Genomic DNA, 104,534 nt, shown 5'->3' on the forward strand with positions numbered 1-104,534 from the left:
TCTGACATTTCACATTCTTAAAATTAAGTGGTGATCCTAACTGACCTAAAACAGGGAATTTTTACTAGGATTAAATGTCAGGAATTGTGAAAAACTGAGTTTAAATGTATTTGGTTAATAAGGTGTATGTAAACTTCCGACTTCAACTGTGCATTTAGCCCCTTGCAAATTGAAGGAAAATTCAGAAACACAGAGAGACAAATGATAAATTGTTTAGTATGTTTTTATTGTTTTTTTTATACATTTTTGGGGGAGCCTGGCTTTCCTTGGCATCCATGAATACACGCCACTGGGCCTAGGCCTACAACAAGTTAGGATATGCTACAATTCATCCAGTCTCTCATTTAATTGAACCCAGTTCACAGTAAATAGATAAGCTATTTCAAGTATTTTGCTCTATGCAATATGCGATCCAGTCTGCAACTGCACACTATGTGCAGTTTAACGGTAGAACAGACGGTTCACCATTTCTAATTACGTACATAGGCTACGTCTGAATACTGCAATGTCACATTTCTCCAGTAGACTATTTCATTTATAAACATAATACATTATACATATATCATAACCATTGCAGAATAAATTCCTGATATTTTCTGGCTATGATGAGTTCATATTCCCGAATCAATACAACAAATTCCCATGTGCATCATTAATTCTTCTTAATGCGTTTGAGCCAATCAGTTGTGTTGTGACAAGGTAGGAGTGGTATACAAAAGATAGCCCTGTTTGGTAAAAGACCAAGTCCATATTATGGCAAGAACAGCTCAAATAAGCAAAGAGAAATGGCAATCCATCATTACTTTAAGACAGGAAAGGAAGACCCAGAGTTACCTCTGCTGCAGAGGATAAGTTCATTGAAGTTACCAGCCTCAGAAATTGCAGCCTAAATAAATGCTTCACAGAGTTCAAGTAACAGACACATCTCAACATCAACTGATCAGAGGAGACTGCGTGAATCAGGCCTTCATGGTCGAATTGCTGCAAAGAAAACACTACTAAAGGACACCAATAAGAAGAAGAGACATGCTTGGGCCAAAAAAACACGAGCAATGGACATTAGACCGGTGGAAATCTGTCCTTTGGTCTGATGAGTCCAAATTTGAGATTTTTGGTTCCAGCCGCCTTGTCTTTGTGAGACACAAAGTAGGTGAACGGATGATCTCCGCATGTATTGTTCCCACCGTGAAGCATGGAGGAGGTGTGATGGTGTAGGGGTGCTTTGCTGGTGACACTGTCTGTGATTTATTTAGAATTCAAGGCACACTTAACCAGCATGGTTACCACAGCATTCTGCAGCAATACGCCATCCCATCTGGTTTGCGCTTAGTGGGACTATCATTTGTTTTTCAGCAGGACAATGACCAAAAAACACCTCCAGGCTGTGTAAGGGCCATTTAACCAAGGAGGAAAGTGATGGAGTTCTGCATCAGATGACTTCGCCTCCACAATCACCAATTGAGATGGTTTGGGATGAGTTGGACCACAGAGTGAAGGAAAAGCAGCCAACAAGTGCTCAGCATATGTGGGAACTTCTTCAAGACTGTTGGAAAAGCATTCCAGGTGAAGCTGGTTGAGAGAATGCCAAGAGTGTGCAAAGCTGTCATCAACGCAAAGGGTGGCTACTATAAAGAATCTAAAAGAGATTTTGATTTGTTTTAGACTTTTTTGGTTACAACATGATTCCACATGTGTTATTTCAGAGTTTTTATGTCTTCACTATTATGTAGAAAAGAGTAAAAAATAAAGAAGAACCCTTGAATAAGTAGGTGTGTCCAAACTTTTTACTGGTACTGTATGTCCATTTAAAAGTGGTTACAATTCATAAAATGGTGATGATGGTAGCATGATAAACTAAAGCAAATTTTAATTTTCATTAACTTTTTAACCTTTTTTTATACCAATTTTAACCAAAAATACCCCAATATCTCATAATTGATTTTCGCCTGTGCTGCCTGGCCTTGAAAGGAAACTTCGGGATTTTGGCAAAAAAAAGTCCTTTATCTACTTCCCCAAAGTCAGACTAACTAACATTAGCGCAATTGCAAATTAGCATCAGCGCTATGACTGGAAGTCTTTGGTAACAGCTAGCATGCTTGTAGCGCTAACACTAGTTAGCATCGGGCTCGCGAAGCTACCTCTAACTTCCTTCATACTGGATGCAGAGACATAAAATGGTATCAATGAGCTCATCTGACTCTTGGAAAGTAGATAAAGGAATACTTCGGAATGCTGGCAATGAAGCCCTTTAAGTGCAATGTATTACCAATCTAGGGTTAGGGTTAAGGTTAAGGTAACCCTATTTGACATAAAACAGAAAAGTATCCACACTATAACCTTTCCATCAAACAGAATGAACTTCATATTCTCCCATGTCTGATAGGATTTGACAGATCAGCACATTTCACCTGAATCTGTTGGAGATCTGTTGACTTCAGCATTAGAGAGACAAGACACCTGTCTCCCAGATCTCATGGTGGCATCAGATAGGATCTGACCTGAGGGCCTCTTACACAACCATCAACACATGTCCATTTCACCTGATCATCAAATTAAGATCCAATATCTGTATATAAATAATGACAAAACTAGAGACTTAAAGTAAAAAAGAAAAACTCCTCTCAGTCTCAACCCCTTGTTCTTGTTCTGCAAAATAGTTCCAAGGTTTTCATGTGTAGGGGAGACCGGAGTTGGTTGTCGCACTTATTAATCTCATGTATATTTCTCAGCACCAGTATATCTTACAAGACTCTTTTCAATATTTGGATAAAGACTAAGATCTTGGGTTAAAATGAGGGCCGTTTTTACCCTTTTAACTCCAACTTGGAGTTATAAATCATCAAACACACTGTCCACTTGTGACAACCAGCCCAATCGCGGGGTTGGTTGTCACAATGTTCGCAAGTAACTTATTCCTTTTGTATCAGGAAATGAAGAAAAATAACAAACAGTCTTAGAAATAGCTAAGCCTTTCTTTGACTGGTCAAAATACAGCATTTTATGCCTTGAGAACAACATATGACATTTTGAGTACATGTTTGTGTCTTCGTGTGTGTATGCGTGTATGTGCGTGTGTGGTTGCATGACAGGTAAAATATGTGTGTCAGAGAGAGGCAACACTAATGCTAGTTAAGATATTACTTACCTCATGGCTTGACCTAGGAACTCAGAAATTGGTTTGAAACATAGCTCTCCCTTTTCTCTGTTTAAGAAACATAATTATTTATGGATACTCCCATAATTCAAACATTTACAAAGAAAATACCAATATATATCATTTTTTTACTTTCACCTATGAAAATCACATAAATTCCCCTCACTTCAATGTTTTGTCATGCTGACATGAATTGACCAGTTGTGACAACCAACCCGTGAAACAACCAACCCAGGTCTCCCCTACTGAGCTTATAAGGAAAGCCAGTCCAAAACCAAACACACACACACACACACACACACACACACACACACACACACACACACACACACACACACACACACACACACACACACACACACACACACACACACACACACACACACACACACACACACACACTGCAATGGAACCTTGTTATTGTGCCTAAATAAAGGCATTATGACAATTGAAACCACTGGTCTATATGGCAGCACTCCGGTGTCTCACTGCAAGGCGCTGTAAATAGTTATTATCAAGACAACACAAGATGACTGGCTCAGTCAGAACTATTACCCAGGTCTGTCTGATATAAACCTGCATTGAAACCCTTTAACACGCTGTGGGTAACCAACATGTTACTCATGACCTATACATGGTACACAAACACCTGAATACACACACCAAACCATGGCATTTAGAAAGTGTTTTGGGTGTCTGGGTTATGTATAATAGATGGACATCAAATATGTGGAAATTAAAATACTGTATATCAGTTTAGACTATTTGCTCTACTGCAGAAGAGGTTTGGTTCGTAAGAAACCAAATGTACCATCAAGTCTTTTTGTTAAAAGGAAAAACATAATGCTCATAGGATTACACTAAGTACTCAAGTATTATGGTCTTTGTATAGTAACAATTATCATGTTCGTGAGCAATGCTGTTGACAGTTCAGTCAAACACACATTGTGAAAACATGATTTACCCCAACTAATTGGTTGAACAAGAACCCTTAGATTAGCATGTACTGTAGGTGTTGACTGGTGTCGGACTAGAATGTACTTCTTCTAGATCACAGCCAGTCAAAAGTAGTTTCCATAGACCTGACAGGTAAGGTGTCTATACGATCATACAGCTGAAACAGCAGATATATGTCCAGGTAGACAAGCTCACCTCAATATGAGGTTTTTGATTACACACCAGCATTGAGACAATTGAAAGGTAGACGACTTTCGAACCAGTTATCTGAACGGTTCACTGAGAATAAAGACCAAAAAGTGTTGACTGTCATGATGTTGACATTTTTTACATGGGGGTGATGCAGGGCCGAAAATGAGCCATGGGGGAGACCTATGGACCGTGGACCAGTCTCAGGACATAAACCAGGTCAACTGAGTGTGGCGGTCAAGCGCAAGGCCAGAGCACACTTTAGTGTTCGAGACATTTTAGCAAAATGTCAAACAGCCTTGGTATACTGCAGTAAATTATTCCAATAAAATGATGGATCTTTCCAAAAGATAATGCTCAGTTTAACTACTACTCCTTTCCACCATTTGTTCCCTCCCTCTCTCCTCCCTCCTCTCTCATCCGTCCATCCTCCTCTTGACCTCCTCTCCTTTATCTCCTCCCTCTCTCATCTGTCTTGTCTGCATATATATAGATCCCCACCTGTGAATCCTCCTTCTGTTTCTCAAATCAGCTTGGTGTTACATGTTGTCGTAGTACCTGACTGTCAATTAGGAGTAAAGGACTAACTGTTTTCTTCTGCAAAAGGTAAGTGAGTCACTCCACCAATTCAGTGCCTGTTGAAAAGTGTAACTTGGTCAAATTGTTTGGGGGATTTCACCTAATATTTGCATTCTGTCATAAAAAAACAAATTTTCCCATATAGTAAGTGCCTATTAAGTGTCAAATAAAGTAACAGGGTTGACTGTAACAGTGTTGACCGTAACAGGGTTGACGATTTCATCTTAAATCGGCCATGAATCCTCTTGTGTCAGGTTGAATGTAAGCTTGTTGTGTGCAACAGGTAGTGGCAACTGAATGCAAGCTTCACAAAAACAAATTCATTGTTATCTATGGGTAATCGTGTTGACGTGTTATGCTCGACCCGCTCAGTTTTCCACCACAAAACACCAGAAAATGTTTGGTCTGTGGGATTGTGCTGACCTGAACAGCTCACCCATTCTAGTTTTGATTTTAGTACCATCTTTATGAGCTACGTCTGATGGTACAGTCTGGTCTCATAGACTAGACGTAACATAATACATGTACATCCAGGCTTCTCAAATTAGTATGATATGTTACGTTTGGTATGGTTACATAAGACAAATGTTTAATTGGTTGGGATGGAAGGGATGGCTTATAATGCAAACATCTAGCAATCCAAAGAATGAGAGTTCGAATCTGATCATGGACAACGCTAGCATTTTAGGTAATTAGTAACTTTTCAACTACTTACTACTTTTGATCTACTTTGCAACTACTTCGAATGTTAGCTAACCCAACCCCTAACCCTAACCTTAACCCTTTTAGCTAACCCTCCCACTAACCCTAACCCTAACCTTAACCCTTTTAGCTAACCCTTCCCCTAACCCTAACCTTAACCCTTCCCTTAACCTTTCCCCTAACCCTAACCCCTAGCCTAGCTAACATTACCCAGCTAGCTAACGTTTGCCGCCTAGCTGGAATTTGTACCATTTTATACGTTTTGCAAAACTGTAACATATAATACATTTTGCAATTCGGAACATATTGTACGTCACCTAATATTAACATTCTGTCATAAAAAACACGTGTTCCCATATCAAGAGGTTCAATTTAAAAAAAGACTATAGTAAGTGCCTATTAACTGCCCAATAAAGTAACAGTTTTGCAAAACCATAACATAGAGTACGTTTGCAAATTCGTAATATATTGTGTGTTTTGGAAATTAGTAACATATAATACAAATTGTAATTCGTAACATAGCATATGAAATCGGTGATAGTGATCAAGAAATTAAAATACATGCCATTCGAAATGTAACATATCACACTAAATGGAGTGTCTCGGATTTACATACAAGATAAAACTAAATGCTCTGAGACCATGTTGCAGGATATCTCACGGTTTCTGACACTTAATTTGTCTCACACACATGCAAATTTCTTTCTCATCGCAGCCATTTCAAATAGACTCACTCTATGAGAGGATGGCCCCGCCCCTGGCAAGATCTGCTCCAGGTGAACTCAACCATTGGTGGAGCCAGCTCAGGTTCCGCCTCCAGAACAGGAAGGGGTGGAACGAGATGCTTGATGAAACTTTTTTGCTGCAGAACAAAAGGTGAGACTCCTATTGGTTAAAAAAAAACTGCTACTGACAAGTATTGGTTGTTATTATGCTGCATTCATAACAAGTGAGAAACTCAAAAAATACTACTTGTAATCTGGGAGCATCAGTTGTGTGTTCACATGCTTTTAACTAATTGAGAATGCAGATTGGCTGATGACAAAGAAGCTGCATCAACCATAAACTAAAAGTACAGCTATCATGCTCCTAAACAAAATGTAGTGTTCAAAAACACTTTGAACAATTTGTTTCTTATGAAAATTGTTTTGTTGTTGGATTTAACTGCTCCAAATGGTGTAATCGAGGTCGTTTTCTAAATATGTGACTTCAGAGCTCTTTATGTGGGGGAAGTCTGAGCTCAGAGGTGATAGATGAGTTTCCCACTAGTAATTACCAGCTGGAGGATTTTCTTACGTGGATTTTTCCCAGTCGTATTTATGACATGTTATGAACGCAGCATTAGATTTCTAACTTGCAAACACACTCTCTCTCCCAAAGGACAAATGACATCCCTCTCTTCTTTGCGGCCAAAGAAAACAGTGCAGGTTGCATTAAGAAACTTCTGGACTGTGCGTCCACTAACATCTTTGAGAGAGGTGCTCTGGGGGAGACCGCGCTGCATGTGGCAGTTCTGAATGATAACATGGATGCTGCCGTAGCTCTGATGGACGGAGCACCTGAACTCATCAATGAGTCCATGACCTCTGACCTCTTCCTTGGTACATATACTCTCACACACAATGGACAAATACACTATAATATCATAAAACGCACACAGATATTCAATCACACAATCATATATTCTCTCTCTGTCGCTCTCAATCAGGCATGACACCTCTCCACATTGCCGTGGTGAATCAGAACGTTAACCTGGTCCGCAGTCTGATTGGTCGAGGGGCAGATGTGGCCACGCCCAGAGTCACAGGCCTGTACTTCAGGAAGAGAAGAGGAGGGCTGCTCTACTATGGTAAGATGACTGTTTGTGGTCCGTAAGGAGTAGAAAAATGCATTTTGGGAAATGTGGTTATGTGATTCCATTTGCTTTACTTTAGGTGAGCACATCCTGGCATTTGCGGCCTGTGTGGGGAATCAGGACATCATCTCCATGGTGATCAACGCAGGAGCTAGCACCAGGGCCCAGGACTCCATTGGTATGAAACATTCTTCTTTCTTCTCCTCGTCCTCCCCCTCTTCTCTCTTCTCCCTTTTTCAGCAGTTTAATATCTCCCTCTCTCCCCCCTAGGTAACACAGTGCTCCACATCCTGGTCCTGCAGCCTAATAAGACTTTAGCATGCCTGGCGTTGGATCTGCTGTTGGCACACGACGTTGAGCTGGACCAGGCTGTGCCACTGGACATGGTGCCCAACTACCGTGGCTTAACGCCCTTCAAACTGGCTGCCAAAGAGGGCAACCTTGTGGTGAGGATGAATAGAGGGATAGAGAAAGAAACAGGAGACAATGTATGAGAGGAGATGAGGGATAGTGTTTCCCCTATTATCTTTAACTTTACCTGTAGTCATAACCTTCTCCTCCGTAATATTCTTTATATAGCATATGCTGTTATTAGAATGTAATTAACCTACAAATGAATTGTGCTGCATTTCTAGGTATCTAAGGTTTTTCTATCTCTCTCCCAGGCATTCCAGCATCTGGTCAACCGGAGGCGAGTCGTCCAGTGGAACCTGGGACCACTGACCTCTAACCTCTATGACCTCTCAGAGATCGACTCCTTGGTCGCCGACGATGACCTCTCTGTGCTAGAGCTCATCGTGGGCAGCCAGAGGAGAGAGGTACATTACAGAACACAAACATGATACTGTCTAATATACACTACAGGGAAACTGATGATGAGGATGGTCTCTTCCCTCAGGCAAGAAGGATACTGGAAGTGACTCCTGTTAGGCAATTGGTCAGTCTCAAGTGGAACCTCTATGGAAAACACTACTTCAGGTAACCACACATACAGTGGATCATGTTCTGATGTTGTGTTTGAGATGCTGTCATTTGTTAATGTTTAATGTTGTAATGTTATTATTGTGTTGTGTACAGGTTGTTGCTGCTGTTGTACCTCCTGTACATTGGGACCTTCACACTGTGTTGTGTGTATCGCCCCCTAAAGGACGCTCCAGAGAATTACACTGTATCTGATATGGACAAAACCATCCGCGTGCAGAAAACTCTGAAGGTGGGGGAGACATGAAGGCATCTTCATATGACAGCCTGTGTGCAAACCTCAATCAGAGGTGTTCATATGAACCCTTTGTGATCCACGTGCCCTGTTCTCTGTCCCTGTCCCTGTAGGAGAGTTATGTGACCTATGGGGACCACTTGCGTCTGGCAGGAGAGATGATCAGTGTCCTGGGTGCCCTGGTTATTCTGCTACTGGAGGTAAAACATACATCACCCAATAGCTTTACATGTCACTTATATTTACACTGTAGATTAGATCACATTATTGGCTGTCAGTATAATCTGTGTTATTCCCAATACCTAAGATCCCAGATATGCTGAGAGTGGGGGCCAAGCAGTACTTTGGACAGACGGCCCTGGGGGGACCCTTCCATGTCATTCTGTAAGTCAACCTTGGTGCCTATCTAGCCTTTATTACCTGCCTAGTGATGTTGTTGTGTTATGTCATGTCTATGTAGCATTTATAACCTGTGTAATAATCTGTGTTTCCTCCCCAGTATTGCCTATGCGTTCCTGGTGGTGCTGCTGTGTGTGTTCAGGGTCAGTGGGGTGCAGGGGGAGGCAGTTGTCATGGCTGTGTGTCTGGTGCTTGGCTGGAGCAACGTCATGTTCTTCGCCCGAGGCTTTCAGATGCTGGGGCCTTACGTCATCATGATACAGAAGGTATGTAAGGGAAGCAGACACACACAAGCATTAGCATGACGTTACTGTAGAATGTATGGTTTTGCTGTTTTGATTCCCATATTAAACTGTTGTGGTGTTTTGTCTCATTTCCTCCTAGATTATATTTGGAGACCTGACCAAGTTCATGTGGCTGAGCTTCATCGTGCTCATAGGGTTTTCCACCTGTAAGTACATTCTGTTTAAGAGAAACTGCATTAGCAGATCTAGACGTTTCAAATAAGCAAATTGCCGACAATTGTATAAAAAAAAAATATATATATATTTTTATACCTTGGTTGTTGTTATCCCTCCCTCCCTCCCTCCCTCCCTCCCTCCCTCCCAGCCCTGTGGATGGTGTACATGACTCAGGACCCAGACTCTCTACCTGCGTACCGCTCCTTCCCCATCACTCTGTTCTCCCAGTTTGAGCTGAGTGTGGGTCTGATAGACCTGCCAGTGGACCACACCATCACAACGCCCCCTATTGTCCATGTGCTGCACTGCACCTTCTCTGTGGTCTCCTACATACTGCTGCTCAACCTACTCATAGCCATGATGAGTGATACACACTGGAGAGTAGCCCAGGAGAGGGATGAGCTCTGGAGGACACAGGTGTGCATCAGTGTGACAAACACAAGCACACACACACAAGCACACATTTTCTATTACAGTGCCTTCAGAAAGTATTTACACCCCTTGACTTTTTCAACGTTTTGTTGTGTTACAGCCTGAATTTAAAATGGATTAATTTGAGATTTGTTGTCACTGGCCTACACACAATATCCCATAATGCGAAAGTGGAATTATGTTTCTCGAAATGTTTTCAAATTAATTAAAAATGAAAAGCTGAAATGTCTTGAGTCAATAAGTATTCAACCCCTGTTATGGCAAGCCTAAATAAGTCCAGGAGTAAAAATGTTCTTAAGAAGTCACATAATAAGTTGCATGGACTTATTTCAACTTGCCATAACACAGGGGTTGAATACCTATTGACTCAAGATATTTCAGATTTTTATTTTGTGCAATAATAGTGTTTAACATGATTTCCGAATGACTACCTCATCCCTGCACCCCAATTATCTGTAAGGTCCCTCAGTCGAGCAGTGAATTTCTAACACAGATTCATCCACAAAGACCAGGGAGGTTTTCCAATGCCTTGCAAAGAAGGGGACCTATTGGTAGATGGGTAAAAATACAAAAAGCAGATATTGAAAATCCTTTTGAGCATAGTGAAGTTATTCATTATTGTAACGGGTGACGCTCTCCTCATCCTCGGATGAGGTGAGGAGAGAAGGATCTTCAGACCAAAACGCAGGCTCAGGGAAATAAGCCATCTTTATTAACACAACGATAAAGATGGCAACACGAAACGAAACAAACACTTGCAAAACTACAAAATAACAAAACGACGTTGACGAGACCTGAACATAAACTTACATAACTAAACATAAACTTACGTACAGGTAACAGACGACATCGAAACGAAAACGAAACAAACAAACGCTACAGTCCTATGTGGTACGAACATAACATACGGACACAGGAGACAATCACCCACAAACAAACAGTGAGAATGCCCTACCTAAATATGACTCTTAATTAGAGGCAAACGCAAACCACCTGCCTCTAATCAAGAGCCATACCAGGCAAACCGAAACCAACATAGAAACAGATAACATAGAATGCCCACCCAACCTCACGTCCTGACCAACTAACACACAAAAACTAACATAAATAGGTCAGGAACGTGACAGTACCCCCCCCCCACAAGGTGCGAACTCCGGACGCACCAGCACAAAGTCTAGGGGAGGGTCTGGGTGGGCATCTAACCACGGTGGTGGTTCAGGCTCGGGGCGCGGTTCCCACCCCACCATAATCCATCCTAACTTCCTCCCTCCAAGAATGTCCACCCTCTTTTGACCCCCACAAAATTCCCTTAACAACATATCTAATAGGGACAACACCGGGACAGAGAGATAAATCAAGAAAGAGGGATAGATAAGAATATAGAGATAGATGAAGATAGAGAGGGAGATTAGGATAGAGGGGCAACTCCGGACTGAAAGGCAGCTCCGGACAGAGAGACAGCTCTGGACTGATGGGCAGTTCTGGGTATCCAGCCTTTTCAGGCTGAAGGGCAGCTCATGGCTGACTGACGAATCTCGACGCTCATGGCTGGCTGACGGCTCTCGACGCTCATGGCAGGCTGACGGCTCTCGACGCTCATGGCAGGCTGACGGCTCTCGACGCTCATGGCAGGCTGACGGCTCTCGACGCTCATGGCAGGCTGACGGCTCTCGACGCTCATGGCAGGCTGACGGCTCTCGACGCTCATGGCAGGCTGACGGCTCTCGACGCTCATGGCGCTCTGACGGCTCTGGCTGCTCATGGCGCTCTGACGGCTCTGGCTGCTCATGGCTCTCTGACGGCTCTGGCTGCTCATGGCTCTCTGACGGCTCTGGCTGCTCATGGCTCTCTGACGGCTCTGGCTGCTCATGGCTCTCTGACGGCTCTGGCTGCTCATGGCTCTCTGGCGGCTCTGGCAGATCCTGTCTGGTTGGCGGCTCTGGCAGATCCTGTCTGGTTGGCGGCTCTGGCAGATCCTGTCTGGTTGGCGGCTCTGGCAGATCCTGTCTGGTTGGCGGCTCTGGCAGATCCTGTCTGGTTGGCGGCTCTGGCAGATCCTGTCTGGTTGGCGGCTCTGGCAGATCCTGTCTGGTTGGCGGCTCTGGCAGATCCTGTCTGGTTGGCGGCTCTGGCAGATCCTGTCTGGCTGACGGCTCTAGCGGCTCCTGTCTGGCTGACGGCTCTAGCGGCTCCTGTCTGGCTGACGGCTCTGTAGGCTCATGGCAGACGGGCGGCTTTGCAGGCTCATGGCAGACGGGCGGCTTTGCAGGCTCCTGGCAGATGGATGGCTCAGACGGCGCTGGGGAGACGGATGGCTCAGATGGCGCTGGGGAGACGGATGGCTCAGATGGCGCTGGGGAGACGGATGGCTCAGATGGCGCTGGGGAGACGGATGGCTCAGATGGCGCTGGTGAGACGGATGGCTCTGGCCGGATACGGCGCACTGTAGACCTGGTGCGTGGTGCCGGAACTGGAGGCACCGTGCTAATGATAAGCACCTTCCTACTAGTGCGGGGAGCAGGGACAGGGCACACTGTATTCTCAAAGCCTACTCTACCCCTGATGCGTGGTACCGGCACTGGTGACGCCGGGCTGAGGACAAACACATCAGGATTAGTAGGGGGAGAATATACAGTGTGTACAGGGCTCTGGAGACGCACTGGTAGCTTAGTGCGTGGGGCCGGAACTGGAGGCACCGGGCTAGATACACGCACTACAGGGAGAGTGCGTGGAGGAGGAACAGGGCTCAGGATACGCACTGGTAGCCTAGTGCGTAGTGTATACACTGTAGGTACTAGGCTGGGGCGGGGAGGTGGTGCCGGAAATACCGGACCGTGGAGGCGTACTGGCACTCTTGAGCATTGAGCCTGCCCGACCTTACCTGGTTGAATGCTCCCGGTTGCCCGACCAGTGCGGGGAGGTGGAATAACCCGCACCGGCCAATGTAGGCGAACCGGAGAAACCATGCTTAAGGCCGGTGCCATGTATGCCGGCCCGAGGAGACGCACTGGAGACCAGACGCGTTGAGCCGGCCTCATGACACCTGGCTCAATACCCAATCTAGCCCTCCCAGTGCGGGGAGGTGGAATAACCCGCACTGGGCTATGCACTCGCACAGGAGACACCGTGCGCTCTACTGCGTAACACGGCGCCTGCCCGTACTCCCGCTCTCCACGGTAAGCCTGGGAAGTGGGCGCAGGTCTCCTACCTGCCCTTGGCCCACTATCTCCTAGCCCCCCCCCCAAGAAATTTTTGGGAATTACTTACGGGCTTTTTCGGCTTCCGTGCCAGACGCGTTCCCTCATAGCTCCGGTTCCTCTCCCAGGTAGCCTCTGCTCTCCTCAATGCCTCCACCTGTTCCCATGGGAGGAGATCCCTCCCAGCCAGGATCTCCTCCCAAGTTTAGCAACCCTTTCCATCCAAAACATCGTCCCATGTCCATTGCTCCTTTCTCTCCTGTCCCTTACTCCGTTTCGTTTTCCCTTGCCGCTTGGTCTTAGCGTGTTGGTGGGTGATTCTGTAACGGGTGACGCTCTCCTCATCCTCGGATGAGGTGAGGAGAGAAGGATCTTCAGACCAAAACGCAGGCTCAGGGAAATAAGCCATCTTTATTAACACAACGATAAAGATGGCAACACGAAACGAAACAAACACTTGCAAAACTACAAAATAACAAAACGACGTTGACGAGACCTGAACATAAACTTACATAACTAAACATAAACTTACGTACAGGTAACAGACGACATCGAAACGAAAACGAAACAAACAAACGCTACAGTCCTATGTGGTACGAACATAACATACGGACACAGGAGACAATCACCCACAAACAAACAGTGAGAATGCCCTACCTAAATATGACTCTTAATTAGAGGCAAACGCAAACCACCTGCCTCTAATCAAGAGCCATACCAGGCAAACCGAAACCAACATAGAAACAGATAACATAGAATGCCCACCCAACCTCACGTCCTGACCAACTAACACACAAAAACTAACATAAATAGGTCAGGAACGTGACAATTATGTTTTCGATGGTGTATCATTACACCCAGTCACTACAAAAATACAGGTGCTCAGTTGCCGGAGAGGAAGGAAACCGTTCAGGGATTTCACCATGAGGCCAATGGCGACTTTAAAACAGTTACAGAGTTTAATGGCTGTGATAGGGGAAAACTGAGGATGGATCAGCAACATTGTAGTTACTCCACAATACTAACCTAAATGAAAGAAGCCTGTACAGAATACAAATATTCCAAAACATGCATCCTGTTTGCAACAAGGCACTAAAATAATACTGCAAAAAATGTAGCAAAGCAATTCACTTTTTGTCCGAAATACAAAGTGTTATGTTTGGGGCAAATCCAATACAACACATTACTGAGTACCACTCTCCATATTTTCAATCATGGTGCTGGCTGCATCATGTTATGGGTATGCTTGCAAGCGTTAAGGACTGGGGAGTTTTTCAGAATAAAAAAGAAACGGAATGGAGCTAAGCACAGCCAAAATCCTAGAAGAAAACTTGGTTCAGTCTGCTTTCCACCAGACACTGGGAGATTATTTCACCTTTCAGAAGGACATTAACTTAAAACACACTGCCAAATCTACACTGGCGTTGCTTACCAAGAAGACAGTGAATTTTCCTGAGTGGCCGAGTTACAGTTTTGACTTATATCGACTTGAAAATGTATGACAATACCTGAAAATGTTTATCTGTCAATGATCAACATCCAATTTGACAGAACTTGAAGAACTTTGAAAAGAATAATGGGCAAATGTTGCACAATCCATGAGTGGGAAGCTCTTAGAGATTTACCCAGAAAGACGCACAGCTGTAATCTCTGCCAAAGATGCTTATAGAAAGTATTTACTCAGGGGTGTGAATACTTATGTAAACTACACTGCTCAAAAAAATTAAGGGAACACTTAAACAACACGATGTAACTCCAAGTCAATCACACTTCTGTGAAATCAAACTGTCCACTTAGGAAGCAACACTGATTGACAATAAATTTCACATGCTGTTGTGCAAATGGAATATACAAAAGGTGGAAATTATAGGCACTTAGCAAGACACCCCCAATAAAGGAATGATTCTGCAGGTGGTGACCACAGACCACTTCTCAGTTCCTATGCTTCCTGGCTGATGTTATGGTCACTTTTGAATGCTGATGGTGCGCTCACTCTAGTGGTAGCATGAGACGGAGTCTACAACCCACACGTGGCTCAGGTAGTGCAGCTCATCCAGGATGGCACATCAATGCGAGCTGTGGCAAGAAGGTTTGCTGTGTCTGTCACCGTAGTGTCCAGAAAATGGAGGCGCTACCAGGAGACAGGCCAGTACATCAGGAGACGTGGAGGAGGCCGTAGGAGGGCAACAACCCAGCAGCAGGACCGCTACCTCCGCCTTTGTGCAAGGAGGAGCAGGAGGAGCACTGCCAGAGCCCTGCAAAATGACCTCCAGCAGGCCACAAATGTGCATGTGTCTGCTCAAACGGTCAGAAACAGACTCCATGAGGGTGGTATGAGGGCCCGACGTCCACAGGTGGGGGTTGTGCTTACAGCCCAACACCGTGCAGGACGTTTGGCATTTGCCAGAGAACATCAAGATTGGCAAATTCGCCACTGGCGCCCTGTGCTCTTCACAGATGAAAGCAGGTTCACACTGAGCATATGAACACATGTGACAGACGTGACGAGTCTGGAGACGCCGTGGAGAACGTTCTGCTGCCTGCAACATCCTCCAACATGACCGGTTTGGCGGTGGGTCAGACATGGTGTGGGGTGGCATTTCTTTGTGGGGCCGCACAGCCCTCCACGTGCTCGCCAGAGGTAGCCTGACTGCCATTAGGTACCGAGATGAGATCCTCAGACCCCTTGTGAGACCATATGCTGACACATGCACATTTGTGGCCTGCTGGAGGTCATTTGCAGGGCTCTGGCAGTGCTCCTCCTGCTCAAAGGCGGAGGTAGCGGTTCCACTGCTGGGTTGTTGCCCTCCTACGACCTCCTCCACGTCTCCTGATGTACTGGCCTGTCTCCTGGTAGCGCCTCCATGCTCTGGACACTACGCTGACAGACACAGCAAACCTTCTTGCCATAGCTCGCATTGATGTGCCATCCTGGATGAGCTGCACTACCTGAGCCAATTGTGTGAGTTGTAGACTCCGTCTCATGCTACCACTAGAGTGAGAGCACCACCAGCATTCAAAAGTGACCAAAACATCAGCCAGGAAGCATAGGAACTGAGAAGTGGTCTGTGGTCACCACCTGCAGAATCACTCCTTTATTGGGGGTGTCTTGCTAATTGCCTATAATTTCCACCTTTTGTCTATTCCATTTGCACAACAGCATGTGAAATTTGTTGTCAATCAGTGTTGCTTCCTAAGTGGACAGTTTGATTTCACAGAAGTGTGATTGACTTGGAGTTACATTGTGTTGTTTAAGTGTTCCCTTTATTCTTTTGAGCAGTGCAGATATTTCTGTTTGTCATTTTCAATAAATATGCATTTCTAAAAACATGTTTTCACTTTGTCATTATGGGGTATTGTGTATAGTTGGGTAAGAACTAAAATATATTAAATCAATTTTGAATTTAGGGTGTAACACAACACAATGTGGAATAAGTTAATTAAGGGGTGTGACTACTTTCTGAAGGCACTGTGCATACTCCATAAAAATAGCTTAAAACCATGATGAAAGTGTATACAGCATCCCAATCAGTGCCATTCTAATGATCCTTATGTCCTTTGTCCCTGCTCACTGTGTGTAGGTGGTGGCCACTACCCTGATGTTGGAGAGGAGGTTGCCTCGCTGCCTGTGGCCCCGGCTGGGGGTGTGTGGACTGCTCTACGGCCTGGGGGAGCGGTGGTACCTCCGGTAAGACAACAACACGTCATCTAATTGGCCTATTACTGTACTCTGTCTTAGGTGTGGTGGTGTTAACAGTGTTTCCCCATCCTGTCATATACAGGCTTTATATTATAATGACTCTTAATGTCTCCATTGCAGGGTTGAGGATCGCAACGACCCACTGGTGCAAAAGATGCGTCGCTATGTGCAAGCCTTCTCTAAGGATGAGGACCAGAGCAAGGAGCGGGAGGAGACGGAGAACACTGACATGTCAAAAGGACCTGGAAGCCCTCTGATCAGACCCAAACACAGGGGTGGGATAGATGGAAACAGGAAGTCCCTGGCATGCTGGCAAATGATTCGCCACAGCGCTCTGGGTTTAGATGTGGAACAGGAAGAGCCTGAGGATGACCAGGAAGTAAGATACGTCTGAGGGTTGAGACAGCAAAACAGATCATTATATTGTTATTATATAATATATGTGTGATGAAATTATGTATGTATGCAGTATTATTTGTCGAAAACAAATGATTGTATTGTAGTAGCAAGTGTATATGTGCAAGACTGGGTTGAAATGTAGACTAGATTCATTTTCAATCTTTTTGGACCATGTATGTCACTTTATCATTCCAAGTAAAGCACGTCAATATTTTTTTTATTAAAGATGTTACAAGACAGTATATTAAACTTTATTTTTTACTGGAACCTTTTTTTTCAGGATTGTAAATCAGAACAGAAAACCTAATGATTGGTTAATGCACATAATAATGTAGATCATTATTACATTCAAAGTCATTAAAAAAACATCTCACCAAAACAAGCAAATAAGTACAAAATATTATTAATCTTTAACATTAGTGCAAATTCTAACTAAAACTGGCAGGCTGACTTGATTGTTCTTCACAAGGCATAACTAACTGTAATGGGATTTTATTTACTGTCACGTTCCTGACCTGTTTTCTGTTATTTTTGTATGTGTTTAGTTGGTCAGGGCGTGAGTTGGGGTGGGCATTCTATGTTTTGTGTTTCTATGTTTAGGTCATTTGTAATTAGCCTTATATGGTTCTCAATCAGAGACAGGTGTTTGACTTTTCCTCTGATTGAGAACCATATAAAAGGTAGGCTGTTCACACTGTTTGTTTGTGGGTGGTTGTCTCCTGTGTCCGTATATGTTACCACACGGGACTGTATCGTTTGTAGTCTGTACCTGTTTGTGTGTTCTTCGTTATATGTAAGTTCACATATTTTAGGTCAGTCTACGTTCGTTTGTTATTTTGTAGTTTGTTGAAGTGTTTTCGGTTTTTCGTCTTTACTTTAATAAACTTCATTATGGCAAATTATCACGCTGCGCTTTGGTCCAATCCCTACTCCTCCTCTTCATCCGAAGAGGAGGAGGACGACCGTTACATTTACCATCATTGGTTATACCTGGATGTCTAATGAATTATAACATAGACGTATGTCATAAAGTGTATAATTGTGGTTTAAAAAGGCTATTGATAGAGATGTGTAATTGTGGTTTAAAAAGGCTATTGATAGAGATGTGTAATTGTGGTTTAAAAAGGCTATTGATAGAGATGTGTAATTGTGGTTTAAAAAGGCTATTGATAGAGATGTGTAATTGTGGTTTAAAAAGGCTATTGATAGAGATGTGTAATTGTGGTTTAAAAAGGCTATTAATAGAGATGTGTAATTGTGGTTTAAAAAGGCTATTGATAGAGATGTGTAATTGTGGTTAAAAAAGGCTATTGATAGAGATGTGTAATTGTGGTTTAAAAAGGCTATTGAGAGAGATGTGTAATTGTGGTTTAAAAAGGCTATTGAGAGAGATGTGTAATTGTGGTTTTAAAAGGCTATTGAGAGAGATGTGTAATTGTGGTTTAAAAAGGCTATTGAGAGAGATGTGCAATTGTGGTTTAAAAAGGCTATTGAGAGAGATGTGCAATTGTGGTTTAAAAAGGCTATTGATAGAGATGTGCAATTGTGGTTTAAAAAGGCTATTGATAGAGATGTGCAATTGTGGTTTAAAAGGCTATTGATAGAGATGTGCAATTGTGGTTTAAAAAGGCTATTGATAGAGATGTGCAATTGTGGTTTAAAAAGGCTATTGATAGAGATGTGCAATTGTGGTTTAAAAAGGCTATTGATAGAGATGTGCAATTGTGGTTTAAAAAGGCTATTGATAGAGATATGTAATCATAGTTTAAAAGGCTATTGATAGAGATGTGTAATAATGGTATAATAATGGTATTAATTGTAAGCTACTGTGTTAGTGGGTTAAAAGAGTTGCCAATTAATGACCTACTCAACAGTTTAGATATGCAGATAAACTGCACACAACATTAATAGCATGCTAGACCAAGGAAATGTGTCTAATTAAAATTCGGAACTGGGAAAACTGTACTTTCACTGTCTTTCTCTCTCATACACACACTCAGGATGTTTCTCAATATACATTCTACCGTGCTCCACACCAACATGCGCCGAGTGCATTTCCAACCACATTCTCTTCGATACGTTTGTGAGGACGAGAGTGTAGAGAATGCATAAAACAATACATTTGAGAAGCACCCATCTTCCCCTACTGTATTACCTCACGCTTCACCTCCCCATTCACTGAACCTTCTTCCAGCCAGGACAATGGCAACAATAGACAAAACAAGATATACACAAAGCAAATATTTTACTTAATAATAATAATCAGCAAGATATGTGAATTGTAACACTTTAGCTGGCCAGCTAGTTATAGTAATACAGTAAGATACATGTCCTGGTCACTTACCTGAGGCATTCTCTGACTCTCGTCCACTTTCACCACTCTCCTCCTCTCAGGTGATTTCTTGCATCTACATGGTTCTTTCTCTCTGGGTCTTTCTATTTCCCTGGGAAAGCCTATAAGCCCATCCAGTATCCTAAACTCCTGAATGTTACTTGTGTAGCAATTTCCTTACCTCACAAATCCGAAGTGTTTACGACACTATATCAAATCAAATTGTATTTATCATATGCGCCGAATACAACAGGTGTAGACCTTAGTGAAATGCTTACTTACAAGCCCTTAACCAACAATGCAGTTAAGAGAAATTTGTGTTAAGAAAGACTTTACGAAAATAAACTGATGTAATAAATAAATTATAAATAAGAAAATAGAAAAATAACAAATAATTAAAGAGCAACAACAAAATAACAGTAGCGAGGTTATATACAATGGGGTGCCGGTACAGAGTCAATGTGCAGGGGCACAGGTTAGTCAAGGTAATTGAGTTAATACGCACATGTAACGAGAGGTAAAGTGACCATGCAAAGATAATAAACAGAGACAGTAGTAGCAGTGTAAAAATGGGGGTCGGGGGGGGACAATCAAATAGTCTGGATAGCCATTTGATTAGCTATTCAGGAGTCGTACAACTTGGGGGTAGAAGCTGTTAAGAAGCCTTTTGGACCTAGACTTGGCTCTCGGGTACCGCATGGTAACAGAGAGAACAGTCTATGTCTAGGGTGGTGTCACGACGTTCGTAATAATGATGGACCAAGGCGCAGTGTACTTTGAGTTCCACATATTTTAATGAAAGTGAAACTTCAGCAAATACAAAACAAAATAAAGAATAAATGAACCGTGGTGACAATGCAGTGCGAACAGGCAACTAAACATAAACAATATCCCATAACTCACAGGTGGTAAAAAACTACTTAAGTATGATCCCCAATTAGAGACAACGATAGCCAGCTGCCTCTAATTGGGAATCATACCAAAAACCCCAACATTGAAAAAACAACCTAGAACCCCACATAGAAAATATAAACTAGACTAACCCCCCCAGTCACGACCTGACCTACTCTACCATAGAAAATAAAGGCTTTCTATGGTCAGGACGTGACAGGGGGCTGGAGTATTTGGCATTTTTTAGGGCCTTCCTCTGACACCGTGTAACGGCAGCCTTCTCTCTCTTCATGAGAAGAGGAGGTGTAGCAGGGATCGGACCAAGACGCAGCGTAGCTCATGTTCAACATGATTTTACTTACGAAAATACTGAACACCAAACAAATACAAAATAACAAATGTGGCTTACCGATACAGCCCTATCTGGTGCAGAGAAAACACAGAGACAGGAAACAACCACCCACAAATCCCCAACACAAAACAAGCCACCTATATATGATTCCCAATCAGGGACAACGATTGACAGCTGCCTCTGATTGAGAACCATATTAGGCTGAACACAGAAACAGACAAACTAGACACACAACATAGAATGCCCACCCAGCTCACATCCTGACCAACACTAAAACAAGCAAAACACACAAGAACATTGGTCAGAACGTGACACACCGCCTGGTATAGAGGTCCTGAATGGCAGTAGTTTAAGGCATGTAGTTGGTTTGGATAAATACACTAATGGTATCAAAGAAGCCAATACATTTTAAAATGTCAAATCTTTCTTAGTCTCTGTATCTAGTGCCACTCAAATACTAAATAATGCACCTAAACAATGTACACTGCTCAAAAAAATAAAGGGAACACTTAAACAACACAATGTAACTCCAAGTCAATCACACTTCTGTGAAATCAAACTGTCCACTTAGGAAGCAACACTGATTGACAATAAATTTCACATGCTGTTGTGCAAATGGAATAGACAAAAGGTGGAAATTATAGGCAATTAGCAAGACACCCCCCAAAACAGGAGTGATTCTGCAGGTGGTGACCACAGACCACTTCTCAGTTCCTATGCTTCCTGGCTGATGTTTTGGTCACTTTTGAATGCTGGCGGTGCTCTCACTCTAGTGGTAGCATGAGACGGAGTCTACAACCCACACAAGTGGCTCAGGTAGTGCAGTTCATCCAGGATGGCACATCAATGCGAACTGTGGCAAAAAGGTTTGCTGTGTCTGTCAGCGTAGTGTCCAGAGCATGCAGGCGCTACCAGGAGACAGGCCAGTACATCAGGAGACGTGGAGGAGGCCGTAGGAGGGCAACAACCCAGCAGCAGGACCGCTACCTCCGCCTTAGTGCAAGGAGGTGCACTGCCAGAGCCCTGCAAAATGACCTCCAGCAGGCCACAAATGTGCATGTGTCAGCATATGGTCTCACAAGGGGTCTGAGGATCTCATCTCGGTACCTAATGGCAGTCAGGCTACCTCTGGCGAGCACATGGAGGGCTGTGCGGCCCCACAAAGAAATGCCACCCCACACCATGACTGACCCATCGCCAAACCGGTCATGCTGGAGGATGTTGCAGGCAGCAGAATGTTCTCCACGGCGTCTCCAGACTCTGTCACGTCTGTCACACGTGATCATGTGCTCAGTGTGAACCTGCTTTCATCTGTGAAGAGCACAGGGCGCCAGTGGCGAACTTGCCAATCTTGGTGTTCTCTGGCAAATGCCAAACGTCCTGCACGGTGTTGGGCTGTAAGCACAACCCCCACCTGTGGACGTCGGGCCCTCATACCACCCTCATGGAGTCTGATTCTGACCGTTTGAGCAGACACATGCACATTTGTGGCCTGCTGGAGGTCATTTTGCAGGGCTCTGGCAGTGCACCTCCTTGCACAAAGGCGGAGGTAGCGGTCCTGCTGCTGGATGTTGCCCTCCTACGGCCTCCTCCACGTCTCCTGATGTACTGGCCTGTCTCCTGGTAGCGCCTCCATGCTCTGGACACTACGCTGACAGACACAGCAAACCTTCTTGCCACAGCTCGCATTGATGTGCCATCCTGGATGAGCTGCACTACCTGAGCCACTTGTGTGGGTTGTAGACTTCGTCTCATGCTACCACTAGAGTGAAAGCACCGCCAGCATTCAAAAGTAACCAAAACATCAGCCAGGAAGCATAGGAACTGAGAAGTGGTCTGTGGTCACCACCTGCAGAACCACTCCTTTATTGGGGGTGTCTTGCTAATTGCCTATAATTTCCACCTGTTGTCTATTCCATTTGCACAACAGCATGTGAAATTTATTGTCAATCACTGCTGCTTCCTAAGTGGACAGTTTGATTTCACAGAAGTGTGATTGACTTGGAGTTACATTGTGTTGTTTAAAACCTGTCTAACACAGGGGTTCCTCTAGCGCCACTCCTCTAGCTCCACATTCCACCGAAAAGGCAGAGCGCGAAATTCAAAAAATATTTTTTAGAAATATTTAACTTTGACACATTAACAAGTCCAATACAGCAAATGAAAGATAAACATCTTGTGAATCCAGTCAACATGACCGATTTTTTAAATGTTTTACAGCGAAAACACCGCGTATATTTATGTTAGCTCACCACCAAATACAAAAAAGCACAGACATTTTTCACAGCACAGGTAGCTTGCACATAACCAACCAAACTAACCAAGAACCAACCAAACTAACCAAGAAACAACTTCATCAAATGACAGTCTTATAACATGTTATACAATAAATCTATGTTTTGTTCGAAAAATTTGCATATTTGAGGTATAAATCAGTTTTACATTGCAGCTACCATCACAGCTACCATCAGAAATAGCACCGAAGCAGCCAGAGTAATTATAGAGACCAACGTGAAATACCTAAATACTCATCATAAAACATTTCTGAAAAATGCATGGTGTACAGCAAATGAAAGACAAACATCTTGTGAATCCAGCCAATATTTCCGATTTTTTAAGTGTTTTACAGCGAAAACACAATATAGCATTGTATTAGCTTACTACAATAGCCTACCACACAACCCCATTCATTCAACGCAACGTTAGCGATGGCAAATAAACCAGCAAAAGATATTAATTTTTTTCACTAACCTTCATAAACTTCATCAGATGACAGTCCTATAACATCATATTACACAATAAATATATGGTTTGTTCGAAAATGTGCATATTTAGAGCTGAAATCCGTGGTTATACATTGTGAAAACTTAGCATCTTTTTCCATAAAAAAAAGAAGATAAGATGAATTAATCAATCAATGTACATAAAAAACAAACATTTTGAAAAAACTATTAAAATAAAATCCACCTTCAATAGAGCATGCTGGAAAATATGATAATGATGGGCGTGGTTATGGTTCAACTCTGGTTATTAACACCAACACTGGGGCTCTTTTACACCACTGAGTGTTCGTTTAACTCTCTACAGTGTTATTTTAACTTTTGAATCAATACTAGAAATGTTACACTGAACAATCAACCCTAGTTAACTGGCCAATTTGCTGTGTGCTATGAAAGGGACACATCTGCAGGTTTCCATACATTTCAAGAACCTTTTAGAATTCTGAAAAACTGTAGATGCCATGTCAAGAACCCCACACTTAACTCAAAGGTTCTTTATCGGACAAGAGTTCTCCAAGGAACCTTAAGAGCTAAAGAAGAACTATTTAAGAACCTATATATTTTTTCAGTGTAGATTGAACTAGATCACAGCCAGTCAAAAGTAGTTTCTATAGACCTGACAGATAGGATCATACAGCTGAAACAGCAGATATATGTCCAGGTAGACAAGCTCACCTCAATATGTGGTTTTTGATTACACACCAGCATTGAGACAATTGAAAGGTAGACGACTTTCGAACCAGTTATCTGAACGGTTCACTGAGAATAAAGACCAAAAAGTGTTGACTGTCATGATGTTGACATTTTTTACATGGGGGTGATGCAGGGCCGAAAATGAGCCATGGGGGAGACCTATGGACCGTGGACCAGTCTCAGGACATAAACCAGGTCAACTGAGTGTGGCGGTCAAGCGCAAGGCCAGAGCACTCTTTAGTGTTCGAGACATTTTAGCAAAATGTCAAACAGCCTTGGTATACTGCAGTAAATTATTCCAATAAAATGATAGATCTTTCCAAAAGATAATACTCAGTTTAACTACTACTCCTTTCCACCATTTGTTCCCTCCCTCTCTCCCCCCTCCTCTCTCATCCGTCCATCCTCCTCTTGACCTCCTCTCCTTTATCTCCTCCCTCTCTCATCTGTCTTGTCTGCATATATATAGATCCCCACCTGTGAATCCTCCTTCTGTTTCTCAAATCAGCTTGGTGTTACATGTTGTCGTAGTACCTGACTGTCAATTAGGAGTAAAGGACTAACTGTTTTCTTCTGTAAAAGGTAAGTGGGTCACTCCACCATTTTGGTGCCTTTTGAGAAGTGTAACTTGATAAAAAATATATATTTCACAAAATGTTTACATTCTGTCATAATATTTTTTATTTCCCATCTCAGTTGGTAAAATTAAATTAAAAATACTATACTAAGTGTCAAATAAAGTAACAGGGTTGACGATTTCATCTTAAATCAGCCATAAATCCCCTTGTGACAGGGGGAATGGAAGCTTGTTGTTTGCAACAGGGAGGGGCAATTGAATACAAGCTTCGAATAAAAGTGTAATTGTTCAAACATTTCTAGCTTGTCTACCTATGGGTAGTAGTGTTGGCGTGTTGCGCTTGACCCGCTTAGTTTTCCACCACAAAACAACATAAAATGTCCAAAAAGAGTAGAACCAGCTCACCTGCTTTTACACTATGATTTGACTATTAGATGTCAAATGTTTCATCGGAAAAAGATAATTTAAAAGGAACAGTTACCAATTTTGAATTGAGAGTTCAGTTCACACAACAGGGTGGACCTTAAAATGAGGGACAGACATGAAAGAAATAATCATTTTCAGAAATAACTTTGTCATGACTACAGTCATTGCGAAAATTTTGAGAAATGTTTGGGTTAAGTGGGTAGCAATCTTCCTAGAAGTCACATAGGGTGCACAGAGGGACATGTCAAAATACTGAATTTGGGCACTTTAGCAAGTCTTTATTCATATAAAAAATCTGATATATTGAATTCTCCATGTGGTATGTATTAAAGTGATAAGTAAAGGAGAGAATGGCCTTTCTAAGGCTATGTCCCAGATGGCACCCTATTCCCTGTTAAAGAGCACCACTTTAGACCAGGGGCCATAGGGCTCTGGTCAGGAGTCGTGTATTACATAGGCTATGGGGTGACATTTGGGACACAATCTTGGATATGTGAGCGGTTGTTTTCTCGAAGTGTATCAGTTCATTTTGTGTGTTGCTCAGCTGGTAGGACATGGCGCTTGCAACGTCAGGGTTGCTGTGGGTTTGATTCCCGTGGTGGGAATTCAGTACAAAATGTACGCACTGACTACTGACTTTCATTCGCTTTCATTCGCTAAACAGAACTGTTTAGAATAGGATAGAATAGAGAAAAACGACATTATTGTGGACATGACTGGAGTGGGTCTGTTTCTGGTTCACCTCTGGTCTGTGGGATGGTGCTGACCTGAATGATCTGTCACTTAGTTTGCTGACAGCTCACACATTCTAGATTTGATTTGAGTCCCTAGTACATAAGGAGAAGGATGTATTTCTTTATGAGTTAAGTCTGATGGAGAACATCTCTCTGTTTCTGACAATCAATTTCTCTCACACACATGCACGTCTCTCTCCCCTCAGCCGTTTCAAATAGACTCACCATATGAGAGGATGGCCCCACCCTTGGCAAGATCTGCTCCAGGTGAGCTCAACCATTGGTGGAGCCAGCTTAGGTTCCGCCTCCAGAACAGGAAGGGGTGGAAAGAGACGCTGGATGAAGCTTTTTTACTGCAGAACAAAAGGTGAGTTTCCTATTGGTGAGTTTCCTATTGGTTCCACTTCATTTCAACCCAATAAATCTATGTGATGACATTGAATCCACATGGAAAACTTATTGGATTTGGAAAAAGTAATCAAGATAAGGGCATTTCGTCTTTTAACCTAAATCCAATGACATGGCGACATTTTTTGTTGATTTCCTGTTGAATTCACAATAGGAGACAACTAAACCAAATGTAAATCAAAATTAGATGTTGAACTGATGTCTGTGCCCACTGGAATGTGACATCAGAGCTCAGCATGTAAGAGAAGTCTGAGCTCAGAGATGATAGGCAGTTTCCCACTGGGAATTACCAGCTGGAGGGGCGTTCAAGTGGGTTTTTCACAGTTGTATGCTGATAATTACGACATGTTATGAATGCAGTGTTTGAATTCTAACTTGCAAACACACTCTCTCTCCCATAGGATAAATGACATCCCTCTCTTCTTTGCGGCCAAAGAGAACAGTGCAGGTTGCATTAAGAAACTTCTGGACTGTGCGTCCACTAACATCTTTGAGAGAGGTGCTCTGGGGGAGACCGCGCTGCATGTGGCAGTTCTGAATGATAACATGGATGCTGCCGTAGCTCTGATGGACGGAGCACCTGAACTCATCAATGAGTCCATGACCTCTGATCTCTTCCTTGGTACATATACTCTCACACACAATGGACAAATACACTATAATATCATAAAACGCACACAGATATTCAATCACACAATCATATATTCTCTCTCTGTCGCTCTCAATCAGGCATGACACCTCTCCACATTGCCGTGGTGAATCAGAACGTTAACCTGGTCCGCAGTCTGATTGGTCGAGGGGCGGATGTGGCCACGCCCAGAGTCACAGGCCTGTACTTCAGGAAGAGAAGAGGAGGGCTGATCTACTATGGTAAGATGACTGTTTGTGGTCCGTAAGGAGTAGAAAAATGCATTTTGGGAAATGTGGTTATGTGATTCCATTTGCTTTACTTCAGGTGAGCACATCCTGGCATTTGCGGCCTGTGTGGGGAATCAGGACATCATCTCCATGGTGATCAACGCAGGAGCTAGCACCAGGGCCCAGGACTCCATTGGTATGAAACATTCTTCTTTCTTCTCCTCGTCCTCCCTCTCTTCTCTCTTCTCCCTTTTTCAGCAGTTTAATATCTCCCTCTCTCCCCCCTAGGTAACACAGTGCTCCACATCCTGGTCCTGCAGCCTAATAAGACTTTAGCATGCCTGGCGTTGGATCTGCTGTTGGCACACGACGTTGAGCTGGACCAGGCTGTGCCACTGGACATGGTGCCCAACTACCGTGGCTTAACGCCCTTCAAACTGGCTGCCAAAGAGGGCAACCTTGTGGTGAGGATGAATAGAGGGATAGAGAAAGAAACAGGAGACAATGTATGAGAGGAGAAGAGGGATAGTGTTTCCCCTATTATCTTTAACTTTACCTGTAGTCATAACCTTCTCCTCCGTAATATTCTTTATACAGCATATGTTTTTATTAGAATGTAATTAACCTACAAATGAATTGTGCTGCATTTCTAGGTATCTAAGGTTTTTCTATCTCTCTCCCAGGCATTCCAGCACCTGGTCAACCGGAGGCGAGTCGTCCAGTGGAACCTGGGACCACTGACCTCTAACCTCTATGACCTCTCAGAGATCGACTCCTTGGTCACCGACGATGACCTCTCTGTGCTAGAGCTCATCGTGGGCAGCCAGAGGAGAGAGGTACATTACAGAACACAAACATGATACTGTCTAATATACACTACAGGGAAACTGATGATGAGGATGATCTCTTCCCTCAGGCAAGAAGGATACTGGAAGTGACTCCTGTTAGGCAATTGGTCAGTCTCAAGTGGAACCTCTATGGAAAACACTACTTCAGGTAATCACACATACAGTGGATCATTTTCTGATGTTGTGTTTGAGATGCTGTCATTTGTTTATGTTTAATGTTGTAATGTTATTATTGTGTTGTGTACAGGTTGTTGCTGCTGTTGTACCTCCTGTACATTGGGACCTTCACACTGTGTTGTGTGTATCGCCCCCTAAAGGATGCTCCAGAGAATTACACTGTATCTGATATGGACAAAACCATCCGAGTGCAGAAAACTCTGAAGGTGGGGGAGACATGAAGGCATCTTCATATGACAGCCTGTGTGCAAACCTCAATCAGAGGTGTTCATATGAACCCTTTGTGATCCACGTGCCCTGTTCTCTGTCCCTGTCCCTGTAGGAGAGTTATGTGACCTATGGGGACAACTTGCGTCTGGCAGGAGAGATGATCAGTGTCCTGGGTGCCCTGGTTATGCTGCTACTGGAGGTAAAACATACATCACCCAATAGCTTTACATGTCACTTATATTTACACTGTAGATTAGATCACATTATTGGCTGTCAATATAATCTGTGTTATTCCCAATCCCTAAGATCCCAGATATGATGAGAGTGGGGGCCAAGCAGTATTTTGGACAGACGGCCCTGGGGGGACCCTTCCATGTCATTCTGTAAGTCAACCCTGGTGCCTATCTAGCCTTTATTACCTGCCTAGTGATGTTGTTGTGTTATGTCATGTCTATGTAGCATTTATAACCTGTGTAATAATCTGTGTTTCCTCCCCAGTATTGCCTATGCGTTCCTGGTGGTGCTGCTGTGTGTGTTCAGGGTCACTGGGGTGCAGGGGGAGGCAGTTGTCATGGCTGTGTGTCTGGTGCTTGGCTGGAGCAACGTCATGTTCTTCGCCCGAGGCTTTCAGATGCTGGGGCCTTACGTCATCATGATACAGAAGGTATGTAAGGGAAGCAGACACACACAAGCATTAGCATGACGTTACTGTAGAATGTATGGTTTTTGCTGTTTTGATTCCCATATTAAACTGTTGTGGTGTTTTGTCTCATTTCCTCCTAGATTATATTTGGAGACCTGACCAAGTTCATGTGGCTGAGCTTCATCGTGCTCATAGGGTTTTCCACCTGTAAGTACATTCTGTTTAAGAGAAACTGCATTAGCAGATCTAGACGTTTCAAATAAGCAAACTGCCGACAATTGTATAAAAAAAAAAATATATATATTTTTATACCTTGGTTGTTGTTATCCCTCCCTCCCTCCCTCCCTCCCTCCCTCCCTCCCTCCCTCCCTCCCTCCCTCCCAGCCCTGTGGATGGTGTACATGACTCAGGACCCAGACTCTCTACCTGCGTACCGCTCCTTCCCCATCACTCTGTTCTCCCAGTTTGAGCTGAGTGTGGGTCTGATAGACCTGCCAGTGGACCACACCATCACAACGCCCCCTATTGTCCGTGTGCTGCATTGCACCTTCTCTGTTGTCTGCATGCTGCTGCTCAACCTGCTCACAGCCATGATGAGTGATACACAACGGAGAGTTGCCCAGGAGAGGGATGAGCTCTGGAGGACACAGGTGTGCCACACACACACACACATTTTGACACACACACATACATACACACACTCAGGCACACACACACATAGTCTCTTCTATATCAAATCACATTTTTACATACTCCATAAAAATAGCTTAAAACCATGATGAAAGTGTATACAGCATCCCAATCAGTGCCATTCTAATGATCCTTATGTCCTTTGTCCCTGCTCACTGTGTGTAGGTGGTGGCCACTACCCTGATGTTGGAGAGGAGGTTGCCTCGCTGCCTGTGGCCCCGGCTGGGGGTGTGTGGACTGCTCTACGGCCTGGGGGAGCGGTGGTACCTCCGGTAAGACAACAACACGTCATCTAATTGGCCTATTACTGTACTCTGTCTTAGGTGTGGTGGTGTTAACAGTGTTTCCCCATCCTGTCATATACAGGCTTTATATTATAATGACTCTTAATGTCTCCATTGCAGAGTTGAGGATCGCAACGACCCACTGGTGCAAAAGATGCGTCGCTCCATCCAAGCCTTCTCTAAGGATGAGGACCAGAGCAAGGAGTTGGAGGAGACGGAAAACACTGACACGTCAAAAGGACCTGGAAACAGGAAGTCCCTGGCATTCTGGCAGATGATTCACCACAGCTCTCTGGTTTTAGACATGGAATAGAAAGAGGATGACCAGGAAGTAAGATAGATCTGTGGTTTAAGACAGCAAAACAGATCATTAAATTGTTATTATATAATACATGTGTGATGCAAGCATGAATGCAGAGGCATCATACCCATATGGGACACACACACATTTTGACACACACATGCAAACACACACTCAGGCACACACATATAGTCTCTCCTACATACTCCATAAAAATAGCTTAAAACCATGATAAAAGTGTATACAGCATCCCAATCAGTGCCCCCTCCCCCATATTCTTCATAGTAAGTGGTTCCTTCCTAGGTGAACCACTGAGCAAAGATATGTGTGAAGATAGTATCATTAGTGAAGGAGGAGAGAGAGTGTTTATTGACACACAGAGTTTCATCTGATTTTAGCTGTCGGTGATGGGCAGGACTGTTTGTAAATTAACCTTGTTGATTCCTTCTTGACGAATAAATAAAACAAGCATTAATGAAGTGCATCTTCAGAGGGGATGCTAATGACACTGATGAAGGCTGAAATGTTTGTCTGTCTAACCACCCTTGAATGAAATAAATACTCAAAATTAACCTTGAATCTCTTTTTTGAGTGCGGACCAGCTAAACAATTTCGGAATTCTATTACATTTTGCTACTGGAACCTGTTCTGAGTGCCGTGGTCACAATACGTTTCTCTGTCATACTAGCCACCTAGCAATTTTATAAAGTTTGGTTTAGCTAGCCAGGTAGATGGGTTCCCAATCTCACAATCTTGTAACTAGCTACCTTGTCATTTTAGGCTATCAATTAAGTTAGAATTGCCTGTCTAACTATCTTAGCAGGCATGCTAGCTGGCAAGGTTGCTAGACTTTAGAAAATACAAAAATTGCTTTAATTCTTGTCTTATGATACAATACACACCACGTGGCCAAAAGTATATGGACACCCCTTCAAATTAGTGGATTAGACTATTCCAGCCACACCCGTTGCTGACAGGTTTATAAAATCGAGCACACAGCCATACAATCCCCATAGACACAAATTGACAGTAGAATGGCCCGTACTGAAGAGCTCAGTGACATTCAATGTGGCACCGTCAGAGGATGCCACCTTTTCCAACAAGTCAGTTCATCAAATGTCTGCCCTGCTAGAGCTGCCCTGGTCAATTGGAAGCGGTGTTATTGTGAAGTGGGAACGTCTAGGAGCAACAATGGCTCAGCTGTGAAGTGGTAGGCCACACAAGCTCACAGAACAGGACCGCTGAGTGCTGAAGCACGTAGCGTGTAAAAGTTGTCGTAGTTTGCAACACTCAATACCGAGTTCTAAACTGCCTCTGGAAGCAACATCATCACAATAACTGTTCGTCGGGAAGCTTCATGAAATGAGTTTCCATGGCCGAGCAGCCGCACACAAGCCTAAGATCACCATGCACAGTGACAAGCGTCAGCTGGACTGGTGAAAAGCTCGCTGCCATTTGACACTGGAGAAGTGGAAACGCGTTCTCTGGAGTGATGAATCACGCGTCACCATCTGGCAGTCCGACGGACGAATCTGGATTTAGCGGATGCCAGGAGAACGCTACCTGCCCGAATGCAGTGCCAACTGTAAAGTTTGGTGGAGGAGGAATAATGGTCTGGGGCTGTTTTTCATGGTTCGGGCTAGAACCCTTAGTTCCAATGAAGGGAAAGCTTAACGCTACAGCATACAAATACATTCTAGATGATTCTCTGCTTCCAACTTTGTGGCAACAGTTTGGGGAAGTCCCTTTCCTGTTTCTGCATGACAATGCTGCTGTGCATAAAGCGAGGTTCATACAGAAATGGTTTGTCGAGATGGTGTGGAAGAACTTGACTGGCCTGCACACAGCCCTGACCAAAACCCCATCGAACACCTTTGGGATGAATTGGAACGCTGACTGTGAACCAAACCTAATCGCCCAACATCAGTGCACGATCTCACTAAAGCTCTTGTGGCTGAATGGAAGCAAGTCCCTGCAGCAATGTTCCAACATCTACTGGAAAACGTTCCCAGAAGAGTGGAGGCTGTTATAGCAGCAAAGGAGGGACCAACTCTAAATGAATGCCCCTGATTTTGGAATGAGATGTTCGACGAGCAGGTGTCCACATATTTAGGTCATGTAGTATACCAGTGTAGCAGTTGAACTAAACTCCTTAAGCATAAAAGTTTTTAAAGAATCAATGTGCATCATTAATTAAAATGATAATTGAACAGGTAAAGAGGCATAATAATTATGGCTCTAGATTGCAGGAAAGCGCTGTTTCAGGTGGAAAAAAAACTACGTTCTCCGTCTTCCGGAGGGGGGCTGACCCCCCACCCCTGCATCCTCATGTACTTCTTGCCCCTTCTAAAATAATGGGTGCATGGCGTCACTGGATGTACAGTACCAGTCGAAAGTTTGGACACACCTACTCATTCAAGGGTTTTTCTTAATTTTTTACTATTTTCTACATTGTATAATTATAGTGAAGACATCAAAAATATGAAATAACACATATGGAATCATGTAGTAACCAGAAAAGTGTTCAAATCAAAATATCTGTTTATTTGAGATTATTCAAGTATTCACCCTTTGCCTTGATGACAGCATTGCACACTGTTGTCATTTTCTCATCCAGCTTCATGAGATAGTCACCTGGAATGCATTTCAATTAACAGGTGTGCCTTGTTAAAAATTTGAATTTGGAATTTCTTTCCTTCTTAACCTGTTTGGGCTGAAGGGGCAGTATTGAGTAGCCAGATAAAAGGTGCCCATTTCAAACGGCCTCGTACTCAATTCTTGCTCGTACAATATGCATATTATTATTACTATTGGATAGAAAACACTCTCTAGTTTCTAAAACCGTTTGAATTATATCTGTGAGTCAAACAGAACTCATTTGGCACAAACTTCCTGACCAGGAAGTGGAAAGTCTGAAATTGGGGCTCTGTTCTACTTCCTGCCTATAAATGGGCATGATACGTAAGAGTATACGTGCACTTCATAGACCTTCCCCTGGATGTCAAGAGGCGGTGAGAGAAGAAATTTAGTGTTTATCTTGGTCTGAAGTGGAATACAGGCTCTTTGTATGACGTGTCCGCCCATTTCCTGTTTTCTGGAGGCGCGAAAGGAGACTTGGATTTGCCTTCTGTTTAGCTGCCGTTATAGGCGACTAATATCTCCGGCTTTGATTTTATTTGATACATGTGACCATATCATCGTAAAGTATGTTTTTTCAATATAGTTTCATCAGATTATTGAACATTTTTCGGGAGTTTTGCCGTGTTCCGTTCTCTTCCGTTTGTTGACATGGAGAGCTTTGTGCCACTTGGCAAGTGAGCTTGCTAGTTCAAGAGGGAAAATGAACGTTCTAAATCCAAACAACGATTGTTCTTGACAAAGGACACCTTGTCCAACATTCTGATGGAAGATCACCAAAAGTAAGAAACATTTTATGACGCTATTTCATATATCTGTCGTGCATGTGAACTAGTCGTCGGCGCCCAACGTTTGGGTACTCAGCTATACCGAAGCTGGATGTCGTAATGAAGTTATTTTTTAGAATTCTAACACTGCGATTTCATTAAGAACTAATGGATCTATCATTTCCTATACAACATGTATTTTTTTGTTATGTTTATGAATAGCTATTTGGTCAGAATATGTGTGTCAGAAAACGTGTCAGAAAAATATCGTTGCTGTTTAGACGTTGTGGAAAAAGTAGCTAAGTTAGCACAATGTGAAGACACTGAACGGTTTCCCAAGGCAACAGTCCTCCTTTAGACTTGGTTACTGATGATAGGGCGTAGACGTAGACGGCGGACGTAAAGGTAACGTAAAGGTAATGGCGGACTGAACGAAGTTATGTAGAGCACCTCAAGATAAAACATAATATTCAAAATATCTGCTAAATTAGACTAAAATATTAGCACTAAATAATCTGGTGGGTGATAACCTTCAATCTGGATAATAACACAAAACAAATCCTAAGACTAGAGACATTTATCGACAAATATTACGAAAACAAGCAACACCCAAACATGACGGAGAGTAAGACAGGGGAACCGATTCAAAAACGAAAACGTGACTCTTCAACAGACACCGATGATCTAATATTCTCACCACCGGCAATGGTGAAGGTCGAAACCGATCGGTTAAAATCAATAAATGACAAACTGGGTATACTTGAATTAGTTAGTAAGGATATAAAAGAGTTGAAGGCAAGCCTAGAGATGTGTGATGAAAAAGCTGCGGCATTGGAGAAGGAAACACACGCGCTAAAAGGGACAGTCAATAAGATTGAAACCGAAATGAATGAAATTAAAAAAGGAGAACACCGTTCTGAAGGAATCCTTACTGGACATACAAACTAGATCCATGAGAGAGAATTTGGTACTTACAAATATCCAAGAGAAAGAAGGAGAGGTTCCTGAATCTGTAGTTAGAGAGTTCCTTTTTGCAGCGCTTCAGATTCCACGCGAAGTTATCGACAAGATCCAACTTGAACATGTACACCGCCTCGGACAGAGAGGGCACAGGTACGAACGCCCAATCGTTGCCAAATTTGCTTCATTTAAAGATAAAATAATGGTTAAAAGCCTGGGTAAAAGACTTGCTGGGACCAAAATTGGCATGAATGATCAGTTTCCGAAAGAAATTACAGAACGGCGCAAAGTTCTGTATCCAATTTTCAAAGAAAATAGATTAACCTCTAACGAGCCTCTACCCCGGATCCGGGAGCACCCCCCACCCCCCCACACTGATTAGCATCGCTAGCATAGCGTCACAATTAAATAGTAGCATCTAAATATCATTAAATCACAAGTCCAAGACACCTAATGAAAGATACAGATCTTGTGAATAAAGCCACCATTTCAGATTTTTTAAATGTTTTACAGGGAAGACACAATATGTAAATCTATTAGCTAAACACGTTAGCAAAAATCACAATTTTTCTTTGTCCACCATTTTCTCTCAACACCAGTAGCTATCACCAATTCGGCTAAACTAAGATATTGATAGCCACTAACCAAGAAAAAACCTCATCAGATGACAGTCTGATAACATATTTATGGTATAGGATAGGTTTTGTTAGAAAAATGTGCATATTTCAGGTAGATATCATAGTTTACAATTGCACCCACCGTCACAAATGGACTAGAATAAATACATAGAGCAACGTGTATTACCTAATTACTAATCATCAAACATTCGTAAAAATACACAGCATACACTAATCGAAAGACACAGATCCTGTGAATACAGACAATATTTCAGATTTTCTAAGTGTCTTACAGCGAAAACACAATAAATCGTTATATTAGCATACCACATACGCAAACGTTACCCGAGCACTGATTCTAGCCAAAGAGAGCGATATCGTATCATCGCCAAAATATATTAATTTTTTCACTAACATTCTCAGAATTCTTCAGATGACACTCCTGTAACATCATATTACAACATATACAGTTTGTTCGAAAATGTGCATATGTAGCCACCAAAATCATGGTTAGACAATGACAAAAGTAGCACAGCTGGTCAGAAAATGTCGTGCACCATATTAGACAGTGATCTAGTCTTATACATAAATACTCATAAACTTGACTAAAAAATATAGGGTGGACAGCGATTGATAGACAATTTAATTCTTAATACAATCGCGGAATTACATTTTTTAAATTATCCTTACTTTTCAATACAGGTTGCGCCAAGTAAAGCTACATCTAACAAAATGGCAGAACGTGCATTTGACATTTTTCTACAGAACAACGATTTATCATCTTAAATATTTCTTACTGTGAGGCGATCTTCCATCAGATTCTTGGGCAATGAATCCTTTCTTGGGTCTAATCTTCTTTTTGTGAAAGATGTCCACTTGTCCGTCGAAATGCCCACTAACGTACGACCGAGACCCCGAAACGTGCCCGGAGCTTCAAAGTCTATTACAAAGCAATGCCTCAAAATCGCACTAAACGGATATAAATTGCTATAAAACGGTTTAAATTAACTACATTATGATGTTTCTAACACCTATAACGAGTAAAAACATGACCGACGCTATATTACTGGCTAAACCAAGACTTGGAAAAAGGCCAGTCAGATATCCTTCTTGCGTTGAGCGCAGACTCCAAAGGAATCCTACTTCCGGTCTTTGGTCATTTATAGAGCCTGTGATTGCGCAATAGACTCCATTCAAATTGTCATCACTTACTGACATCTAGTGGAAGGCGTGGGCAGTGTTTGTATCTCATAGGATTAACAGAGACTTTAAAAACTGATCTGGAACCAGAGGCCAAGATGTCTAAATCTCACACACTGGGAGGAAAAGTGCTGTAGAATGAGTTCTGTTTCACTCAGAGACATAATTCAAACGACTATAGAAACTAGAGAGTGTTTTCTATCCAATAATAACAATATATGCATATTGTACGAGCAAGAATTGAGTACTAGGCAGTTTAATCTGTAGAGTTAATTATGCTAATGCGAAATAGCACCCCCTATAGTTGCAAGAAGTTAAAAGCGAAACGAGTAGCTCTCGTCGTTGATAAACTATATATTGATAACCAGTTGTTCAGAGACACAAAGACTACTCAATGGTTATTTAAAAAATTACAAAGTTCTCATAGATGAGGAAAATAAACACAATTCAAGCCCGGTTATTGATTGTAACAATACAATACAAAATATAGCTTTTCTATAAATCTTCACATATAACTAATTGAACACAAGCACTATTTCTACATAGTGAAGATAAAAACTAAGTAAACAGAAGGCACAGTATGTGTGGATGGTGTGGTGTGTGTTTATTTTTATTTGTTATGTTTGGAAAGTTGAGTGAGTGAGTACTGAAATGGTTGCATATCCCAGAGCCAATGTATTGCTGTGAGCCGGGTATGAGAGGGCTTTCAATGTTGTTCAGATGATGGATATACTTTTATAATGAATTATACGTCTTATTTATTTATTGTCCTATCATGGGGAACTACATTTTTAAAATAAATTATATCTAATTATTTATTATCCTATTTTAATGGTACGGTCCATGGCCCTATACCCTAGACACCCACATGAATGGCCCAGATACAAAGGAGAAGTCCCTAACTGTTTTATGTGCATGCTGTAAGCGGTCTGTATGCAGCCAAAATGAGGTCAGGGACCAAGTGCAGCACTGCCCCCTCAAGATTCTGAGGCTGCTTGGCAGGGTTGGTCCTGCAAAGCCAAAGCCCCCTAAAGGGAGAGCATAATAAACAAGGAAATTCTCAAAGCTGCTAATGAGAACCTTGACGACCTTGTACCTAGCCGGTGGGGATTCCGGTGGGGTGCCCCCACCCAGGCAGTGGCAGTGCTGGCAAAAGTAGCTGCAGTAACCCATGGGGAGGGGGTCACACCCGGACATTCAGAGAGGGGGTATATTATTGTGGCCCTGGTGGCACGAAATCAAAGTCGGACTGCATGGAGATGCTTGGGAACATGGTCAAAACGGATGACCGTATTGTGGGTGTTTCAGGAAGAAGGTGTACATTTGACCTCCATCATCTAGGATGTGACAATGGTAAATAAATATCTACATTTATGCTCATTTTTTGCGCGGTCTTGCAGGCCTTCTCATGCAGCTGCAACTGCAAGTACATTTGTAAATCATGACCCATCTTGAGTTGGGCTCTGGGATGGTGCAATTGTTGAGAGGGTGAGCTTATGGTTGTGTGGGGGTAAGGGCTGAATGTGTGTGGGTGTATGTGTGTATCCCACAACTGTTGCGAAGGAAGAAGTAAAAGATGTTAGGGACTATAGAGGATGATCCACAGCAATATGTAATAAAAATCGAGGTGAGGGCGATGGAAATGCATTTGGCAATGGATCTGCTTCGGTTCGGTGGATGGCGCTGTGTGCACTTTTCGAAGGATGGATCCCAGTCGGTCCGGGGCTGTGCGATGCGGGGGGTCGGGGGTGGTCTGCCGGGCATTGGGATGACAACCCAACTCGAGATGGGGGCTTTTGGCGGGTGGAATAGTGGGGACCAATTGGAGGTTTGCTTAGTGGAGATGCAAATGTCATGGTACAACTATATAGACACTCAATCATTATGTTACTTTTTAATAGGACATTTACAAACATATATTTTGATAAAAATAATTGAAAGGTGTGTCTCATTATGGTAAGTGGTGAAATAAGTATAGCCAGTTACAATTGTAATGGCTTAGCAGATAATAAGAAAAGACGATCAGTATTTACCTGGCTAAAAGAGAAGGATTATAATATCTATTGTTTACAGGAAACCCATTCGACAGTTTTAGATTAAGTTTTGTGGAAAAAGAACTGGGGGGGCGAATTATATTTCTCCCATGGGCAAAGAAATTCAAAAGGGGTGATGGTTTTAATTAATAATAACTTTGATCCAAATGTGCAACTTGTCCAAACAGATCCTCAAGGTAGATGGATTATTTTAAATATGTTATTGGACAATAAACATATATGGCTTATTAACCTATACGGTCCGAATAATGATGATCCAAGCTTCTTTGACAATATATATAAGAATGTATCAACTCTACAAGCAACACTAGACTCTATTATTATAGTGGGAGATTTTAATACGGTCTTAAATACCTCTATGGACCGGAAAGGAAATCACACTACAAACTATCACCCTCAGGCACTTAAGGAAATCAGGAATGTCATGGATATATTGGAATTAGTGGATATATGGAGACTTAAATACCCTGACCAAGTGAGATATACATGGCGGAGGCTTAATCAAGCTAGTCGCCTTGACTACTTTCTTATATCATTCTCTCTGGCACCAAAAGTTAAAAAGTGTTTGATAGGGGACAGAATGCGGTCGGACCATCACATAATTGGCATATATATTACTCTTACAGAATTTCCACGTGGGCGAGGATATTGGAAATTTAATCAAAGCCTACTAGATGATAAATTGTTTAGAACTAGGACAGAAGAATTTATAACTGACTTTTTTAGACATAACATAGGTACAGCAGATCCCCATATTGTATGGGACACTTTTAAGTGTGCCTTTAGAGGCCATGCAATTCAGTACTCATCTATAAAACAAAAGCAATTTCGATCAAAAGAGTCCATATTAACAAAGAAAATTGAAGGACTAACAGTACAGTTAGATAACAATAAAAACGGTACCATAGAGGCACAGAATAAGTTAGAGGAAAAACAAAAAGAAATGGAGGAACTTATTCAAGAAAGATCCAGTGTAATATATTATAAAAATAAAGCGAACTGGATGGAATATGGGGAAAAATGCACCAAATTCTTTTTCAATCTTCAATATAGAAATGCTACCAAAAAAAATGTATTAAAACTTGTTACAAGTGATGGAGTCATGCATGATTCACCAAATTATATTTTGAAAGAGGAAGTAAAGTACTTTAAGAATATGTTTTCGTTTCAGGCTCCTCCATCTCCACTAACTGAAACTAATTGTATGGATTCTTTCCCTAATAATAATGTAAAATTAACATCTGTACAGAAAGACTCATGTGAAGGCCTAATTACAGAGGAGGAACTACTTGATGCAATTGGGGCCTTTAAGGATGGGAAAACTCCAGGACTGGATGGCATACCAGTGGAAGTATACCATTTTTTTTGGGATATACTCAAAGGACCATTATTAGCTTGTTTTAACCACTCCTATATAACTGATAGATTATCAGACACGCAACAAGAAGGTGTGATATCATTATTACTGAAACAGGACCCAAGTGGTATATATAAAGATCCAGTCCATTTAAAAAATTGGAGACCTCTTACACTTCAGTGTTGTGATGCAAAAATCCTAGCAAAATGCTTGGCGCATAGAATAAAAAAAGTTTTGTCAGATATTATTCATCCTAATCAGACAGGTTTTTTACATGGACGATACATTGGAGATAATATAAGGCAAGTACTGGAAACAATAGAACACTATGAAATATCGGGGACACCAGGCCTGGTTTTCATAGCTGATTTTGAAAAGGCTTTTGATAAAGTACGACTGGAGTTTATATATAAATGCCTAGAATATTTCAATTTTGGGGAATCTCTTATAAAATGGGTTAAAATTATGTATAGTAACCCTAGGTGTAAAATAGTAAATAATGGCTACATCTCAGAAAGTTTTAAACTATCTAGAGGAGTAAAACAAGGTTGTCCACTATCGGCATATCTATTTATTATTGCCATCGAAATGTTAGCTGTTAAAATTAGATCAAACATTAATATTAAGGGATTAGAAATCCAGGGCCTAAAAACTAAGGTGTCATTGTACGCTGATGATTCATGTTTTCTTTTAAAACCACAACTAGAATCTCTCCACGGCCTCTTAGAGGATCTAGATACATTTGCTATCCTCTCTGGATTAAAACCAAATTATGATAAATGTACCATATTACGTATTGGATCACTAAAAAATACACATTTTACATTGCCATGTAGTTTACCAATTAAATGGTCTGACGGATATGTGGACATACTCGGTATACAAATCCCAAAAGAAAGAAATTATCTCACTCCAATAAATTTTTATAGAAAGTTAGCAAAAATAGATAAGATCTTGCTACCATGGAAAGGAAAATACCTGTCTATTTGTGGGAAAATCACCCTGATTAACTCTTTAATCATATCACAGTTTACCTATTTGCTTATGGTTTTGCCTACACCTAGTGACCTGCTTATTAAATTATATGAACAAAAAATATTCAATTTTATTTGGAACGGCAAGCCAGATAAAATTAAAAGGGCCTATTTATATAACAAATATGAATTCGGAGGGCAGAAATTATTAAATATTAAAGCATTAGACCTCTCACTAAAGGCATCAGTCATACAAAAGTTATACTTAAATCCAAACTGGTTCTCTAGTAGATTGGTACGAATGTCTCATCCTATGTTCAAGAAGGGCCTTTTTCCCTTTATTCAGATTACACCTGCTCACTTTCGGTTGTTTGAAAAGGAAATAATCTCCAAAATATCTTTATTTTTTAAACAAGCCTTAGAAAGTTGGTTGCAATTTCAGTTTAATCCACCTGAAAGGACGGAACAAATAGTACAACAAATCCTGTGGTTAAATTCAAATATAGTAATTGATAAAAAAACTGTATTTATCGAAGAAATGTTTAAAAAAGGTATCATTTTTGTGAATGATATCATAAATAGGACTGGTGGAGTAATGTCACACGTGCAGCTAACACAGACATATGGAAATGTCTGCTCTACCCAAAATTACAACCAATTAATTGCAGCATTACCACAAAAATGGAAGAGGCAGGTAGAAGGGGATACAAGTAAGGAACTTGTATGTCGGCCTTATATTAAAGAACATAAATGGTTAAAGAAAAGTGTGATAAATAAAAACATATACCAATTTAATTTAAGGACCAAAAAACTGACAGCTGTGCCATATAAATTGCAAAATAGTTGGGAAGAGATTTTCGATGTACCCATTCCATGGCACATGGTTTATGAATTGATACGCAAAACAACGCCAGATTCAAAACTTCGAATTTTTCAATTTAAATTATTGTACAAAATTCTTGCAACTAATAGAATGTTATATATATGGGGGATACAATCTTCCCAGCTCTGCAGATTCTGCTGTGAGGAGGCAGAGTCATTAGACTATTTATTTTGGTATTGTTCGCATGTAGCTTGTTTTTGGTCACAGGTCCAGGAATGGTTGAAGAATTGCAACATTTGCGTAGAACTAACGCTACAGATAGCAATACTGGGGGATTTGAAAAGCCATAGTCAATCAATCAATAATATAATAATTATTTTAGCAAAAATGTTTATTTTTAATTTACAATCCGTGGAAGCTATGAGAATAGGAAGATTCAAATCTTTGTGAAGCATCACAGCACAGTTGAAAAATATATGGCAAATAAAAATCCGAAATGGATGATGTTGGAAGATAGATGGGAAAGGTTGAGTGGAGCTGAAGGGTGGGACTAATAACAAGATAAACAATGTAGGGCATACGGGATCTGTGAAATGTGTATAGGTGCGGAGCTATTGTGAAATAGCACAGTTACAAGTGGAAATCAAACTGGATGGACAACAGAAATAGAGGAAGGACTAAGAACAAACAAGAGAGAACTATTATAAAGTAGACTGTGTCTGTAAAATGTGTATAAGATGTATAAATTGAAGGTAAAAACAGAAATGTTTATCAGTTTACTCCAATAGGGGATCGGTGGTAGGGTTTGCGGGGAATAATAATAAAGGTATACTCTTTAAAAAAAGTATGTATGTCTATGTAGGTATGTGTATGTATATATGTGTATATGTATGCATACGTGAATGGATATATATATTTACCCCAAAAAATATGGGGGATTGGAAATGATGCAGACAATTACATTGGAAGCAACATTCTTTCCGCAATATTAAGCTGATCCACCCCCGAAAAAAAAAAAGTTAGCACAATGTGTAGCCACTGATTTCAGCTCTAAATATGCACATTTTTGAACAAAACATAAGTGTATGTATAACCTGATGTTATAGGACTGTCATCTGATGAAGCATATGAAGGTTAGTCAAAAAATTATACATCTTTTACTGGTTTGTTACGATCGCTAACTTTTGCTACTGGGAAATGGCTTGTCTTTCTGGCTATTGTGGTAAGCTAATATAACGCTATATTGTGTTTTCGCTGTAAAACACTTAATAAATCGGAAATATTGGCTGGAATCACAAGATGCCTGTCTTTCATTTGCTGTACACTATGTATTTTTCAGAAATGTTTTATGATGAGTAATTAGGTATTTCACGTTGGTGTCTGTAATTATTATGGCTGCTTTCGGTGCAATTTCTGATTGTAGCTGCAATGTAAACTATGATTTATACCTGAAATATGCACATTTTTCGAACAAAACATAGATTTATTGTATAACATGTTATAAGACTGTCATCTGATGAAGTTGTTTGTTGGTTAGTTTGGTTGGTTCTTGGTTAGTTAGGTTGGCTTTGTGCATGCTACCTGTGCTGTGAAAAATGTCTGTCCTTTTTTGTATTTGGTGGTGAGCTAACATAAATATATGTGCTGTTTTCGCTGTAAAACATTTTAAAAATCGGACATGTTGGCTGGATTCACAAGATGTGTACCTTTCATTTGCTGTATTGGACTTGTTAATGTGTGAAAGTTAAATATTAAAAAATATATATATTTTGAATTTCGTGCCCTGCACTTGAAGTGGCTGTTGTCATAAGTGTACCGGCACTGCCCTGCAGCCATAAGAAGTTAATGCGTATGAGCCTATCAGTTGTGTTGTGACAAGGTAGGGGTGGTATACAGAAGATAGCCCTATTTGGTAAAAGACCAAGTTCATATTATGGCAAGAACAGCTCAAATAAGCAAAGAGAAACAACAATCCATCATTAGTTTAAGACATGAAGGTTAGTCAATCCGGAAAATCTTAAGAACTTTGAAAGCTTCTTCAAGTGCAATCACAAAAACCATCAAGCGCCATGATGAAACTGCCTCTCATGAGGACCGCCACAAGAAAGGAAGACCAAGAGTTACCACTGCTGCAAAGGATAAGGTCATTAGAGTTACCAGCCTCAGAAATTGCAGCCCAAATAAATACTTCACAGAGTTCAAGTAACAGACACATCTCAACATCAACTAATCAGAGGAGACTGCGTGCCTTCATGGTCGAATTGCTGCCAAGAAATCACTGCTAAAGGACACCAATAAGAAGAAGAGACTTGCTTGGGCCAAGAAACACAAACAATGGACAATAGACCGGAGGAAATCTGTCCTTGGTCTGATGAGTCCAAATTTGAGATTATTGGTTCCAACCGCCTTGTCTTTGTGAGACGCAGAGTAGGTGAACAGATGATCTCCGCATGTGTGGTTCCCACCGTGAAGCATGGAGGAGGTGTGATGGAGAATGCCAAGAGTGTGCAAAGCTGCCATAAAGGCAAAGGGTGGCTACTTTGAAGAATCTAAAATCTATTTTGATTTGTTTAACATTTTTTAGGTTACTACATGATTCCATGTGTTATTTCATAGTTTTGACATCTTCTCTACTATTCTACAATGTAGAAAATAGTAAAAAATAAAGAAAAACCCTTGGATGAGTAGGTGTGTCCAAACTTTTGACAGGTACTGTATATATGCAGTTTACATGTCAAAAACAAAATATTTGTACATGGGTAAGACTGGGTTGAAATGTAGACTAGATTCATTTTCAATTTTCTTGGACCATGTAAGTTACTTTATCATTTTAAGTAAAGCACATGAACACTTTTTATGAAAGGTTTGACGAGACAGTATAATAACTGATTCTTTATTACATGGACAAATTATATTAAACTTTTGTTTCTTTCAGGATTGTGAATCAATACTTAAAACCTAATGATTGGTTAATGCACATAATCATGTCGTCATTATCACATTCAAAGGCATTAAGAAAACATATAGAAAACATCTCAGCAAAACAAGCAAATGAGTGCAATATAGAGTGTTAATCTTTAACATTAGTGCAAATTCTAACTGAAACTGGCAGGCCGACTTGATTGTTCTTCACAAGGCATAACTAACTGTAATGGGATTATATTTACCATCATTGGTTATACCTGGATGTCTAATGAATTATAACATAGACGTATGTCATAAAGTGTATAATCAAGGTTTAATTAAAAGGCTGTTGATAGAGATGTGTAATCATGGAATAAAAGGCTATGGAATAGGAGTGAATGATAGATGGAAGTCTAAAGAGAATCCGTATTGACAGGTTTCTTAGTTGGAATATGGCAGTGGCCACCAACCCTGCTGACCTACATGGTGTACAACACTTAAATGATTCAGCTAATCAAGGTGATTCGTTGACTAGCTAAATCATGTGTCTTACTGCTGGGCTGGAACAAAAGCCTGTACATCGTATAGATCTCCAGGACCAGGGTTGGTGACTGCTGGCAGATGGTGAAGTCTGTCTTTTTAGCGCCCCCTCTGGCAGATGGTGAAGTCTGTTCTTTAGCGCCCCCTCTGGCAGATGTAGAAGCTGTACTGGTCACATGATGAGGAGCTCCAGCTTCTCTCAGGAGGATCCCTTCCTGTCAGTAACCCACAATCCCCTTGTCTGTTGGATCCTGACCAGTAACTACCAATGAGAGGAAAGGGAACAGCTCAGTACTGTCCATACTAAAACATTACAATTGTTTTCATTTCTGGATAACAAAGTCTGTTTGCCATCTTGTAGGCCAATAAACATCATCATCGGTTGTCTCACCTCTGTCCCAGTGCAGTGTTGTTGACCCAAACCCAGTTCCTGGTTCTCTGTCTCAGGCCGATCCAGTACATCAGGTTTCCCTTCTTCGTTAGAAAGGTCTGGGAGAATACACCGTTTTTATTGGGCTATTAGTAACCTTCGTCAATCCAACTGTTATGTATGATTGTCATATAATCACTGTTGCTTTGCTATCATCATTGTATGGTCACTGTTATACAAAGAAGAGAAACAAGAGGTAGAGAGGAGTAACAATTGTAGTAGAACCACCTGCACTGTTTTGTTTGTTATGATGGCCAGATCTGCCCCTCTCTTCTTACACTCGTCCCTGCTCTCGTCCCAGTTCATTCTGTCTCTGGAGAGGAAGTAGCAGGAGCTCTCAAAGTGCAGCCAGCCTTCATCACACATGTGGCAGGCAGGGACTGGAGGAAAGGAGAGAAATTACTCTTCAAGTACAACATGTAGTTCAGTTAATACATGTAGGTTCAATAATTATTATTAGCATGGTATGACGTCAAAGAGAAAACATTGTAGTGGTACAATACATCTCAAAGCATTAGATCGATACATCGACAATATGTAGAGCGATATAGTTTAACAGGTTACATTAGACTAACACACTACAGTAGTGGACTCACCCTGGCTTTGTTGTTGGAAGTATTGTGCTTGGCATGTCTTCAGGCTGCACACCTCAGTGGACTGGAACCTCTCCTCTTTAGCCTCAATACCTTTTTCAGTCACAATCCCCTTCTCTTTAGCCTCAATCCCTTTTTCAGTCACACTCCCCTTCTCTTTAGCCTCAATCCCTTTTTCAGTCACACTCCCCTTCTCTTTAGCCTCAATCCCTTTTTCAGTCACACTCCCCTTCTCTTTAGCCTCAATCCCTTTTTCAGTCACACTCCCCTTCTCTTTAGCCTCAATCCCTTTTTCAGTCACACTCCCCTTCTCTTTAGCCTCAATCCCTTTTTCAGTCACACTCCCCTTCTCTTTAGCCTCAATCCCTTTTTCAGTCACACTCCCCTTCTCTTTAGCCTCAATCCCTTTTTCAGTCACACTCCCCTTCTCTTTAGCCTCAATCCCTTTTTCAGTCACACTCCCCTTCTCTTTAGCCTCAATCCCTTTTTCAGTCACACTCCCCTTCTCTTTAGCCTCAATCCCTTTTTCAGTCACACTCCCCTTCTCTTTAGCCACAATCCCTTTTTCAGTCACACTCCCCTTCTCTTTAGCCTCAATCCCTTTTTCAGTCACACTCCCCTTCTCTTTAGCCTCAATCCCTTTTTCAGTCACACTCCCCTTCTCTTTAGCCTCAATCCCTTTTTCAGTCACACTCCCCTTCTCTTTAGCCTCAATCCCTTTTTCAGTCACACTCCCCTTCTCTTTAGCCTCAATCCCTTTTTCAGTCCCATGACAGACTTGAGGCTGGAATGGAACTAGAGAATAATGAAGAAAGAAAGAATAAGAGAATGGAATCATATTACACATTTGTTTTGTTCTTTCTTGCATAGAAGGCTGTTTAAACCAACATGCTGGATATTCTATCAAAATAAAATAAAATAAAACAATTTTATTTAACCAGGCAAGTCAGTTAAGAACAAATTCGTATTTACAATGATGGCCTAGGAACAGTGGGTTAACTGCCTTGTTCAAGGGCAGAATGACAGATTTTTACCTTGCCAACTCGGGGAATTGATCTAGCAACCTTTTGGTTACTGGCCCAAAGCTCTAACCACTAGGCTACCTGCCACCATATTCTAGAATAGAATGTCTATGATACTCACATTTGACACAGAGGATGATGATGACGAGCAGTAGAACCAGACAGATGACAGACAGTAGTAAACACACTGCACGGTACAGACCAACATTCCCCAGGACCTGCAGGTCTAGACAAGGAAAGAATAGTCTTAAGGGCCATCCACACCAAAGACGATAACTATAACAATAACAATAACATTATACACTGAGTGTAGAAAACATTAGGAACACCTTCATAATATTGAGTTGGACCCCCCTTTTGCCCTCAGAACAGCCTGAATTCGTCGGGACATGGACTCTACAAGGTGTTAAAAACATTCCACTGGGATACTGGCCCATGTTGACTCCAACGCTTCCCACAGTTGTGTCAAGTTGGCTGGGTGCTGGACCATTCTTGACACACAAAGGAAACTGTTGAGCGTGAAAAACCCAGCAGCGTTACAGTTCCAGACACACTCAAACCGGGACGCCTGGAACCTACTACCTACCATACCCCGATCAATGACACTTAAATGTTTTGACTTGCCCATTCACCCTCTGAATGGCACACATGGCCAAACGTTTTGAGAATGACACAAATATTAATTTCCATGAAGTTTGCTGCTTCAGTGTCTTTAGATATTTTTGTCAGATGTTAATATGGAATACTGAAGTATAATTACACGCATTTCATAAGTGTCAAAGGCTTTTATTGACAATTACATGAAGTTGATGCAAAGAGTCAATATTTGCAGTGTTGACCCTTCTTTTTCAAGACCTTTGCAATCCACCCGGCATGCTGTCAATTAACTTCTGGGCCACATCTTGACTGATGGCAGCCCATTCTTGCGTAATCAATGCTTGGAGTTTGTCAGAATTTGTGGGGTTTTGTTTGTCCACCCGCCTCTTGAGGATTGACCACAAGTTCTCAATGGGATTAAAGTCTGGAGAGTTTCCTGGCCATGGACCCAAAATATTGATGTTTTGTTCCCCGCGCCACTTAGTTATCACTTTTGCCTTATGGCAAGGTGCTCCATCAGGCTGGAAAAGGCATTGTTTGTCACCAAATTGTTCCTGGTTGGTTGGGAGAAGTTGCTCTCGGAGTATGTGTTGGTACCATTCTTTATTCATGGCTGTGTTCTTAGGCAAAATTGTGAGTGAGCCCACTCCCTTGGCTGAGAAGCAACCCCACACATTTATGGTCTCAGGATGCTTTACTGTTGGCATGACACAGGACTGATGGTAGCGCTCACCTTGTCTTCTCCGGACAAGCTTTTTTCCGGATGCCCCAAACAATTGGAAAGAGGATTCAACAGAGAAAATGACTTTACCTCAGTCCTCAGCAGTCCAATCCCTGTACCTTTTGCAGAATATTAGTCTGTCCTTGATGTTTCTCCTGGAAAGAAGTGACTTCTTTGCTGCCCTTCTTGACACCAGGCCATCCTCCAAAAGTCTTCACCTCACTATGCGTGCAGAAGCACTCACACCTGCCTGCTGCCATTCCTGAGCAAGCTCTGTACTGGTGGTGCCCCGATCCCACAGCTGAATCAACTTTAGGAGATGGTCCTGGCGCTTGCTGGACTTTCTTGGGCGCCCTGAAGCCTTCTTCACAACAATTGAACCGCTTTCCTTGAAGTTCTTGATGATCCGATAAATGGTTGATTTAGGTGCAATCTTACTGGCAGCAATATCCTTGCCTGTGAAGCCCTTTTTGTGAAAAGCAATGAGGATGGCACGTGTTTCCTTGAAGGTAACCATGGTTGACAGAGGAAGAACACTGGTTCCAAGCACCACCCTCCTTTTGAAGCTTCCAGTCTGTTATTCAACTCAATCAGCATGACAGAGTCCTCCAGCCTTGTCCTCGTCAACACTCACACCTGTGTTAACGAGAGAATCACTGACATGATGTCAGCTGGTCCTTTTTGTGGCAGGGCTGAAATGTAGTGGAAATGTTTTGGGGGGATTCAGTTCATTTACATGGCAAAGAGGGACTTTGCAATTAATTGAAATTCATCTGATCACTCTTCATAACATTCTGGAGTATATGCAAATTTCCATCATACAAACTGAGGCAGCAGACTTTGTGAAAATGTATATTTGTGTCATTCTCAAAACTTTTGGCCACGACTGTACACAATCCATGTCTCAATTGTTTCAAAGCTTAAAAAACTTTCAAAGCTGACAGCCGTTTTGCACTGTTTCACTGTGGTTTTAGTCATCAATCTAGCAAGAGGTCAATGTTTTATTAATGTAGTAATGATATTCAAAATCTGTTAAATTTGTGAACGTCTAAATCAACATTTGGGCCATTTAAACAGCTTGCGTCCCTCCTATAGACAAGGGGAGAAGGGCCATGTAAAGGGCTCGATTTTGTCATTCTGAACATATGCAATGTGTCTGCCTCCGATGCAAAATGTTTGACTTCCACACAAAATTACTTCTTTACTTATTTTAGGTTTAAGGAAGTGTGTAGGTTGCAATCTTTATCATAAAGCTATGAAAGTTATGTATTTAGATCCGCCTGCTCGAGACAAATTCAGCGATTGCTTTGCCATGTCTGTGCCATGAATCAGTCAAGCTGGATAAATGTTTTCCTAAGGACTGCACCTTTGACCTAACGTTGCAGTGTAGTGATATAAATTGATGTAATGATGCAGCCGACCACTAGAGGGAGGCAAATAGCAGTTTATTCGACAGAGGATCTTGACAAGGTCCTAGGAAGCTTTGTCTTCTGACTTATAAAACGATGGGAAATCAATAAAATAAGTCACGTAAACATACATATGTTTTAAGTAATTCTTGTGCCCGATTTGGAAAGAGCAGGTGTTCCTAATGTTTTGTACACTGTGTATAAAAATGAATACATAACTTCAATAACTGCTAATAAGCCCTGCATTTTGAATGCCTGTTTCATTCTGAAATAATAATAATCTAGCCTAGGCCATTTCGATCAGTAATGGGTCTTTTCTCGACAGTTTACAAGGTTCCCGAAAGGCACATTAGCAGGCCAGTCAGAGTGTTTATTTTGTCAGGATGTATTGACATTAACATATACAGTACCTGTCAAAAGTTTGGACACACCTACTCATTCAAGGGTTTTTCTTTATTTGTACTATTTTCTACATTTTATAATAATAGTTAAGACATCAAATCTATGAAATAACACATATGGAATCATGTAGTAACCAAAAAGTGTTAAAGTAGCCACCCTTTGCCTTGATGACAGCTTTGCACACTCTTGGCATTCTCTCAACTAGCTTCATGAGGAATGCTTATCCAACAGTTTTGAAGGAGCTGAGCACTTGTTGCTGAGCACTTGTTGGCTGCATTTCTTTCAATTTGCGGTCCAACTCATCCAAACCATCTCAATTGGGTTGAGGTCGGGTGATTGTGGAGGTCAGGTCATCTGATGCAGCACTCTATCACTCTCCTTCTTAGCCCGGAGGAGTGTTGTGGGTCATTGTCCTGTTGAAAAACAAATGACAGTCCCACTAAGCACAAACCATGGAATGGCGTATCGCTGAAGAATGCTGTGGTAGCCATGCTGGTTAAGTGTGCCTTGAATTCTAAATAAATCAAAGACAGTGTCACCAGCAAAGCACCCCCACACCATAACACATCCTCCTCCATGCTTCACGGTGGGAACCACACATGCGGAGATCATCTGTTCACCTACGAACGTCTCACAAAGACAAGGCGGTTGGAACCAAACATTTCTAATTTGGACTCATCCTGACCAAAGGACAGATTTCTACCAGTCTGATGTCCATTGCTCATGTTTCTTGGCCCAAGCAAGTCTCTTCTTCTAATTGGTGTCCTTTAGTAGTGGTTTCTTTGCAGCAATTCGACCATGAAGGCCTGATTCACGCAGTCTCCTCTGAACAGTTGATGTTGAGATGTGTCTGTTGAACTCTGTGAAGCATTTATTTGGGCTGCAATCTGAGGTGCAGTTACCTCTAATGAACGTATCCTCTGCAGCAGAGGTAACTCTGGGTTTTCCTTTCCTGTGGCGGTCCTCGTGAGAGCCAGCTCCATCATAGCGCTTGATGGTTTTTGCAACTGCACTTGAAGAAACTTTCAAAGCTCTTGAAATTTTCAGGATTGACTAACCTTCATGTCTTAAAGTAATGATGGACTGTCGTTTCTCTTTGTTTGTTTGAGCTGTTTTTGCAAAAATTTGGACTTGGTCTTTTACCAAATAGGGCTATCTGCATTCTCCCGAGTCGTCCTATATCAGCAGTGGTGAAAAAAAGTACTCAAATATCATACTTGAGTAAAGATACCTTAATAGAAAATGACTAAATTAAAAGTGAAAGTTAATCCAGTAAAATACTACCTGACTAAAAGGCGAATCGTATTTGGTTATAAATGTACTTAAGTATCAAAAGTAAAAGTATTAATAATGTCTATTTCCTTATATTATGCAAATCAGACGGCACCATTTGTATTACATTTTTTATTTGCGGATAGCCAGAGGCACACTCTAACATGAATTTACAAATGAAGCATTTGATGTTTTATCGTCGGAGGGGCTGGGGGAAAATCGCTCTGAAAGTGACCGAAAACGATAGATAGATCTCGTTATCCACTGTTTTTGTAGTTATCGTTGTAGTGTGAACACGCCTGTTCACTTGAATTAGAACGATTTAAATTGTTTGATGTTATAATTCGTTATAGGTATCGTTCTTGGATGGCCCTGGCTTTGTTATGTGGCATATGGCACAATCAGACATTTTATAAGCAATCACTACGAGCAACAATTGAAATCCTGCTTACCTTTCCCTTGCTGCTCCTTCACTTCAACCGAAAACGTTGCGTTTGCCTCATGTGGTAATTTGGCATTCCCTCCACTTCCTGCAATACGGCAAAACTTGATATACATTGCTGCTGTTCCTGACCCACCGACTGCGACTGTAAAGTACTGTGAAGGCTAAATGCACTGTGGTTTTAAAAAATCTCCCTCTCCGTCTCTATAGCAACGTGCCCCTTTTAGATTTATAATTAATTCCTTTAACACAATACTCAGTCTGTCCCAAAATCCTTTTGCTGCTGCTGCTACTCTCTGTCTCTGCTGTGTGTGTGATAGAGACTGTCTCTATCACACACACAGCAGAGACAGAGTTCTGTACAACTGTCTGGAGAGATATCTAGTCCTTGGAGAGATGAGAAACACAGAACAACTGTCTGGAGAGATATCTAGTCCTTGGAGAGATGAGAAACACAGCAAGGCTGAATGGACAACATTAGATTGGGCTTCTGCTTGGAGATCTGCTATTATCATGTCTCAGCCTTGATTGTGAGACAGACAAACAGGTCCTTCCCTGCCAGATGGCTTTCATTATGTTACAAGCTAGATAATATTCTCCCCTAAAACGAGGCATTTTGGAACATTGCCTTTCTGTTTTTGTTATAACAATCTCACCTGTAACATGCAAACTGCAAGCTGCACACCACACACAACATTAATAGCAGGCCAGACCAAGGAAATGTGTCGTAATCAAAATTCGGAAATGGGAAAACTGTACTTTCACTGTAGTACTGAGCACTATTTTTCTCACACACGCTCCTTCAGTCTCTCTATATTCCTCTTTTTCCTCTATTCTTCCTCTCTTGCGTATTAAAGTACAAATACGTTTTTTTACTTTAATAGGACATTTTAGACCTCCATTTATTTAGGATTAGTTAGACATATGTAATAATATTATAATTATAATATTTGGGGTTTAGGCCAGGTATCTGTAAAGCACTTTGTGATATTTGCTTATGTAAAACAGGGATTTATAAAATGTATTTAATTGATAAAATTTGATGAATAATATAATAACTGTGCTGTAGCCTCCTGTACCTGATGTACTTGGTCTGTCACTGGCACAGGGCTGGCCAGGAGAAGCTTCAGCATAAATGTCAACCGATGAACTCTTCAGTTTGGAGTAGACTGTAGATTCAGCTTCCTCGACTGACAGACATGCAGACACACAAATAGGTTATGTGGAAGCTTAGGACCAAATTAATCATCTCAGAACACAAAAAAAAGCATATAGCCTAAGATTATTATTTTTTAAGGATTGAACCTACAGTAGGAGAAATGAAAATATGCTGATGTATTCCGAGGAAGGTGGTGCAAATTTACCCCAGTAGCTCAAGTTTGGTGATGAAGATGTTCTCTTTCTTTACCTGAGGTCTCCAGCATTCTCTGACTCTCGTCCACTTCCACCACTTTCCTCCTCTCGGGGGATTTCTTGCATCTCCATGATTCTCTCATTTTCTGTCTGGGTCTCGAACTTTCTATTTCCCTGGAAAGTCTATAAGCCTGTTCAGCAAAAACTCCAGAAAGTTACTTGTAGCAAGTCTCCCACACACAAACCAAATATGTCCATTTCAATTCTCTCCCTTACATCTCTGTAGCTAGTGTCACTTGAATACAAAATAAACAATGTGCAAAGTGATCCCTCCTGTCATTTACAAGTTACGCTTCCTCACTGATTTATCTTTGGCTCATTCACTCTTTTTTTATAAAAGATGATTCGTCATTCCCACTCGCCATTACTGAGTGTCAGCAATTTATTTGAATTGGGATATTTATGGGAAATGAGATTGACAAAATGAATTGCACAGTATATCCAAATGTAACACCTTAAAACTTCTGCAAAAGACAAATACATGTCTTACAACTTGAGATGGGATGAGATGGGGACAGTTTGTGAAGTGACAATATTGTGATGTGACAACACACATGCGCACACAAACTTGCTTGAATAAAACGTTGTTTTTTTAAATGACAAAACGCAGTACTAGCAAACCATGCGTTTTGAATTTTATTTTCCACAAAAATTCATGATATTAATTTACAAAAAAAATACAATTTGTATTAAATACAGATGGCTGGCTGAGAAAGAAAGATAGAAATAAAAGAGCTTTCCCCTTAACACTCTTCTTTTACTGAAATCTCTTTTTCACTCCCCCCATTTCCAACTACCCCGTTACTTTTCAAATTCAGAATGCCTTACCATGGTTGAGAGTATACTGACACAGAATATGATCACCCCAAAAATACTGACAAAATTTATACAAACCTTACCCACTAACTCTCCTCCCCACCCTCTCTCCTCCCCACAGCCATCTCCTAAATACTTAAGAATAATAGTGGTGAAATATTACAAAGAGCTCTCTCCCATCTCCTCTCTTCATCTCCTGTCTTTCTCTCTCTTTCCTCCTTTTGTTCCGTCTCAGGCACCGTAGACACTCTCGTTACTGTAGGTCATGTATAGGAACAGGTCCTCTTCATGGTGCTCCTGTGAGGGACCGGGGAGGACAGGGACAGGGAGGGAAATAAGGATTTAAAATGGCAAAAACAGAACTGCTGATAATAACTGAAGTATGTACACTGAATAAAACATGATATTGTAATTGTTTATAACATAGGCAAAACCCACGCAACACAATCTCAATGTAATGGAGTTGTGTCACTGACCGTGAGGAAATGCCTGGCATCTGGATCTCGCGTTAGGGGGTCATGGGAGTTGGATAAAGGGTTGTGTCAGTGTGCGTGTGTGTTTACCTCATAGACAGCAGAGAGAGGAGAACTGGATGGGGGAAGGGAGTTGTTGACGAAAAAGAAGAGAGCCTCCTCAGGCCTCATAGACACACGCTGTCGGATCAGGAAGCACAGTTGACCCACTGAGAGAGAAAAATAGAGATGGTCAGACAGGGACTTACAGAACAAAACTAACACATTATCTAGACTTTCATTTCAAAAGAAGAGGAAGAGTGCCACAATAGTGGAGAAAATAGGGAAGGTGGAGAGAAGGAAGAGAGGGAAGGGAAGAGGGTGATAACAAGGTCATGAGTTGGAAGAGAGGAAATAATTGTGAGAAAGACAGACATCTCGTCAGTTTCACCTGTGAGGTCAGAGGGCACAAGGTACTTCTTCTTGTCCAGGTCAGGAGCTCTTGACCTGGCAGCCCTCTCCACAATGATCTGGTTTAGGAGGGAACACAGTACTTGGTCAGTAATTACACACTGCACCATCATGTCCCATTCAACTGGAACCAAGAAACTTGGCATGCAAGGCTAACATCCATGTATTGAACCCTATCTGACCTTAATAACGCCTTACTAGCTTCCTTTCCCTTCATCCTATGCCAGGATCACTTATCAGCTGATAAAAGGGATGGATAGGGTTTTTAGGCCCTGAAAATGAATTCACAATCATATGAGTGTGATGTCCTGTCAGATCAGTGGCCAATGGTCATAAGAGAAAGGAGCTAAGGAGAGGACGCTATCCAACACTACTGGCATTTATTCTGTTCACACTCACCGGTATCTTGTCGGGATGCTTGGCTCGCACCCTCTCACCCTCTGCCCTCCTCACCTCCAGTGGTACAGAGCGCTGGTACTGACTGTCCATCTACAGAGACACACAGGGACGGGTCAACAGTGGTTAACATTTGATAATACATCATATATGGATGCACCGTTATCATTGCAACACCACTGCATCTGTATATTGCTGTTGTTTGCAGTTGTGCAAATAATAATGCAGGATAAAGTATGTTAAGTGATACGCTCCAAACAACACCTATTCTAATATGTATAGTCAATTTAAAAGTCAAATATAGCCTAGCCAGCTCTGACTGTATGTGTGAAGACTGGAGCCACTTATCAGCTGTAAACACCACCCTGTCTTGATGTCAAGGTACACATGACCATGACGACATAATGTATCAGGTACACAAAAGCAAACTCGTCAGGGAGAGTCGGATAGGCTATTTTATTAGGTCTTGACAACTCAATCATTTAAATAATGTATTGTATGTAGACGGGCCTACAATGTTTATAACGTTTCTCTATTTTATTTAAACTTTATAAATGTGATATCCATATAGTCTTATATTTGCACTTGTTGGTAAACTAAATATTGAGATTAGATATGAAAATGTACAACATAGCCTACATTGCGTGAACACACTGGCTTGCTTTCTAGTGGATACATTACTTAGCTACACAGCTTATTTACAAACATCGTGTGACAGCCAAGGTAACGCTAGCTAAAATGTATGATCATAATAGCTACAGGTTGAATTCTGCACAGCCCTATCACAGCCAACTACTGTATCCTACTGTTGTGGTTTTTCAAACAATGGCAAGGTGGCCACGTCATTATTTACAGTTTTGGGCTTGGTCAGCTGAGCAGGCGAAGGTTAACGTCAGCTACCTACAGTAGCTAGTTTACTTTGCAAAAAGATGTTATGGCTAATCCTTATCGCTGGATGAAAAACGTATTCACATTGGCATCCAAAAGAGAGCCAATACCTACCAACAAATCTTTCAAAGCCAATGAGTTATTACTGATATTTTTTGCGAGATTGAGGAATATGCTGCGCGATGTCAAAGCGAAGACAGGGAATATTAAACAGTCAGACACTCACCTTCTTTGGAAACACGTAAAAAAAAACAAATACAAGTGAAAATTCCACACCGATCTTTCCCACCGACTCTTCACGTAACCAACGCTATCATATAATGAGTAAGACGAACAGTAATTTTGTATTAAATTATTTAAACGAAATATATTCTTAAATAGCGGACTGTTCTAACTAGCTAGCTACTTCTTGCCCCAGAAATAACAACAAATACAGTCACGCCCAATTTGAGTGATTTAGACCAACGAACGTCCTTCGCGCTGATGGTACAAAGTTTTTAACCACTCGGGCAGAGTTGGGGGACGGCGTTTAAGTTTGTTTACAATGCTCCCATTGGAGTAATAGTGCTGTTTCCCGCCCCCCTGGCTCAGTTTTTACTTGAATTACGTTTTAGTCAACCAATTAAATTGTTGAAAAACGGGGCCAGGAGCTGTTTCCTCTACGTGCCAGACGCTGCATTCATGCCAAACGTTGCATACAATTTGTCCTGTAAAAAGTACACATTAAGTCAGGGCTGTAAACGGATCGAAGCGAAAGCAACGCGAACTCTTTCAGTGGAAATGGAGTCCCTAGAGAAAGCAAGAACAAGATGGTTTTCAGGAGTAGTGCAGTATTATCATAAGGAAACGTATACTTGAAAAACGGCGGAGGAATGGAGGGAAAAGGAGAGGGAGATGAGGGTGAGCTTGAGTCGTATAAAAATGGTGGAAAAAAGGAAGATGGTTTGTTAAAGAATGGTAGAAAGTGTAAGCAGAGGGAGCTGAAGACAGGAGGAGAAATGGAAGTGAATGAGGGTGAAGTATCGGAGGTGGTAGGTGTGGTGAAGTTATCAGAGACCGAGGTATGCACCAAGGATCAGGAAAAAGAGGAGTCTGTGACAAGAGTGAAGTTTATAGAAAAAGTGGACTCTTGCCTTTTGGCTGATCCATTTGTGGTTTAACAGTGGTTGAAAAAAGAGTTGGGTACTGTGAATCGGTGAGGGTAACCAGAAGTGGTCTAGTGATAATTGTTTGTGTTTCTGTTGGTCCGAGGGAAAATGCGCTCGGAATAAAACAAACGGAAGCAAGAAAAGTGAATTGTTTCGCTCTCAAGAAAAGGGCACCAATGATTGGAGTGATTCCTGGGGTAAGGAGGAAGGTTCCTAGGTGTGTGTTACGGATACAAGTATCCTGTGTGTATTTCTGTTCTCTCCTTCTCCCCTACTCACAGGTGACAATCATCATTCCCCAATCAGTCGCTAATCAGAAGACACCTTCTCCTTTTCTCCTACCCAATCACAGTCCCTTTCCCTTGGTTTAAAACCCCTGTCAGTTGTTTTCTCTGGAACTCAATCTCTCTGTCAATGCCATCTGTCTGTAGATCTCTTGTTTGGTTTGCATCTACATGTCACTTTGTCCCCACCTGTGAGTATTGTATTCGTTATGGTGTTTGAGTGTTTGTTTGATGGTGGGAAAAGGGGGTAACCAGACAAGTCGCCCATGGGCATACACTACCCGTAGGTAAACTTTGTTAAACACACTAGTTAGAACTGGGTGGACCACCCACTGTATTTTTGGTTAGTTAGTTAGCTGTTGTTGAAATAGGCTATTCTAGCTTAGGGGTGTTTTTGAATGCTTATTGTTTCATTCCTTGGGTCCAGCTCAGCCCCTTTTCCTGCCCCCCCCCCCCCCCCCCCATTACCGTGTGTTTGTTAATAAACCCTGAGTTTGACGGTAAATTTAAGTTGTCGTGGTTTTCGTTACTTTGTCACTATTACACTTTGCATGAGTTATGTTACGGGTCCCATTACCATCCCCCCTAGACTGTCGAGCCAAAGGGATTCGTAACAGTGTGAGACGTGTGCAGAAGGGCATGAGACAAAAGAATGTGTAGCATTGGGGAAAGTAGTGGTATGTGTTAATTGTAGGGGTGCCCATGGGGCTGGGGATCAGAAATGTCCCGTGTGAGAGCGGCAGGTTGAGGTTTCCAGGGTTAGAGTAGAGCAGAAGTTGTCATATGCAGAGGCAGTGAAGAAAGTAGAGGAAGATGGGTTAAGGGGGAGGAGTGGTGAGAGTGGTAGAGATATACCAGTACAGAGGGATAGGCCAACAAGTGATATATGTTTCAGTAAGATTGGATTTTTTGCATTTATAGCAATGGCTATCAACTGTACTGCAGGGATGGAATGGAAGTTGCAGAAAATTGAGGTTGTGGTGGCAGCTGCAGAGAGCTATTTGGGTGTGCGAGGTTTGACATCAGAAGAGTTACAGGGTGTGTTAAGTGGTAATGCCCCAATCTTTTCAGGATGATGGCATGAGGTAGGAATTTATAAATGTAATTAGTGGAGTAGGGGGGTGTCAAATTTATTTTATACAATTTTGAGTGAGTGTAGTGTGTAGTGGTTTTTTTTTTTAAAGCAACACATTTTTAGCACTCAATAACACTGAGGTATGGAGACGTTGTGTATTCCCACAACCAATCAGGAAGTGGGTGGTTCTGTCCTCCTTACCGTCGCTGCTCTGCTGGTGGACGAGAATGACCTCCGCCTTCTCCAGGGACAGCTCATCTGGTTGGTGGGCAACGAAGGCTCGGATGCACTGCATCTGTGTGAAGTCCGTGAGTGGGAGAGAGGGTCAGAGGTCAAATACAGCAGGGTCAAGATGTCCCCATTGTCTGGCCATGCTAGGCTGGATGGCAATATAGCAACTTTCAACCCACCTTGTGCTGTAGAGTAGTCAATAACAGGATGGGGCCTGGAGACAGCTGAGATCCAACGCAGTTTATAATTTTGAAATGAGTGAGTTGGTGAGTGTAGTGTTAGATTTATTTAGCACATTTTTATTTTTTAAGCAAAGTATAAGGGAGTTGTACTCCAGTCTAGTAGGTGGCAGTAATGCAACAAATTGGATGCCAACCGCCATTAAGCCTCATAGAACAAGAAGGGCTGTAAACGTAGTTGTGTTCATTCCTTTGACCAGGTTCTACGATTGATTTTAGCCCTCAAGTCCGTGGCGTAGGCCAAGTTCTCCTGCTGTTCCGATTTCACTGTTTGCTGTCAAAAAGGAAAAAAGTATTTCACATAGGCCTACATTGATTTACAGGTGGAGGACAAGTAATATTCATGAGTATCGTCATTTATTTCCAAAGCATACTTTCTCAGTCTCCTCAACACAGACAGAACAGATTATTTTGATCATTGCACCTCTTTTGCCATAAAATCAAATTGTGTAGGCTACATGCACAGTCCTGGAAATGTATTGCACTTATAGCCCTTTCAACATTCTTAACAATGTGCATCTCTTTATCTCATAGTCTTCTGTATCTCAAAGGAGATTAAGTATCCTTGCCTGGCTACTCAAACTCCTTGCTCCAGCCAAATGCTACGCCATGCTCACAGACATTAGTTTCTTCTCCGGATCTGAATCTGAGTACCTCCCTGACGATTTCTAGAAAGCAAACACATTCTAACTGTTCTGATTGGTCCCAGAAACCGATGGGTTGGACCAGATCCAGAGCACACGTCGGTAAAGGGGCGTTTAAAACGTTTGTCATTGGCTTTGATACTCTGATTGGTTAAAGATGATCAAATCGCTGATTCATTTGATTTGTACAACACCCCTCATTTAGACGTCACCACAAACGACTTCAACGATGGCAGTCTTAGACTGAAGTATGTAGTGAACATAGAGCAGCGGAAGTATTCAATTTGAGCCGTCAGCCAATAAGTACCCACCATAAAAGTAATTTATGAAAATCTTTGTAATATACACAAATAAGATTTCCCTGTATATAGAACCATTTTGTTCAAAGACAATAACCTCTATTGCAAAACACTGCCAACATGTCTTTTTTTAGTTTTTGTACTTTTTACCCCTTTTTTGTGATATCCAATTGGTAGTTACAGTCTTGTCTCATCACTGCAACTCCTGTACTGACTCGGAAGAGGCGAAGGTCGAGAGCCAGGCATCTTCCAAAACTGCTTGCTTAACCCAGAAGCCAGCCAATGTAGAGGAAACACCGTACAATTGGCAAACGAAGTCAGCGTGCAGGAGTCACTAGAGCACGATGGGACAAGGACATCCCAGCCGGCCAAACCCTCCCCTATCCCGGACGACGCTGGGCCAATTATATGCCGCCTCATGGGTCTCCCGGGTCACGGCCGGCTTTGACAGAGCCTGAGATCGAACCCGGGTCTGTAGTGAAGCCTCTAGCAATGCAGTGCCTTAGACCACTGTGCCACTCAGGAGGCCCATACCATGTCTTTTTAAAGTCCCCAAGTAAAGTAGTTATGGAGAAACTTCTGTCCTTCTCCGGGGCCACAGGTCCTCAATCCACTGATGTTCTTAGATGGCTGATTTCCAATAGATCCTGTAACAGTCCATCGACATTCATTGCCAGGGTTTGATTTACAAGGCTACCCTAGACACTCCCAGGCACCTCCAAACCCCTCCAATCATTTACGTTGACACTCCTGTAAGTGTTAAAGGTATTCATGTCAGTCCAGTGGCTCTCTCTAAGGCACCCCCTCTAACGCCATTCATCCCCTTGCCATTCATCCCCAATAAGCAGGGTGAGGCCGGGATGGACAACTCCAGTCTGAAACACTATGTTTCATCCACTGTCCAAATCCACAGCTCCACAGTAACTAAACCACATTGATACACAGTGACTATGATTCCCCCAGCGCAGTCAGGCAGTGGATGGTTTGTCATACGGCAGCCGTGGCTGTCGTAATTTTTAGAGCGTCCAGCAGGTTGCGCTGTCGGACCCTGAGGCTGGCTATGGTTTCCAAATGGGACTCAGGAGTCCATCCTCTGTGTCTGTCTGACAGCCTGGTCCCCTCCACCCAACCTGAGGAATGACAGAGGGAGAGGGAGGGGGGGAGGAAAGAGGAGGAACAGAAGGGAAAGAGTTTTAACAAAAAGCAACTAAAAAAGCAACACATTTTTAGCACTCAATAACACTGAGGTATGGAGACGTTGTGTATTCCCACAACCAATCAGGAAGTGGGTGGTTCTGTCCTCCTTACCGTCGCTGCTCTGCTGGTGGACGAGAATGACCTCCGCCTTCTCCAGGGACAGCTCATCTGGTTGGTGGGCAACGAAGGCTCGGATGCACTGCATCTGTGTGAAGTCTGAGTGGGAGAGAGGGTCAGAGGTCAAATACAGCAGGGACAAGATGTCCCCATTGTCTGGCCATGCTAGGCTGGATGGCAATATAGCAATTTTCAACCCACCTTGTGCTGTAGAGTAGTCAATAACAGGATGGGGCCTGGAGACAGCTGAGATCCAACGCAGTTTATCACCTCTGAAAGATCACAAGAAAACACTTTTTACACACCTGTGGATTAAACTACTCTCATTCTTTGTAACACACACACAGGCTCACACACACACAACCCTCTCTGTCTTACTGTGTGTCGGTGCTAAGTAGCAGGGCTTTCTTGTTAAGGTGGAGGCGGAAAAGGTTCTTCTCTAGAGAGTGCAGTTTGACCCGACAGTTCTCAGCTCTCAGTTCTGACACTGGAGCATGGTCTATCACCGTGAACCTGCCCCCTCTAGAACGAGGGAGGAGAAGAGGAGAGGAATGGAGAGTTAATAATGCCCAATGATGAGAACATTGAAAAACTTGTCAATAAAAAGTAATATTGGTCTAGATTTCCTAATGCTTGGTTTGCTTTGGTTGTTGTGTGAGTGTGTTTGTCTGAAGGGACTCACTCTTTGTTCAGCGACAGCAGCAGGTAGTCATTGAAAAGGTGAAGGTAGACACTCCTCTCTGTCTCCTTCAGAGAGAAATCCATCATCTCAGTCACCGGTCCCTCTCTCACCAGCCTACGAGACTGACTGACCAGGGGGAGAGTCTACAACACACACATAGGTTAAACTCGGTTAAAGCTTGCTGCTGTACTTGTATTGTGACTTGTTATTGTGATCAGTTCAACACTGATATGTTCAAGGGACAGCATGTAAAGCAGGGGATCATGGGAGATGTAGTTTATTACTCACCCTGCATTCAAAGTCCACTCTGGCACTGAGAGAGACCAGCGACTCAATGCTCTTCATTTGAGTAATACTGTCATTGCTCTCCTGGATCAACTGAAGGACCGAGGGAGAGAAGAGAGATGGTTAACAGTTATCTCTTGGCTACATCATGTAACAGCACCACCAGGAGGGGGGAGGGGGGAGGGGGGGGGGGGTGTAACATACTCTCTCCAGTAGCTTCATAGCTTTGATGGCCTGGACCTCCTCCTCTGTGCCTTGGGCTGTTCTCTTCACAATGTTCTGAGGCAAAAATACAGAGAGAAATGGAGAGAATGAGAGAGATTGAGACGAAGAGGATTATAAGGAGTCGCATACTTAGATTGTGCACTTAAAACATACACACACACAGCCACATAAACAGACCTGCACAAGGAGTTTGATTCTTGTGATCCTCTGGAAGGGGAGGATGAGGAAGGAGCGAAGAGGAAGACGCTGACACACTGGACTGCGTTCCAACTTCTCCACTACCCGCCTGAACCCATGGTTCTCATCCCTGCAGGGCAGACAGAGAGAGAGAAAGAAGGTGCTGTTTGTAAGTCAACGTAAACACGTATAAACGTGCAGTAATACAAGGAGTGTCAGAAAGAGTCTGGCCAGTCAGTGAACCCTGGGGGAGGACTCACATGAGTCTCTGGTAAGTGGCATCCTGATATGATTGGTTGGTGAGGTAGGGCACGTAGACCTTCTTGAAGCGTTGACAGTGGCGAGCAATGATGTCGCACACGGTGAAGTGCATCATATCAGATTCCACCCTCTCTTCCAGCTTCGACAGAAAACTACGAGAACAACAAATACAGAGAAGGACTATGAGGTAAACGTTGACAGAAAAAAGATAAAGAGGGGCATAGAGGCCCTGTGACATTCAGCCTGTGGGTTTGCTAGTTTGAGGAGCAAACAAATAAGTCCCAGTCCTCTCACCTATGGCTGATGGCTCGAACATCAGCCAGCCTGGAGAACAGCCAGCTCCTGTCCTGAGTAGTCAACAGCTCCCCGAGCTGCTTAGACTTGACAAAGTGATCCACCACAATATCCAGACTACGACAGTACGACGCTTCTGAAGTTACAACCTCAAACTGCACCTGACAGGAAGAAGAAAGGAAGAGGAGAGGGGGAGATTACAAGCACTGTTCCAACTACCCCAAGGACCCATAGATCCAGGCTCCAGAAAATCAACATTAGCTACTAGGCCCCTGGCAAATGTCATCATCGACATCGCTGGTTGAAGGGTCAACTGTTTGTTTTTGTTTACCTCCTGCAGGCGTCTCTGGTCGTCAGTCAGCTCCCCAAACTCAGCACTGGTCCTGACCTCAGGGATCTCTTGCCACAGGCTGGGGGACTGGGTGAGGGAGATGGAGAGGCGGGGAGAGGGAGGCCTGCCTGGGGGTGCCTGGGGCGGCTGTGGTACGGGCAGGAACTTGGCACTGGTGCCACTGGAGGTAGAGCCAGAGTGGGACAGAGAGTGGGGGTGGATGACTGGGGGGAGACGGGGTAAGGGCCTGCGGGCCGGAGGGAGCGAGGGGGCCAGGGAGGAGGGTACAGGGGACAGGTGGACAGGGAGCTCCTCGTAGATGGAGAGGGCGTCAGAGCAAGACTGACTGAGGATCTCCCTGTTCTGAGCTGTCTCACTGTACTCCTGGTAGAGCTGGGAATCTGAGAGGGGGTGAGGGAGAGGAGGGAGAGAAAAGAGGGGAGGTGGAGGGGAGGCAAATAGAGGTGACGAGAGAGATGAGTAGAGTAAGAGAGAGAGAAAAGTTAGACAGGGACAGAATGGGTATAGATGAAGAGGACAAGTGAGAAAGAGGCAGAGAAAGAAAGCAAAGGAGAAAGTGGAAGACAGTAAGAGGACAGTGAGAAGAAAAACAGAGTTAGGGGGAGAAATAACAAGAGAGGGAAAGGTAGAGAGAGACAGAGAAGTGGGTTAGCCAGAGTATATGGTTTGCATTTTACACTTTTTGGAATGCTATGTTGTAGCAGCAACAGTTGGTATTAATTGGCGTTAAGAGATATGAATACATGCACAAACCTGACTGTGGCCCTGGAGCACACACACACACACACACACACACACACACACACACACACGACTTCCCCATTCCATACAATTTCACCATGACTCATAGATCTGCAAACCTGCTGCCATTTTGGTATGTTTAAATGATTGGGTTGGAAAATTGAACTGAAAATGAAATCCTACAGTTTATAGGTTCCATGGAAGAAACCTACAACATGTTTGAGCTGGAAAACAATCTGGGAAAATAGAGAAAGGGATCAAGCACACACTGTATACATGAGTAAGCCATTCACAGGAAGAAGTCTGTCTTGGGACTCACAGTATACTGCTATACTGTCATATCTAGTCCCAGTTTCAATCTGTCTGTGGACACGTTTGTTTAACAGCACCCTTACTGGCAGATGATATCTGTCTGTGGAAGTATCTTGTTTAACAGCACCCTTACTGGCAGATGATATCTGTCTGTGGAAGTATCTTGTTTAACAGCACCCTTACTGGCAGATGATATCTGTCTGTGGAAGTATCTTGTTTAACAGCACCCTTACTGGCAGATGATATCTGTCTGTGGAAGTATCTTGTTTAACAGCACCCTTACTGGCAGATGACATCTGTCTGTGGAAGTATCTTGTTTAACAGCACCCTTACTGGCAGATGATATCTGTCTGTGGAAGTATCTTGTTTAACAGCCCCCTTACTGGCAGATGATATCTGTCTGTGGAAGTATCTTGTTTAACAGCCCCCTTACTGGCAGATGATATCTGTCTGTGGAAGTATCTTGTTTAACAGCACCCTTACTGGCAGATGATATCTGTCTGTGGAAGTATCTTGTTTAACAGCACCCTTGCTGGCAGATGATATCTGTCTGTGGAAGTATCTTGTTTAACAGCACCCTTACTGGCAGATGATATCTGTCTGTGGAAGTATCTTGTTTAACAGCACCCTTACTGGCAGATGATATCTGTCTGTGGAAGTATCTTGTTTAACAGCACCCTTACTGGCAGATGATATCTGTCTGTGGAAGTATCTTGTTTAACAGCACCCTTACTGGCAGATGATATCTGCCTGTGGAAGTATCTTGTTTAACAGCACCCTTACTGGCAGATGATATCTGTCTGTGGAAGTATCTTGTTTAACAGCACCCTTACTGGCAGATGACATCTGTCTGTGGAAGTATCTTGTTTAACAGCACCCTTACTGGCAGATGACATCTGTCTGTGGAAGTATCTTGTTTAACAGCACCCTTACTGGCAGATGATATCTGTCTGTGGAAGTATCTTGTTTAACAGCACCCTTGCTGGCAGATGATATCTGTCTGTGGAAGTATCTTGTTTAACAGCACCCTTACTGGCAGATGATATCTGTCTGTGGAAGTATCTTGTTTAACAGCACCCTTACTGGCAGATGATATCTGTCTGTGGAAGTATCTTGTTTAACAGCACCCTTACTGGCAGATGATATCTGTCTGTGGAAGTATCTTGTTTAACAGCACCCTTACTGGCAGATGATATCTGTCTGTGGAAGTATCTTGTTTAACAGCACCCTTACTGGCAGATGATATCTGTCTGTGGAAGTATCTTGTTTAACAGCACCCTTACTGGCAGATGATATCTGTCTGTGGAAGTATCTTGTTTAACAGCACCCTTACTGGCAGATGATATCTGTCTGTGGAAGTATCTTGTTTAACAGCACCCTTACTGGCAGATGATATCTGTCTGTGGAAGTATCTTGTTTAACAGCACCCTTACTGGCAGATGATATCTGTCTGTGGAAGTATCTTGTTTAACAGCACCCTTACTGGCAGATGATATCTGTCTGTGGAAGTATCTTGTTTAACAGCACCCTTACTGGCAGATGATATCTGTCTGTGGAAGTATCTTGTTCGATTTTACTGACTTTTTCATTTCAAATTTCAAGGAGCGTAGTTAACCTAGAAATACATGTGCCTTCACAGATTCCATACCTACATAGCCATAAACACAAGACTAGCTCTCTCTGCTCATTGTAGCATAAAAGGTGCTATTGAACTAACATTATTATCATATTATTACATATAAAATACATTTCAGAGAAGTGGATGTGTGAAAGTGGATGTGAGTGCCTCAGGGATGAAGGAGAGAAAAGAGAGGCAGCGCAGTAGAGGTAGAGGTAGTGCAGTAGAGGTAGTGCAGTAGAGGTAGAGCAGTAGAGGTAGAGCAGTAGAGGTAGAGCAGTAGAGGTAGAGCAGTAGAGGTAGAGGTAGTGCAGTAGAGGTAGAGGTAGTGCAGTAGAGGTAGAGCAGTAGAGCAGTAGAGGTAGTGCAGTAGAGGTAAAGGTAGTGCAGTAGAGGTAAAGGTAGTGCAGTAGAGGTAAAGGTAGTGCAGTAGAGGTAGAGCAGTAGAGGTAGAGGTAGAGCAGAGATACTCACTGTAAAATTTGGAGTTCCTCCTAGCCATTCTGATGGTATCCGTGACATTCCTGGACAGAGGGAGAGGCTGGAGTCAGGTGAGGGAATCGTCCACACTTCATCTACAGAAGTAGTGTTGTACATTGTATCTCTACTATTTGAACTCAGGTACTAACTAACACAGCCTAGTGTTTAGGTTAAATTGCAGGCAACAGATCTAACTGTACATATTGCATGCATGACATCAAAAGACTGACTCTATACAAGGCAAGTGGCCATAAAATATGACAATGTAATAAAACACACAGTCACTGTGGTAGCCCAGTGCACTAACATGACATATGCCCCCTCCCTCCTCCCTGCTATCTTCTACTCACCTCAGGTCCACGTCTCCCCAGTTGAAGCTCACCTCCTCCTCCTCATCATCTGGAAGCAGAACATATTGGTTCCAGTGTAGTCCAGAGAGATAGAGCAACATAACCCAATAATGTAATATACTGTGGCTGAGAACAGCTCAGCCCAACATGGCCTACAGAACAGAACAGGCAGAGCTGTTTTGGTTACAGAAACAAGGATTGGTTTGTTTGCAAAACTCCCCTGGCTGCGCTCCTCTCTAGGTGGTGTGCTCTAAACAGAACTACTGAACTGAAGACAGAGCTGGGATAGAATGGATAGAAGAGTCATGGAGGAGGAATGAGTTCTGGTTCCAGACAGTCTAACCTTGCCTATTTATTGCCAGATTCTGGGATTGCCACACTGTCCCCACATCCACTGTCGTCCTCCCTTTCCCCCGCCTCCTTCCCCATTTCAGTGACTCAAAAACACTACATTAATTACTTTTGTATACTACAGTTATTTTACTACAGTATTTATACTATAGTTAACTGTAAATACTACAGTATACTACAGTAAATACTATAGTATTCCAGTATTCTGCAAAAACGCTACAGCGAATACTACAGTAAAGTCTGCAAAAACACTACAGAGAATACTTAAGCAAATAGGCCCGATGGGTAGTGGTATATGGCTAATATACCATAGCTAAGGGCTGTTCTTATGCACGACGCATTGAGGAGTGCCTGGATACAGCCCTTAGCTGTGGTATATTGGCCATATACCACAAACCATGAGGTACCTTATTGCTATTATAAACTGGCTACCAATGTAATTGGAACAGTAAAAAGTACTTTTTTGTCATACCAGTGTGAGACAGTCTGGTATACCACGTCTTTCAGACAATCCGCATTCAGGGCTCGAAGCACCTGGTTTATAATATAGTATTTATACCATAGTATACTATAGTATTTTTTCATGTGGTTATCAATAACTAAGAATTAACGTTTGTTTATATAACTGTCTTCAAATTAAAAATTTGAACTCTTCTGTCTGGCATTCTAAAAGGTTTGGTTAGGTTGACAAAATGAGATGATTTGAGATGATCATGAAATTAGTTGAGTAATAAGATCATAATTAGGATATTCTAATGTTAATCTGTGTTAGGTGTTGAGTATTAAGACCATAATTAGGATATTCTAATGTTAATCTGTGTTAGGTGTTGAGTATTAAGACCATAATTAGGATATTATAATGTTAATCTGTGTTAGGTGTTGAGTATTAAGATCATAATCAGGATATTCTAATGTTAATCTGTGTTAGGTGTTGAGTATTAAGATCATAATTAGGATATTCTAATGTTAATCTGTGTTAGGTGTTGAGTATTAAGATCATAATTAGGATATTCTAATGTTAATCTGTGTTAGGTGTTGAGCTGCTTTTCTCTTGATTTATTCCTCCTTCTCTTTCTGTCTGTCTCACCTGACGCCTGGAATATTCTTGTTCTGCGATCCCTCGCATCTTCTCTTCCTTCTTCTTCTTCCTCGTTTCTTCTTTCTGTTGTCTTGCGGAACCCCCGCCTCCGAAACTGAACATCGGTGCCCAAATCTTGGAAACTACAAGTGCTCTTCACCCCCCCTCCTCCCGTTTTATTACTCTCTTCCTTGCCCTCCCTCATCCTCTCCTCTTCCCCTCCTACCCTCTTCTCCTCCTCCCTTTCCACTTTCCTCTCCTCAGTCGCCTCTCCCACATTCCCCCTGTCCTCGGTCCCATCCTCTATCCTCCTTTCCTGCTTCCCCTCTACCACACTATTCTCTTCCCCCTCTCCCACAGTCCTCTCTTTCTCCCCTTCTTCCTCCGTCTTTTCCTCTATGGGGGTGATAGGTTGTTCTGAATCAGTGTTGTATATAAGGCTGGGGCAGCTGGTTGGTTTGTACAGGGTGTTGCTCACAGAGAGAAACAGATCTTCCTCTTTCTGGGCATTCGCTTCTTTCTCTGCATCCAGTATATGAACCTCGTCCCCAACTTCGACCCCTTTCTCTATCTCACCCTCAACCTCTGTCACCATCTCTACCTGGATATGTATATGACTGTCTGTTTGTCTGTCCGCACACACAATGCTACCCTCCACCTCCTCTCCCTGTCTCTCTCCCTGTCTGTCTGTAGGTGTGTCACCATGAGTATTGTGTAGGGTCAGGGCAGAATGCATGTCTATGGGTTTGCCATCACCAAGCATAGCTGTGAAAGCCTCAGCATGCATGTCTGTTAGTTTCTCCCCTGTACCTCTCTCATCCTCCACCTTCCCTGGCTCTGCCTCCCGTTCAGCCAGCCTCGCCTCCACCGACTTCCTCCCACGCTTCGTCCTCTTCTGAACCGTGGCGTAGACGGTTGAGGCTCCTCCCCCCTCTGGCGTCTCATCCTTTTCTTCCTCTAGCTCCTCTTCTAGCCTCTCGGTCCCTCTCGCAGTCTGGCTGACCTCTTGACCTCCCTGTGACTCTGGCTGGGGGTTGCCAAGGGCGTGTTCCTCCGAGCTGCCAAGGATCTCGCTCAATACGTTCTTGGCCCACTTCATGTGTGAGGCCTGGGAGTGGCGCTTGGCCTCCTCTTCTGTGCTCCAGGCTCCCCTTATACAGATGGCCACAGCTTCCTCTGGGCTCATCACTCCAGGGTCATTCTGGTCAGAGGTGGCTTGGTCAACTACAGGGATCCCATGGTGGTGGTACTCTCCACTGGGATGTGAAGATGGACCTATCTCTGGTTCTGTCATCCTACTGTCTGTTGGGTCCCTCTCTCTTGTTTCTCTGTACTCTTTATGTCTTTCTCTCCACTCTTTGAGGAGTTTTTCGGTCTCAGAGTTCCTCCTTTGCTCTATCTCAGCGTATGGGTTCTCCTCCACGACCTTCAGTCGTTCTCCGCTCTCTCGTTCTAGGGTGGTGTGACTGACGTCCACTATGGAGCTCTCTTCTGTGTCTGTTCTCTCCTCCTTTGGCACATGGATCTCATCCCACACTATTTTTCTCTCATCCTCTGCCCCTTGGTCTCCATCTCTGGAAGGGTTCTCATGAGGGAGGTGTGTGATGTCACCACTGTCCCTATGACCATATCCAGGATTTTGATTGGTCCGCTCTGATTCCATGTCACCCAAGACTGCTGTCTGATTGGGTTTTGACCTGGGCAATGTTTGTCCAATCACACAGAACACATAGGTGGGTTGCTTCTTCACCTTTCCGTCATTCACCTCTCCCTCCACTGCATCATCTTTTTGCTCTAACTGCTCTTCTGTTCTTTCTCTCTCTCTTTCATGTCTTCTCCCTCCACCTCTCTCCATCTCTCCCTCGCTCCCCTGAAAGCTAACAGGTTGCCAGGTAACATGGTTAGCAACCCCAACTTCCAAGAATTCCTTGCAGTCCTCAAACTCCTCTTCTCCACCGCTGGACACAGTGATAAAGCCGTCCTCAGAGGAAGGGATTCTATCTCGCCCTCCTTCCCACTCTCTCTCACTTCCTCCATCACTCTCGAAGAGTGCATATCTATCACTTCCTCCTTCTTCCTCTCTGTCACCCTCTGTGTTATCTGTCACATTCTCTCTCTCCGTCTCCCTGTCCCTCTGCCAGCGTTCCTCTCTCTCTCCATCGCTGTAAGTCTGGTGTTCCTCTCCTTTGCTATAACTCCTCCAGGCTTCTGTCTCATCATCTTCATCTACATTTAACCCTCTCTCCAAATACATCTCCCTCCCTCCCTCCCTCTCAGTTTCTCTCTCTTCGTCTATGGACTTTCTTTGTTCCACTGACCTATCCTCTTGTCCTTCTCCCTCTGTCTTCCTCTCTTTTTCTCTGCCTGTCCTTTGTTCCATGGATCTGTCCTCTTCTTCACTTCTATCTCTCCATCTGTTAGTGTGCCTATCTCTTTCTCGCTCTCTAACCTCATCCTCTAAAGAGGAGTCTTTGTTATATCTGACCTTCTGTGGTAATAACCACATCCTCCGCTGCTCAGGGCGCTTTGGTATCGTCTCCTCCTCTCCTTCTCTCCCCCTCACTCTATCTGGTCTCTCTCTTTCACTACACTCTCTCTGCCCCCTGTCCACATCTCCCTCTGACTCCTTCTCCTCATGACTTTTTCTTCCTCTTCTCCATTTTCTTTCCCTCTCTATGTCACTTCTCCATTCTCCGCTGCTCTGCACTCGTGGTGGCACCCTTGGGGCTGTCTCACTCGGCAATCGACTAGCTCCGTCTGCTCCTCCCTCCCTTTTGGGATCTGTCTCTCTGTCCTTCTTCTCCCTGCGCCTCCTCTCCTCATCCTCCCCCTTGGAATATCTCTCCCTCTCTCTGAATCTCTCTCCATCCATCCTCTTCCCTCTCTCTCCTGTTACATTGGGCTGTGTTTTCTCCCCATCTTTCTCTGGATCCCTCCTTTCCCTTAGTCCGTCCTCTCGCCTGCCCCCTTCTCTCACCTCATCCCTCTCTCTCTCCACTTCCCTCACTTTTCTCCTGTCCCTCTCTCTGTATCTCTCCATGTCGCTCTTTCCATCCCTGTCCCCTTCCCTCACTCTCTGTCTATAAGCATCTCCCCTTCCATCCCTCTCTCTGTATATCTCCCCCCCTCTCCATTTCTGTCTCTCCTTCTCTTTCTCCCTCACTCTATCCCATGCTGCGTTCCCCTCATTGTCCCCCTCACTTTTACTATGAGGATGTTTCAGTTCTCTTCTGTTGTCATCCCTCACCCTCTCTTTCCACTTCTCTCCATCACTGTCTCCCTCACTCCTGGTGTCCCTCTGTCCCTCTGTATTTCCTTCCCTCCTTCCATCCCCGCCCTCTCTATCCGAATAGTTCTGTGAATTTCCCTCTCTTCTTCTAACCTCCCTTTCTCCCTGCAGGAGTTTTGACCTCTCTCTCTCTCCATCCATATACCTCTCTCTTTTGCTCCATAGGTCATTGCCCTTTGAATCCCTTTCTCTTCTCCTCTCTCTGAAATCTGGCTCCGCTTCCCTTGCTCTCTCCCTCCGTCTCAATGTCTTATCCTCCATGGGCCTCCCTCCATTTTTCTCCCCGTCCTCCTGTGCCCTGATTCTCTCCTTCTCCCTCTCCCTCTCTCTGTACCTTTGGAAGTCCCTCTCTGCATCTCGATACCGCTGTATCTTTGCTGCTGTCTCTCGTTCTCTCTCCCAGTCATCCATCTCTGTTCCCTTCTGTCTCTCCAATTGTCTTGCTCCTTCTTTCCCCACATCTTCCTCCACAAATGCACTCATTCTTCTGTCTCTCTCTTTGCTATGTTTTATCATTCTAGGAAACGTGTCTCCTTTCTTTCTCTCCTTTTCTCTGTCTCTGTCGTTCCTGATCTCCAGATTTGAAGTAGGTCTTCCATTGGCATGTCTCTCTCCCGCTCTCCCCCTTTCTCTCTCTCTCCATTCCCTTTCCTCCTCCCTCCCTCTGGATATGGGGGCACACTCCTTCTCTCTGTTCCTCTCTCTTGGTCCGGGTTCCATCTCTTTTCTTCTATTTCTTGTTTTGTCCTTCAATCTCTCCATTTCTCTTTCTCTCCTCCATTCCTCCTCTCGGATCCTCTCCCTCTCTCTGTCTGTCCGGGCCACAGTTCTAGGTCTGGAACTTGTTTCGCGGGAGATCTGGCTGATTGGCTGAGGGTTCCGATAGGAAGCGCTTTGATTGGATGGATCAAATGTGTCAAAGGGAGTCAGACTGGGGCGTTTGGTCCCCATGGTAACATACTTTTTTTTAGAACCTGAAAGATGGTAATATTCTCTCATTAATGTATAATTCATCACAATCTGGACATTCTGCAAGGATACTGCTACAACCAATAGAATCACTTGAAGTAGCGACACTTTCAATCACTAAATGGAGATAAAGGAATGTTGAGATGAATGAAAATGGAAGGTTAACAACAGCATTAGGACTATTGTGGCCCTCGAACACTGAAGCTGAATAGTGGCCTAGTGTCTTTACAAGCCCTGACCAATGCTTCACTATTTATTTATTCAAATGGGTAGTAAAAAAAAATGTAAATTACAAAAAGGTGAAAATACTGTAACTATAATACAACACAAGTCCAATGTGTTATAACTGTGGGTGTTATGATGATAAGAATCACAGGCAACAATGTGTTTATGCGATCAGTTTGAGACCACAGCATCACAACCTTTAGTCAGACAACACTTAATAGCCAACCCTGTAATTCAATACACTTGAACTCAATGGGTTCTACTGCTAACTGCTTGAGTTAATTTAAAGGGAAAATCCACTCAAAAGCTATCTTTTCCCTTTAAGCTTGGAGCGCCAAGTATCTATACAACAACAGAGCCAACGGCAAAGTGTTGAAGATAATGACAGAAACAGCCCCGTAGATTATGTGACACCTGGGAACACTGATTTATTGAACGCAGCACAGCACACGTCTGCATAGCACAGTCCACATAACATCGCTCAGCACACCAACTAACACTAAAACAGGACTAACTTACACACAATGAAAACACACATGTAACACATAAACCACTAGACAAATTAGCCATGAATCAATGTTAGAACTGTAGAATGACTGGTAGATCAGTAGAGAAACACAGTAAAGAGATCTGAGGGACTCACCTGAGTTTAGTACGCTAGAGATGTCCAGTCTCCCTTCTCTCAGCAGCTCTCAGTTAGTTCAGTAGTGTGAACTAACAAGGATTGCACAACACAAGCAATCCTACCTCTCCAGATCTGCTGGGGGGGGGGGGGGGGGTTCAGAAAGGCGAACAAAGTTCTATTTCAACATTAATCCAATCCTGACCCTCTGTCTCTCTCCGCATCTGTTTTCTTCCCGATCTGTCTGTCAACCTCTCCCCTCTGCTCTTCTCCCTTTTGCTGTTTCACTCCTCCTCCCTCCTTCCCTGCTCCAATTCCCAAACAAGTCTGAACAGATTTACACTTATCTTCCCCCTCCTCTTTTTCTCTCTTTCTTGTCTTCACAGCCACTGTTATTGAACAGAGGAATCTGGACAAAGCAAACGAAAGGCCGCGGACTGTATCCCACAAATCAATCTGTTCTCCTTCCTCCCACACTGACGTGATCAGTTACTGTTGACCCCGAGATAAAGCTCGCTGACTCATTCTCTCTCTCTCTCATTCTCTCTCTCTCCTGCTCCATTCCTCTCTCACCAAATACAGGAAGTACACCTCCTGGGTGTCTCTCCTTTGTCTGTGATTGGTTGATGCAGGATTGACGGGTGTGTCTGCATAGCACACTTAAGGCAGGTAAGGGTTGTAGATTCTAGAATCAAGGAAGGGGGAGGGGAGGCAAAGAGGAGTGAGAACACACTCACACTGCAACTCAGCAAACAAACCACCAACACAGCAGGCTTATAAAAACGTCCCTAACATTCCCTGGAGAAGTAGTAAAGTGGGAAAGAACTCCAAGTTCCACAGAAAAGGAAAGCTAGTTCTTCAGATCACAGTAACAGGATTGGGCAATGACAGAAAAGGAAGAGGGACTTATATATATATGTCAGCTGTACTGTCAGTGCTGCTAGGGCCAGGAGTTTACCCAGACCACGTGACATGATTAGGAAACCTTGGGGCCCGAGTCATTACAAATACCAGTGATTTAAGTATGTAAACAGAGTATTTTTATTAACCATGAGGAATTACTGGAATCTGTAAGATCACTAAATAATATAAATCCATTAGATAATGTGTCAGATAGATGTATTGTAATGCTCCTTTCCGCTGGTATTTTCTGGGGTTCAATGAGGGTGGAGTGTCAGAGTGGAGGGAAGCTACACTCCCTCAGGATGGGAGACAGCAATCAATGGCAATTGAATGATGAAAATAATTTTTGGGGGAAAGAAACTAATCATCGAGTCTGTTGAAAAATATTTGTGGAGAAGCAACTATATTTTTACATCTGTCTGTTCCACCTCTAAATAATCCTATTGTAACCTCATCCCAAGATCAAACATACCTGGAGTGCATGCACTCTGTTTAAACCAATAAATGAAGTGGTGGGCCACCTCTAATCCTTTCATGTAAATACATGAAGGAGGATGCTAATTAGGTTACAGTGACAATCAGAGAAAACAGGTTTGGGCGATATCACCATCACCACTCCACACAGTGATCAGTGAAGAAACGTTGTTGATCCTGGAACATACTTTTGTCTATTCCATTGTGAGCTTGATTTAACTCTTGTTTTTCTTAAAACTGCATTGTTGGTTAAGGGCTTGTAAGTAAGCATTTCACTGTTGTACTCGGCGCATTTGACAAATACAATGTGATTTAATTTGAAGCTGTGCATTGCTGAAGCCATCAATGTCGTTTCACTGATTTACACTGGCTAAAGTAATGGGAAAACACGAGAGAATCGCGAGGGTTTAAATTCGGAACATCACTTACTGTGTGATGTTTGTTCGTTCTTGCCACCCTTACCAAGAACTTCCCAACTACAAATTCCCAAATCAGCTGACAGGGTTGTGAAGCCGTCAAGGGAGGAACATGACCACTACTGTGCTGCTTCACAGCAAGCGAAACGAGGAATCAGGAGAAAGAGAGCGTGTTGTTTGAAATGGAAAAGCGTTGCGGTAGCTTTGATAAAGAAGATCATCAAGACATAACAGCTGCTTTACAAGTGGGATGCACTGTTGAGTGCTACATCCAGAGGGTTTGTGCTGAATGTACAGAGATTGTGACAGACGGTTAAATGGCGTACCTTGACAAGGCAAGAGCAAGATGTATGTCAGAAGTGTAGTATTATCAAATGACATTTTATTTGTCACATGCGCCCAATACAACAGCTGTTACCTTACCGCGAAATGCTTAATTAAAAGCCCTTAACCAACAATGCAGTTCAAGAAATAGAGCTAAGAAAATATTTACTAAATAAACTTTAGTAAAAAGTAGCACAATAAAATTACACAACAATAACGAGGCTATATACAGGGGGTACCAGTACCGAGTCAATGTGCAGGGGTACAGGTTAGTCGAGGTAGTTTCCACATGTAGGTTGGGGTAAAGTGACAATGCACAGATAATAGACAGCAAGTAGCAGCAGTGTAAAAACAAATGGGGTCAATGTAAATAGTCCGGGTGGCCTTTGCTGAACAATTAATCAGTCTTATGGCTTGGGGGTAGAAGCTGTTTAGAAGCCTTTTGGACCTAGACTTGGCGCTCTGCTACTGCTTGCTGTGCGGTAGCAGGGAGAACAGTCTGACTTGGGTGACTGGAGTCTTTGACAATTGTTTTCTGCCTTCCTCTGACACCACCTAGTATATAGGTCCTGGATGGATCTGGGTCCCATGCCAAATCTTTTCAGTCTCCTGAGGGGGAAAAGGTGTTGTCGTGCCCTCTTCATGACTGTCTTGGTGTGTTTGGACCATTTGTTGGTGATGTGGACACCAATGAACTTGAAACTCTCAACACGCTCCACTACAGCCCCTTTGATGTTAATGGGGGCCTGTTTGGCCCACCTTTTCCTGTAGTCCACGATCAGCTCCTTTGTTTTGCTCACATTGAGGAAGAGGTTGTTGTCCTGGCATCACACTGCCAGGTCTCTGACCTCCTCCCTATAGGCTGTCTCATCATTGTCGGTGATCAGGTCTACCACTGTTGTGTCGTCAGCAAACTTAATGATGGTGTTGGAGTCGTGCTTGGCCACGCAGTCGTAGGTGAACAGGGAGTACAGGAGGGGCCTAAGCACGCACCCCTGAGGGGCCCCGGTGTTGAGGATCAGTGTGGCAGATGTGTTGTTGCCTACCCTTACCACCTGGGGGTGGCCTGTCAGGAACCCCTAGGATTCAGTTGCAAAGGGAGGTGTTCAGTCCCAGGGTCCTTAGCTTAGTGATGAGCTTTGTGCGCCCTATGGTGTTGAACGCTGAGATGTACTCAATGAACAGTATTCTCACATAGGTGTTCCTTTTGTCCAGGTGGGAAAGGGCAGTGTGGAGTGTGATTGCGATTGCGTCATCGTAAGGAGACTTATACCTGGAATACGGAGGAGAAATGGAGGGAAAAAGAGAGGCAGAAAAGGTCTAAGAGAGGGAGGGAGGAAGATGGTGAGCTTGAGTCGGTTAAAAATGGTGGAAAATGGTGGGGAAAATGGTGGAAACTTTTGTTTTGATGTTGAGTCTTTGCCCGACAAAGTGACGTTAGGATATATAAGTTATCCTGTATGAGCTTTTGTGTGGAATACATTACGTTGTTACAGGTGTCAAGCTTATGGGCATGTGGCAACAGTGTGTAGGAGGAAGGTTCCTAGGTGTGAGAAGTGTGCAGAAGGGCATGAGACAAAGGAATGTGTAGCATTGGGGAAAGTAGTGGTATGTGTTAATTGTAGGGGTGCCCATGGGGCTGGGGATCAGAAATGTCCCGTACGAGAGAGGCAGGTTGAGGTTTCCAGGGTTAGAGTAGTGCAGAAGTTGTCATATGCTGAGGCAGTGAAGAAAGTACTGTAGAGGAAGATGGGTCAAGTGGGAGGGATCCTAAGAGGAGTGGTTCTGAGTAGAAGATCTGTACCAGTACAGAGGGATAAACCAACAAGTGATATGTTTCAGTAAGATTGGATTTTGGTGATTTATAGCAATGGTTATCAACTGTACTGCAGGGATGGAACGTATATTGCAGAAAACAGAGGTTGTGGTGGCAGCTGCAGAGAGATATTTGGGTGTGCAAGATTTGATGTCAGAATAGTTACAGGGTGTGTTAAGTGTTGGTGTCCCATCCTTTCAGGCTGTTGGCTTGAAGTAGGACTAAATATATTTAAATAGTGGAGAATGGTATTTTTAGAAAAAAAATTGTACTTTTTTTTGTGAGTTTAATGTTAGATGGTAGGGTATTTGTTCGTTTTTTTCCCAGGCAAAGTATTAAGGAGTTATACTCCAGTCTAGTAGATGGCGGTAATGCAACATTTATTGGATGCCAACCGCTGTTAGACTTAATCGAAGAAGAACAGGGTCGTGAAGAATCAACTAGTTCCACTCATTACAACTACAGTCACTTGCTTTGGCAATGTTAACTTATGTTTCCCATGCCGAAGGAGGCCAAGATGGCGGCTTGAACAGACGCTTTTTTATCGAGCTCCGAACCAGACTTCAGAAAGATTGTGAGAAAAAAAACAAGTTTGCAGTCACTACTATTACTGTTTTTATTTGTTCAAGATATAAGAACTTTCCTGTGACTGGAATAAGAATTGGATAATTTATTTTGGCATGTCCATGCGAAATCGTGACAAAAAAGAAAGGAAGAAGCTAGCCGTTCTATTGCTAATCAACAAGAGAGAAACGTGCTTATAGACAACTGCCATAACTACGCTTGCCCTATGGATACTATCATGCTTTCGAATGCTGTTGAAGATGACGAATTCCCCTCTTTACCGGTTACTCCATGCAAACCTCCACCCTCCAAAAAACCCAACATGAACTCTGACATCGTGGCTACCCTCTCCTTACTCATCAACTCCAGGTCTGACGCCATTGAGAAAATGGTTGGCGCGAACACCATGGTTATCGAAGGCATGAAAAAGACTGTGGAGTTTGCATGTGGTGAAATCAAGGATGTGAAAACGAGTGGCAAAAGTTGAAAAAAGTGTGGAAAAGAATAACAATGTCTACCATAGACGTCTCACTGATCTGGAACAATACACAAGAAGCTGGAACCTGAGACTCTACGGCTTGCCAGAGGTGGCGAATGAAGATGTGCGAGGAGAGGCTATCCGCATCTGCCAAGAAGTTATGCCTGCAGAGAACAAAGTTGGTGATACCACCGACGTTGTGCATCGCCTCGGCAAGAAGCAACAGCAAAACGATTCAAGTCCAAGGGGTATCATCATCCTCTTCACTGCCAGATTCTACAGGGATGCTGTCTGAAAAGCTGCTAGGAAGAACGCCTTCCTTCAGAGCCATGGTATGCGTTTCGCCGAGCATCTCAGCCCGGAGGACATAGAAAGAAGGAACAAGTTGTGGCCAATGATCAAGAAAGCACGAAATGAGGGAAAGGCTGCTTACTTCGGCGGAGGACGAGGCTTCATCAACGGTTCAGAAATCCATATTCCTCCCTAGAATCTCACCAGAAGGAACAGATTGATGGTTTCGGCCATGGTATTCTCATTTTCCTTGTATTGATTAACGTTACCTAACAAGCATCAGGTGACTATTTTTATTATTTTGTTCTTGTATGACCAGAAGGCCTATTTTGTTTACAAACTTACAAAGAAGACTGAAAGTTGTATTTATTTTTTATGTATACAGCAACTAAGAGACTGTTTTAAAGGGCATACAGGTCTGCTCTGACTTTACACGGTTATTGTTCTATTTAGTTATTAATACTTATTTCCAAGTGAAAAAGGTCTTAGGAACATGTATATGTAAAACATTTTTTATTCATTTTGTTTATGATCAGTTTTCACCTGCGCTAAAATAGTAGGTACCCTTTTATTTAAATGATTATTTTGTATTTTATTTCTCAGAATAGTTCCTGATGACACTAAAGAGAGTTTTTAGTCTCTCTTACTACATAGAACCCTTGGTTTGGTCTTGAACATCATTTTCTGTTGAGTTGAATTTCAAAAGCTGGATAACATCCAGCTCAGAGTTTATGGAATAAGCTATTTTCACTTTAAGTTGACTTAAATGGTGCAGATCTCGGTTCCTTAACGCTTACGTTCCTAAGTTTGACTCTTCCGTTGGTAGGCAGCTCCTGACTAGCCGGCGGCTCAGGCAGCTCCTGACTGGCGGGTGGCTCCGGCAGCTCCTGACTGGCGGGCGGCTCCGGCGGCTCCTGACTGGCGGGCGGCTCCGGCGGCTCCTGACTGGCGGGCGGCTCCGGCGGCTCCTGACAGGCGGGTGGCTCCGGCGGCTCCTGACTCGCGGGCGGCTCTGGCGGCTCCTGACTGGCTGGCGGCTCCTGACTGGCGGGCGGCTCTGGCGGCTCCTGACTGACGGACGGCTCTGGCGGCTCCTGACTGGAGGGCGGCTCTGGCGGCTCCTGACTGACGGACGGCTCTAGCGGCTCCTGACTGACGGACGGCTCTAGCGGCTCCTGACTGACGGACGGCTTTGAAGGCTCAGGCCAGTGCGGCGAGGTGGAATAGCCCGCACTGGGCTGTGCTGGCGAACCGGGGACACCATGCGTAAGGCTGGTGCCATGTACGCCGGCCCGAGGAGACGCACTGGAGACCAGATGCGTTGAGCCGGCTTCATGGCACCTGGCTCAATGCCCACTCTAGCCCGGCCGATACGTGGAGCTGGGATGTACCGCACCGGGCTATGCACACGTACAGGAGACACCGTGCGCTCTTCCGCATAACACGGTGTCTGCCCGTACTCTCGCTCTCCACGGTAAGCCCGGGAAGTTTGCGCAGGTCTTCTACCTGACTTCGCCACACTCCCCTTCAGCCCCCCCCCCCCCCCCCCCAATACATTTTTGGGGTTTCCTCTCGGGCTTCCTTGCCAGCCGTGTTCCCTCGTAACACCAGTTCCCTTTCGCAGCTACCTCCGCTCTCCTAGCTGCCTCCACCTGTTCCCATGGAAGACAATCCCTTCCAGCCAGGATCTCCTCCCATGTGTAGCAACCCTTTCCGTCCAACACGTCTTCCCAAGTCCATTCCTCCTGACATCGCTGCTGCTGCTGCCGCTGCTGCCCGTTACCACGCTGCTTGGTCCGAGTTTGGTGGGTGATTCTGTAAGGGCTTTCGTCGGTAGAAGGAGAGGAGGACCAAAGCGCAGCGTGGTATGTATCCATATTTATTAGAATACTTCTTCAATACGAATAAAACCAACGGAGCTACAGTCCTGAACTAGAGAACATAAAACACATGAACGCACGAACAGGAACAATCACCCACAAACCAACAGTGAAAACAGGCTGCCTTAATATGGTTCCCAATCAGAGACAATGACAAACACCTGCCTCTGATTGAGAACCATATTAGGCCAAACAACAAACCCAACATGGAAACACAAAACATAGAATGCCCACCCAGCTCACGTCCTGACCAACTAAACAAAGACTAAACAAAGGAAATAAGGTCAGGAACGTGACAGACTCATCCTACTACAGTTTATACTTTTATATAATCTTTGTTGTTTTGTCTTTGTCTATAGTTTCTCTTAATGCTAGGGGGTTTCGGAAGAATGTGAAGCGCAAGTCCTTATTTTTATTTGCTAAACAGTTTCGAACAGATTTCTGCTTTTTTCAAGAGTCTCACTCGTCACAGTGGGGCAACGATATTTGGCTTTCCCATGGATCTGAACGCTCCGCTGGTATCACTACAATGAAAAATACCTTTTGGTGGTAATATTCTACGCTCGGAATGTGACCCCTTTGGTCACTTTATTTGTCTTGTGATCAGTTACAATGACATTACGCTCATTACTGTAAACTTCTACAGGTACAAGACCAAACATGAGAATGATGAGTTGCTTGAATCTATAGAGAAACATATACTTAATTGTTATCTAAATTTCCAAATTTGTTATTATTGATAGGAGGGGACTTTAACATTACTATAGATAATTAAACTGATAGATGGCCCCCAGGTAGGCCAACCAATCAGAATTTGGGTTTAATTATTTTTATGGAAAAGTTTGATCTTACTGATATATGGAGAGGTTTCCGGCCGACAGATCTTTCACTTGGAGTAACAAAACAGGTTCCAGACAATCCAGAATAGATTTTTGGCTTATATCCAAATGTATTGATGATGAGTGTGTTACTACAAATATTTGTACTACTCCCCTCACAGACCACAGGGCCATTTACATTGATATCAAAATGTTTACCCCTGATACTAACCTTGGTAGACCAAACTAAAATAAAGACATAAAAGGAACTAAGGTCAGAACGTGACAGTACCCCCCCCCCCCCCCAAAGGTGGCCGCAAAACCTGAACCTATAGGGGAGGGTCTGGGTGGGCATTTACCTGGAGCTCTGGAGCGGGACGAGGCCCCCACCATAGTCTCGGCCCACTTCTGTGACACCTTAGGAGCGGCGACCCTCGTCACCGACCCTGGATTGGAGACCCTAGTAAAGGGCACCACTGGACAGACGGGCGGCTCAGGACAGACGGGCGGCTCAGGCGGCTCAGGACAGACGGGCGGCTCAGGCGGCTCAGGACAGTTGGGCGGCTCAGGACAGACGGGCGGCTCAGGCGGCTCAGGACAGACGGGACCACCTATAGGGAGGAGACGGAGAGATAGCCTGGTGCGTGGGGCTGCCACAGGACCCACCAGACTGGGGAGACCTACAGGAGGCCTGGTGCTTGGAGGAGGCACCGGAAGGACCGGGCTGTGGGGGAGCACTGGAGCTCTGGTGCGCAGCCTTGGCACCACTCCCCCAGGCTGGATGACTACTCTAGCCCGGACCCTCCAGAGTGCAGGCACAGGTTGAGCCGGGCTGTGGGTGAGCACTGGAGATCTGGTGCATACTACGCGCACCTCCCCCTTAGGCTCAATTCCCACATTCGCCCGGCACGAGCGGAGCGCAGGCATAGGACGCACTGCACCCTCCCAGCGCCCCGGAGACACAGCACGCAGAGCCGGCGCAGGATACCCTGGAACAAAACGGCGTACCGGAGACCAGACATGCTGAGCAGGCACAATACACCCTGGCTGGATGCCCACACTCGCATGACACTTTCGGGGGGCTGTCCTATAGCGCACCGGGCTATGGGCGCGTACTGGTGCGCTTACCCGCATAACATCGGGGGACCCTTACCACCGACCCCGGACCGGGGACCCTCGCAGCGGGCCCCGGACAGGAGGGCGACTCTGGCTGCTCCGGACAGGAGGGCGACTCTGGCTGCTCCGGACAGGAGGGCGACTCTGGCTGCTCCGGACAGGAGGGCGACTCTGGCTGCTCCGGACAGGAGGGCGACTCTGGCTGCTCCGGACAGGAGGGCGACTCTGGCTGCTCCGGACAGGAGGGCGACTCTGGCTGCTCCGGACAGGAGGGCGACTCTGGCTGCTCCGGACAGGAGGGCGACTCTGGCTGCTCCGGACAGGAGGGCGACTCTGGCTGCTCCGGACAGGAGGGCGACTCTGGCTGCTCCGGACAGGAGGGCGACTCTGGCTGCTCCGGACAGGAGGGAGACTCTGGCTGCTCCGGACTGGAGGGAGACGCTGGCTGCTCCGGACTGGAGGGCGGCGCTGGAGGCTCCGGACTGGAGGGCGACGCTGGAGGCTCCGGACTGGAGGGCGACGCTGGAGGCTCCGGACTGGAGGGCGACGCTGGAGAATCCGGACTGGAGGGCGTCGCTGGAGGCTCCGGACTAGAGGGCGTCGCTGGAGGCTCCGGACTAGAGGGCGTCGCTGGAGGCTCCGGACTAGAGGGCGTCGCTGGAGGCTCCGGACTAGAGGGCGTCGCTGGAGGCTCCGGACTAGAGGGCGTCGCTGGAGGCTCCGGACTAGAGGGCGTCGCTGGAGGCTCCGGACTAGAGGGCGTCGCTGGAGGCTCCGGACTAGAGGGCGTCGCTGGAGGCTTTGGACTAGAGGGCGTCGCTGGAGGCTCCGGACTGACATCCTTCGTTGGAGGCCTCGTGCCATAACTCCTCACTGGAGGTTCCGTGCCATGGATCCTCACTGGAGTCTTCGTGCCATGGATCATCCCAGGAGGCTTCGTGCCATGGATCATCACTGGAGGCTTTGTGCCATGGATCATCACTGGAGGCTTCGTGCCATGGATCATCACTGGAGGCTTCGTGCCATGGATCATCCCAGGAGGCTTCGTGCCATGGATCATCACAGGAGGCTTCGTGCCATGGATCATCACTGGAGGCTTCTTGCCATGGATCATCACTGGAGGCTTCGTGCCATGGATCATCACTGGAGGCTTCGTGCCATGGATCATCACTGGAATGGAGAGACACACAGGAGGCCTGGCTCTGGGAGAAGGCACAGGACTCACCAGGCTGGGGAGACATGCAGGAGGGTTAGGGCTTAGCACAGGCACAGAACTCACCAGGCTGGGGAGACATGCAGGAGGCCTTGGCCGAGGCACCGGATGCACTGGACCGTGGAGGCACACTGACGGTCTCGAGCGCAGAGCTAGCACAACTCGTCCTGGCTGGATCCCCCCTGTAGCCCAGCAAGTGTGGGGAGTTGGAACAGGCCGCACTGGGCTGTGCTGGCGAACCGGGGACACCGTGCGTAGGACTGGTGCAGTATACCCCGGGCCGAGGAGACGCACTGGAGACCAGATGAGCTGAGCCGGCATCATCCCTCCTGGCTCGATGCCCACTCTAGCCCGGCCGATTCGAGGAGCTGCGATGTAGCGCACCGGGCTATGCGTGCGCACTGGGGACACCGTACGCTTAGCCGCATAATACGGTGCCTGCCCAGTCACTCTCTTGCCACGGTAAGCACGGGGAGTTGGCTCAGGTCTCCTACCTGAGTCCGCCAATCTCCCTGTGTCCCCCCCCCAAAAAATTCTGGGGCTGCCTCTCGTGCCCGTTACCTCGAGCCAATTCCTCGTAGTGTCGCCGCTCCGCTCTAGCTGCCTCCAGCTCCTCTTTCGGACGGCGATACTCCCCCGGCTGTGCCCAGGGTCCCTCGCCGTCCAAAATCTCCTCCCATGTCCATGAGTCCAGATAACGCTACTGCTCGATACCACGCTGCTTGGTCCTTGGTTGGTGGGTAATTCTGTAACGGCTGTCGTCGGAAGAAGGTGAAGACCAAAACGCAGTGTGGTAAGTGTTCGTCATGTTTAATAGAAACTGAACACTAAAAAGCAAAAACAACACAGTGACAACCAAAACAGCTCCGTCAGGTGCAACACACACTAAACAGAAATTAACCACCCACAAGCACAGGTGGGAACAGGCTACCTAAGTATGATTCTCAATCAGAGACAACGATAGACAGCTGCCTCTGATTGGGAACCATACCAGGCCAAACACATAGAAATACAAAACACCAGATGCTTTTCAACTTTCTGTGGAGAAACCGTCCCCTTTACATTAGGAAAACTGTTGTAATGAACACCTATGAGAATGGTGGGCTGAATTTTCTGGACTTTGCTACCTTAAATAATAATTTTAAGATCAATTGGATAAAACAATTCCTTATTAGACCCACTTCTATGTGGAATTTTATTCCTCATCATGTCTTCTCTACTTTTGGTGGAGATTAACTTCATGTTGGCTTGCAATTATAATATTGACAAAGTTTCCGTGAAACTTTCTGTTTTTCATCGGCAGGTTTTCTTGTCATGGTCCTTAATTTATAAGCATAATTTTTCTCCACACAGATAATATATGTGGAATAATCGAGATATATTGTATAAAAATACTTCTTTGTTTTTAGAATATTGGTTTCCGAAATAATATCCTATTGGTGAGCCAACTGGTAAATGCAGAGCGTCTTTTACTTAGTTATAAGGAATTGTTATCACTTTACAAGGTCTCTGTAACACCTAAAGATTTTGCAATTGTTTTAGATGCCATTCCCTCAGGTGTTGCTCTGTTATTCAGGAACGTGTCAAGACCTGACCCTCAGAGCCTACCTTCTATTGACCCTGTTGACTCATCAGAAGGAAAGATTTGTTTCTCTTTTGGTCCATTCAACAACAGAGCGATACGAACCTTGTTTCAGCAGGATGTTGTATCTATACCTTATCTTTAACTTAAAGACCCTTGCTCCCTTCGGTCTCAACGTAGACTTTGATCTGAAGCCATTCTTGTGATTATTGTGACTTTGCCATTGTAATTGATTATAAGCTTGTGTAGTCTAAAATGAATCTATGATCGTATGCTATCCATTGTTTTTTTGTATGCTGCTCTTTGTATGCCATTTTAATATTTGAGAATTAACTAATGATATTAGGCCACTTTTGGCCATGATTACAGACACCTGTGTGTCTTTTGACACTATATAAACGAGTCATCCCGCAGTGTTTGTGATTATACCCTGATGAAGACAGCGTGGCTGTCGAAACGTTGGATATTAATTTTTTTTGCATCTGAGCTCCTAGAGTGTGCGGCTCTCCTTTATTTTCAAGTTTTCTACTCCGCTAGCCAGCACCTCACCTAAATAGGTGTGCGTTTCTTTTTCTTCTAGATTGTATACCTTATGTCATGCCTTATTGGAATGGATTTATTGATAATATCTGTTGGGAAAAAGTTTGGATGTTGCCACACATACCTACTTGTTAACAAAATTAAGGAAGTTTCCTTTAAAATTATTCATAAATATTATCCTGCCAACCACTATATGAAGAAGTTTAAGGAAAACATCAACTAAAATTGTTCCTTTTGTAATGACCACTCAGAAACAGTGTTGCATCTTTTTTGGCATTGTATTCATGTAAGAAAACTGTGGCAAGACATCAGTAGATTTATAATTGAACACATTTATGAAGATCTTACACTATTGTGGAGAGATGTACTGCTTGGATTCTTTACCTACGATAGAAATAAAATAAGCTCAAACATTTTAATGTAATTCATTTCATTATTCTTTTGGCCAAATTTCATATTCACAAATGTAAATTTACAAACAAAACACCACATTTTCTTACCTTACAAAAATAAATTGAACTGTATTTTAAGACAATTAAATACTCTACTAACAAGCTGTTAGAATTATAAGTGTATGTGTGCCCCTTAAGGTCCTTGTGTAATGTGATGTTGTACCCCCTAGCCCAATTGTCTTTTGTATATTATTTATATATACTTGTGTTCCCACATGTACTTTCTGTATTGATTTGTTGTTAATGAAAATACATTTAAAGAAAATCCCATGCCAATAATGCCCCATGAATCGAATAGTTAGAACAATGAGACAGTTATTTCACTGGCTGTATAAATATGAAAAATCCGCTTCCTCTAGCGGGTAGTGGGAGAAGATGGAACAATATGGATTTTGCCGAGATCCTGCAAATATTATCATCAATTAAACATTTGATCTCAATACACTTTTCTGTTCCCAAAACTAGAATCTGTTATGAACAGAATGGACTAAGTTTTGTAGACTTCACCCATTTTCATAAGTTTTTAAAAAATCGCGCTGTTTAGGAGTGCAAAGGCGAATTTAGTTATTGCACACACACACACATTTCACAGAGTAGGCGTTCCCTAACGGAAATATGAGATATATACTAGAACGCGCCAATAGGATATCGCTAGCGCGTGCTTGGTTCTGCCCACTACGACTCATTTGATACCATTGGAAACGACAAGCTGTGGTCTGTCTTGGTTTAGTTAAATCTTTGCTACAGTCAACTGCGTTTCCTTGTTTAGTTCAACTTCCGCATCTGACATAAAGTAACGCTAGACGCTGTATAATGATTTTATAGCATAAATAGTTTGTATTAAAGTACTTATAATAGCGGACTGTTAACGAACATGGTTATGTAATTGTGCGTGATCGAAATTGATTACCAGGTGTTAGTCTGTTGCATTTGCATGACAAAACAGGGGACACGGTGTGTCATTTAGTTAGCTTAGCTTGCTTTTGCTAGCTACTTGATCAGATCAGCTAGATTGTAGCCACTTCAACCTACACTATTCATTGGCTACGCCAACGGAATAGCTGGCTACATCTTTTCAGAATGAAGGTATGTCTAAAAGTTGTTTGTTACAGTATTCAGGATGCGTAACGTTCTACAACGTTTCAAAAGTTGCATGACAGCTGCTTTGTTAATTACGGCTTTACCTATTTCGCAATGATATACGACATCTACCACGGTGTTCATGTCAAGCTCGTTTCTGTAATTGAACGTTCAATTCAACACAGTTGATGTTCGACAGTTTTGCATTGAGTGCTCACGGAATGTTGCAGCAACCATCCTGAATGCACCTTAGGTCAGGGGTGTGCAAGTCAAGATGGCGGGCTAGTTTCATTTCCTCCTGCAAACAGTGATGTTATGCCGCGTTCAAAACAACTGAACTCAGAAATCTCCAACTTCCGAGCGTTCAAGACAACTGAAAATTCGAAGAGACGAGCTCCGATCATTTAAAAAAAAACTGTCCTACTCCTAATTCCAACTCGGGAACTATAAATAGGGCCTCTAGAGCTCCGACTTTCTGAGCTATAGATCAGTGACGTCATGATTTGACCTCGTATTTTTCCGAGTTCTCTTGAACGCACCATTCTTGTAAACCGCTTTGCTGCGCATTTTACTTGTCAGAGTTCACATGGTCTGACTCGCTGTTGTAGCGGAGTTTTGTCTTGGTAGGCCTACTTGCACATGATATGTATCTCATGTCTTGGGAATAACAGAAATGGTGACAGTGTACAAAACATTAGGAACACCGTCCTAATATTGAGTTGCACCCTGCTTTCCCCTCAGAACAGCCTCAATTATTTGGGGCAGGGACTCTACAAAATGTCGAAAGCTTTCCACAGGGATGTTGACTTCAATTTTTATTTTTATTTTTTATTTTACCGTTATTTTACCAGGTAAGTTGACTGAGAACACGTTCTCATTTGCAGCAACGACCTGGGGAATAGTTACAGGGGAGAGGAGGGGGATGAATGAGCCAATTGTAAACTGGGGATTATTAGGTGACCATGATGGTTTGAGGGCCAGATTGGGAATTTAGCCAGGACACCGGGGTTAACACCCCTACTCTTACGATAAGTGCCATGGAATCTTTAATGACCTCAGAGAGTCAGGACACCCGTTTAACGTCCCATCCGAAAGACGGCACCCTACACAGGGCAGTGTCCCCAATCACTGCCCTGGGGCATTGGGATATTTTTTAGACCAGAGGAAAGAGTGCCTCCTACTGGCCCTCCAACACCACTTCCAGCAGCATCTGGTCTCCCATCCAGGGCCTGACCAGGACCCACCCTGCTTAGCTTCAGAAGCAAGCCAGTAGTGGTATGCAGGGTGGTATGCTTCCCGCAGTTGTGTCAAGTTGGCTGGATGTCTTTTTGGGTGATGGACCATTCATGATACACACAGGAAACTGTTGAGCTTGGAAAACCCCAGCAGCGTTGCACTCAAACCGTTGCGCCTGGGCACCTACTACCATACCTCCTTCAAAGGCACTTAAATCTTTTGTCTTGCCCATTCACTCTCTGAATGGCTAACACATACAATCCATGTGCTTAAAAATCCTTCTTTAACCTGTCTTATCCCCTTCATCTATATTGATTGAAGTGGATTTAACAGGTGATATCAATAAGAGATCATAGCTTTCACCTGTTCAGTATGTAATGGAAAGAGCACGTGTTCCTAATGTTTTGTATAATCATTGTAAATATCACAAGGAAGGTATATTTTCTCAGTAGTCCTACTACAGCATTAAAAGTGCAGCACTCGTTTACTGCTTTTATCGGTGTCATTGTGTCCAAATGAATTGGTTAGGCAATGAATCAGTCATGCAGTGAAACAGACCAAATAAGCCTTACAAAGTATAGTATTTTAATCGTGTACCATTATATATTTTCCCCAGGTGTCCATGTCACCCCCACACACAGCAACGTCTGTGCGGCTGTTAGTTCTGGCTGTTCAGCTGGTCTTGTTGGTGTGTGGAGGCCAGGCCAGTGACGACACCAAGAGGTGTAAGCTGTTCTCTGATTCCCCGGCAGAACGGAAGGTCCTCAGTCTTCTAGAACCGCTCACTAACAAGACGTAAGGAATGACTGTTTTAGAAATGGAAGAAAACATAGAAATATCTGTGGTATATCCTATTGCTTTACCAGGTGAGGGGTATCAAAGCAAGGGTTAGCAAAAAAGTAAGACCACGCACACTGACGTCCATTGCTTGGGGAGATGAAATTATACTTTGTCAGCTGTCGCAGAAATTAGCTTTGCATGATGGTATAAAAAGGTTATTGTTCAGCAGTCAGGAGGCCACATTATGCTTGGAAACTCCCTTAGTTTAAATTTTCCAGAGATTGTTCATTCTAGTCTACATCAATGTAACATCACACGTAAAACTTATACAAGGTAACGTTACCACAGTTTTTTTCCCACGGTTCCCTTGGTTACAGTTTCTCGGTGGCGACGACAAGCGGCAAGGAGAGCTACACGTACAAGTTCCAGGTGTGTGGGGATGCGGGGAAAACGGTAGGAGCGGGACTTGTTCAGATCGACCAGAAGGGGGAAAAAAGTGAGACAGTGCTTGGCCTATACACTGCAACACAGGCTATCGGAGGAAGTAAGAATGTCCGGGTTCTTTATCTTTTCCTTTGAAAAAGTCATGTGGCGTTCGTATCAGTGTGTTACGGTATATCATAGTATCTCTGTAAGTCAGCTCTAGCATGACCAGATGTAGTGATGCGCTATCTCTCTCGCTCGCTCTTTCTCTCGCTCTCTGCTACCCATCACCCCCTACAGGTGACTGGGTGATGTTGATCTACAGCAACGGCACCAAGTATGACGCCCACTGTTCCAAGGAGATGAGGAAAGCCATCGTCATGATCTCTTGCAACAGAGGAGTGGAAATGGTGGGAGAGAGGGAGGGAGGGTTTGGTCCAAATTCTTCAATGTATATAGATCACTGTGGTGTGGTGATTTGTCATGACTCTCTCCCTGTCACACATTGATGCACACCTTTCTACATCCCCGCCTATTGAACTCCCTCTTGCTAAAACCTCTGTCTTCCTCTCTTTCTCTCACTCTCCCCATGTATCTCTTAGGGGAAGCTGGAAGTGGTGTTGGAGGAGAGGGAGAGGAACACGGACTGTTTCTATCTGTTTGAACTGGACTCCAGTGCTGTCTGTCCTGCTCTGCCATCCCAGCTCAGTGCAGGTTCCATAATACTCATAATGTTAGTACTAAGATTATGCATCCTTCCTGATTACACACATTCCAGTGACTACAGAAATACTTAGACTTATCCCCAACCTGCTGGCTGGCATGCAGGGCAGCAACCAAGGCTCTCCATTTGTCTCTCCAACAAATACTCAATACCCATGAAATGGACTTGTCATTTGCTCACAACAAACAAAGCTACAAGACCAAGCAAAACGGATCATATTTACATATTTATTGGTATTCATTATGATAATGGTCTCTTATTTCCTCAACGCTTAACAAAACAGAACACCAGAATAATTATCACTGTGAATCATTTTGATGTTTGTTCATGTGTCAATTAATGGGATGCGTTTCCAACTGGGGATTTGACACCATTTTTTTAAATTTTATTTTTCATTCCTCTGTCCCAGTGGGTTTGTCCTCTTGTCAGTGTACCTCATTTGTGGATTCCTCTACCAGCGGTTGATTGTCGGGGCCAAAGGGTTGCAGCAGTTCCCCAACTATGTCTTCTGGACGCAGGTTGGCAACCTGGCAGCGGTGAGTGTTTGTAGAAGTCACATCACTGTCTCACGTCAGGTGGCGTCACTACTACGTGAAGCTCGTCTCTCAACCGTTCTGTCTTGTAGGACGAGGACCTTATCAGAAAAAAATCTAGATTTTGCTCATCCGCCTAACACTAATTCCGAAAATCGCTCCTCTCTTGGTAGCGATGACGTACTGGCTACTACGGCAAATTATGCTCGCTCAGCTGAGCAAACGTGCTCCAGCTAGCAGCCCAGTGCAAGCTGTTTGAATGGCCATACAGTAGCTAGTTTGCCAGCTTGATGAAGTACGGCAGCAAAGTTCTGGGACTGTTCTCAGAAATCAGCATGTATCTGACTCGAACAGATGGCACTGTGCCTCGCTACTTTGGAACATTTGGCCAATGCGATAATGTCCCAGAGAGCAGTCATCTGTGCCTTTGAACTCTGCGCGCTAATTACAGCAGAACCGATATCATAAACTAATTTATCCATTAGCTGGAACTTCACTACGCTAGCTAGAGGGAGTATTCAGCATGGAGTGTGTGAACTGGCATTATTAACATCCCTGCCTTTCATTTCATATGGATTGATTTGAGACTGGTTCAGTAAGCAGACACGAGCTAGCTAGCACATTTCGAATTTCATAAATACTGATTCTACCACCACAAAATACCTTAGCTAGAGAATTAGCTAGTGACGACTTGCTCATGAAAAAACATCAATATTAGCTACAGGTTTATTGTTTTAGGTAAGATTAACTCTGACTCTTTTGAAGATGAAAGGGGGTTTAGTGGACGATGTCACCTTGGTAACATGTTTTAGCTTCTTTCTAGCTATGCCATGAGTGTTTGCGAGTTATCAGATAGTTCAGTGCAGATGGCCGTTGCACTATCTGACGTGAGACTATGGACGTCACATATCTCTCTGGTACAATCCCAAACCAAACCCTATCCCCTACGAGTGTTTTAGGTTGGAAGAGGTTATATGGGTTGATTTTGGATTCAGGGTCTGTTGAAGAAGGGTATATGGGTTGATTTGGTATTTTAGTGTCTATGTTTGGGGCGGCAGGTAGCCTAGTGGTTAGAGCTCGAATCCCCGAGCTGACAAGGTAAAAAATCTGTCGTTCTGCTCCTGAACAAGGCAGTTCCTAGGCCGTCATTGTAAATAAGAATTTGTTCTTAACTGACTTGCCTAGTTAAATAAATGTTAAATATAAAAATATGTTGGATGGTATATGGGTTGATTTGGTATTTTAGTGTCTATGTTGAAGGAGGGTATATGGGTTGATTTGGGATTCAGGGTCTATGTTGGAGGGTATATGGGTTGATTTGGGACTCAGGGTCTATGTTGAAGGAGGGTATATGGGTTGATTTGGGATTCAGGGTCTATGTTGAAGGGTATATGGGTTGATTTGGGATTGTGTCTATGCATTACTTGAGGGCACTTAGCTGTTCTTTTGAGGGCTGGGATTGGCTGGTCAGTCATAACTCTTCTCACTCTCTCTCTCCCTCACCCTCAGGATGGATGTAATTTCGTGTTTAGGACACAGGGCACCGAAGAGGAACCTCCCACATACAGGGGTGTGTCCACAGAGCCAGAGGAGCAGCCAGAAGAGAGGGATGACCACTTGCTTCCCATGTGATCTGATGTCAGTACTGGGAGGGATCTATCCCACATGACGCTTTTGACGCTTTGGATAGATATTGCCCTTAGGCACAGATCTAGGATCATCACTTACTCTCTCCAAATCCGGAGAAACATAAAACTGACCTCAGTTCAGTGTCTAGCCGCAACTTCATCCTAGTTCATTTTGACAGTTTCAGGGATGAGTTTAGAGGTGGGCACACCAGTTTATGGAAGGCTGGAGGATCTATGATTCCAAAACACTTAGTTTGTTATATTAGATGGTAAGTCACCTGTCCTGGTTAACATGGCACAGGCGTCATTATTTGGAGGTGGCAACAAAAACCTGGATACACTTTTTTTTCCTTTCATGACCTGGAGTGGCCACCTCTGGATGGAGAGTGACGTCTCAAAAATGGACTCTGTTACATCTGGTTCATCTGGCACAATAGGTGTCGTTACTAGTTAACACTGCCACAAAGTTATGAACCCCGCCTATTTCTACAATTTATCTTCTTAAAATCTGATTTTTAAACCTAACTAACCTTAACCACACTGATAACCTGATGCCTAACCCTGACTTTTAAATTGAGACCAAAATAAAAAGATTGTTTTCATTCATTTTCACGATAGAGCCAATTTTGACTTTGTGGCTGTCTAATCTAGTGGAAACCGTAAGGCCTTTCTGACGTGTTAGTGCTGACACAATGCAACCATAGGAACAGTTTCTAACACGTGACTCCCATCCAGTTTGTTTCAGTAGCTGATGGCTGTGTACTGACTCGTAGGTCACACTTTATTTGAAGGACTGCTTATGCACTGCTTAGAATTATTTTTACATGGTAATATTACAGTAAGTGAATACGTAGGCTTTTGTTCATGATTTATATGCTTACAGGTCATTGTAATTTAAATGGTTTATACATTTAAAATGGTTAGATATATTTACTATTGTTAAGAAATAATAAACTCACTTAGCCTAAAGTTTTCAAATGGGTAAAAATATTTAATAACGACCTTCAAATTAAGTTGGACCACAATACACTACAGTACAGAGCCATTCCAACCAATGTACTGCTAGACACACACATTTAGTCCGTGTTGCTATTTTAGAGTAGGATGCTGACTGGGCCTTGACCAAAATGTACAAATGTACCCGTTATACCTTTTCCTTAGCTATTTGAAGAGTAGGGTTGGAACCTATTCCATTTTAATTCTGTTCCCATTTTAATTCTGTTCCCATCAGTTCACTTCCTATGTTGACAAAATTGAAATGGCATTGACCCCAACCATGGTACTGAGTAGTAGCCTACTATTATGCTGTGTTCATAACCAAGTGGGAAGGTGGTACTTACCAGTTGTGAAGTTGTAAATACCAGTTGGGTTCATTTTACAATCTTTGAATTCGTTGAGAAATGCTGATTGGCTAATGGCCAACAAGCGGCGTCAACTGTAAATTAAAAGTACAGCTTTCACGCTTGTAAACAAATTATAGTGTTAAAAATCCATATTAATAGATTGCTTTTTATAAATAATGTTTTGCATTTTATAAATAATGTTTTGTTGCATTTAACAGCCAAAAATGCTGTTATCGAGGTCATTTTCTTATAGGTGATGTCAGAGGTCACCATGAGGGAGAAGTCGGAGCTCAGGGATCATAGACAAGTTTCCGACTAGTAATTACCAGTTGGAAATATCCACTTGAACACCTTTCCCAGTCGTATGTGGTAAATACCACCTTCCCACTTGGTTACGAACGCAGAATTAATGATACTGAGGACATTGATGATGATTTTGTAATATAATGCTGTGATTGAACAGGTCCTTCAGAAGGCACTTTGTGTTCAACAGTAAAATGGAGGAACTTAAGTAATTTATATAATCAAGAGAAATACACATGTACTATCTGTGACGTGGGTGAATTTTTTTTTTTTTTTTTTTTTTTGCTTTGTGGTGTTTATAAAATAAAATAAAACTAACCCATGGCACTCGCTTAGTTCAATCAAGACCTGAAAGATCGCATTAGTTAGACCCGACCCAGCGCAACAGGCCCCAATGAGATGTGGCGAAATGGATCAGAACTAAACCAGGGGTTTAGGGTTCAATGGATTTGGTCAGTTCTGACTTTGGCTTTAGTTTGTGATGCTATTTGTACTTGCAGATGAGGGGAAGAGTAAAAGAGAATTTGTTTAGTTTGTTTTGTGCTTTTGCATCAAAATTAAATATTAAAGAGTTTGATTACAGTTCTGAATCTGTCATGTATGACACGTTTTAGTGTGCTGGTGTGTTAGCAGGGGCAATTAACTCCCTAAGCAACACAATGTAAAACCTAATAAATATATTTTTAAAACAACTGCTCTCTGTATGTACTGATAAAATATGATTCATATTTAAGCAATATTTAACTAATATGCAACTGGTAAGGGCTGTTCTAATGCACGCCGCGACGCGGAGTGACTGAATACAGCCCTTAGCCGTGGTATATTGGCCATATACTGTACCACAAACACCCAAGGTACATTATTGCTATTATAGACTAGTTACCAATGTAATTAGAACAGTAAAAAGTCATTTTTTGTCATACCAGTGGTATACGGTCTGATATACCACAGCTTTCAGCCAATCAGCATTCAGGGCTCGAACCACCCAGTTTATAAACATGATACAGATAAATAAACTCAGCAAAAAAAGATGTCTCTTTTTCAGGACCCTGTCTTTCAAAGATAATTCGTAAAAATCCAAATACCTTCACAAATCTTCATTGTAAAGGGTTTTAACACTGTTTCCCATGCTTGTCCAATGAACCACAGACAATTAATAAACATGCACCTGTGGAACGGTCGTTAAGACACTACCAGCTTACAGACGGTAGGCAATTAAGGTCACAGTTATGAAAACTTAAGGCACTAAAGATGCTTTTCTACTGATTCTGAAAAACACCAAAAGAAAGATGCCCAGGGTCCGTGCTCATCTGCGTGAACGTGCCTTAGGCATGCTGCAAAGAGGCATGAGGACTGCAGATGTGGCCAGGACATTAAATTGCTATGTCCATACTGTGAGATGCCTAAGACAGCGCTACAGGGAGACAGGACGAATAGCTGATCGTCCTCGCAGTGGCAGACCACGTGTAACAACACCTGCACAGGATCGGTACATCTGAATATCACACCTGTGGGACAGGTACAGGATGGCAACAACAACTGCCCGAGATTCACCAGGAACACACAATCCCTCAATCCCTCAGACTGTCCACAATAGGCTGAGAGAGGCTGGACTGAGGGCTTGTAGGCCTGTTGTAAGGCAGGTCCTCACCAGACATCACAGACAACAACCCACCGTCGCTGGACCAGACAGGACTGGCAAAAAGTGCTCTTCACTGACGAGTCGCAGTTTTGTGTCACCAGGGGTGATGGTTGGATTCAAGTTTATCGTCGAAGGAATGAGCGTTACACCCAAGGCCTGTACTCTGGAGCGGGATGGATTTGGGGGTGGAGGGTCTGTCATGGTCTGGGGCGGTGTGTCACTACATCATCGGACTGAGCTTGTTGTCATTGCAGGCAATCTCAACGCTGTGCGTTACAGGGAAGACACCCTCCTCCCTTTGGTACCCTCCTCTCATGTGGTACCCTTCCTGCAGGCTCATCCTGACATGACCCTCCAGCATGACAATGCCACCAGAGATACTGCTCGTTCTGTGCGTGATTTCCTACAACACAGGAATGTCAGTGTTCTGCCATGGCCAGTGAAGAGCCCGGATCTCAATCCCATTGAGCACGTCTGGGACCTGTTGGATCGGAGGGTGAGGTCTAGATTCCCCCCAGAAATGTCCGGGAACTTGCAGGTGCCTTGGTGGAAGAGTGGGGTAACATCTCACAGCAATAACTAGCAAAGCTGGTGCAGTCCACGAGGAGGAAATGCACTGCAGTACTTAATGCAGCTGGTGGCCACACCAGATACTGACTGTTACTTTTGATTTTGACACCCCCTTTGTTCAGGGACACATTATTCAATTTCTGTTAGTCACATGTCTGTGGAACTTGTTCAGTTTATGTCTCCGTTGTTGAATCGTATGTTCATACAAATATTTACACGTTAAGTTTGCTGAAAATAAATGCAGTTGACAGTGAGAGGACATTATTTGCTGAGTTTAGATAAAAATAAATTAAGATTTTCTTTCAAGTTTAATAAGTCATAGACTAGACTATCATACTACCAGTTATTGAGGTTGAGTTTCCCTCTGGAAGATGAGGTTGAGGAGGGCTAAGTAGCAAGCCAACACCTCCACCTGGAGTAGGGCCCTCAGCTTGTCTATCTCAGCCTGGACAGAGGGCTCTATCTGCAGGTAACTCCAGTGGAAGTCCCTGGGAGGGTCCCCTCCCTGGTGGTAGTGTCTCACAATCATCCCTGCTCTCTTCATCTGAGAACACTTTTCTACCCCCACCCTCCCAATTCAGAATGTACAGTGGGGAAAAAAAGTATTTAGTCAGCCACCAATTGTGCAAGTTCTCCCACTTAAAAAGATGAGAGAGGCCTGTAATTTTCATCATAGGTACACTTCAACTATGACAGACAAAATGAGAAAAAGAAAATCCAGAAAATCACATTGTAGGATTTTTAATGAATTTATTTGCAAATTATGGTGGAAAATAAGTATTTGGTCACCTACAAACAAGCAAGATTTCTGGCTCTCACAGACCTGTAACTTCTTCTTTAAGAGGCTCCTCTGTCCTCCACTCGTTACCTGTATTAATGGCACCTGTTTGAACTTGTTATCAGTATAAAAGACACCTGTCCACAACCTCAAACAGTCACACGCCAAACTCCACTATGGCCAAGACCAAAGAGCTGTCAAAGGACACCAGAAACAAAATTGTAGACCTGCACCAGGCTGGGAAGACTGAATCTGCAATAGGTAAGCAGCTTGGTTTGAAGAAATCAACTGTGGGAGCAATTATTAGGAAATGGAAGACATACAAGACCACTGATAATCTCCCTCGATCTGGGGCTCCACGCAAGATCTCACCCCGTGCGGTCAAAATGATCACAAGAACGGTGAGCAAAAATCCCAGAACCACACGGGGGGACCTAGTGAATGACCTGCAGAGAGCTGGGACCAAAGTAACAAAGCCTACCATCAGTAACACACTACGCCGCCAGGGACTCAAATCCTGCAGTGCCAGACGTGTCCCCCTGCTTAAGCCAGTACATGGCCAGGCCCGTCTGAAGTTTGCTAGAGAGCATTTGGATGACCCAGAAGAAGATTGGGAGAATGTCATATGGTCAGATGAAACCAAAATAGAACTTTTTGGTAAAAACTCAACTCGTCGTGTTTGGAGGACAAAGAATGCTGAGTTGCATCCAAAGAACACCATACCTACTGTGAAGCATGGGGGTGGAAACATCATGCTTTGGGGCTGTTTTTCTGCAAAGGGACCAGGACGACTGATCCGTGTAAAGGAAAGAATGAATGGGGCCATGTATTGTGAGATTTTGAGTGAAAACCTCCTTCCATCAGCAAGGGCATTGAAGATGAAACGTGGCTGGGTCTTCCAGCATGACAATGACCCGAAACACACAGCCAGGGCAACTAAGGAGTGGCTCCGTAAGAAGCATCTCAAGGTCCTGGAGTTGCCTAGCCAGTCTCCAGACCTGAACTCAATAGAAAATCTTTGGAGGGAGCTGAAAGTCCGTATTGCCCAGCGACAGCCCCGAAACCTGAAGGATCTGGAGAAGGTCTGTATGGAGGAGTGGGCCAAAATCTCTGCTGCAGTGTGTGCAAACCTGGTCAAGAACTACAGGAAACGTAAGATCTCTGTAATTGCAAACAAAGGTTTCTGTACCAAATATTAAGTTCTGCTTTTCTGATGTATCAAATACTTATGTCATGCAATAAAATTCTAATTAATTACTTAAAAATCATACAATGTGATTTTCTGGATTTTTGTTTTAGATTCTGTCTCTCACAGTTGAAGTGTACCTATGATAAAAATTACAGACCTCTACATGCTTTGTAAGTAGGAAAACCTGCAAAATCGGCAGTGTATCAAATACTTCTTCTCCCCACTGTACATGTAGGTCTGGACCTGGTAGCTGTACTGGTTAATTGTAGTGACCAGTTTCCCAACCATGTCGCCGGTAGTGCTTTTGCATTCGATCACGAGCCGCTCACGTTTCTTCTTTTCAGCCGCCTTTCTGTTTTTTCCAGAATTGTCCGTCTGGATTTGGGCCAGGAAGTCCAACCTTCCGCTGAGGAATCCATACTCCACCTTGTTGCCTTTGGTGTATGATGCTGTCCTGGTTCCACCTGACTCGCCCTCTCCCAGCTCATGAAAGAACTTGAGCATTTCCAACTCATCTGCTTCATTCTGGAAGAACATACCGAACCTCCGAGGCCCGGGTGACACTGCGTTCCTCCAAAACACTGACTCGTCACAATACTCTTTGCTCTCAATGTCTTTCACATTCACTCTGGTTCCTTTAGTCACTATCGAAGACACCTTCCCCACCTCCAACCTAGCCCAACTCCTGGTGGCACTGGTGTACATAGCCGGTGTTGAGACAGCCGTATCACCCATGTCCCTATTCCTCAGCCTGAACCCTCGGCCTGTGTTGGTCTTGTTCCCCCTCCAGTGTTTCCTACGCTGCTCTTTATCATCCTCTTGGTCAAAGAAGAGGAATTTTGTGATTTGAAGGACCTGACCATCCCTTTTCATGGCCAGAAATGTTTTAACCTCCACCAGTCGAGGAACGGCTTTGAACCGGATGTTAAAGTGTTCCAGGTCTGGGATGATGGCCTGGGCATCCTGGATGCTGCTCTCCATGTTAGCCAGCTCAATCAACTGTGGGGTCAGGACACCTTCAGGGAGCCTGACGCTCAGTGATTTCATCAGCTGGAGGTAGTCCTGCTGGGTTAGATGTGAGTCTTCTCCTGGTCTTCCACCAACCACAGTGCTATCTCCTGCTTCAACATCTCCTCTCTGTCCTACCTCATCCTCACCCCCTCCTCCCAATCCCCCTCCCCCTCCACCTCTTACACCCAAACCTCCATTACCTCTCCCACCCACCCCTCTCTTCACTCTTCCTCTCTTGTCTATCTTCAGTTCTACTGGTTCTACATCTCCCTGGCCTAGACCGTCTATATTTGCAGTCCCCCCCCCCCCCCCCCCCCTTCCTCTCCCTCCTCCTCTTCCTCTCCCTCGTCTCCCTGGACCTCCGTCCCTGACTTTGAGTTCTTCTCCATTTTCTATCCCTTCGACCTTTCCATTCTCTCTAACATTCCCTTTTCCATTTGTTCCTTTGACATGTGACACTTATAACTGATTTGATTACTAGCTCTGTTCTTGCGCCTGCATCTTCCCCCTCTCTGTATTTACTCCATGCTGCTCCTACTCTGCCTCCCCCCTTTCTAACACCGGTCTTTGCACCCTTTCCTCCAATATTTTCCTGACCTAGAGCACATTTTTCTGCCCAATTCCCCCTCCTTTCGCTTCTCTTTCCCTTAACTGGAGGTCTTAATTCCTCACCTCCTTCGGCACTACCTAATTTTCCCCTTGTCTGTCGCTCCTTCACTCCTCTGTTTCCCATTCTTCCTCATCTGCCAAAGCTACGATCTCATGTGGAAGCCTGTCATGTTGGCCAGAGTTACAGTCAGAAACTCTAGCCTCTGTAGTGGATGGAAATGGAAAATAAAAAGAAAGACTAGTTTGATGAAGTGACTCACAATCAGACAAACCTCAAAGTAGAGAAGACTGGGATCTGCCAGCCCACTATTTCACAATATCCTCTCTCACTCTTGTCAGTTTCTTTTCTCCATGATAGTGGTGTAATCATTGGCATATGCCTAAAAGAGGCAACTCCCAATGTAAGGGGTGTGGACCTATTGATGCAAAAAAGAAATGACATCAAATGTCATCCTTTCTGATAAAAATGCCTCTAATATCAACAACAATGACTACAAATAAAAGAAACACAAAACATACATCAATCTTTTTCCAGAGCAGTTAAAGATATTGAACAGGCCCCAAAGCAGTTACAAATTAGCAACATATTGTAGAAATTGGTATTTGTAACATCACACGAATTGCAGGAAAAAATATGTTTGCAGGACGTAAAATATCATACGAAATGGATGACGTTATACACAATTGTGCACAATTTCCGGGGACCCGTTTTGACTCGTGAGCTCTACTTTCAAAACTACTGGCTGAAATTATACAAGATCTTTAATACGCATCTGTTATTCTACAACAAATAATTAGATGGGCTTACTGTCGTTTTCAAGTGGCTTCCTTCAAGTCTTCCAGGCCTTTTATTTGGACCCTTGCTGAGAACAGTAGACTTTCTGAAATGTGCTACTGTTGATAGGTCGTTGTGATATGTTGTACTGTACAATTTAGCCTTTGTCAATGGCAGATACTGTTGTTGCTTGAGTCTCCACCTTAGTTCCCACTGCTGTATGTCATCCTGAACTGGATTGTCCTGTTTGGTGTGAGAGCACATCACACTCTCTCTCTCGCTCTGTCATGTCAGCCTTGTATTTGGAGTTGTGTCTTCAGGTGTGCATGAACTTTATAGAATGTGAGTCCTCTTACTCTCCCTCTGTTTCTTTAAATTATAAAGATTACACATTTTTTCCTTATATTTTGTATAAAATAGCAATAGCAAACAAAATAGCAAACAAATAGTAGACATTCTTCTAAATCCCTGAAATAGGTAGGCAAAGCAAACTTTAATGACACACAAGTATAAAAAACGAATGAGTTTCAAAAGTATTGGGACAGTGATAATTTTTGGGGGGGCTCTTTACTCCAGCACTTTGGATTTGAAATGATAAAATAAAGTGCCGACTGTCACGTTTAATTTGAGGGTATTTCCATACATATCGGGTGAACAGTTTAGAAATTACCACACTTTTTGTACATAGTCACCCCATTTTAGGAGACCTAAAGTATTGGGACAAATTCACTTATATGTGTATTAAAGTAGTCAAAAGTTTAGTATTTGGTCCCATATTCCTAGCACGCAATGATTACATCAAGCTTGTGACTCTTCAAACTTGTTGAATGCATTTGCCATTTGTTTTGGTTGTGTTTCTGATTATTTTGTGCCCAATTGAAATGAATGCTAAATAATGTATTGTGTCATTTTGGAGTCACTTTTATTGTAAATAATTATATAATATGTCTCTAAACACTTCTACATTAATGTGGATACTACCATGATTACGGATAGTCCTGAATGAATCGTGAATAAGGATGATTTAGAAAGTTACAAACGCACAAATATCATACCCCCCCAAAAAATGCTAAACTCCCCTCTTATTTTCATGATGTGAGAAGTTAGCATGTCTTGGGGGTATGCTATTTGTCAACAGCATTGCACCCCCCCACAGCAACTCGCCCAAGCCTTCCCCATTTCTCCTTCTCCCAAATCCAGTCAGCTGATGTTCTGAAAGAGCTGCAAAATCTGGACCCCTACAAATCAGCCGGGCTAGACAATCTGGACCCTTTCTTTCTAAAACTATCTGCCGAAATTGTTGCAACCCCTATTACTAGTGTCGTCTGAGATTCCCAAAGATTAGAAAGCAGCTGCGGTCATCCCCCTCTTCAAAGGGGGGGGGACACTCTTGACCCAAACTGCTACAGACCTATATCTATCCTACCCTGCCTTTCTAAGGTCTTCGAAAGCCAAGTCAACAAACAGATTACCGACCATTTCGAATCCCACTGCACCTTCTCCGCTATGCAATCTGGTTTCAGAGCTGGTCATGGGTGCACCTCAGCCACGCTCAAGGTCCCAAACGATATCTTAACCGCCATCGATAAGAAACAATACTGTGCAGCCGTATTCATTGACCTGGCCAAGGCTTTCGACTCTGTCAATCACCACATCCTCATCGGCAGACTCGATAGCCTTGGTTTCTCAAATGATTGCCTCGCCTGGTTCACCAACTACTTCTCTGATAGAGTTCAGTGTATCAAATCGGAGGGCCTGTTGTCCGGGCCTCTGGCAGTCTCTGTGGGGGTGCCACAGGGTTCAATTCTTGGGCTGACTCTCTTCTCTGTATACATCAATGATGTCGCTCTTGCTGCTGGTGAGTCTCCGATCCACCTCTACGCAGACGACACCATTCTGTATACTTCTGGCACTTCTTTGGACACTGTGTTAACAACCCTCCAGACGAGCTTCAATGCGATACAACTCTCCTTCCGTGGCCTTCAACTGCTCGTAAATACAAGTAAAACTAAAGGCATGCTATTCAACCGATCGCTGCCTGCACCTGCCCGCCCGTCCAGCATCACTACTCTGGATGGTTCTGACTTAGAATATGTGGACAACTACAAATACAAATAGGTGTCTGGTTAGACTGTAAACTCTCCTTCCAGACTCACATCAAACATCTCCAATCCAAAGTTAAATCTAGAATTGGCTTCCTATTTCACAACAAAGCATCCTTCACTCATGCTGCCAAACATACCCTCGTAAAACTGACCATCCTTCCGATCCTCGACTTCGGCGATGTCATTTACAAAATAGCCTCTAATACCCTACTCAATAAATTGGATGCAGTCTATCACAGTGCCATCCGTTTTGTCACCAAAGCCCCATATACTACCCACCACTGCGAACCTTACACTCTCGTTGGCTGGCTCTCGCTTCATACTCGTCGCCAAACCCACTGGCTCCAAGTCATCTACAAGACCCTGCTAGGTAAAGTCCTCCCTTATCTCAGCTCGCTGGTCACCATAGCAACACCCACCTGTAGCACGGACTCCAGCAGGTATATCTCTCTGGTCACCCTAAAAACCAATTCCTCCTTTGGTCGCCTCTCCTTCCATTCTCTGCTGCCAATGACTGGAACGAACTACAAAAATCTCTGAAGCTGGAAACACTCATCTCCCTCACTAGCTTTAAGCACCAGCTGTCAGAGCAGCTCACAGATTACTGCACCTGTACATAGCCTATCTATAATTTAGCCCAAACAACTACCTCTTCCCCTACTGTATTTATTTTGCTCCTTTGCACCCCATTATTTCTATTTCTACTTTGCACTTTCTTCCACTGCAAATCTACCATTCCAGTGTTTTACTTGCTATATTGTATTTACTTTGCCACCATGGCCTTTTTTTTGC

General features: G+C 43.5%; 6 protein-coding genes across 8 annotated transcripts; 3 read left to right on the forward strand and 3 right to left on the reverse strand.

Moving 5' to 3' along the window:
* The first annotated feature begins 4,832 nt into the window (after window positions 1-4,832).
* On the forward strand, window positions 4,833-19,139 carry LOC129837764 (transient receptor potential cation channel subfamily V member 6-like). Its single transcript, XM_055904194.1, has 16 exons — window positions 4,833-4,906; window positions 6,297-6,457; window positions 6,962-7,182; window positions 7,290-7,430; window positions 7,516-7,614; window positions 7,707-7,882; window positions 8,102-8,254; window positions 8,335-8,414; window positions 8,514-8,649; window positions 8,766-8,852; window positions 8,960-9,036; window positions 9,152-9,317; window positions 9,436-9,502; window positions 9,661-9,929; window positions 16,723-16,829; window positions 16,962-19,139. The coding sequence occupies exons 2-16, from the start codon at window positions 6,327-6,329 to the stop codon at window positions 17,233-17,235; spliced, it is 2,184 nt and encodes a 727-aa protein (XP_055760169.1). The 5' UTR covers window positions 4,833-4,906; window positions 6,297-6,326; the 3' UTR covers window positions 17,236-19,139.
* A 5,655-nt stretch (window positions 19,140-24,794) lies between these two features.
* On the forward strand, window positions 24,795-31,016 carry LOC129837763 (transient receptor potential cation channel subfamily V member 6-like). Its single transcript, XM_055904193.1, has 16 exons — window positions 24,795-24,870; window positions 26,232-26,392; window positions 26,835-27,055; window positions 27,163-27,303; window positions 27,389-27,487; window positions 27,580-27,755; window positions 27,975-28,127; window positions 28,208-28,287; window positions 28,387-28,522; window positions 28,639-28,725; window positions 28,833-28,909; window positions 29,025-29,190; window positions 29,310-29,376; window positions 29,554-29,819; window positions 30,025-30,131; window positions 30,264-31,016. The coding sequence occupies exons 2-16, from the start codon at window positions 26,262-26,264 to the stop codon at window positions 30,454-30,456; spliced, it is 2,100 nt and encodes a 699-aa protein (XP_055760168.1). The 5' UTR covers window positions 24,795-24,870; window positions 26,232-26,261; the 3' UTR covers window positions 30,457-31,016.
* A 13,694-nt stretch (window positions 31,017-44,710) lies between these two features.
* Window positions 44,711-52,501, reverse strand: LOC129837223 (low affinity immunoglobulin epsilon Fc receptor-like). Of its 2 annotated transcripts, XM_055903215.1 has the most exons (7): window positions 52,176-52,254; window positions 50,608-50,864; window positions 47,444-47,548; window positions 46,304-47,095; window positions 45,936-46,087; window positions 45,669-45,766; window positions 44,711-45,539 (listed from the first exon to the last, which is right to left on the reverse strand). In XM_055903215.1, the coding sequence occupies exons 2-7, from the start codon at window positions 50,660-50,662 to the stop codon at window positions 45,413-45,415; spliced, it is 1,329 nt and encodes a 442-aa protein (XP_055759190.1). In that variant the 5' UTR covers window positions 50,663-50,864; window positions 52,176-52,254; the 3' UTR covers window positions 44,711-45,412. The 2 variants fall into 2 exon arrangements, with proteins under 2 accessions (XP_055759190.1, XP_055759189.1); XM_055903214.1 differs by lacking the exon at window positions 50,608-50,864 and having other exon boundaries at window positions 52,176-52,501.
* Window positions 52,502-54,201: 1,700 nt separating this feature from the next.
* Window positions 54,202-57,070, reverse strand: LOC129837224 (gamma-aminobutyric acid receptor-associated protein-like 1). The gene is made up of 5 exons (XM_055903216.1): window positions 56,828-57,070; window positions 55,717-55,806; window positions 55,298-55,376; window positions 54,958-55,076; window positions 54,202-54,691 (listed from the first exon to the last, which is right to left on the reverse strand). Exons 2-5 carry the CDS (start codon window positions 55,804-55,806, stop codon window positions 54,626-54,628), a joined length of 354 nt encoding a protein of 117 aa, XP_055759191.1. The 5' UTR covers window positions 56,828-57,070; the 3' UTR covers window positions 54,202-54,625.
* A 2,848-nt stretch (window positions 57,071-59,918) lies between these two features.
* Window positions 59,919-74,708, reverse strand: LOC129837269 (trichohyalin-like). Its single transcript, XM_055903292.1, has 15 exons — window positions 74,168-74,708; window positions 69,051-73,304; window positions 67,613-67,661; window positions 67,257-67,306; window positions 64,091-64,491; window positions 63,760-63,920; window positions 63,465-63,617; window positions 63,205-63,334; window positions 63,007-63,081; window positions 62,806-62,895; window positions 62,518-62,660; window positions 62,214-62,357; window positions 62,037-62,107; window positions 61,830-61,934; window positions 59,919-61,651 (listed from the first exon to the last, which is right to left on the reverse strand). The coding sequence occupies exons 2-15, from the start codon at window positions 73,279-73,281 to the stop codon at window positions 61,509-61,511; spliced, it is 5,946 nt and encodes a 1,981-aa protein (XP_055759267.1). The 5' UTR covers window positions 73,282-73,304; window positions 74,168-74,708; the 3' UTR covers window positions 59,919-61,508.
* A 12,996-nt stretch (window positions 74,709-87,704) lies between these two features.
* Window positions 87,705-95,755, forward strand: m6pr (mannose-6-phosphate receptor (cation dependent)). 2 transcript variants are annotated; one of them, XM_055903227.1, is made up of 7 exons: window positions 87,705-87,727; window positions 89,946-90,124; window positions 90,487-90,653; window positions 90,833-90,942; window positions 91,135-91,265; window positions 91,666-91,792; window positions 93,299-95,755. In XM_055903227.1, exons 2-7 carry the CDS (start codon window positions 89,952-89,954, stop codon window positions 93,419-93,421), a joined length of 831 nt encoding a protein of 276 aa, XP_055759202.1. In that variant the 5' UTR covers window positions 87,705-87,727; window positions 89,946-89,951; the 3' UTR covers window positions 93,422-95,755. The 2 variants fall into 2 exon arrangements, with proteins under 2 accessions (XP_055759202.1, XP_055759200.1); XM_055903225.1 differs by lacking the exon at window positions 87,705-87,727 and adding an exon at window positions 87,734-88,099.
* Window positions 95,756-104,534: the final 8,779 nt, after the last annotated feature.

This window comes from Salvelinus fontinalis, chromosome 38 (assembly GCF_029448725.1).
Source record: "Salvelinus fontinalis isolate EN_2023a chromosome 38, ASM2944872v1, whole genome shotgun sequence".
Lineage (NCBI taxonomy): Eukaryota > Metazoa > Chordata > Actinopteri > Salmoniformes > Salmonidae > Salvelinus > Salvelinus fontinalis.

Bases quoted from the DNA above. Each gene is read 5' to 3' on its own strand.
- LOC129837764 (XM_055904194.1), top strand. From the start codon at position 6,327: ATGGCCCCGCCCCTGGCAAGATCTGCTCCAGGTGAACTCAACCATTGG. The intron at 7,183-7,289 runs GTACATATACTC...GCTCTCAATCAG, and splicing joins GACCTCTGACCTCTTCCTTG to GCATGACACCTCTCCACATT. The intron at 9,503-9,660 runs GTAAGTACATTC...CCTCCCTCCCAG, and splicing joins GCTCATAGGGTTTTCCACCT to CCCTGTGGATGGTGTACATG.
- LOC129837763 (XM_055904193.1), top strand. From the start codon at position 26,262: ATGGCCCCACCCTTGGCAAGATCTGCTCCAGGTGAGCTCAACCATTGG. The intron at 27,488-27,579 runs GTATGAAACATT...TCTCCCCCCTAG, and splicing joins CAGGGCCCAGGACTCCATTG to GTAACACAGTGCTCCACATC. The intron at 28,910-29,024 runs GTAAGTCAACCC...TTTCCTCCCCAG, and splicing joins GGACCCTTCCATGTCATTCT to TATTGCCTATGCGTTCCTGG.
- LOC129837223 (XM_055903214.1), bottom strand. From the start codon at position 52,281: ATGTATATCAAGTTTTGCCGTATTGCAGGAAGTGGAGGGAATGCCAAA. The intron at 46,088-46,303 runs GTGAGTCCACTA...CCTTTCCTCCAG, and splicing joins CTTCCAACAACAAAGCCAGG to TCCCTGCCTGCCACATGTGT. The intron at 45,540-45,668 runs GTGAGACAACCG...TCTCATTGGTAG, and splicing joins AACACTGCACTGGGACAGAG to TTACTGGTCAGGATCCAACA.
- LOC129837224 (XM_055903216.1), bottom strand. From the start codon at position 55,806: ATGGACAGTCAGTACCAGCGCTCTGTACCACTGGAGGTGAGGAGGGCA. The intron at 55,377-55,716 runs GTGAGTGTGAAC...CTCCTAAACCAG, and splicing joins AGCATCCCGACAAGATACCG to ATCATTGTGGAGAGGGCTGC. The intron at 54,692-54,957 runs GTAAACACACAC...GGTCCCTCACAG, and splicing joins CTCTCTCTGCTGTCTATGAG to GAGCACCATGAAGAGGACCT.
- LOC129837269 (XM_055903292.1), bottom strand. From the start codon at position 73,281: ATGGGGACCAAACGCCCCAGTCTGACTCCCTTTGACACATTTGATCCA. The intron at 64,492-67,256 runs GTGAGTATCTCT...ACCCCCTCTCAG, and splicing joins GAGGAACTCCAAATTTTACA to ATTCCCAGCTCTACCAGGAG. The intron at 63,335-63,464 runs GTGAGTCCTCCC...TCTGCCCTGCAG, and splicing joins GCCACTTACCAGAGACTCAT to GGATGAGAACCATGGGTTCA.
- m6pr (XM_055903225.1), top strand. The intron at 90,125-90,486 runs GTAAGGAATGAC...CCTTGGTTACAG, and splicing joins GAACCGCTCACTAACAAGAC to TTTCTCGGTGGCGACGACAA. The intron at 90,943-91,134 runs GTGGGAGAGAGG...TGTATCTCTTAG, and splicing joins GCAACAGAGGAGTGGAAATG to GGGAAGCTGGAAGTGGTGTT.